Raw genomic sequence first — 104,163 nt, 5'->3', positions numbered from 1 at the left:
AACCCTACATCCTTGCGTGAATTAAATCCTGACGCCAGGAGGGCCATCCAAATTGTAGAAAAGGCAATTTCCCAGCAACAAATGACCTATTGTGACTATTCCAAACCATGGGGAGTTTATATTTTAGCTACTTCTCACTCCCCAACTGCTGTATTGTGGCAGGATGGCCCACTTTTATGGCTTTATCTACCATCAACACCCGGCAAAGTGCTGACCCCCTACTACGAATTGGTAGCTAATCTGATACACATGTGCCGAGTGGATTCCCGTAAATATTTAGGTCAGGAACCTCATTTTATCTGTGTCCCATATAATTTACAACAACAAGATTGGCTATTCGCCCATTGCGATCCTTGGGCCATTGCTTGGGCCAATTATACGGGGAAAATTTTGCATCACTATCCGTCTAACAAACTTCTCCAATTTGCTGCGTGTCATACGTTTCTATTTCCTTCCATAGTACAGGCCTCGCCTTTATCTTCTGCTGCTTTGGTATTTACAGATGGATCCTCTAATGGAAAGGCTGCTTTGACCATTAATGGGAAAACTCAATCTTGGGTTACGGGTTTTTCCTCCGCCCAAGAGGTGGAATTAGAGGCTGTTTTACAAGCACTCGTCCTGTTACAAGACGAGCCCTTTAACTTATACTCAGACAGTCAATATGTAATTCGTGCTCTTCAAGTCATAGAAACTGTTCCCTTTATTGGAACTACTAACTCCAATATTCAGACCCAATTTCGCCAAGTACAAACTTTGCTTTGTTCTCGCAACCACCCCTGTTTTTTTGGCTTTGTTCGAGCTCACACTAATCTTCCTGGCCCTTTAAGTGAGGGCAATGCAGTTACTGACTCAGCCACCAGAGTTTACTTAACTCAGGTTGAACTTGCTAAGCAGTCACATGCCATCCATCATCAAAACAGCCGAGCCTTGCGCCGACAGTTTAAATTATCTAGAGAAGCGGCACGTCAAATAGTCAAGACTTGCTCCAACTGTGTCCCTTTTTCACCAGCCCCTCATTTAGGTATAAATCCACGAGGACTGCTTTCTAATCACATTTGGCAGATGGATGTCACACATGTTCCATCATTTGGCCGATTAAAATATGTCCATGTTACTGTAGATACTTATTCTAATTTTATCTTGGCCACCCCCCTTGCTGGGGAAGCTACTAAACATTGTATTTCTCACTGCATTCGATGTTTTGCTGTGATGGGGATTCCCTCGCAAATAAAAACAGATAATGGCCCTGGCTATGCAGGCCAAGCATTTCAGTCCTTCTGCCATTCTTATAATATCACTCATATTACAGGCATTCCTTACAATCCTCAAGGTCAAGGCATCGTGGAGAGAGCTAATGGATTATTAAAACATCAAATTGCTAAAATACAGAAAGGAGAGTCGTATCCCGCTACCCCTGTGAATATACTTAATCATGCTTTATTTGTTTTAAATTTTTTGAATCTGGATTCAAATAATTTATCTGCTGCTCAGCGATTCTGGGAAAAAAGAGAGCAGCGTGCTTTTGCCTTAGTAAAATGGAAGGATCCCCTAACTGGTGCTTGGCACGGACCAGATCCTGTTCTAACCTGGGGTAGAGGGCATGTATGTGTTTTCTCACAGGAAGAAAATGACGCCCGCTGGCTGCCTGAACGCTGCGTTCGGATCGTGGAGAGTGACAGTGGCCATCCAAGCAGCGACTCACTGGGCCTACACCCCCAACCCTCCAGTGGTGCATCCTGCGACGTGGGAAGGACCTGAGTTATTTGTGCATGTCAATTGGGACTGCTACTGATCCACTTGTTCCACACATTCATATGAGCTGTGTTTCTCCCCCTTTTACTATTATGTAGGGACCTTTTAACATATTCATTGACTCTACACAATTTAATATGTGACATTATTTTGTCTTTACCATCCCTCTTCTTAATAACCTTTTTTGTAAAAGATGCCCAGGTGAAAAGCAAAGGCCTCCAGAGGTAAGTAGAAGTCGGCCGACCCCCCTGTATGTCTGCATTTTATTTTATTTTGTTTTATTTTTTTTTGAAAAGGTGCACTGTGGGCCTAAAACAGAGGGCCGGGTGGTCAAGGGACGCCTTGACCCCCCCTCCCCTTCTGAGTTTCTTGTCGATAACAAGGCATACCTGAGAGTCCCACCAGCAAGACATGTCTAAATCTAAAAATAACTGTTTGGTGAAAACATTCATTTGAGCTCATGTTTTTTGTGTTAAGTGTATCTGATTGAGTCCAATTTTCTTGTTATATGTCAATGTCTGATTATTTAAAAGTCTCTGTTTCTCTGTCTTGTTCGTGTTACATGTTTTTCCTTGTCCAGTTTTGTCTTTAAAATTGGTACCATTTCTAAGTATGGATCCTTATGGTTTTCCTGTGCGTACTCAAGCACACATCCTTGTTATTTTTTTTTTTTGAACATTTCTGGGCCTAGCATGGCCGCTCCCCCATGTCTGCAGTTGTAACAAGCCCTGGAAAAATAAATTCCAGCTAAGTTGCCTTGCAAAAAGTTTTGTTTTGAACCTGGTTCTCATCTGTAAGAGTAAAATTGGCAAAGCTCTCTTGACACAAACTTCCGGAAAATGAATGGCCAATATTAATTTTGTGCACTTTAAAATCTTTGAGTATGAATGTGTGTGAATGAGTGAGTGAACATATTCAAGGTTTAATCAAGAAAATCATTTATGTTTGAATTATTGCATTGTTTTAAAGAGGGGGGAGAATGGAATGTTAGATAAAAAAAAATGTACTTGATGATTGTATGACAGCTCTTAAGTCCCATTAAGAAGGTCGAATCAGTAGATTGGAGAGAGAACTCCGAGATCATAAAGGGAGGCACTTGGAGCAGAGAAAAGAGCCTCAAGAACCTACTAGTAAGGTCCCAGAACAGCAGAGACTGATCACGTTGAAAACGACTGCAGCTTCTGAAGAATGAGGAATTGCGTTGAAAACGACTGCAGCTTCTGAAGAATGAGGAATTGCCAGCACTTCAGATCCACCAACAGCCAATATCAAGCCAACTGCTGTTGTTTCTACTCCAAGTAAAGTGACAACTGAAGCTATGGTTGGGAACAAATCAACACCTATGGCCAGTAGCCGTCCAATGGTCACATCTGCAACAGTCACCAATCGAACAACTCCGCAGATCTAAGCCCCAGATGGATGAATTCCCCCCCGAGAGGAATCGCAGTCAAGGATGGGATAAGAGGGGACGCTCTCTGACCAACCTAAGACAGGGCCTTCAGCTTGATCTGAAGAAGTTCCCCATGACGGGTAAGGCAGAGTCAGCGATCCACCCAACCCAAGACAAGCAAGACCGCATCTTTTAAAAGACAGACGGGGGAGATGTTGGGGACTGACTGTGGGGTCAATGACCTTGGACCTGACCTTGGACCTACACAACTGTATACACAAGGAAGTAACTCTGATCAGGATGACTTTAAGCAAAGTCAATCAGTTCTTATCATGATGACTTTAAGCAATGTCAATCAGTTCTTATCATGATGACTTTAAGCAATGTTAATCCTTTCTCATTTATCCTATATGTGATTTGTTTACTATTTTGTATGAATGTAGCCTCTGGCAACTCCAAGTTTTAAGAAGAGTATTTAAGGTCGGAACTTAAAATAAACGAGAGAGTCTTAGGCGGCAGTCTGGAGCTCACAGTCTTCTTGGACTGCTGACTTGGGCTATAGTCCTCCCGAACTCCATCTGTTTGTCTCTCTTCTATTTTTTCCTAGTCCTTGCCCCTATTTCAGGAATCCCAATCCGCGAACCCTGGTTTGCTGCCGGCTGGCCCCGGCATCACTGGTTTTGTAAAATCCCCCATCCAAGAGTAGGAGGGAGCCAGGTGCTGACTGAGGTTCAAAGTCAGCCTAGGGAGAAACGTCTAAAAGACTTACCTCCTTCTAGCCAGCAGAAAGCTGGAAGTAGAGCTGTGGTTCCAGTGATAGACTTGAGAGAAAAAGCTAAACAGTGCCCAGGCTCTAAGTTCAAGTCCTAGTACTGGCACAAAAGAAAAAAGAAAAGAAGAGAGAGGGGGATGAAGGGAAAGAAAAGGAGAGAGAGAGAGACAGAGCGGGGGAGGGCTAGAAGATATGTTGTTTGGCCAGCTCTTAGCCTAAAAACCCAAATTAGTTCCAGATGTATGAAAATAGCAGCCTGCAGCTTTCTGACTATAGTATTTCCAAGCATAACTCAATTCAAACTCACTACTGGATTATGAGACAGAAGAAAGGAAATTTTTTCTACTGCTGTTTTAACAGGGTGTTCATCAAACAGCAGAGCCCATTTATGATTCCCTGATTTTAAAGTCAATTAGACATACATCAACATGAGATTGCAAGATAGAAATAGTGCTTTCTCAAAAAAATAAATTAAAAAATAAAATAGAAATAGTGCTTTCTCAGCTGTTAAGAGCTCCTCGTTTTGTTGGAGGAAGTAGTGCTGTGGCTCAAGTGGTGGAGTGCTAGCCTTGAGCAAGAAAGCTCAGAGACAATGCCTAGGCCCTCAAATAAGTCCCAGGACCAGCAGCCCACCCTCCAAAAACAACTACTATTGGAAGGCAATTAAATTATATTCTGAGTGCCGAACTTGAGTATCAATTTAGCACTTCTTAAAGCTGAAGAGCCATTTTCATAGCCCCTAAAATGGTGAAAACAAAAGCAAATCCCTGAACTCCATCCATGAGTATCTAATGAGCCTAATATATCAGTACTTTATGTTCAATTAATCATTAGAGCATAAAAACATAAGACAACGCTATGCTGGAAAATTAAAGTTTGATTACCAATGAATCGTTTCTCAAGAATTATGTTACTGAAACAGGTGCTCGTGGCTCACAACTGCAATCATAGCTACTCAGAAGGCTGAGATCTGAGGATCAAGGTTCAAAGCCAGCCTGGGCACCAAAGTCCATGAGACTCTGATCTGCATTTAACCACCAGAAAACGAAGTGGTGCTGTGGCTCAAGTGGTAGAAAGGTAGCCGTGAGCTGAAGAGCTCAGGGACAGTGTCCAGGCCCAAATTCAAGCCCCACAACCGACAGTTTAACAAAAAGAAAAGAAACACCAGTTACCATGATTTTATATGTATATTCTGCTTTATTAAAACCCTGGCACTTAATATAGAAGCTGAAATAGTTACAGTATTTCATATCCAGAAGCAATACAGTTGTAGAGGCTCAAACATTCCTTATTTCCAATGAAAGTAAAAAAAAAAAAGTTTAACATGTTCTGTAAGCCCTTAATTACATAATTATACTTAGCATCATTTACAGCCAGTACATATACCTAAACTAGTTATCATTTCCTTCCTGCAAAAGAAATATGTTAAGTGTGTCCAAACACCTGAGCATGATAAAAACTAAATGTCAGCTCTGAATCTTGAGGGGAAAAATACAACTACCTATTATAAACTAATGGCTATCATCTCAATGACCTTATCAAGTTTTAATTTTTTAAAGGAAAATGAACAAATTCCACTGTAATACTGAAGACAAAAAAATCTTAACAGCAGCACCTTTAAATAAGAAAAGACTGCATCCTGTTCAGCCATACTATAAACCATGACATTTGTGAAAAGTACAAGTAGGTCCACACAAACACAAAAGCAGTATTTTCAGCAGTGATAAATATCTTATGGGTAAGCAGTCTGTAGAAATGGCATAAACATCTGGTAATGACAACCATGTGTTGTCTTTATTAAACAGAAAACCTGTAAACATACATGTAAAAACCATTTAAAATAAAAATGTAGCCAGCTGGTGGCTCATGCCTGTAATCCTAGCTTCTCAGGAGGCTGAGAGCCGAGGATCACAGTTCAAAGCCAGCTTGGGGAAATTAAAGCCCATGAGACTTATTTCTAACCAGCAAAAAGCCAGATATGGAGTCATGGCTCAAGTAGAAGAGCACCAGCTTTGAGCAGAAAAAGCTAAGTGAGAGCTCAAGGCCCGCCCCAGTTCTGGCACACACACAAAAAAGATGTAAAGTGCACTCAGTGCACCCTCAGGACTGTCTTCATACTGTTAATCAAGTAATTGGATTAAAATACTGTACCATTTTTTTAAACACACTAAGTATTCAAGATGAGAAATTACAATAGATTCATCAGGGCCAGCTGATGAGAAAATAATGCATCCAAGAAGATATGATTTAAAACAAAACAAAACAAAAGCTCCAAAGACCTAACTGACTCCCCTGTTCACTCAAACCAATGGCTCATACAGTTTTTGATTTGCTCCTTCAAAAAACACCATGGCTAGACCATAAAATTCACTCCATCTTAAGCAGACATCTAAGCTTTGGTTATGTAAAGTGCAGTTCAGTAATGTGCCCTCTTCATCGTTCAAATATAGCTAGCAATGTTGCAGCTCACCACCATCTTCAAGAGAATTTTCTTTGCGTGTCTATTAAGGTTTCCTGTAGGGACTCCAACTCACACCAACTCCAGAATTCTTTCAGAACATTCTATGATGTGCTTCACAATTCCTAGGTAATGAAGCTGAATGGAGTATAGCAAATTCCTATTTGTGCTACAAGACATTTGAGGTCTGGCTCTGCTATTTTTCCATTTTTCTTTCAGTACTTTCACACTTTTTGTTGTATGAAATTTTCAAGTTTGATTATTATACAAGCAGTGCATTCCATCACCCTCATGGCAACCTCAGAAGTGAACCTGTCATTTGGGATCTGTGGGAAAGGGAGTAAGTCTGGGTATCTGGTTTTTAAACTGTCTACACCATAAGCTTCCAATGTGTGCACATCATTTGTCAAGCCCTCGAGTTGCTGACTATATTCCTCTATTTTCTGTGCAAGCGCAGTCGGCTTTACATCCTTGTCAGACTTGCCTCTCACAGCGTAGTCAGCTGCGATCAAGGCCAACTTGGTAGAAAGATAGCATTTAAAGCACACCCATTCATTGGCGTTCTTGTGAAGGTCATTTCTGGCAGCTGAAAAATTGGCTCTGGCTTGTCTCAACCACCTCCGTGCTTCCACTGGGTTACCAACAGACTTGAAAGTAGGGGGAACAAAGAACCGCTGGGAGTATGTCTGCCCAGAGGACGGAGGGCATTTTTCTTTGTTCTGCTGTTGTCTTTCTGATTTGTGGCTTGTGGCTTCTTGATTCCATGAAGTATAAAACCTCTGAAAGGAGTACTTGTCTGACTGAAATCGAGAGGCTGAGGTTGAAAATGTTCTCCTAGAGGCTCTGTCTGCATTCTGATCTAGAAAGGCTTGTTTTTCTAACCTGTTGATCTCATTCTGCAAATGTTTAAAGACTTCATTAGCAATGTCATGATTGTCTGGATTTTTGTCAGGGTGCCACTTCAAATACAACCGTCTAATAATCTTTTTCCGTTCTGATTCTGGAAGCTTCCAGGCTTGTTCCACCACTGACGTTACTTCTTTTAAGATTTCTGGTAAAGAGTTAACCTTGAGCTTTTTGGGAGAATGATGCTTTGAAGAGGAAGTCTTGTGGCTCTCTCTGCCAGGAAAAAGTGGGGGAATGCTTCTCAGACCAGGGGCAAGGAATTCCGTGGGGCTGGTTGGTGTCGAAGGGGCACTGTCTCTGTTCTGAGAGCTTTCATCAGGCCTCGAGAACTTATACAGATCAAGAGAGCTAACTATTTTATATTCGCTATAACCAATGTCAATCTGATATATTTTCCCTAGAAAACTAGAATTGTCAGAATCTTCTCTTTCAACTTCTTGCACAATAATTGCATAGGTGTACGTTGGCTGGTATGATCCATAGATGTCACCACCTTCAGCATCCACCAGGTACCCGACATACTCTCCTGGATAAAAAACATTCATTGGATCCATAAGCAGAGTATAGTGAATTTCTGCAGGTATTGGTGTGCCGGGCATTGGAAGTTCCAGCTTTGATGGCTCAGATGAGTCATATTTTACCCCTAAACTATCAAGTTTCTCACTGATCCTGTAAATATCATTGCATCCCAGCATAGCAATTAAATAGGAAGTGTCAGAAATCAAGTTGTCAGTGGCTGATTTCAGGGTCATTGCTAAGGCTAAGAGGAAATTAATGTCTTTGCTGTCTGAATGCTGAATGTATAGGAGGATGACAGCATTGCCAAATCTTTTCAGAAAAGCAAAGGTTTCACTTCTGCTATGGGGGATGGGATTAAAACCTTTAACTCTTAAGGTTGTCTGAAGCTTTTCAAAACAGGATACCTTTAATCCTTCTCTAAGGGCTTTGCAAAGTCTTATGGCTTTTTCTTCATTGGCCAGGAAAGCATTATCATTCTCATGCTTCATGATTCTAATCAGTCCAGTGATGAACTGTTCTGAGGAGAGGAGTAGCTGAAGTCTCCCCTGAAGGGAGCACAGTGCCCCAAACTGACAGATTTTGGGAGTCTCTTCATCCAACTGCTCTTCAAGTATACTGCTCAACAGACGAGGCCTGAGCTTTTGAGGAAAGAGCATTATCAGCTTCGTATGAAATCCATGATCTTTCCCTAAGTAGCACTGGCTGAGGTCAACAAGCATTTGCACACCAATATTCCCTTGGATTCTACTTTTATAATGTGGCGCATCATCAAACACTAAGATGCTTGATTTTACCAGCCTACCATCCTGGCTTGGAAGGTAGAGCACAAGGTCTCGGGTGTTCTCCAGATCACCCCTGACCTTGACTGAGTCATTCTGCAGGCTCTTGAACAGACCAGAAACCACCCTCTTGACTGTACGCATTTCATTAGGATCCAACTGTTTTCCATCAGAGTTCTTAAATATGCGGCTCAACACTTCAACATACTGCTTAGTTGAAATAATGTCTTCAGTACCTAATAGTTTGAACAGCTGATGAAATGTACCAAGCTCTAAGGGCAGCTTATACAGATATGGCTTAAAATCTGATTCGTATTCCAGATTTATCACCACCTCCTCAGGCTTCAGAAGTTTCCAACCATCTTCTACCATCACAAAGGCCACACCTCGCAGCTGGAAACGGAACTCCCTTTTTTCTGCACTGAGAAATTCATATATGCTCCGCAGGACTTTTGCTCTTGTTTTTACCATTTCTTCATCCAAGGTGGTTATGTTGCAGATGTTTCTGCAGTTATTAATGACCTTATCCAGAGGGGGATCCAGGTTCACATTAAGCATATTCAAAACCTGTTCAAGCTGTTCCTGTGGACCAAGGTCACTGCCTTCCTGTTCTTTGATACTTAAGGGTGTGGCTTTCTCTGGAAGAATGGGGCAGGATGTCCATAGTAGCTGTAGCACATCACACTGTTTGAATTTTGGATTCACTTGTGCTCCATTGAACTTGATGAGGGGAAGGGTTCCATTTACCTCTTGGTATTGAGGATGAAATCTGATGTATTCAGCAGGGGCCCTCTCAGGACACAAGAATGGTATCAAGGACAGTTCTTTCAGAAAATTCCCAGACAACAGATCCATGCGTTCCTGGAAAATGTGATGGAGAAGGATGTCAACTGTATTTTGCAATGTTTCTTTAGACCAGTTTTCAGTATTAGCTCTTACACTGATTTCCTTAGCAAACTGTAACAACTGTTGCTGAGAAAGGATATATTTTAGTCCAATATTTCTCAAGAATTCTATCCAGGATGTCATAAATGCAGCTTGATTTTTAGGCTTTATAAGTTGTTCCAACTTTTTAAAGAAGTCCTTAGGAATAAACAGTTTTTCAGGAAGCATAACTTCAAACACCCTCACACTTCTGTCATAGAAATGCTTTGCTTGCTTTAGCCGACTATTGGCATCATGGATAATCAGTAAACTTTCCAGTTTTTCAAACAGTTGTTCCTTAATCTCTGACAATTCCTCAATGCTTGATAACCTATTCTTAAGGTAGATCAAGTGCTCCAATTTTGCATCATAAGAGAGATTTTCAATTTTTGGTAAGAGGTGTTTCAAATATACCTCGAGATCATCCACAGGCACACATCCAAGCACCTCATACAGTTCCTTTAAATGTGGTTTTTCTTCAAGAAAGGCAGACGATGAGGACTGTGTCCATTTGTCCACTTCGGTTGAAGGGATACTTTTTGTCAGTACATAGCATGTCCCAAATTTGGCAATGCTCATATAGCGTCCACTGATAGATTTGTAACATGGAAGTGACTTTAGAATTTTTATGTCATCTTGGGACATCAAGTGACTCAAGTTGCAGTTGAAATACATCAGAAGGGCTTCAAAATCATTTTCCACTAACTTTTCAGTTCTAAAGGTTGAAGTCTGTACCATGTAATGTACAGCCTTCAATATGCTGGTGGGGCTCTCTATGTTGGCTGTGTGACATGACAACAGAGGGACAAACGCACTGTCTTTGGAGCAGATTTTGTTCAAAGCAAGCTGAATGCAGCCAGCTTTCATCAGTGCATGAAACACTTTATCACTCTGAGCATTGGGAAAAACTGCAATGTGCAGAAGGCTTAGAGGAAGCAGCACATCCCCTTCTGGAACCACAAGGTGATTGGCTGAAACAGTAAACTTTGTTCCTGGGAGCAGTGCCCAGTCCTTGAGGGTCTCAACCACAATGTCAAATGTTGGCTTTGCATCTTCCTGATCTTCTTTCACACTTACAGACTCACTGATAAAATGCCATGCATTCTTAAGCCAGGATTCGCTTGCAAAATTGTCCTTCCATTTTGTACAATTCTTGGTCTTATATTCACGCGGCAACACAGAAGACAGCAAGTCAGCAAAACTAGAAATGTCAAACACTTTCGCCACTTTACCAGTCAATAAAATAGTACTGTATTTCAAATATAAAGTGTTCATAAACAAGTCTTTGCGAGATGGAATCAATTCGTGGTAGGTTGTTAGAAATTTGGGTCGTTTGGCATCAAAAGTCTGTAAAACACTGTCCAGAGTGATGAGAAGAGGCAGTCCCTCAACTTCAAACTCAGTTTCTTCTGTATCTTTGAAACAATAGTCAACTAGAAGTTTTAAACTATGAAAAAGCTTGAGGTTAGTCTGCTGAAGACGACAAGGAAGTTTCCCAATGTGACAGTTAGTATCAGGAGAGGAGAATGTCATTAAAAAGGACCTAACATCGGCAGGAGTTACATAACTGACAGGAATGTCTGCGTCTATAAGGCAGTGGTAAAGATTAGCAGTTTCATCACAGTTATAAACTAAGTTAAAACCAATCTCTAAAAGCAGGTGTTTCAATCTGTAGACATTCTCTGCTACTGTTTTGCGAGTTGTGATGTTATAGTCGGCATTTTTAAGGTGCTGCAATTCGTCCTGTAGCAAATTGTCAAAAAACGGTCTGGTTTTATTTACAGTTGACATATTGATCCAAGTAATTATGACTGCAGAGTGTAAATCAGAACCATCAATATTTGGAGCCCGAACAACAGGCAGAAGGCGTTTCATGTCTTCATGAATGCAACTATACAGCGCTTTCACTAAGCAATATAAATCTGGCTGCAGATCAAGCCTGTTAACTGGGAAAAAGGACAGAAACTTCTTTAACGTGTCCTTTACAACATGAATAGGTGTGTTCTGTAAAACTGACAGTGTTGGATCAGAACCAGGGAAGTACCGCTTTTTTAACTGGATTAGTAGTTCAACGTACGCTGGTGCTATTAATGCTGTCATCAAGCTGTTGTTCCAGTCACTTCGAACTCCAACTCCATTATCATCACGCCAGAGGTTTCTTCTGGCCGAATCAAGGGCAAAGTGGCCATTTACATGAAATGGCAACCCTGTCTCCAAAGAGAGGGGCAAAAAGCAGAAGGCTCGGTGGGGCTTCTTATAGTTGTGAGTAATGCAGGCAGCAACTCCACCACGTGGGAAAAGAGTGATATCTTGGTTCTTGTGAGCTGATATGACACTCTTAGAAACTTTGTCCATGCTTGAAAATCCCGATCTATTGCAAATTAGCCATGTGGTCAGATTTCCTTCCGAGTCCTCAGTGTCCATAGTGTAGGTAATCTGTTGAACTGGTATGTCTTTGAGTTGCCTTTTTTTAGAAACACTGTCAATTACAGATGCATGAAATTGTTTCCTTTTCAATCTGTCTCCATCTGTGATCTTGCCCTTTACTGAATAAAGCACATTTAGACCACCTGTAGTCTTATCTATTTCACAAATGGAAATTTTCTCCATGTGATTGAGAAACATTAGAAGTTCTGCCCCATCTGAGCGCAGCTTGTCCAAAAGATTCTGGACCATTCTGTCTGATGATGGAACAGAGGAAATTTCTGACACTTTTGCCATTTCTGCATTGCGAAGAGGAAATCTAAACATCGTACAATTATCCAGTTTAAAGTGGTTGCCCAAGTAAAGGTCAAGAACATCTGAGAACTGGGTCCTAAAATCGGCATCCAAATCTCTAAACATGCGACCAGGGCTCACAGATGTCGCTCCTGGTGCATATCTGGCATGCGGATCAAAAATACAAAGGATGTCGTTGCCAGAAATGAATGAAGGACAGTCTGTAATATGATATACAGAGTTGAATCCTATTCCGTACTGGCCAGTTTTGCAAGGGTTTCCTTCTTTGGTGCCTTTTCCAAGATTCTGAATTCCTCTCACATCATCTTCTGTAAAAGGCTGGTTGTTGTACACGCAAAGGGCTGGCCCTTGCAGTGGGGCCCACTTATCATCGAAGATTCTATCAATTGGATGCTGTCGAGGATCAAATACAAAGCAGATTTCTGTGGCCTTTGCATCATCTGCATTTTGCAGAAGCTCTTTCAGCATTTCCTTTTCCGAAGGATAGGCATTAAGGATGCTCTTGATTCTGCTGGTTAGTTTCTCTTTCTGTCCAAATTCTGTGCCAAGTGTTGTAAAACAGATGTTGGATGCATACCTTTCTAATGCTTTATGCCTCTTCGGTACTGCTCCTAGTTTTACAGCTACTTCTCTGGGTATATCAGCATGACAATATTTCACAGTGCTATCTTTCACTTTTATCCAGGGACAATCATTGTAACATAGTGATTTGGCAGGGAGAAGCATAAGATTAGTATCTGGCAATAATATTTTACCATAATTTTTTTCACAAAACTCTTGTTTCTTTTCTCTAATGAGACTCCATATTCCTTCACTGATTATCCGTCGGCAGAGCTGAAAATTCTCTTCTGTTATTTGTTTTTTTCCTCTTTCTTCATCAATTGATTCTAAAACAAAGGCAAAGTCCTCAACCATAAATGACTGCCTCACACCCACACTTTCAAACAGTTCACGGAAATTGTTTTTATACTTGTTAGGTAATTGGTACAGGTATGGTGCTGCATCAAAATTCAAATGAAAAGAAACTTTTCCTGAGTCAACGTAGGCATTCTCAACCAGGATGAAACTAAATGGCTTTAACTTCTCAACAATTACTATCTTCATTACTTCATTTTGTGTCATTGCTTCATGAAGATATTTATAGCAAGCATTGGTGATATTCTCCTGGTACAATGTAATTCCATCATCCACAGACTTTGCAACTTGTCTCAACTGGTTTATAACCAGATCAACTGTTGGCTTCTTTAGCAATCCCAAAAACTCCTTAACAGCTAATGACACTGAACCACACCCTCTGAAGGAATGCGAGTTTTCATTGAGAATTGGTTGCAAAAGACAAACTATATCTTGATGTTCAGCCGTATAAAGGTCGGTTGCTGCAAACATGGTTTCCGGTTCAAAACTGTTACCTTTCCATTCCAGAGAGAACCCTGCTGGCTTCGTCAGAAATGGGAGAAAGGGGATTGTTTGGTATCTTGAAGCAAAATCCTTTGCTCTAGGATCCCTTATTTTTAGTTTCTCATCAATAAGACTTAATAGGATGCTACTTCTGAGACAAGCAGCAACATGGTCACTTTTATTAATTTCAGCAACTGACTCCGCACGCTCTAGCATGTCATCCCATAAAATGTCATCTTTTGCCATGCCCAACTGAACGAGTTTAATTAAAATAATAGGATTCAGGTAGTCCTGAGCAGAGCCATAAGGAAACCGTCCATCTTTAGTGTCAAATAACTTTGCCACACGTCCCTCAGGGTGGATCAATCTTGATGGTAAAACCAAAGGATGCCCCTCCAAGGAGCAAGGAATACATGGAGTAACTCGAAGAATTCCAGAGAATTCATCAAGTTTTTCATTTAGAACATAGTTCATTAAAGGATCTCTAAGTTCCGCTTCAATTTCTTGAATATTTGGAAAAAACACTTCTGAAAAGAACTGTTTCTCTGAAAAAGTATTTTCCAGTAGTATCTGTTTGCAACCAGCCTCTTCAAATCCTAGTTTCACTGAAGAAGGAAGTTCAACAGCACAAAGGTTTTTAGAGCCAGTCTTCTTAAGATATTTCAGAAATATCTTGAAGGCTGCTGGGCCAACATCTTTCCTTTTAAGTATAGAATCATCTAGAAATCTCACATTTTTCATGGAAACCCAAGTGGACCCATCAGAGAAGACTCTGGACAAATCCTTCCCTTTTCCATGGGCTATATCTTCATAAAATCCTTGACAAATCACAGAGAAGTCATCGTGAACTAAATCAGGATCAGGCCAGGCTGTATAGTAAGTATAATCAGTTAACTCTCCGGCAGTGGCCAGGTCCCTCAAGACGCTGAGTGCCTGCAGGTAGGCTTTCACAATAACGTGTCTCATGAACGTGGTATTCCATCGTCCTTTTGTATCTGTCTTCCAGATTTCTTTTCTGTTGGAAGTCACAGCAAAGCATCCGTTGATGTGAACTGGCAATCCTGTTTTTATTCGTAATGGTAAGTAGCAGAACACCTCTCCAATGTGTGGTTTCACAGTCCACTTCTGGTCCTGTATTTCAGAGAGCAGAACTCCTATGGCCCCACAAGGAACCAGCCCCAGTCTTCTTCCACTTTCATTCAGGGAAAACTTAAGTGCCTCTCCTGTATCCATGCAGGTGCAAATAAGCCATGTGGTAGAATCTACTGTTTTCTGAGGCAACTCATCCAATGGCTTTTTTGATTGGCCAGACTTAGCCATTTCAAAGAGAGTAGCTGGGTCATCATCTGGACCTCTGAACAGTGGTGACTGTAAATCAGCAATCCTCCTGAACACATGGTGAAATTCCTCCACGGTGATCTGAAGGATGCAAGATGACTTGGGTGCATCAGCAGGAAGCTTTTTATTACTGTTGCTACAAGTCTTCATGAGCTTAGCAGCTTCCTTTAATACACTCAAGGAAGGGACACTCAAAGCTTTGGAGGAGCAGGACTTTTTCTTAATTATTACTGTATCTTGTGCTAAGCTGGGATTGGTTTCCTCAATCTTCAAGTACTTCAAATACATTGCATTTACACTCTGAGTGAAAATGATAAGCCTGTGTCCACAGAGACTAAATTCATCCACAAGGGAGTAAATATCTGCTGTATTGTAGCAGGTGCTGCTAACCTCACTCACTTTTGCTTCCTGTTGGGTTCTAAATGACAGTCGGAAAAGAGTTCCATTGTAGCTGTAAGGTGTTTCTACAGTCAAAGGTAATTGACAGCCAAAGACATCGATAAATGGCTTGAACTGATTAGGAAATTTCCTAAGCCTTTTCTGTTGTTTACTCCAGTTAATCTTGATCCCAGGATTAGATTTATCTTTAATGTGCTTACTGATGTGGTTTATGTTTGGGTCAAACATTATCATGAATTCTCGGCTCATGATGATGGGAATGTCAGTGATGTGGTACACAGAATTAAACCCAAGACCAAACTTCCCGACTTTATCCACTTCACTTCTTTTTAAAGATTCTCCTAACCTGGTTATATTCACAAAATCTGAATCTGAGAACTCGGAATTATTGAATGACCACAAAGCAGGTCCATGGCAAGCTGCCATCCCTGGGTCTAGAAGATTCTCTCTGATGTCCATATTTCTTCTCATATCAATCAGAAAACTGCATTCTGTAGCATTTGCATCATCAGCATTTTGAAGGAGCTCTTTAAAAATATCAGACACAGATGGATATTCTTCCAGAATGTTCTTAATTCTTACAGTAAGTGGTTCTCTTTGTCCGGACTGCTCAAATCCCATGTTTTCAGGGTTGATCAATCTTGTGCTGAGGCAGGGCACTTTCAGCCATTCTGCAGTTTTCATAGGTATGTCCTCATGCACCAGAATGATAGGTTCCACAGAATCCTCAAGCAAGTCATTGAGGTCATCAACTTTGATATCACAATAACAGCATTCATGAATTGGCTTCATGATAAGTTTAGAAGGATTTTTGCTGTGATGTATAGGAACTGGTGTATTGGGGCTTGCTGGGATTTGATTGCTATACAGCCATCTGATAATATTCAACATGAGATGAAGATTTTGTTTGCTTTCTTGCTCACTGAGATCTTGATCACTTTTGAGATATACTTTCTGAATGACCATGGAAATATGATCTGATGTCAACTCTTCTATGGAACCACATACCTTAAACAGCTGATGAAATTTTGCCATGGTTTTAGGCACATTATGTAAATAAGGCTGAAGGTCCAGATCATGGATTGGTTTTATCACAGCTTGGGCAAGAGGACAAAATTTTTTGCCAGTCCAAACCCATGGAAATTTTAAGGCCTCAAAAGAATCTTTCCCTTCATTCAAGTGATCATGCATGAATCCATAAATTTCAAGCAAAATATGTTGGAATTGGTAATAGTCTTCATCACTAAAGGTTTTTGAAGTGTACCAGTCAACAACAGTCTTAAAGTGTATTAAGACAGCACCAATGCTAGGCTTGGTGAAGATCCCTAATGTTCTTTCCAAGGTTACACTGATACTCTCAACAAGAGGAAGTGATGAGCCCACGAGGATCGCATGGGCCACATCACACATATCTGGAGGTGCACAAAGATCACAGAGATCTCCTTTCCAGACTAAAGATCCTGGATAATTTGGAGGCCGATCCTTGCAAGCTGGGACCCATTTTATTTTCTTCAATGTCACTTTTCCTTCAGAAGACTGCAAGAGTGAATGATTCTTATTTAATACTAGTAAGAGTGTTTTAGCTTTCTTCAACACATCTTGATTTGAACAAGAACTAGCCTGTAAAGCTTCAATTTTTTTTGCCACTTGCATGATATCTTTCTCTTTGAGATTAGCTTCATTTTTTAAACCAATCTGTCTCAAAGAGTGTAAGATATCTGGTGAGGTAAAATCTGCAGGTGGAAAGCAGGTTTCTTCTTCTTTGTAAAAGAGATCCTTTAGAACTTCTACATCAGGATCAAAGAGTTCATTAGCTGATACCATCCGTTCCTGTGAAGTTGGAATGAATTTTAATGGCATTAACCAATCAAGTACATTTGGGTTCTCATTTTTAAGAGAGGTCAGGTTCTCAAGGATCCATAAAATGAGGTGGGTTACTTCTTCATGTGAATAAAATGCACTCTCAATATCTTTTAGAGCAAATTTTAAACAGCTAGTCGTCTTTAGTTTCTCAATTTTCAACATGTTTGCCAAGCGAAAGGTAGCTTCATCACTACTGTCTATTACTGAAATTGAAAGCCGCAGCTCCGGTGGAAGTTTGGCAGTATGGTGTAAGACCTTGCAACCTTTTAGTTTGGTGTAGGAAGAAATTCCCTGATCAGATGAGTGATTAATTCGTCTGAATATGGTCAACTCTTGAATTATTCTTTTCTCCTTTTCACTGCTATCAGTTAAGCTGGCCAAAAACTTCCTCAAAGCATCTTTGTGTGTTGGAAGTAGTGAAGAGATTTGATTACACAATTTCTGCAATGGTATCTTTTCCATTATCTGTAAAATAGCACTAGGTAACGGTGGATGGATATACTTTTTAATGAGTGGATGCTGTATAGAGGAATCTATTTTTTTCAAGACAATCCCTCCGAGTTTTTGTACAATGTCTGCTAAAAATTCTGGAAGCTGTGCTTCAGTTTCGTCATCTAAAATGACTACTGAGGGGATCCGGAGTCTAAGGAGTTCCATACATGTCTGACCTTCTTCAAGTGTAACTCTGGGGATTAGAGGCATCTCATCAAATAGGGACAAATCCTCTGAAAAATGTATATAGAGATTCTTCCAAACCATTTTAAGCCATGAAACAGGTGGGTGATGCCTCTCTTCATTGGATGGATACCACTGCACAATCAAGTCTCTGCCAGGCCAAAATGTGTTCATTACTTCTTTAATAAGACGTGCAAATCGTTCAGGATTGAGAAGCTGCAGCTGAGTACATGGTCTTCCTGCAAACAGTACACAAAAATGTGATAAATACATAATTTCACTGGAATGACCCTTTATTCTCAGATATCACACTACTACAAAGCTATCTTAAACATTTTACTTTAATAAAGTCAATATAACTTGCCTACAGCAATTTTTTTTTGCCAGTCCTGGGCCTTGAACTCAGGGCCTAAGCACTGTCCTTGGGCTTTCTCAAGGGTAGAGCCCTACCACTTGAGCCATAGCACCATTTCTGGCTTTTTCTATGTATATGTGGTGCCAAGGAATCAAACCTAGGTCTTCATGCATGCTAGGCAAGCACTCTACCACTAGACCAAACCCCCGGCCCACAAGCCTAAAGTAATTTTTAAATAATTTTCTAATCCATATTTGTAATAACCTATGGGACAAATTCTCTGTAAAAAGTGCTAAACCCACAGCCTCAATGCCTGCTTGGATAGTATTTTACACTTGAGCTATACCTCCAGCCCTGCTTTTTGCAGGGAGTGCACCAGACTTTTCTACCCTGGCTGGCCTTGTATCACCATTCTCTAGATCTTAGCCTCTTAAGAAGCAAGGACTAATGCCTTGAGCCAGCAGGGCCAAGCAAACCCAGTAAGAATGTGCTTTGTGTTAATTCATGTACCTAGGATGGAGTAGCTCTGTGGACTGGAGAGAAGAGAGAAAAGTCAAACCACAGAGACTGGACTTTCCACCTCAGTGATTAATTCTTCCCGAAGCTAGAACAAGGAATCTTAGTTTCCCTTCAAACACTAACCAAGTGTAAACTCACATCTAAACAGTGAGGACGAACTATTCTAAGTATAATATACAAGCCAAATATGGAATCATTATTACCACTTTTCTAATGCGGCTTGTGCCCAGCAATTTACTACTACTGCAGTATGTTAAGCACAGCTCTAGAGTTTTGGAAATGCTTTTGGCAAGTCAAGAGAAAAAATAGACCACTGCCATAAGCCATGGCTCTATTCTACTTATGGATATTTGTAAACTAAAAATTTTCATCTAGTTGTTGATAGGGGAGGGTTATGTATTAACATAACCCTAGAAATTAACATTTCCTTTCAAATCAAACTATTAAAACTTTATAACGTCAACAGGAACAAGATAAAACATAACATACACTTATAGAAATGTATTTCCCTAGACAGGGAAATGATAACATCTTAAAATCAACTCTGTGGAAACTAATACATTTTTTCCCTATGTACAATTATTTCTAGACCCTTGAAAGAGCCAACTTTGGTAAACATTGAACCACAGGGCAAACCTCAGGCTCTTGGAACTTTTGCTTATCATTATTTTTCAGTTAAGGGAGGACTACTTACTTCAAAGGCCTACACATCAGGAAGGTAACTTACCTTGTAACAAGCAATTATGTGTTACATTTCAACAAGACATTTCAAAATTACTGTTAAAGAAATTAAAGCAAAGGTAAACTTCCACAACTTTAGGAAGGTGATAATAACTAAATTCACAATATTAGCACTTTTCTACTTTGTGTGATTTGAGTGAATTCAGGCAGTAATATCTTAAAAAATGATGTCTTAATAGTATAATCGGTGTTCTAAAAATCCTATTAAAATACAATTTTATAGTAATATTCTTAAAAATAAAAACTAAAACAAAAGAGCCAAATCATGAGTAAAGTAAGTTAGAAATTAAGTCACAACATCCAGAAAACAAAAAGTTAATGTGCATCATTTTATGTTCTGTGTTAAATTACCACAAGACATGCTTTCTGTAAATAATCCTGCCTGACACCCTTGCATGAAATTTGGAATCTGCAAAACATATTTGCATTAAAAAATTGACATATTAATAAGCAAATAAAGTGCAAAATCTCTCACACACATAGATACACAAACATACCACATAGAACATGCAACTAGCCCACCAGTCATAGTTAACTGAGAGCATATGACAAAAAATAAAGGAAAAAGAAAATGTAATAAGACACAATTCTAACTGTAGTAAACTATCTCAATCTGAACTTTTGTGTTATATCTACTTTGTGTTAAAGGTGCTTAGCTTTTAACTGGAGTATAAATGTTAACACAGAACAAAGTGTCCATGTTCTGGGTTAGAAAGCCATGGAGCACCTCGATTAGGATCAGCAAAAATAATTTCAGACATTTTAATAAATGATTTGTAGGGCTGTGACCTTAAAAATTAAGCAATGTCAGAAAAGGTTAACTATACTAATAAAATTGTTTCTGGAACAGAAAGGCTCTATCTAAAGGTCGTTTAACTTGAAAGGGACCCTTCTCGTGAGCAGTTTTGCTTTATTATAGATGAGTCAGTACCCTGAATGTTGAAAACAGTCTTATAATAATGAATCTGTCCAGAGACCACAGTTTTTAATTGTTTCTATTTATTTATATGATTATGTTTGGTAAAATCTTTAAGGACAAGGTCAATATGGTTGAAAATTTTTAGTTGACTTAAAAGTTTGCATAAATCAAGAAAAGCCAGTACTGAATCTTTTAACTAGGAGTTACTTTTTTTTTCACCAGATTCCTTTAGATTCCAAAATACCTACTGCTGATCCAAGTCTCCAAATACAGCAATGGTTCATTATTTACTTTTTTTTTTTTTGCCAGTTCTGGGCATTGAGCTCAGGGCCTGAGCACTGTCCTTGGGCTTTCTCAAGGCTAGAACTCTACTATTTGAGCCACAGCACCTCTTATGGCTTTTTTCTATGTATGTGATATCAAGGAATCAAACCCAGGTCTTCGTGCATGCTAGGCAAGCACTCTACCACTAGGCCAAACTCCCGGCTCGAATTATTTATTTTTTTGAGTATACAAAGTAGCCATGGCAGTTTTGATAGCTGGTGAGTTCTAATAATGTCTCACTGTAAGGAAGATTCAAATCTTTGTAAATACCTATAGAATACAGTGAAGATCCTATAATTGATGGACTATCAGTCCATCTAATCTTCAAAGAAATAAAAAAGAAAAAAGTTAGGGCAAAAGGAAAGATCATACAGGAAAAGGAAGAAAGGTAGCCTGAGTGCCAGTTAAAACAGCTGCCATACCAAAAATTCAGTGGTGGTACTGCAGATACATGGATGGTGTAGCAGGAACACCCTGCTCTCATCTGGAGCAAGCCAAGGTGACTCAAAAACAAACCCAGGGGCCAAACTGCTTCCCCAAAGGTCAGCAGCAGCATTCTGCCCTTGATTTGGGAGATGTAACAACAGGGAATCACGAACCTTAAGGCCACTGGCCAGATTTTGCTTTACCCTGATTTGACTATACTTTCTAAAACATAAGAACTACTGATAACATGCTGGGAGAAAAACTGTCATGAGTTGTGTAGTAAATACTTTTAATAAAAACTAGAAACCAAATTTTATATTTGTACAAATATAAAACACCGCAATAACGATAAATGCCATAATGGCTTGGTTTCTAAACTAATTTTAGATATGTAGAATATCCTTTAGACAATAACAATTGCTATAAGGCAAATTTTGCATCCTGTAAATTTCTAAGTGCAACATGAATGGGGGAAAATAAAACTAAAAATTGACCTTTTATAAAAGTGTTTTTATAGAGGTTAAAAAAAAAAAAAGAAGAAGAAAATGGGGCCAGGAGTTTGGCCTAGTGGTAGAGTGCTTGCCTAGTTTGCATGAAGATCCGGGCTCAATTCTTCAGTACCGTATACATAGAAAAAAGATGGAAATGTTGCTGAGGCTCAAGTGGTAGAGCTCTAGCCTTGAGAAAAGCCCAAGGACAGTGCTCAGACCCCTGAGCTCAAGCCCAGGACTGGCAAAAAAAAAAAAATGTAACTAGTAAAATATAAGAACAATCAGCAGACAATGGACTTTTCATAAAAAGCTAACTGGCCATTTCACTTTCCTCCTCAACAGGGTCTCCCTGTGGTTACCAGCCTCAGCACTAAGCCACACTTCCAACAGTTCACCATGAGGCCTCTCACCTAGGTCCCCATAGCCACTGTCCCTTTTTCATTTGAATATTTAGGTATCATTTACCAGAGGTGAATTTACAGTCACACTTCCTTATATACCTAACTTAAAATACAAATGTTGCATGCTTTTTTCATTGGAGATTAAATTTCTATTAGGTGACTATAGTTGGTTATAGTAATTGTAACAACCAATACCTATATTCATAGTTTCCACTCTCCTTTAATAGCTATTACTACCAGACCCTCCAAAAAGTTGTTATATGTGTATGACTTCTAGTTACTTAGGTAAATGATAAACAACAGTTAGAAACAGGATTGAACAAACCAAATGAACAAAATCATCAGGCTTCAAATGAACACAACAGTGAGTTAATCATCCTACCTGAATATCCCCAGAGAAGTTGCTGTGCTAGAATATAATTAAATCCATTCTTAGAAAGGCAGAATTGTCACAATTTTCATACAATCGCTACAAAAATTAGTCTACTTCTTAAAAACATCATTCTATAGACAGTGCTGTTGGCAGACTCTTTATACATCATTATATAAAAGAAAAGCCACAAACCAAAGCAAGCACAACAGAAGATACATTTAAATTTTCAAGACATTTCAATGCAAACTAAATCCACTATAAGGATAGAGCTTTCACTGGAAAAGAAAGCTTATGTTTACAGGCATCAACTATATTCCATCCATGAAGTCATGGGATGAGCTACCAATGGAGTTTGTACAAGCTGTCATGTAGTATTTCTACTCTAGATAAAAACAGTAAAAAAAAAAATCTTTATAAAGAAGTTTTGACTATTTCTTTAAAGAATGACATTGGGTTATTGATGGGTATTGCATTGAATTTGTAGATAGCCCTTGGCAAGACTGTCATTTTCACGATATTGATTCTTCCAATCCAGGAGCATGGGAGGTTTTTCCATTTCCTCAGTTCTGCTTTAATTTCCTTTTTCAAGGTTTTAAAGTTTTCATCAAAAAGGTCCTTTACATACTTAATTAAGAATTCCTAGGTACTTTATTTTCTTTGAGGCTATTGCGAAAGGAGTTGCTTTCCTGATTGTTGCCTCGTTCCTCTCACTGTTGGCGTAGAGGAAGGCAGTTGATTTTTGAGGGTTAATTTTATAGCCTGCTACCCTTCCAAAGTTTTGAATCAGCTCAAGGTGCTTGGGAGTAGAGTCTATAGGATTCTTTAAATACAGGATCATGTGATCTGCAAAGAGGGAAAGTTTTACTTCCTCTTTCCCTACTTGGATCCCCTTTATGCTTGCTTCTTGCCTTATTGCACTGGCTGGAAATTCTAATACTATGTTAAAGAGGAGTGGAGAGAGTGGGCATCCTTGTCTCGTTCCTGATTTTAGAGGGAATGGCTTTAGATTTTCACCATTAAGTGTAATACTAGCAGTGGGTTTGTCATACACAGCCTTTATTATATTGAGGAATGTTCCATGGATTCCTAGTTTCTCCAGAGCTTTTAACATAAAGGGGTGTTGGATCTTGTCAAATGCCTTTTCTGCATCTATTGAGACAATCATGTGATTTTTGTCCTTGCTCCTGTTGATGTGTTGAATTATATTGATTTGCATATGTTGAACCAGCTTTGCCTCCCTGTGATGAATCCTGTTTGATCATAGTGTATAATTTTTTTTTTTTTTTGCCAGTCCTGGGCTTGAGCTCATGGCCTGAGCACTGTCCTTGGACTTTCTCAAGGCTAGAGCTCTACCACTTGAGCCTCAGCACCACTTCCGGCTTTTTTCTATATATGTGGTACCGAGGAATCGAACCCGGGTCTTCATGCATGCTAGGCAAGCACTTTAACCACTAGGCCAAACTCCCGGCCCCATAGTGTATAATTTTTTTTGATGAGTTGTTGTATTTTGTTGAGAAGTTTTGCATCGATGTTCATCAAAGAAATAGGTCTATAGTTCTCTTTCTTTGATGAATCTCTGTCTGGTTTGGGGATGAGGGTTATATTGGCTTCATAGAATGAGTTTGGTAAAGAACCTTCATTTTCAATTTCGTTGAAGAGCTTGAGGAATATTGGTGTGAGCTCTGCTTTGAAGACCTTATAGAATTCAGCTGTGAATCCATCTGGCCCTGGGCTTTTCTTAGGTGGAAGGTCTCTTTATTGCCATTTCTATTTCAGTGCTTGAAATAGGCCTGTTTAGTTGGGTTAGTTCTTTTTGGTTCAGTGTGGGTATGTTAATATTGGCTAGGAATTCGTCCATTTCTTCTAGATTCTCAAATTTGTTGGTGTAAAGGTTTGAGAAGTATTCCCTCATGACACTCTGGATCTTGGATCTTGGTAATTTCTGTCGTGATATTACCATTTTCGTCTGTGATTTTGTTTATTTCGGTATGCTCCCTTCTTTTTTTGGTAAGATTTGCTAAGGGTTTGTCAATTTTGTTAATTCTTTCAAAGAACCAACTCCTTGTTTTGTTGATTCTTTCCATAGTTTTTTGGATTCCAATTCATTTAATTCTGCTTTGATTTTAATAATTTGCTTTCTTCTACTGGGATTAGGGTTGGTTTGTTGCTCTTTTAATTATCAAAACAGCTTGGTATTGGCACAAGAACAGGCCTGAAGACCAATGGAATAGAACTGAAGACCCAGATATTAAACCACAGACATATGGCCACCTAATCTTTGACAAGGGAGCCAAAAAAATAGAATGGAAGAAAGCCTCTTCAACAAGTGGTGCTGGCAGAACTGGTTAGGCACCTGCAGAAAACTAAAGTTGGATCCTTCTTTGTCACCCTGTACTAGAATTAACTCCAAATGGATCAAAGACCTGGAGGTAAAAGCCGACACTCTGAAAACTTTACAAGAAGGAATAGGAGATACACTAGACCTCCTTGGCACAGGTCGAAACTTTCTTAATAAGGACCAAGAATCACAACAAATCAGAGAAAGGCTGGATAAGTGGGACTGCATTAAACTGCAGAGCTTTTGTATGGCAAAGGACATAGCTAGTAAACTAATTAGGAAGCCTACAGAGTAGGAGAAGATCTTCACCAACCATACAACAGACAAAGGCCTCATATCTAAAATATATCAACACCTCAAAAAATTGAATCAATCCAAAACTAATCTCCAAAGTAACAACCATCCCATTAAAAGATGGGCCAAAGACTTAAAGAGAGTCTTCTCTAAAGAAGAAACAAAAATGGCCTATAGACACATGAAGAAATGCTCAACATCTCTGGTCATAAAAGAAATGCAAATCAAAACAACTCTAAGATTCCACCTCACTCCAGTTAGAATGGCCAGGATCAAGAAAACTAATAACAACAGATGCTGGAGGGGATGTGGCCAGGAGGGATCACTACTACACTGTTGGTGGGAGTGCAAACTCGTTCAACCACTATGGAAAGCAGTATGGCAGTTCCTCAAAAGACTAAACATAGAGCTCCCCTATGACCCAGCAATTCCACTACTTGGCATATACCCAATCATCCAGAAACAAAGACATACTAAATCCACCAGCACAACAATGTTCATTGCAGCACTATTTACCATAGCAAAGATATGGAACCAACCTAGATGTCCCTCAGTTGATGAGTGGATCAACAAGATGTGGTATTTGTACACAATGGAATTCTATGCTGCTGTCAGAAAGAATGACATTGCGCCATTTGTTAGGAAATGGAAAGACTTAGAAAAGATCATATTAAGTGAAGTAAGCCAGACTCAAAGGAACTTAGGCTCAATGGTTTCCCTCATTTGTCATAATCAGTAGGAACCTTGGGCTCTCCTAGCAGAGATTTGCAATAGAGAAAAACCTTGATACAAGGCCATATAGTAGGACACTAAATGAAAGGATCTCTAGGATATAGAAACATAAGCCATATAATGAATGATTGTTGTTCTTAAGGTACTATGCTATCTCTCATCTCTTTAGCTGTCCCTTGGTTATCTCATATTGTTACAGTATCTCACTTTGTTACCTGATATATCAGATATATTTGTATTTGGTTATCTGAAATTGGATAGGGAACAGGGGAAAACAAGATGAGGTGTGGGGGTAGGGGGAGGGAAATGGGGACCAAGACATGTGAAAGGTATCAATGTATGGGAATTAATGCACCATCTATCTGGCAAATATCATGTAACCCTTCTATTAATTACAATAAAAATATATGAAAAAAAGAAATTTTGACTATATAGAGTAAACAAATCATTAATTCTGAGCTTATGATAAAGGGAGACATTATCAAATGTTTCCACTGGTTGTGTGGGTAGCCACCAACCATTACACACTTCTAAGAACTACTCCACTACCAGCCAGCCCTCCTCTGCTTGAGCCAAATCAAATGGTACTGTGGTAAATCAGTGAGGTATATGCATATGGTTCCCTTAGTTGGCAGGCAATATACGGACTACAGGTATTCTGACAGAAACATCCTTTGAACACTTTACAGCAGGCTTTTGTCTGTCATGCAGTGCTAAAGATCAAGAAATAAACAACTATAATCATCACTAATGGGTAAGGTGGGGATTCTCCACATCATAACAAAAGCCTAAACAAGGCAGGGTGTGTGAGTACCTCGGGAGCATGGGTTACATGAAAGGAAAATAGCAGATGACCACAGAAAAGGGATGGCACCAGAAAGACAAAGGAAGAGAACGGGCTATCTTCAAAGTAGGAGTGATCAGCAAGGCAACAAAACCAAGAAAGGAAACGTGTAACCACAAATGTTCATATTGTGTTTCCACATGCAGCACCCGGAAAGAGCCAGGTAACAAAGAGCCTGAGATTCTACCCTATGTGTAAGGAAAAGGAGGAATTCTTTAAAGGACCTGATAAAAGGTAGGAATTTAATGAAAAGATGGCCCCTTACAGTACTGCGTTAACTGGTTGCCAGGGCAAATGTGGGGAATTCTTTAAAAGACTTGACAAAAGGTAGGAATTTAATGGAAAGATGGCCCCTTACTATGTGGGGAGATACTCGAGATTATTCCTGGATGTCAGGGGCAGTTGACTGTAGCCTAAATAAGAGTGAGAATGGAATTGGGAGGAAAGAAGGGATGAGTCTTTCCATGGGCAAATTCCCAACAAGAATGCAGGGGACTGGGAGCCCCAAACATCTTCACATATAAGTCTCATGTCAAAACATGTGGAATGAATGGAATTCTACATAGCCAACAGACAAGATAAAATAATGGCATTCGCAGGGAAGAGGATGAATCTAGAGTGAATCATGTTGAATGAGACAAGTCAAGACCAAAGGAACAAAAGGCACATGGTATCCTTAATATGTGGCTATTAGATCCAAACAGTACAAGAGCAAGGACTCAATATTTGCATACCCAATGCTATGGACATGGTACTGGAAATATAAACGTAACTTCATAGACATAAAAACCTATGACTCTATAAACATAATGTTTATTTCATAAATTAATATGTATCTATGATATACAAACCCTTAGCCTAATTTTGATTATGTTCTAAAAACTAAGTGCCAGTGATTATATATAGATACCCTTCTTGAATATTCATTTGTTAATCATGTCATTTGAAATATGATGTAAAAATCAATGTTAATAAATTCTTTAATAAAAAAAAACATGTGAAATGCTGCTGTCTAAGCACCTGAGGCTGACACACAAACACGACATTTTCCAAAGCTTTCTAAACATTTATATGCTATATCATTGTCTCTGCCAGCGTGTACAGTATGTCAGAGTAATGTTGAAGTGGACAGATAGCCTTCCTCTAACACAAAGGTTGGCACTGCCCTCGACATATGCAGGAGGGAACACATACCACTGTCCCTGACATGCCACTCACCGCATGGCCCACACTACTCTGTGTATTTGACAAAACTGCCCATTGCACTAAATGATAATACTGACTTACATTGGTATCACAGTGTTTATATTAATTTAATTTGGCACAATGCTTGATACACATGGAAATTGAAACACTTTTATGGAAGGTGATTTGGCTGTTAAACTGAACAAGGTCCATGACCAAATCGAACAAGTAAGTATGAAAATTAACATATCTGTGTATATATATATTCATATATATACACACATATATATGTGTATATATTCATATATATACACACACAAATAGGATCCTTATGGCAATATATTAGGAATTTGTCTCACTTAGCTGTTTTTTTCTATTGATCTCCTATATCTATTTACTTGCTATTCTAATTAGTTCCCTACTCCCCAAATTGTTTGTGTTACTCAATTTATTCATATAATGTCAAATGAAAATAACAGACCTTCAAGGAAAAAAAAGAAAAGAAAAAAGAAAAATAGTATTTTAGTTCCAGTGTTTCAACCCAAGTCATTTAACCCTACTATTTCTTTGAACTTCTTATACAAAGATACAATACAGGTACTGTTATCTCAGTTGTGGAAAACAAATATCGTAACACAAGATACTCCTTTGAGAAAGAAATCCTAAATCACAAGCACAAATGAGAAAATTTACCTGTTGCCCTGTTCCCGCCAACTGGCCCAGCCTAGCAGATGGAAACATCAACATACCCAGCTAAACTTACCAGCCAGGGCCTTGGCCAGATTATACAATACAAGAGTAAAAACAATGATCACTCCTGCTCTTAGGACTTCGTCATGTAGCAGAAAAAGGGCATGGCTGCAAGAAAGCAGGCTGAATCATATAGACTAGTACTCAGTGCCATGCATGCATGTAGGAAGTAAGTTTCTTGGAGGTGACTCACGAAACCAATATGGAAAAATGAACATCAATGAGCTGAGAGGAAGCAGGAAAATACAGTTGGGTAGGACCCTTTAGTGATCATCCCCACAGGCACACCAGTTAGAACAGCTTCATTGATCAAATGACCTTCACAAGGGGTAGGACCAACATGAGACCATAGTGCAAGGATCAGTACAAGAAGAACACAAGAACAAAGACTCATCCGCATGGCCCTTCCTGAACTGCAAGCCACACAATGTGGAGGAACGGGGAAGGAGAAGAAATTAAGTCAAGGCCTTAGACTCAAAACCCATTTCCAAGCCTGCCATAATAAAACCACTGCAGGACAGAATCTAGAAACGCCTGCACCGAAACTAGTATCTGCATACGCAGCCTGTGGAATCATGTTTGCCAGGTAGCCAAGGTATTGCCTAGAGGCAATCCCCCACTTACAGGAGGAAGAATAATGATCCTAGACTCCCTCAACTGGGAGCAAGGTAGGAAAGCAGAACTGTGTCTAAGCTCAGTGCTGGACCTACCTCAGTAAGACCAGCGCAGGGAGAAAACAAAAGCCTCTACTCACAGACCAGACCTTACAGACCAAAGCTCTATATCTGCCCCAACATCAGGCAAATTGCTACACACTAGTGGATAGATTCCTGTTTCAGCCTGCATCATCAGTCTTCCAGTACTGAACACAGGTGAGTGATTGTAGACAACACATCAGGCCTACCCTGATTCCAGAAGAGGCTTACAGGAATGGACTACCCTATTTTGGTACTTCTCCAGTTCATAATAAACAACTTACCAACTATGAATCTAGGATAAATTTGGCTCCAATTACCCTCTACTATTGAAATAGCAACAGCATACCACCAGCCAACTCACAACCTGGACTCTGGGAGACATCCATCTACTGCTGCAATAGCAAAAATTACTACAGGCTCAGAAAATAAGGAGCTTGCTTAGAATTTCTGGAAAGATAAGTAAAATTACAAGTAGTTTACAAAGACTAGGATGCTTAATCCTCCGAAGTACAGATGATACCACAGACTAATAAACATCAGGAAATTTCAGAATACCGTAACTTCAGCTGTCAAATTAAGACACCAGAAACTATCTTGGGCAAATTCTACAATGGAGAATTTAAAACAGCTGTCTTAAGGATATTCAGTAAATGCTCTGTTTTCTCAAAACAGAGAAACAAATCAATACTTGAATTGAAAAACTTTACAGAAAGAGAAAAACAATTTTTTAAAATACCTTTTGAGCTGAAAAATATATTAAGCAAAATTAAAACATGACTGAAGGAATTAATAGCAGAATTGAACAAACAGAAAAAAGTAAACACCAAGAAAAGAGTAACACAAAGAATATACAGAGCTGGAGAAGAAAAACATTTTTAAATAATAAGGAAGAATGAATAAAACCTATGATAACTTTGGGCATACATTTAAAGCAGATGTCCAAGTTATGGGAGTTCAAAATGGTCTGGAGATAAGGCCAGCCCTGGGAAAAACCTGGAGATCCTATCTGAAAAGTAACCAGCACAAAGGGCTGGGGTATGACTGAAGTAGATACTAATGGCTGGTTTTCCTATTCAGTACTGTGAAAACTCCACTACTACTAAAGATATACATATATATGTGTGTGTGTGTGTGTGTGTGTGTGTATATGTACTTATGATTGAAACATATGTCACAGATACAACTATATATGATCTTATAGAGAGAGATAGATACATACATGAACTATACAGAAGCCCTCAAATAAATGAAGCAAATATTAAGAGACCTCAAGGGATATGTAGACCACAGCACAATAATAATAGGGAACATCAGAGGACAGATCTTGCAAAAAGAAAATCAACAAAAAACATTAAATTGTACCCTAGACCAAATGGATTTAATAAGTATGTACTAGACATTCATCCAATTATTTGTGTACATTTTTCTCAAAATTAATAACCTGAGGGGCTGGGAGTGCGGCCTAGCAGTGGAGTACTTACCTGGCATGCACAAAACCCTGGGTTTGATTCCTCAGTAATACATACAGAGAAAAAGCTGGAAGTACTGTGGCTCAAGTGGTAGAGCACTGGCCTTGAGAAAACTCAAGGACAGTGCCCAGGCCTTAAGTTCAAACCCCAGGACTGGCAATAATAAAATAATAATAATAAATAACCTGATTTAAAATGGGCAAAAGGTACAAAATACATACTTCTTGAAAGACATACAAATTGCTCTGGCACATGAAAAAATATTTAACACCAGTAATCATCAGGAAAATGCAAGTCAAATCTACAGGAAGAGTTCATCTCATCCCAGTAAGAATGAAACACAGAAGAACTAGTAAGAATGTGTAAAAAGGAGAACTTGCCAGATGCCAGTGACTCACACCTGTAGTCCTAGCTACTCAGAAGGCTAACATCTGAGGATCAAAGCTCAAAGCTAGCCCAAGCAGGAAAGTCCATGAGACTTTCTTTTCCAATTAACCTCCAAAATGCTAAAAGAGGACCTGTGGGAGCAAGTGGTAGAGCACTGTCCTTAAGCAAAAATGTTCAGGGATAGTATCTAGGCTCTAAGTTCAAGCTCAGGACAGGCACACAAAAAAAAGGAAGAGAAAAGAGAAGAGAAGAGAATTTTAACAGGAATACAAACTGGAAACTAGAAGCCAGTATGGAAACCGGTAAGGAAATTTCTAAAAAACTGAAAGTAGAACTGACAGAGAATCCTACTCCTGGGTAAATGATCCAAAAAATATGAAATTGGTATGTCAGAGACCACTGCAGCACTAATAATAGTAGCCAAGAAACTGAAACAATTAAAGTGTCCACCAACTGAATGGATAAAAATTATGGTATATACAAGTATACATTCATGTATGCACACTCATACACACATGAATACACTCTCACATGTACACACACATTAGCTGTGCAAAGTAGAGGATAAAATGAATGCTCTATACAGAAACATTACGCACAAATGTACAGACAAGAAAAATGAAACATTCCTTCAGGTAGAAAGGTACTGAGTAGTTCTGGTGAAGAAGCAGACATTGTGTACAGGGTCAGACCAGTGTGACAGACTGAATCACTCTCACAAAACCAAGAGAGCATCACAGTCAAAAGCAGTGTATGCCTGCCTGCCTATCACCAAAGCAAGGCCACCAAGACAGTACTTCACAATCAGAGAAGTTGTTAGGGGAGAACAGTTACTCTCCTGGAATATTCACAACCCCTGAACGCCAACAAGTCTAAACGAGCCAGCTGACATACCAGCCAACCCATGTCCACCTGAAAAGTTATTTGCCATGAACGAAAATACTCCTGCCAGGTGCCGGTGGCTCAAACCTGTTCCTAGCTACTCAGGAGGCTGAGATCTGAGGATCAAGGTTCAAAGCTGGCCCTGGCATTAAAGTCCATGAGACATTTATCTCCAAGCACTAGTTTTGAGTTGAAGAGCTCAGGGACAGCACCCAAGCCCACAGTTCAAGCCCCAACAAAATAATAATAATAATAATAAGAAGAAGAAGAAGAAGAAGAAGAAGAAGAAGAAGAAGAAGAAGAAGAAAAGAGTGCTTGCTGAAGGTGTAAGGTAGTTTATTAAAGTAGCCCTGCAGAAATTTCCCCTCAAGTTACTCTTGTCCTAACAATAACTCATTATTAGAAATCCAGGGCACCCTATTCGCAGACAATATGATCCTCTACCAGTAAGCTCCACTCCCAAACTCCTAGAATTAATAAACCACTTTAATAAAGTGGCAGGATACAAAATTAACCTGCAAAAGTCAGTAGCCTTCTTGCAAACAGAAGGCCAAATCAAGAAAATAATCCCATTTGCAACAGCCCCCAAAAGAATAAAATACTTAGGAATTAACTTAACCAAAGATGTAAAGGAATTGTTTAATGAAAACTATAAGTCTAATGAAAGAAATCAAAGAGGGCACCAGGATATGGAAAGACACCCCATGCTCATGGGTAGGGAGAACCAATATAGTGAAAATGGCCATACTGCCAAAATTGATATACAAATTCAATGCAATCCCCATCAAAACCCAAAAACATTCTTTACTGAAATAGAAGATATAATCCAAAGGTTCATATGGAACAAGAAAAGACCTAGAATAGCCAAAACAATTCTAGGCAAAAATAGCAATGCAGGTGGTATTACAATACCAGACTTCAAACTCTACTATAGAGCCATAGTAACAAAAACTGCTTGGTACTGGCACAAAAACAGACCAAAAGATCAATGGAACAGAATAGAAGATCCAGAAATAAAACCACATACCTATAGGCAACTTGTATTCGACAAAGGAGCCAAAGATATACAGAGGAACAAACACAGCCTATTCAATTATTGGTGCTGGCAAAACTGGGTAGCCACATGCAGAAAACTAAACATTGACCCTAACCTTTTGCCATGCACAAGCATTAATTCAAAATGGATCAAAGACCTCAATATCAGACCTAAAACCTTGAAAGTGCTACATGATAGAGTTGGAGAAACACTGGAACTCACAGGCACAGCCAAGAACTTCCTGAACAAAGTCCCAGGGTCACAACAGATTGGAGAGAGACTTGATAAATGGGACTACCTAAAAATAAAAAGTTTCTGCACAGATAGAAGCATAGCTACTAACGTAGAAAGACAACCAACTGGGAAAAGATATTTACCAATAATACATCAGACAAATGCTTAATATCCACTACCTACAGGGAACTCAAGAAACCAATCTCCCCCTGCCCAAGCCCAACAAACCAATCACTAAATGGCCAAGGGAACTAAAGAGAGACTTATCAAAAGAAGAGGCTAAAATGGCAAAGTAACAAATGAGAAAATGCTCATCATCCATGCTCATAAGGGAATGCAAATAAAAACAACCCTAAGATACCACCTTACCCCAACAAAAATGGCCAAGATTTTGAACTCAGACAATGACAGATGCTGGCGGGGTTGTGGAGAAAAAGGAACTCTGCTGCACTGCTGGTAGGATTGTAAGCAAGTTCAGCCACTCCAGAAAGCATTGTGGAGGTTTCTTAAAAAAATTGAAAAATTAGACCTTCCTTCCCTACTATCCTGCCATACCACTCCTGGACATCTATCCTGAACATCATAACCCAGGATATGATAAGGACACGTGCTCAGCTATGTTCATCTCTTCACTATTCACAACAGCCAGGTAATGGAAACAATCCAGATGCCCTAATGCAGATTTATGAATACAAAAAAATGTGGTATATATATACACACACACAATGGAATTCTATATAGCCAACAGACCAGATAAAATAATGGCATTCGCAGGGAAGTGGATGAATCTAGAGCGAATCATGTTGAGTGAGACAAAGCAAGGCCAAAGGACCAAAGGCACATGGTATCTTTAATATGTGGCTATTAGATCCAAACAGTACAAGAGTGAGGACTCATTATTCACATACCCAATGCTATGGACATGGTATTGGAAATATAAACACAACTACATGGACATAAAAATTTGTGACTCTATAGACATAATGTTTTAATACATAGATTAACGTGTATCTATGACATACAAACCCTCAGCCTAATTTTAATTATGTTCTATAACTGCCAGTGATTGTATATAGAGATTCCCTTCTTGAATACTTGTTAAATATGTCATTTGAAATATGATATAAAAATCAATGTTAATAAATTCTTTAATAAAAAAAAATGTTGAGGGCTGGGAGTTTGACCTAGTGGTAGAGTGCTTGCCTAGCATGCACGAAGACCCGGGTTTGATTCCCTGGTACCACATACATAGAAAAAGCCGGAAGTGGTGCTGAGGCTGAAATGGTAGGGATCTAGCTTTGAGAAAGTCCAAGGACAGTGCTCAGGCCCTGAGCTCAAGCCCAGGACTGGCAAAAAAAAAAAAAAACAGGGAAGCACTAGAAACAATGCAAGGCAGGTACATACAACAACGAGCACTCTGTAAGTATCTCACTAGACGTCTTTAAGTACATTACCTTCAGGACTTTTTCGATGCAAGAAAGGCTTCGAAACATTTTAAAATTATTGCAATTCCAGAGATTCAATAATATGAAAGTAATGATGCATAACTATAAAATGAATTCTCAAAACCATACATACTTGTAAAGACATCACCTTAAAAAAATACTAAAAGACTATCTAATACCTCGGGTTTGGGCAGCTTCCTTTAAAGCAGCTAGGAGGTGAGACTTCAAGTTATCCAAAAGAAGTTTTCCTTCAAGACCTGGAAAAAGGGACCTAGAAAGTGAGAAAAAGTTCACTATGTAATTTCAAACCAGCTAAATCTACCACTTTATTTTATATAAATTTAGGGTAGACATCAAAGCAAACTACAATACTTTTTCATCAAGTATTCTCTAGCCTTTGCTTTAAAATGAGGGCAACCTGTTCCATATAAATTCAGAAATATTCTAAACAGGTTAGAATATCACTAATTTCATTTCCTGAGATGTCAGTGCACACCCTTTGCTATAAAGGATTACTTAATTCAGGCATGGTGGTATCACCTGCAATTCTGGCACTTGGGAGGTTATGGCAAAAGGACTGAAAGCTCAGTCAGCATGGGTTTCATAGGGAACCTAAGAGACTCCATCTTAAAAAGCCATTAATGCACAATTTGCATTTCTATCTCATCAAAACAATTCAATACTAAGTAATCTTAGGTAACTATTAGCATTCTGTAATCATGATTTCAGTGTTGATACTGAAATTTCCAAGAAAGATAACTACCTGGATAATTTTCTTACGTTATTTCCCAGAGTGACCAGGGCCTCCCAGGCTCAAATGATCCTCCTGCCTCAGTCCCCTGAGTCTCTTAAGACCACAAACACACACCACCATGCTCTTAGAAAATGTGACCTGACAAACACTGGAATGCTTTTGTCTTTAAATATATAAAATGTATCTACTAATATGCTAATAAAGTATTTCATCAAAGTCTTCTAAGCATCAAACTAAGATGGACAAGTGATGAATTGTGCAGGAAAGTAGCAGCTGTGGGCAGGTAAGGGGGGCCCTACTAGCAAACATTTTAGAAATGTGATCTCTACCTTGGAAATTCTTCTGAGGTAATGTAGACAACATCTTGATCTGATACAGACGAGGAGAAGGGGACAAAATTTCCATTTTGTAAAGGGAGCAGCTCCAGCCCCAGCAGCTCACTGTAGGCCTGGTCAGAAAGCACAAATTCTAGGAGGTGGAGCTTGTCTTCAGCACTGCCCAGGTGTGGACACTTCCGAAGCACCTGCCGCACCCACACGGGCGTCACCTTCCTCACAGGAGCCCCACTGGAGGAGGCAGCAGCACTGAGCTCCACAGCAGCAGCCAGGTTCACTGGGACCTTGGCAACCTGCTCCCCTGAACTCTGGAGGTAGCTGAGTACAGATTTCGTATAGGCCACGCTTTCATCAAGTTCTGAGAAGCACGCCTGCTCCAACTTGACCCAATCATTGCTAACTGAGTAAATCACAGCATTCTGGAATAGCTCACTGAACAGGGGCCCCAACATCGGCTGCCAGTGCACCTTGACTTTGCTGGCCTCAGGCCACAGTTTGTAGATGACGTCAACAGACAAAGGGAAGTCAGTACTTTTTTCTGCCTGCAGGCGTTTTATGGAATCTAAGATCAGGGTGGCATAAGCTTTGGGGACAACGTTCATGACAAGAAGTTCATTCCAGAAAGCAGCAGGATCTCTCCACTGGTCCAGCTCTCTCCACTTGATGCTCCTGCGGTTGTCAGTCAAGCCAAAGAAGCCACTGATGTGAACTGGGAGACCCGTTCTGCTCTCCTCGCCAGGAGGTAAAGGAAGAAAACAAAATGCCTTTCCTGAGAAATCAGCTACTGCTCCTCTTTCTTCTTCTTGGCCTGATAAACACATGGCTATTCCTATGATGGGGACAAACTTGAGTTCATCAGCTAGAGTGTCCAGCTGACTGCTCATCCCCCGCCCACCCACACTGTTACATACCAACCAAGATGTCTTCTGAGCATCCTTTGTACTCTCATCCTCTACAGCTATGTTTATATGATATGTCACACACGTGATGCTATTGCTTGGGATCTTTTTACAGTAATTACTTATTGCGGTTCCCAGAATCTTGATGGAATTGGGCCGTTCGTGTTTGAGGCCCTTATTCTCACTTGCAGTCACTCTAAATACCAGTTTCTCTGTTCCATCTGCCTCTCGGACATGTAAAGAGACTTCCTGTACACTCTTCAAGAAGAGCAGCACAGTGTCTGCATCTGCCCTGAAAGATTCAAAAAGCTCGAGAACCTTCTGTTTATTGTAAAGGTTGTTACTCAGTTGTGAAGGTTCCAAGCGAAGAGGGAAACGGAAAAATGTTCCTGGAAAAGTGCCATTTATAAACGTTTCCTTGGTGCTTCCAAAAATACCTATGAAGGGGGCAAACTGGTCTGAAAGTTCACTGATTTCTTTGCTGTCATCTTTCAGATTCCAACACTGGCCAGATTCATGTGGGCCAAAAAGTGTTTGATGAGGGTCTAACATCCCAATCTGGTCACCACTGAAGATGCAGGGGACGTCTGCAAAGAGAAAGTCACTATCAACTCGGAAACGGAGCATACACTGGGATCACATTTCCATGACATCATACCCACCATCAAAAGATCACCTACGAAACAAGTATGAGTCATAAAACAACTCAGAAACAAACTTCATTTAAGCTCTGGACATGAGGGATAAGGACTTTTGTTTTTATTCTATTTTGTAGTAAATGCCAAGCACAGAAACTTGCATGACTACTGTGAAAACCCAGGATGTATCCTCAAATACCCATGAAGCCGAAGATAGAAGGAGAGTTCGGATATGTATACTTGGCCCCTACAACCCTATGAACCCAATGAAATGGAAGAAAGTTGCACCTTAGGCTCAAAATTAAAAATTCAACTGCACACCATGAAAAGACAATGAAGGCAGGCTGTCTTTTGTACACTTCACTCCAAGTGCATGGGATACCTGTGAGAAGACTTCCTTGGGGTAATGCTAACATGTGTTACTCAAATACCCATTTTTACCCCAAATCTTCATATGAGATGTAACCCCGGTAAAAATCAACACTTCTTACTAGTGGTAGTCAATGGAAGACTCCACTGTCACCAGCAAGAATGCCTGAGCAATCTTTTTTCCCCTAGCCCCCTGGCCAAAGCCATCAAGAGTACAATCTAGGGTATTCTTCTGCCTACTCCTATTATACAACACCACACCTCCATGACTAAAAGCAAGGCAGGGAGAGTCCTGAACTATAAAAGCATGGACCCAGGGCCAGGAGTTTAGCCTAGTGGTAGAGTGCTTGCCTAGCATGCACGAAGACCTGGGTTCAATTCCTCAGTACCACATTCATAGCAAAAAGCCAGAAATGGTGCTGAGGCTCAAGTGGTAGAGCTCTAGCCTTGAGAAAGTCCAAGGACAGTGCTCAGGCCCTGAGCTCAAGCCCAGGACTGGCAACAAAAAAAAAAAAAGAAAACTAATTTCAAAAAGACTTTCTATGGTTCACATATAGTAAGTGCTGAGTTGTGTGCTAAGTAAGAATAGCCATCTACTCTTAGAGATCTCTATAGCAGAAGCTTCCCTTGTTTCCTACTGTATCTATAAACTAGAATTCTGGTTTTCTTTTTAGATTCAAATCATTATTTCAATGCAATCTGTAAAACACATGTCTAACAAAAGTAGAACGTTTCTTTTTTTCTTTTCCTTTTTTGCCAGTCGTGGGGCTTGAACTTAGGACCTGGGCTTTCTCAAGGTTAGCACTGTACCACTTGAGCCATAGAACCACCTCCGGCCTTTTCTGGATATGTGGTACCAAGGAATTGAGTGCTAGGCAAGCACTCTACCACCAGGCAACATAGCCAGCCCTAGAATGTTTCTATTTAAAGAAAGTGTAGATCCCAAAAGCATTTCAAAGCAATACTCACACTTTTCTCCTTAACTTTCTGATATTTACGAGTATGTCCAAGAAAATATGCAAAATGCAGTTGACTCATGAAGATTTGCAGGGTTACAGTTTTTCATATTAACAATTTTGTATGCTTCAAAAGCTACATTTGAAACCATATAAAACAAAAAGATCTTACACTGATTACATTGGTTCATAGTAACTGTAACTTTTAGTTCCACATAATAAAATACAACTCTAGTAATTTTAGAGAATTCAAAACACTGGTATTTCATTGAGCAACTTAGTGCCACTTCCAGAAAAATATGGGAAAGATTCCTTTAAAACAATCCAATCTATGAAGTTAGTCAAACCAATGACAGAATATATAGGCACGGTGGCTCACGCCTATAATCCTAGCTACTCAAGTGTCTGAGATCTGAAGATCAAGGTTCAAAGCCAGCCTGCCAAGGCTCTTATCACCAATTAATTACTAGAAAACGGAAAATGGGCCTGTAAGTCAAGGGTAGGGTAGTAGTCCTTGAGCTGAAGAGCTCAGGGACAGCACCCAGGCCCAGGGGTAGGGTGGTAGCCTTGAGCTGAACAGCTCAGGGGCAGTGCCTAGACCAGAGTTCAAGCCCCATGACCAAAAAAAAAAAAAAAAAATTCTATTATCAAGCATTGAAAAGGCAAATACTCTACCTGTTATGTGGTAGACAGAATTAAACCCAATTCCAAATCTTCCAACCTTCAAGGGATCGTCCTTTTTCCTGCTTCTTGCTATTTCTTGGATGCCATGCCAGTCCTCTGGAGTGAAAACCGCATTGTTGTACACGTACAGTGCTGCCCCTAGATATTACAATGTACAAGATCAGCATTTTAGCAAGAAGCACTCCATCCAGGCACAAGAGCTTTCCTGCACCAACTCACTTATTTGATGGGAAAAGGAAAGAAGGGTATATAGTGACTACACTGAGCCTTACAACTCCAGTTGTTTCCAAAATAAACATAAACCACATTAATGGTAAAATTTAACAGCCAAAGAAACACATTATTGATGACCAAAAATCCAGCATGAAGAAGTAAAGGGCACTATAAAACTTAAGATACCAGAAATATGGGAAAACAAAGCTATTATCACACAGCATCATATTAAGTAAAAATTACATCAAGTATTTTGAGGAAATGGCAGTCTATCTTAAGTGGTAGAGCACCAGCCTAGCAAGATATATAGAGGCCCTGATTTTAAGCTTTAGTACTAGCACAATAATAATAATTAAAAATAAGTTTTTGTAAACAAAGTTAACTGAAAGCATAGTAAGGAGATTTGCTATGTAAAGAAACCTTGCTGATTTTTCATAAAGTGAAAATAATCCTGTAGTGATGTTGGTAAATGTTAATTTGTGCTTTTATTGTTTTTCTTTTCTATACAAGGCACAACTTGTTTAAGGTCATTAATATGACAAATAAATTTAAATACTCCAGAATTATACCACTCAGTCTCCAAAATAGTTGTATTTAAAATTCTTCACAAGTAATTTTGGAAATCTATTTTGAGCCCTATCTTTCAGAAGCTTCAGACATTCTTTGACATATTTAACCCTATTTTTCATCATTCTTTAAGGAGGAACAATGTTTTCCTTTAGAAAGCTATGTAAGCATAACACATAGCCAGCAAAGCACAAAGATTTTCATACACACCTAAATGGATTCCTACAATGCAAGCAAACCTTGTAAGACAGACCTTGTAAGCACCTTGCAAATGGACTATGCAGAACTTCCACACACCCCAGAAGCTTGTCCTTAAACTCCTTTAAGGCCACACCCATATGTGGGGCTGGGTCCAGGTCTGTTTTACACACATGCTGTGACCATATCTCAATGGTCTATGCTGGGATATGACACTGGACACGTTGCAAAGGCTGTTGTGGAAGAGACAAGCACATAGCAGACACAGGTAAGACTAGATGCCTATAGGTGATGCTGAGGATCCAAGAGAACAGTGCAAGCCAAGAGGCTCATCCCAGCACACAGCAGATACCTAGAAGTGTCAGATGCTTTTTAACCTGTATTCATGTAAGATACCACAAGAAATACCTAAGATACAGAAAGAAGGACCACAAGACCCACAGCACCCAACACCAGGCCTAAGAGAGAACATTTGCCAGACTCTCCAAAGAGTTAATCTACCACTAAGACATGTGGAAAGGAATAAGGAATACAGCAGGGGACAAACCATAAAACAAGGGTAGAAGGAACATCTGCCTTACTTCCCTCTCTACAGGAAAGCTGGCAGGCAACCCTCACTGCTGGACTGCTAACTCTCAATATCCATTAAATTATAAAATAGCAGAATTCTTTTCTGACAAATTCATATAAGGAAGTGTTTCTCATAGACCAGCCCCATTTCAAATAAAGAAGTATTTCAAAACCCCACTCTCTGAGGGTTTCTGAACATGTTAAAATTGATGGTTCATGCCAGGAGCCAATGTCTCATGACTGTAATCCTAGGTACTCAGAAGACTGAGATCTAAGGATCACTGTGCAAAGCCAGTCAGAGCAGGAAAGTCTATGAGATACTTATCCCCAGTTAACCTCTAAAAAATGAGAAGTGTGGGGCCAGGAATTTGGCCTGGTGGTAAAGTGCTTTGCCTAGCATGCACAAAGACCCGGGTTCAGTTCCTCAGCACCACATATATAGGAAAAAAAAAAGCCAGAAGTGGTTCTGAGACTCAAGTGGTAGAGCTCTAACCTTGAGAAAACCCAAGGACAGTGCTCAGGCACTAAGCTCAAGCCCAGGACTGGCAAAAAAAAAAAAAAAAAAAAAAAAAAAAAAAAAAAAAAGAGAGAAGTGGAGCTGTAGCTCAAGTGAGATAGAGCACTAACTTTGAGCACAAAAGCTCAGGGACAGTACCCGTAGGTCCAAGCCCCAATGATGACACACACACACAAAAATAATAATAAATAAAACCCTTCTTGTTCATATCCTACCCCATCAGTGCATAGATTCTAAAAGGAAGAATGATAAGAAAAGCATTCCTGCCAGTAGCCTGCCTAAGCCACCCTGTCTAGGGTCACAATGATACACAAAGATGCACAAGGACCAGCCCACATAAACACAGCTGAGTAGGTCCAATCTCTGCACGTAGCTGAGAAAAGCTGGTCATCACTGACTAGCTTTAATCTAGGTACAATGATTAATCTAGGTACAATTCTAGTCATATTCACCCTGGAATTCTGTGAGAAGCCAAGTAGTTTGCCTCTGTTCCAAGGTCTGGCTGGATCCCTCTCTCCCTGAACTCTCACTGAGATTAAAATACTCCACTATCTAACCTGATCCATAGGGGCACTCTTGGTTCTGAGATAGAGACAGGAAAGAAGAAACAAAAGGTCTGTCTGGAAATAAAAAAGATAGCAGACATGTGATCTATTTCCTCCCTTTACCTAAGTAATACACAACAAAGAGATGGCCCAGCTCAGTGTCAAAACACCAGTAGTGATTACTAGGAAGAGAAGTCTTAACCACAGAATACTTTCAGAAGGCTGTTTACTATAAACAAGTCTGGAATCTGTATACTAGGAGGCATAATCCCTTGAGAATGTCACAGCTATGTGATTATCAGAGAGAAATTGACATGGTTTATGACTAAATATCTTCCTGTGTGTACACAATGGTCTGCATGTATCAGAGACCATTCCTGCTAAACCCAGGCAAGTGTGTATACTGATTCACAGCAGTGCAGGACCTCTCCATGATCCCTTCACCTGTGTCTAAACTATGTTCCTGAAATCCTCAGTGAACTGTGGCACTGGGTAAGATAGCCAATTCCTGTGTAACTCATGTAACCATCTGAGCCTTCCATTTCCCCAGAGCGGAGGGGGGGAAAAAACATATTGGACACAGAATTCTCATAGGGAACATTAAGTATCTTACAAATGATCCAAGGAGAACACTGCTCACATCTGAATGCAAGGGATAAACATTTTCAAACATTCAAAAATTCAGGGAGCCCTGAATACAAAGATCATTGCTAACTCTTTTTATTTACATGTTTCCTTTCATCTTGAACTGGCTAATTTGTTATCGCTTCTGAAAAGTCTATCTCTCTATATACATAAACTTAGAATGCCACCTGTCATAAACATCACATCTACCAGCTCATCATCCTCAAATAATTTGGGGAGGGCAGAGTTTTCCCTTATTCCTATTTGGAGGGGAACAGGAGGAATATAAGGACCAGAGATTCCACAGGTGAAATCTCTGTGTGGAACTCAGTTTGAAGTCCCTGATCTAAACTAATCTCTTTACACAATGATTACATTAAATAAAGACTTAGAGCCTATCCCCTTGTAAGCTAATCCTCTCATTATAAAATGATGCAATCTCTAAGATGACTGGTCAGGAATCAGCAAGTTGATCAGAGTCAGAACAGAATGTTTCCACATCCTACACATCTCTCTTCATAGAAAGAGAAGTGCAACTTTCAAATAACAAACTGGATCAGCTGAAATAAATGTTATTTAATTCACAATAATGATTACTCTTCTAAATCGCACAACCTCCCTTTAAAACTATGTGACTTACCTCTCTAAGAAAATAAGTCTGAATAAATGCACTGACCCTTCATCTCCCAGTAAATGTCTATCCTATAATCATTGATAATCATCCTGTACTCTGGAGCTGTACTAACAAGTTAAGAAGATTCTATTCAACTCCCCTGCACAGAGTATATAAGTCAGCTATCCAGAGTTTGTTGGCTCTCTTCTCATTTTCTTTTCCCCCTCCTACTCTTTAAGTCTGTCTTTGTGAAGTCCAAAGCAGAAACACATATCCTGCAACCCCTTCCAAGCCAACAGTATTAGTCACACAAAGATGTCCATTTCTCTTAGTGATAATATCAAATGCACATTAAATGAGTGGAGTAAAAGGCTTGCTATTTTGTTCAGAGATTTTTTCTTCATTCTCTAAAAATACCCACCTTTACACCAAAAGCAGCAAAACATCTACATTAAGCATACCAAAATGACAATTAGACTGATGAATTAGCAACAATTAGTAACTCATTAAACATCACCCACTAATCCAAAAAATAAGTTGCTTCTAGTGATTAGCTCTTACCCTGATATTGCGCCATATCTTTTGACCACAGAGTCTCCGTTCCATAGTGAGTTTCATCATATAAAAACTTAACTTCTGTGGCCCCAGCATCTTCAGCATTCTGAATCAATTCCTAACCATGAAATGTACCAAAAAAGAATTACATTTAATAATAAAGTAATCTACTTTGTGTCACTGTGTCACCTACAATACTAAAGAGTAAATATACTAAAGTCTCAGAAACCCACTGCTGGCATGGTCGCTTGCAGCCCTGGTGAGGTCTGTGCAGAGTCACTCTTGCATACAAACAAGAGTTATGTTGACAGGCCTTCTCCAATTAATACACTTGAAACTCACCTGTAAGTCACTATCCCTTAGGTTCTAAATACAAATTCCAGGACTACTTGCAACTCTTTCTCTCATTTACAATCTTTCCTTTGTTTTAAAGAAACTGCCATTTCCAAAATCTGCACATACACTCTGCATGAGATACCTTCAAGCTGCAGCAGAAAAAATAGACATCAGTGCTCATTTGCTTATCACACTTACCTGCTTTAAAAAAGAGAAAAAAGAAACCATGTAGTACCATTTGTATGTACTCTTAATAAGCTATATTCTTGAAAGCTAAACATGCAAATATCATTCTTTTTCAATAAACAGAAAGCCACATAATTGACTTAGTCTCTTCAAGATTGACTTAGTTCAAGATTGACATAGTCTTTTCATTTTTGGTACCCATCCTGGGACTTGAACTCAGGCCCAAGGTGCTGTCCTGAACTCTTCTGCTCAAAGTAAATGCTCAACCACTTGAGCCACAGCTCTATTTTCAGTTTTTTGCTGACTCATTGGAGATAAGAATCTCCAATCTGGCTTTGAACAGGGATCCTGAGATCTCAACCTCCTAAGTAGCTAGGCTTACAGGTAGTCTAAGTAGCTAGGAGTGAGCCACCAATGCCTGGCTGACTTGTCCTTTCTTAAAAGAAGGAGAGAGCCGGGCACTAGTGGCTCATGCCTGTAATCCTAATTACTCAAGAAGCTGAGATCTGAGTATCTCAGTTCAAAGCCAGACAGGGCAGACAAATCTGAGAGACTCATCTCCAATTAACCAACAAAAAGCAGGAAGTGGAGCTGTGACTCAAGTGGTAAAGAGCTAGGTGTGAGCCCAAAAGCCAAGGAATAGTGTGAGGCCCTCAGATGAAGTCCTTGTATTCACACAAAAAGACAATGACAGGGTTTATGTGATGGATGGTGGGTGAGTGAATGGATGACGAAACACCTGTCATGTAGAAATAAAAAAATAAAGCTTAACATTTATATCCAGCAGTTATCACTCAGTATAAATCTCAGTACAAGCCCTGATCACCAATAATAATAATAATAATAATAATGTCCACTGGTCCACTGAAAGGGAGCTTCAGGGACCAATAAGGTTCAATCCTCCAAGCCAAACCTATCATTGCCAGAACTTGAAGTCCACATGTTACAAGCTTATTCTCCAGAATTTTTTTCTTAAAGAAAAATCAATAGTCATTTTGGAAATGGGCTCCGATTCAAATAAAACCAAACGGGGGGCTAATGTTTTAAACTATTGTGTGGTTGGAGACAAAACAAATTACCCTGTATAAGAAAACTCATGAACCTTCAACTTGGGAGCAAGTAAACTTTTATCTCTTCAGAACCTGAGGATCACTATTCTGCAAGTAAGAATGGCTAGGGGCTGAAGACAGCTTATACTGCATCTTCATCAGAGCACAATTTAAGGTCCATTTGAAGTGAAACCACTAAAAGGAAATTTTGGGAATGGCCCAGAATTGAAAAGCTAAGTCTGAGATCAGGATTCAGTTCAGAAAGGACACCCAAAAGCTGGTATCTAAGCCTAACAGCTATTGAACCTAAATATAAACATTTAAATCAATCACACAACCTTTCTACTGTTTCCTTATCATGTACTGCCTCTCATTTACACCCTATTTCTTTAATTTTATTTGGGGCAATGAACTCAGGGCTTTCTGTTTATAAGGAAGCTAGCTCCCACTTGAGCCACATTTCCAGACCTTTTTCTCTGGTTACTTTTGACATAGGGTTCTGTTTTTTGCACAAGTCAGTTTAGACCACAATTAACTTATTTACTGTAACTGGAGTGTCAGGTACCAACAACCATATGGAAGTTTTTTATTTACCTGATAGAGTCTTGAAAAGGTTTTTTGCCCAGGCTAGCTTGGACCCACAACCCTCCTGATCTCAGTCTCTCATAGTTGAGATAATGGGCTTATAACTTCACACCCAGCTATTGGTGGAAATTGGGTCTCAAGAACTTTGCCCCGGGGCTGGCCTTGATCTTTCCGACCTCTGCTTCCTGGATACATAAAATTATAGATTTGAGCACCAGCAACTGGCTGAGATTTTAGTTTGTTAAATAAACGTGTTAATTTGTATAATAAGCCTATTTACACTAGAATGTTAGGGAATAACACTAAACACTAGTTTTCATTCAGATTTACGTATATTTTAAGAGCAGAGATGGTAGAAAACGAGGATGCCATATCTTCAGTTTAAGTTCTGGGATCAAACTGTCAATCACGGTTGTATGAAAAGCAGGATGGGAAGCTTTCCCTAGCTGTAAACCACATGGGATTGCTTTTAAATCGATCTGGGAAGCAGCAGCATGTATTTCCCAATTACTCCTGGACAAGTCCCTGAAATACCTGGATGAGTTCCAGTTAGTTAGTTAGCTAGTGCCATTAGCCTCACAAAAGGTAGTGAGTGGCAGTACAGGGGATTCCTAACATCCTTATTGAATGTATCACTGAGTGTCAGGGAACAAAGACTCTTCAGAGCTGGCTACCATACACATACACACATAACAAGTAAAGTGGAGTAACGACCAGCTGCCTCCCTAACTTTGCTGAAACTTCTCCTTGTTCCCCAGGGAGGGTCCTTCGCACTCATTTCTTTTTTATCTTTATTTTTTGTTGTTATTATAAAGGTGATGTACACAGGAGTTACAGTTACGTAAGTCAGGTAATCTTTGGGAACAATATCATCCCTTCCTTCCCTCTCACCCACCTGTTCCCACCCACAAGCTGTTCATTTTCAAAAGTGTCTAGTGAGTACTATCACTGCATGTGTTCACACTCTGTCCCTCCTTTTCTGTCCCACCCCCACATTCCCAAAGACAGACAGAGGAACAGAGAAGATAGAAACAACAAAGCCTATGTCCACTGCTCTATCAACAAGACCTAGTTCCTGTAACCAACAACTGAACCTTCATTCTGAATTTCTCCACCCCATGACAACCCCCAAAGCATCCTCATCTCATAATAACAGATCAATACAAAACAGAAGAAGCAACACCATTCAAAAAGAAATATGCACATTACCTGACTCATGTAACTGTAACCACTCTGTATATCACCTTTAAATACAAATAAATAATTCTTTAAACAAATTAACCTTCAGGTGCCCATACTAAAATGTCCTAATATCTCATCTCAGGATAATCACTAGATTAACACAAGCTTCACAGAGGCTATCCATGCATCACCACATGTGTCAAACACCCAGTCCTCATTCTCTAAAAATTCATCACTAGACAATGAAAAGATAACAAACATTAAACAAGTGACCAGGAAGACAAATGTGTGTTACTGACCTACTTTTATAATTCCTTAAGGAAGTACCTTATTGTACATAATCTAACTGTTGCCATATCTTCCTTTGCTGCTTTCTGATTGCTCAAGTATCAGTTTTTTGTTTATAATAAGTATACTCAAATGAAGTGAATATATCTATGTGTATAACAAGGTGACAATGAAACACCTTGTAACAACTAATCATGCTAATAAAAAAAAAACCTTTGTTAAATAATTTATTTTTTTTTTTAACGACAGTCCTGAAGCTTCAACTCAGTACTGTTCCTAAGCTTCTGCGTTCAGGGCGCCGACTCTACCACATGAGCCACAAGCTCCACTTCCAGCTTTTTGGTGGATAACTGGAGATAAGAATCTCACAGACTTTCCTGCCCAGGCTGGCTTGAATTGTACTTAGATCTTAGGCTCCTGAGAAGCTAAGATTGCAGGCATCAGCCACTGGCCCCTAGCGAATTTAAACAGTTGTACAAAGGAGTTTCAATTCAATATGTCAGTTTATGTGTACAATGCGTCTTGATCAGTGTCATTCTTTCCCTCATTCTCTGCCAACAACTATCCCAATGGCATCTATCCTCTCAAGTTTCCTAGTTCCATTTTACAAGCCAAAAGTCAAGAAGTCAAATGGACTCTGGGTCCTGGCCTCTGACACAGCCTTACTACTGGTTTAATTGGCTGAATTTCTACTGGTCAGTTGATGGGTAAGAACCACAGTGCTCTATTATATAACTAGTCCTGGAGCAACAAGCTAGATGACAGCTTGTGTATTCCTGGATTCACGCTGACCGCAATTTTACGCCCGCCCCATCCCGCCAATCAATGCAGCTGTGGAAGAACACAAATACATTCAAATCAAGACAGAGCTTCACAATATAATCACTAACAAGATTCCCATGTAAATTTACTTCTCATTTTTATTAACTGCAGTCACATATGAATACAGAACATACTTACCTTAAGGATCTGCCCTCCTTCAGGGTATCTTCTCAAGATGTCCTTGAGAAAGTCAACCAGAGGGGGAGTTGTCTGACCAAACCGACCTAAAACAAAACATCTTTCAAATTATTTAGGTGAAAACCCAATGATTTACCATCTGTATGATTTCTTCTATCTCTCAGTATAACTGTACAAGTCAAGGTTTCATGCACTTCACTATAAGGCCTGGTACAAAACAATATTACCTAGCCAGGTGCCAGTGGCTCACACCTATAATTCTAGCTACTCAGAAGGCTGAGATTTGAGGATTACTGTTCAAAGCCAGCCTAAGCAGAAAAGTCTGTGAAGCTCTTATCTCAAAAAAAAGCTAGAAATGGAGCTGTGGCTCCATGGAGCTGTGGTAGAGTGCAAAAAAAACCTCAGGGTTAGTGCCCAGGCCTTGAGTTCAAGCCCTAGGACCTCCCCTCCCCCAACACACACACATACACATACACACACTTCTCCTGATTATGTAATTTTATCAAATTTCAAGGTTTTTAAATGGATTACAAATTAAGTGTCAAAAAATTCAAAACTATACTACTATAAAGGTCATTGAAAAACAAATAGCATGGAAGTATTGCTATTTTCTAAAACAAATAAATAGTGCTTATTGTAGGTGCTGTGCTAGCTAATAATAATCCAAAAATGTGGATGCTGCTATACTCTCAACACAACCAGAATTCTGCTGGCTCTAAACGTCAATGGTCCCATCTCATTGACTCCCTAGTTTATAAGCCTTGCCTATACTAGGAAATTCTTAAACTGGCCAGGTCACAACAGGAGTGATAGGAGAGGGACCATTTTCAAAGCAATCTGTGATTAAAATCAAAATCATCTCCATCTTTCACTAGTTAGTGAACCAGAAGTGCTTTGGAGTCAAAAGTGTTTCAGATCTCAGATCTGGAATATTTGCATGTGGTCCTTGAACTGTCTTAGAGATGAGGCTCAGATTAACACGGCCTTCGTGTGTGCATTATTTTCACTTTCTTAAATACATGGTCTGATAGTAATGTGATGTATTTAGTATACTTAGGTTCTGACTGTGAACTGGAACACAAAGTCAAATGATTTGCACCATCAAGCCAGCACTCAACAAATTCTGGATTTGGGAGCAATTTGAATTGAGGATGCTCAATGTGGATAAATTCATTTACATAACTTTAGTACAACTATGTAGGAACAAGACTACTTCCAGACTTCACCTCTCCTCCCCTAACTAGTGCATCAACTCATATTTCCTCTGACGTGAAAACCCCATCAAATTCCACATCTGCTTCCATTTATTTCACTCTGAAAACATGATCTTTGTGAAAACTGTATTAATGATATATGACTGCCATACAAGAAGGTAATGAATATACTCAGAATAGATTTGAAAATAAGCACACACTAAAGAAACTATCAAGCCATCTTACTGCTACCATCACCCCCCTTTATGTTAGAAGTTCTGAGAACCTTGTAAAATGTTAAGCATACAATACAATACTGCTAAGCATAACCAGGTCCAGTAGTGGCATGAGATCTCATTTATTTTGTATACTGAAGCTCTGTGTTTTAACCAACACATCTTCATTTCCTCCTTGCCCTTAACGATCATGCTCTTCTCCTGGGCCATATTAAAACACATTCATCATGCAACTAAATATGCATGTACTCCTGGAAAAGTCAACATTATACCTCCTCCTTTTAAGCCTTTTGATTGAAGGCTGACAAAAAGATGACAATTTCTAGAAGTCAGATCTCCAATCCTGATCCAGTCAGACAACTGAAAAAAAGGACATAAAGCATAAGAAAGGCAACATCATCTCTAGAACTACGAACATCAAAATTGTCCTTAAAATATGCCTACTTAAGAAATGCTTGTCAATCACTCATACCAGGAAATAAATTGTTCTGAAAACGTAACTATTCCAGAAGACAGACATCCAATCAACATCTTTATTTAAACATTTAAAGGATTTAAAAGGTTTCAACTTTAAAGATGAAAAAAAATTTTATAAATAAAGAATACTGAATTTATAATGTAATTCTCTTCTGCGTATTGTGTGTGGTTCTGGGGCTGAAACCCACAGAATTAAATTCTCAACCCAAATTCACATTTGAATGTAAGCCTGGATCATTAATATAAGAAAAGGCATTCATGCTTGCCCAGTACCAGCCCAGTATTAGCATCCAAAAAAACAAAAAAATACTGAACACCAGTGTCTCAGCCTGTAATCCTGGCTACTCAGAAAGCTGAGATCTGAAAATCACAAAACTAATTCAGGCAGAAAAGACCATGAGACTTATCTCCCAATTAACTACCAAAACAAAAACAAAACAAAAGTAGAGATGTAGTTCAAGTGGTAGAACACTAGACTTGAATAATTCCCGGGGTACAAGTCCCAGTACTGGCACAAAAAAAGAAAAGCCATTCTTTTATTTTATTTTATTTTTTTATTTTTTATTTTTTGCCAGTCCTGGGGCTTGAACTCAAGGGCTGAGCACTGTCCTTGGGCTTTTTTCCTCAAGGCTAGCCCTCTGCCTCTTGAGCTATAACACCAATTCTGGTGTGTGTGTGTGTGTGTGTGTGTGTTACCAAGGAATCGAACCCCAGTCTTCATGCATGCTAGGCAAGTACTCTACCACTAGGCCAAACTCATGACCCGAAAAGCCATTCTTTTTATCATTGCTTTTTCCATGGGACCTCAGCACATATTAGAGAAAAAATTTTTGAAATTAATTACAGCAATTCAGTTTTTAGGACATACAACATATTAACTTCCTCATACTAACTAGATTTATACTACATAGTATTACCTAAATTTTAGCAATGTATAGCTATATAGCTTATAATAATCTATAATCCTTATAGGCTATTGCTTTATAGATATACACTTAACCCTGTCAAGAATGCTAGCATTAAAAAGAAAAAAAAGGATGGATGGATGGATGGATGGATGGAAGGAAAGGATGGATAAGCCTTCTGACCCTTTGATGCAGCTTTGGTCCATAACTTCCCAAAATTTCCTATCCTAAAAATGCCTTGAGGTTTGTTTTGGTGTTGTTTCTGCTCCTCACAAAAATGGGATATTTTCATGGTTGACAGGGATGTTTTGAAACATTAAATAATCCAAAGAAAGTCAGGCTAACTCCCTCCCCAACTAGGTCTACTAGAATCTTGCCTTATAGAACATTTCTCCCACGTTCACCAGAAGGACTACTTTGTAACTTGTTCATAATTAACTTGCACCATTCACCTTTTCTGTTGTTGTTGTTGTTGGTCATGAACTCATGGCCTGGGCACTGTTCCTGAGCTATACCACTTTGAACTACACTGCCACTTTCATTACTCACCACTTTTAACACATGACTTTCCCAATTATTCTCCAGAAACCTCAGGCACTAGCTTTTGTCCCAATACTGTCTCTCATCTTTATCTCACTTTCCACAAGGTCCCCACAGGTGGGGGAAGAGATCTCACTCAAACTGCAATCCCATCTGCAACTACCTTCTAGATCTAAACAGGGCCTTCCTCCAGACTCTCCAATGTAGCTTGCTCTTTTCCATTCCCAACCCCACAGACTGCACAGCTTGTGGACTTTATACCATCTTCCATGTGGTCTGCACATCACCCTCTCTAAGCAAACTGATACTTCCCTCAGTTATACAACATCTTTATGTCATGTCCCCCAGTGAGTCATATGGCCAGCCCATGAAAACCAGCCCAGGTCTTCCATTGGTAATTCAACCCACATGAGAAAGAATATCTATAACATAATTGTCATAGACAAGAAAAACTGAAAAGCATCCTAAATACCATGACTTTTCTATGCAAAATATTATACATACAGTGATGAAAAATCAATTAAGCTGCACACAGTTTGGATGAGTAATTCATACAGAGTGAAAAGGCTAATTCTAAGCTATAATATACAGAATGGTATGCTACTTTAAAAGTCCACAAGCAATTAAAAGCTAACATCATATTGGTTATTCACATTACACACATACACATAGATATATATGCAATTCAAACACCTACATCAATAAACACACACACTACAAAGATAAAAGAATTAACAGATGTAGAAAGATAAAGGAAAGCAACAGACAGACTGGGAAGATACACCAAAACAAGCAGGATCTCTGATGCCATTATAGGTTCTTATTTTTATTGCTAATCAATTAACTATTAAAAAGAGAGCCTGCATAAATGAATGATTATTAGCATTTGACATAGCTAGAGTGCACTAAAAGAAAGCCTGCCAGAAGCTGGGAACTCAAGCCTGTAATCCTAACTACTTTGGAGGCTGAGATCTGAAGATCACGATTCAAAGTCAGACAAGAAAAAAAGTCTGTGAGTCTCTTGTCTCCAAACAACAAACTGGAAGTGGAGCTCTATCTAGCTCAAGTGATACAGCTGGTCCCTATCTATCCCCAGCACGGATATCTCTTCCTCTTTTCTGCAGAAATAAAGCCTATGATCTGTAACTGCCTACTGAAATTCCCTATTAAGTAGATACCTTAGAATTGGTTAGAGGTCATTTTTTTTTTACACTCCCATTACAAGCAGAGTGGCAGAACCTGTTATGTATCCCCAAGCAGTACCGCAACAGGATCTAGGTCACCTACTTCTGTTTTGCGCATTTTCCTAGATGCTGCTTCTATGTTTTCACATGTACTGAACCACCTACAAAACCCAAACTGATTAACACACACCTCCTGGGCTTAGCTGTCCCCAGACTCATCTCTACTTAGAATCATTCTCTTTTAGTCTGACTCCAAGCTCTTGAGTGTCTTCCTCAAGACTACACTCACCTCCAGATCTCAGACCCAGCTGGTGCCAGACTGCCAGAATTCATCTTTTTCTCTAGTGTGTGTGCGTGTGTGCCTGCGTGCGTGCGTGCATGTGTGTGCGCGCGCACGCATGCACGCGCCTGCAGTACTGGTGGGCCTAGGATCTGTCCCTTGGACTTTTCCCTCAAGGTTACCACTTTTATCCCAGTTCCATTTCTAGCTTTTTGGTTGTTAATTGGACTACAAGCCCTAGTATTAACCAATGAAAGGGGAGAGAGAGGAAAGGAAGGGAGTGGGGAGGAGCAAGGGGAGAGGGAAGGAAGGAAGGAAGGAAAGGAAGAGGGAAAAGGAGAGAGGTGTGCACAGAAGGTGATAACATTGGGTTTGGTCCTTTTCAATTTTGACTCAATCCTGTCAAGTCAATGTCTGATTTCTGGATGCACACCCACAAACTCAATGGGAGGACTGATGGAGGAGCATGAGAACAGATTAATTCAAACTCTGTTAGTGAGGAAAAACCAAAGAAATGACTGAGGTACAGTACATGCAAAGTCCAGACTACACTAAGAGCTTCTGGATTGAGCAAGATGTCCAATACAAAGCCGACCACAGTGGCTCACACCTGTAATCCTAACTACTCAACGAGGCTGAGATCTGAGGATCACAGTTGAAAGCCAGCCTGGGCACTAAAGTCTGTGAGACTCTTATCTCCAACTAACCACCAGAAAACTGAAATGGACAAAGCCTAGGCCCAGAGTTCAAGTCCCACACTGATTTAAAAAAAAAAAAAGATATCCAATACAAGAAAAGCTATTGTGTATTGCTCATGTACTTCTGTGTACCTGTCAACTCCTTGCACCTTTTTAAATCCTAGAAATTATGTTCTTTATGATAATACAAGTATTATCATACTTATTTATATATCATACAATATTATATGATATTATCATACAATATTTATATATATTTATTATTAAAAGATAAGATTGATATTTCTAAATGTACTGGCACTGGGACTTAACTTGTGGCCTTGAACTCTTACCTGGCTTTTCAACTCACAGCCAGCAGCATCATACCATTTGAGCCTCACCTCCACTTCCAGCTTCTTTGCTGGATATTTGAGGTAAAAGTCACAAGGACTTTTTCCTGCCAAGCCTAGCTTCGAACCATGATCCTCAGATATCAACCCCCTGAATAGCTAGGATTATAGGCATGAGCCACAGACTAAGTTAATCAAACCTCCATTTACAAGTAACATTTGATCAAGATGCATTGTACTCATAATCTGACTTGTTCAACCAAAACCCCTTTGCACAATAACTTAAAATAATTTAAAAAAAATGGGGGCTGGGAGTGTGCCCTAGTGATAGTTCTTGCCTAGCATGCATAGAGCCCTGGGTTCGATTCCTCAGTACTGCATACACAGAAAAAGCTGGAAGTGATGCTATGGCTCAAGTGGTAGAACTCTAGCCTTGAGAAAGCCCAAGGAAAGTACCCAGGCCCTGAGTTCAAGCCCAAGACCGACAAAAATAATAATAGTAATTTAAACCTTCCCTCTCAGAAAACTGTACAATTTGTACAAATCTTAAGATACAAAATATTCATATTTTTCCAAAGCTCTAGTCTACCAAGTCATTAGTACTTTAGAAGTTTTAAATTTCCTCCTCAAAATAATAGATTATCTAGTAGATTATGTCTGAAGGTCCTTGGGAGCGCTGAATTTCTTTTTTTTTTTTAATTGTTGGGATAATGTATAGAGGGGTTACAGTTACATTTGTCAGGTAGTAGGTGAATTACTTCTCACACATTGATAACCCTTTTCATGATTTTGTCCCCATTTCCCTCCCTATCATCTTGTTTGCCTCCCTTCCCTCCCCTCCCCTATTTCAAATAAATAAATAAATGTACATACAAGGTAACAAAGTCAGATACAGTAACAATAGGAGATTAACCAAAGGGCAATGAAGGAGAAGAGAAATAACATAGTACATTAAGAACAATCACACAAGATAAAGCTCCTGCTTCTATATCCTACAGTTCCTTTCTTTTAGTCTCATCCTATATGATCTTATGTACCTAGGTTTTCAACTATTGTAATCCTCTGCTAGGAGAGTCCTAGATGTGTATTAATTATTACAAATGAGGGAAACCACTGAGTCTATGTTCCTTTGAGTCCGGCTTACTTCACTTAATATGATGTTTTCCAAGTCTTTCCATTTCCTTACAAGTGGGGCGATGTCATTCTTCCTGATGGCAGCATAGAATTTCACTGTGTATAAATACCACATCTTGTTGATCCACTCATCTACTGAAGGGCATCTGTGTTGGTTCCATGTCTTTGTTATGGTAAATAATGTTGCAGTGAACATCGTTGTGCTAGTGAGCCCTGAATTTCTTTGCTTTAAAACAAGGCAAAGGCTGATGGAACTCAAAGGTAGAGCAACTGACTGGCAAGGGCAAGGCAATGGGTTCCATCCCCAGCACTGCCAGGAAAACCAGGGACAATGCAGGAGCTTGCCTAGCTAGCATGGTCAAAGCCTTAGGCTCCCTCCCCCAGATATGGGGGGGAAAAAAAAAAAAGGAATGAGAACAAACAATGAGAGTGCTAAGAAAAGGAACGTCCAAGAAGGTATGTAAATGGTGAATAACACAAATAGAAAAAGAGAATATGAGTAATGATTAAGTCATTTCTACAATGATGCCTCCAAATCTTTAAATAAAAAGAATTTTTTTTAAAAAAAGCCTATAATCCTAGCTACTCAAGAGGCTGAGTTGTGAGGATATTCAAATGCAGTCCTGGCAGAAAAGTCCAAGAGATCCTTATCTCCGATTCACCAGCAAAAAGTCAGAAGTGAAGCTGTGGCTCAAGTGGTAGAGTGCTACCCTTGGCAAAAGGATAGGGCCCAAACCCTGAAGATGGATGGACGGATGGATGGATGGATGGATGGATGGATGGATGGATGGATGGATGGACGGGTGGGTGGGTGGGTGGGTGGGTGGATGGATGGATGGGTGGGTGGGTGGGTGGATGGATGAATGGATGGGTGGATGGGTGGGTGGGTGGCTGGGTGGCTGGCTGGATGGATGGGTGGATGGGTGGATGGACGGATGGATGGATGGATGGATGGATGGATGGATGGATGGATGGATGGATGGATGGGTGGGTGGGTGGCTGGGTGGCTGGGTGGGTGGCTGGATGGATGGGTGGGTGAGTGGATGGTGGATGGGTGGATGGATGGATGGATGGATGGTTCAATAAAGATCGACAGACAGACAGACAGACAGACAGGCAGACTTCTTTTTAAAAATTCGGGTTCTCGGGCCGGGGATGTGTCTCAAATGGTAGCGCAACCTGCCAGGCAAGCACAAGGCCCAGGGTTCAAATCCCAGGGCCGCAAAAGTAAGTAACAAGGACGACACCGGGTGACAGGGGAGACGTGCGGAGGCCGAGTGCGGGGGGGGGGGGGGGGGGGGGGGAACCGCGGCTCAGGAGAGGCGCCGTGCTCGGGCTGCGGACCTCACCGCGGGGGACGCCCAGTCCCGGCCACCTACCTCCCTGTCGCCGCGCCACAGCCGCTGCTCGGCCACCGGGAAGCCGGTCTGGGCGAAGATGCGCTCCTTGAGGTCGCGCGCGGTGGCGGTCGCCGGCACCGCCACGGTCCTGCAGCCCACGCAGCCCGGGAGCACGGTCACGCGGACCCACCTGCGCAAGGGAGAGCGAGGCTGAGTGACCACGCGCGGGACCCGGATGTGGGCGAGGGGTGGGGTGGGGAAGAGCGACCCACGCGGCCCACGCCCGGCCCACGCCCCGCCCGGCCCCGCCCGGGTTACCTGTCCCCCATGGCGGGCGTCCTCGGCCGCGACCTCACGCCTGTTCACGGCCGGACCCGACGAACCCAGAGGTCCGGAGCGGGCGCTGAGGGGAGAATCTTCATGGCGCAGGCCGACGTCTCGGCCGCGGCCTGAGCTGAGGTGGAAATGCCAGAGGAAGCGGCCGCCGTGGGGGAGGCGGAGCGACAGCGCGGGAGGAGGCCGTGCAGGCGGCCGCACCGCACTCCGGCGGGACCCGGCCCTGCAGGCCACGCCCACAGGCGCGCAGCCGCCCGCCCGGACCGTTAGGCAGAGAGAGCCGCTACGCCGCCGGCGCCAGGCCACGCCCCCACAGTGAGTCTTCCCTGAGGCGCCTCCACTTGACTCGCCCAGGCCCCGCCTCTCACTCCCCAACGGGCCACGCCCCTCGCAGCCTACACCGTGCCAAAGCTTTTGGACCCGCCCCTGCACGGTAGGCCACGCCCCCAAACCCTCCCCACCCCCTGCATACTAATACTTCCCAGTGTCTGGTCTAGCTCGGGACACGCCCACCTCTTAGGCCACGCCCCCTCAGCCACAGTGGGAGCTTACACCCAAAGACAGCTACCGTCCTGGCCCCACCTATGCCCCGCCCCTTGCCAGTAGGTCCTGCCCACTCCGATCCAAATCACTAGCTGAACAGCCTTCCCCCCCACCCCCACACACACACCCTTCTCCCCTGTACTTTCCCCTTTGCTAAAGTTGAGACCTCAAACTTGTGGCAGAGGTATTTGCAGAATGCATGTCTGCAAAAGAAATGCATTTCCTCTGGTAGAGTTGAACAGTGCCTAGAAAATGGAGACCCAAACATTTCTAAGGGGGAGTCTAAGTTCTCATCTGTAATGCATCCACGGAAAGTCCTGCAAATAAGATTGATCATCGTGACCTCTGGCAGGAGGAGAGGGAAACTTCGTGGCCTGCTGAACACGAATGTCTTCTGTGGTTATGGTTCATTTTTGTTTTTAAGTCAGACGAACATGTGTGATTCACTTTGCTGGGGAAAGAGCCTGGGGGGAAGTAAATGCAGAAGGATAGTTGTCACAGTCTATCAGTATCTGTCACTTATTTGGGCCAATTTATCTTCCACTGTGGGTAGCCTGAGTCTCTCTCCGTCTTTACTGGAAACAGAATGAGTAATGAAGACACTCAACCGTTTTGTGTTTTCGTTTTTGTGCTGATACTGGGGTTTGAACTTAAGCCCTAAGCATTGTCCCTTAGCTTTTTTGACTCAAGGCTCTAGTACTTGAGCCACACCTCCACTTCTGGCTTTTTGGTGTTTAATCACAGATCAGCACAGACTTTCCTGCCCAGGCTGGCTTTGAAAGGTAATCCTCAGATCTCAGCCTCCTAAGTAAGATTTTAAGCACCTTCCTTTGGCTTCTCACAGACACATACAAAACACACATGGCATAAAACGCAAAAAAAAAAAAAGCACATGTATTAAGGACTTTCAAGGAATTGGAGGTGCAGCTCAGTTGGTAGAGCTCCAGCCAATGATTGAGAGCATCAGGTAGCGAGTTCAAGTCCTGCTCTCACCCCCAAAAAAGTAAAGAAATTCAAAACTGACCAATAAAGTTATATGCATCATGTTTTAAATATTTTGAAGAGAATTTGAGAATTAACCCTAACAACGTTCATTAAATGAACTCTCCTCCCTCCTCTCCTCCACCAAAGTGGTATTACTCAGAACTTAGCAGAGTAACCAATAAACAGGATGCTCAAGCTCTTTTCTCTGCCCTTATTGTAGTTTAAAAGGAAAGAGATGTAAGTGTCATGCTTGTCTTTTCCTACTTGGAGGTGAGCTTCTTCAAATACAGAAGAGTATGGGAATTAGAAATGTGGTGCAAGTGGTAGAATGCCAGCCTGGATCAAAAAAGCCAAGCAAAAATACAAGGCTCTAAATGCAAATGGCACTACCAGCAAAAGAATAATAACTATTATTAATACTATTGATATTATAGAATTATAGTAATTATTATTACTATCATTGTAAAGGAGAGTAGGATCATTCTGCATAAAGATCAGGCCAGAGATTTTGTCTATTATGACAAATGCTTCTGTAATTAGAGAAGTCTATACAAGCAAATACATTTGAATATGAACAAACAGAAAACAATGAGCTATTGTCTGACAAGTGACTTTTCTGTCTAGGCCAAGTACCCTGCTCAGTTACAAAGGTCTGGAAAGCCAACTCCAGCAACAAAATCTGGGCACACAGATTCCAAGACAAATCTTTGATTAAAAATATTCAGGGAAACAGATGTGGTAGGGATTGTGTATAATTGCAGCTCTAGGAGGTTGAGGCTGGAGGATCTCAAGTAAAAAAGCTAAATTGGGTTACACTGGAAGACCTGTCCAAAAAAAAAAAAGCAACAACAGTGAAAGTGAGGCAGGCAACTGTGGGTCATGCCTTAAATCCTAGCTACCCAATAGGCTAAGATCTGAGGATCATAATTCTAGGTCAGCCTGAGCAGACAAGTCCATGAGACTCTTGTCTCCAATTAATCCCCCCCAAAGCCAGAAGTAGAGATGTGGCTTAAGTGGTAGAGTGCTAGCCTTGTGCAAGAAAGCTCAAGGAGAACACCTAGGACTTGAGTTCAAGACTCAGGACCAGCACATAAAAACAGAAAAAGAAAGGAAAGGAAAAGAGACTTCACAGTAAGTCCTTAACTCTGTCCTCCCTTGAGCTCTTTCCAAGGAAGCCAAACAGGATGTAATGACAATGGATCCCAGGGAGGGGCTGAGGACTTAGGTCACAAAGGAATGAGCCCAGCCACAAGGACACACAAGGGAAGCAGACTCAGACAGAGGGATCCTAGCCTTTAGGGAAATGAAGTTTTAGGAAACCTGGGGGTAGACGTCATTTATTCAGATAATACTGATGATTTTTGTTTGTTTCTGTGCCAGTCCTAGGGCTTGAACTCCAGGCCTGGGCACTATCCCTGAGCTTTTTTGTTCACTTGAGCCACAGATCTCCTTCTGACTTTAGGAGTACATCAAATTCATGGCCTTTCTCACCTGAGCTGACTTCAAAATGTGATCTTCACATCTCAGTATCCTAAATATCTAGGACTGTAGGCATGCGCCATCAGCGCCTGGCTGCCGTTGGTATTATTTAATATCCCTGATCATCACAGTCAGACCAGGTTCTCAATAACTGGAGTACAATACAGACCTGGAGTACAATACAGACCAAGACAGACTCCCAAAGTAGTTGTTTCATGGGGGACGGTTTCAATTTGACAAGATGAAAAGTTCTGGAGATGGATGCTGGTAATGGCTATACAACATTAGGGAGGTATTTCATATCATGGAAGTACACATTTGAAAATGAGTGTAAAACGGGGCCGGGAGTTTGGCCTAGTGGTAGAGTGCTTGCCTAGCATGCATGAAGACCCAGGTTCGATTCCTCGGTACCATATACATAGAAAAAAGCCGGAAATGGTGCTGAGGCTCAAGTGGTAGAGCTCTAGCCTTGAGAAAGTCCAGGGACAGTGCTCAGGCCCTGAGCTCAAGCCCAGGACTGGCAAAAAAAAAAAAAAGAAAATGAGTGTAATGATAACTCATGGGTTCAGTATACCTTACTATGATTTAAAAAATTATTCTTTCTTTTGGATAGCCCAAATGCCACTATGATCTTTGCCTCCACAACCTGAGTACTGAGATTACAAGTATGTGCTACCACACCTAGCTCAAACTTTTTCCTCTTAATTTTTAAAATTTTTATCTTTTATCTTTGCTTTCAACTCAGAGCCTCCCTTTTGCCAGGCAGGCATTCTACCCCTTAAGCTATAGCTCTAGTCCTTTTTGCTTTGCTTTGTTGTTGTTTTTTGTTATTGAGATAAGAGTCTCAATTTTTGCACAAGTTGGCCTGAACCGTGATCCTCTTACTTATGCATCCCTCATGGCCAGAATGACAGGTATGTGCCACCCTGCCCAGCTCTTTCTGTTGAGATGGGGGAACGGAGTCTCATGAAATTTTTGCCTAAGATAACCTAGAAACATGATCCTCCCCATTCATCTCAGTTTCCAGAATAGCTAGGCTTAAAGGCATGAGCCATTATGCCAGCTTTTTAAAATATGTCCTTTAAAGTAGCCCAGAAACATGGTAAGACAAATGGTGAAAGTGTGGGGAGAATAGAGAGCCAATAATAGAGGGTAAATTGGTGCCGGGAGTTTGGCCTAGTGGTAGAGTGCTTGCCTAGCATGCACGAAGACCCGGGTTCGATTCCTCGGTACCACATACATAGGAAAAAGCCTAAAGTGGTGCTGAGGCTCAAGTGGTAGAGCTCTAGCCTTGAGAAAGTCCAAGGACAGTGCTCAAGCCCTGAGCGCAAGCCCAGGACTGGCAAAAAAAAAAAATAGAGGGTAAATTGTGAGACATTTAAGACACAGGTCATGTTGCCAGTCTGCTATTTAACATGACACCCTGACTGGCAGGTGTCAACAAGGTGGAAAAGATTGTCAATCAAGAAGAGTCAAGATGAAAAGTGGTAAGGCACCAAGAATGCATTCATCACTGACATTAGTGTTCTCATTTCCAACTATACAAGAATAGTTTCTAGTGCATGCTACCCAAATAAATGAATAGAATGGATTCTTTTCACAAAGCCATCAATAACTATATGAACTTAAAGAAAACAGAAATCCAACTTTAATGAGGATCTTGAGGAATCTGAAGGATAAAGTGACTTACCAAAAAAAATTTTAAAAACTCAGCCATCTGGGAAATGGCAGGAGTAAGACAAGAAGCAAGAAACGACTCCAATCTGTAGGCTTTTTTCATTCTGGAAAGGACTGGCCTGCTGATAGGTCTTAAAATTGATGAATGTCTTTAATAAAAGACGGGTGTTGATGATTCTTAGCTACTCAGGAAGCTGAGATCTGAGGGGTTCGGGTTCAAAGCCAGTCCAAGTGGGAGACTTATCCCCAATTGACCACAAAAAAGTCAGAAGTGGGGGTGTGACTCAAGTGGTAGAACTCCAGCCTTGAAAGAAAAAAGTTCAGAGACAGAGCCCAGGCCCTGAGTTCAACCCTCAGTATCTGCACCAAAAATAATAAATTTGGAAAACTAGTTCTAATTCATTCTCTCCGTGGCTAAGCCTCACCTCATCATCACAACTGTACTTGCTCAAATTAAGATGACACTCAAGTCAGAATCCTGCCCAGCATAAATCTGTACATGGAATATCGAATTATCCACCCACTATACATCCCTACACAGAATGCTCTCTGTGTCAAACAAGCTAATTAATCAAGCTATTCCTCAAACAGATGGATATTTTTATATGTATAGCAATCGGTTTTCATTTTGTTCTATTTTTGTTTTATCTGGTACCAAGGTTGGAACTCAGGGCCTAACACTTGCTCAGCTTGGTTGGTCCCAACTGGCACTCTATCACTTGAACCATGTCTCCACTTTGGCTTTTTTACTGGTTAAGTGGAGATGGAATCTTGAGGAGTTTTCTACCTAGGCTGGCTTCAAACTTCAATTCTCCAGATTTCAGCATCCCAAATAGCTGGACCAACACTGGGCTTGCTTTTCTGGTTTCTTTTCTTCTTCTTCTTCCTCCTCCTCCTCCTCCTCCTCCTCCTCCTCTTCTTCTTTTGGGTTTTAGTGTAGGGTTTTGTTTCCTTTCTTTCTTTCTTTCTTTCTTTCTTTCTTTCTTTCTTTCTTTCTTTTGGCAGTACTGGTTGAACTCAGCGCTTCCCATTTAATAAGAAAGCTCCATTGAAGATAATAAAAATATTCAAAACAAATTTTTAAAGCTCTCTGCTGCTTAAGCCACATTCCGAAGCCTCCCTTTTTTGCTTTATGTTTCATATTTTCGGAACCAGTCTAGACTGTGATTCTCCCAACAACTACTTCTCACTTCCAGAGTAGCTGGGATTACAGGCATGTGTTTGTTTTTAAATATGACTTGTGCAAATTATTAAAAGAAAAGCACTTCATTTGCACTGACATTCCTTCAAGACAGCTGGTGTGGGCACAATCACATGTGTGCCCTGGCCTAGGCAGAAGGCAATCATCATTCTTTGTAAGTCTTTAAGCTTGAGCCATAATCAACCACAGTCATTGTTAGAAGCCGACCATAGGATTGCTCAGAAACCAGGATCCAGTAGAACAGAGAGAAATCCCCACAATTCCACAAGTCCCTGCCCTGACAGCAGCTAGGATTCCAGACCCAGGACAGCTGAGCACACTTGAACAATCAGCACACATGTGCACACACACACGCACACACACACACACCAGTACATCTCTGTGCTTTGCTCTTCTCTCTTTCTCTAAGCTCAGGGTCTCAGACCCCTCTACAGAAGAGAGAAGGTTGGAGACTCCCCTAGAAATGTTCACATTTCTCCAACAGCCACGTTCTGTCTGCCAAAAGTCATCTGAGGGGCCTAACCTCTCTTCTCTTTGTGCTCAGGCGCATGCAAGCTGTGAACATTTATTTTTAGTCTCCTTTATCATGCCTGGGAAGTGATGTCATGTTTCTGAGTTAGCTTCTCTGCCTTTTCTCTACATCCCAAGAGAGCACTTGGAATTCCCTAGAGACCCTGGGTGGGGATCATCAGAAAAATTGGATGTCCAGGAAGGAGAAGAGACATTGTACAAAGAGAAATGTACTCATTTCTTTCTTGAGTTATATAACCGCAACTTCTCATATATATATATATATATATATAAAACAATATTAAAAAAAATAAAGAAAGATGATGTGGGCAAAAATAGGATGTACAGATTTGATGCCAGGCTCTTTATACTATTATTCATTTTCAGTGAAAGCTAGTTACTTGAGGCCATAGTGCCTTTGTTAGTCCAAGATGGTTTTGCCAAAAACAAAATTACCCAATGAGGTCCTTACAGGTTGTCAATTGAGCGATAGAGGGGAGACTTTGTTTCAGAAAGGAAAATGGTGGGTTCGTGCCTGTAATTTTAGCCACTCAGGAGACTGAGATCCGTAGATTTGGGGTTGAAGCCAGCTGGGACAGTGCCCAGGCCAGCATGAGAGAGGGGGAAGGGGAGCAGAAGAGGGGAGGGGAAGAGGAGGGTGAAGGGAGACGGGGAGAGGGAGAGGAAAGAGAAATGGTGACTCAGGCCTAGTACAGAAGGTGACACATTCTGAGCTGTCATAGACACAACAGGCAGTATTGACTCCACGTGGGGATTTCTGAATTCCTCTTCCATGTATGATGTTCTTTAATAAAAATATCCTCTCTTTGTCTCTTTTGCTAAATTTTTATAGGAGATAGCTGGCTACAGCAATGGTATGCTAAAAATCAGCTTGCTGAATGCTAACAATTATGGATTATAACATAATAATGGAACGCTAAGTGGACCATAATAGAATCCCAGCTCTAAGTGCAAGATAGGAAACTTGTGAGAAGTTCAAAAACAGTCTATCAAAAAAAAAAAATGATGCATTTAGCTGAGTGCTAGTGGCTTATACCTGTAATCCTAGCTACTCGGGAGGTTGGGATCTGAAGACAGAGGTTCAAAGCCAACTCAAATGGGAAAGTTTGTGATCCTTGTATCTCCAATTATCCAGCAAAAATCTGAAAGTGGAACTGTGGCTCAAGTGGTAGGGTGTCAACTTTGAGCAAAACAGCTAATGTACAGCACTCAGACCCTGAGTTCAAGCCTCAGTGCCAGCACAAAAAAAATGAAATCAATCTGTTTGAAATTTAATCTTGATAATGATACCAATTCTGAAAAGGCAACTTCTGGCTAATGGCAAAAATTCTTTAAAATGATGAAAAAAAAGACTTTTGTTTTTTAATTTAATGTTTCAAATTTGGAAAGCCAACTTAGGAAAGACTTTGTATTTGTTGATACTGTTAAGTTGTAAGTTATGAAGCCTTCCCTTGGACTCTGTGGCAGTAAAATTTCTAGTTTTTGAACACACTGTTGGAATATATCAAGTCAAATCTAATGAATATTGCTACATATTTCAGAAAAAATGCATAAAAATGTAAATGGTAGTAATACATTCATTGCATTAATCATCAAGCTTATCAAATAAGCAGATGTTTTAATAAAATAATAACTATATTTAAGAAAAGGAACAAAGATTATATTTCATCATTGCAATTTGTGAAGAAAACGTAGATTTTTCTCTCTTCTCCCTCTCCCTCTCTTCCTTTCTCACACTTCTCACCTCTCTTCCCCTTATTTCATCTCTTTTTCTCTTTCTCACTCCTCCCTGTCTCTTTCCCCCTCTCAATATCCCTTCCTCTCTCCCTCTTTTCTCCCTCCCACTCTTCTTTTCCCCTCTCTCTCCTCTTCTCCCAAGAATTTCTCAATAATTCCAAGCACTTCCTAACACTATACTTGAATCTATACATCTGCCTGTATCATATGGCCAGTGAGAGGTACTAATGTATGCATTTTACAAAAGAGAAAACAAAATGTTGTTAGAGAGTTCAATCTGCTCCGTATCCTAATAGCACAGCAGAATGAGAAAACCCAGATGAGCTGGACAACTATGAAAGAATAACTTCCAAGCCTCGCCGTGAATTATTACATACACAATTTCATTTCAAACAGAAGTGTCTCTCGGTGGAGTTCATTCATTTGTACCTGTAGAGAGCTTCCTTTTGTTTTAATCTATGTCTATTTTAACTGGGGGAATAAAACCCTAACCTTAATACCTCACTATCAATAATCATTTAAAACATTCACTCACTCACCTGCTTCCCTCGGAATCCATTCTCACTTCAGGCATAGTTGTCCTTAAAAACCATGAAAGGATGTTTCTTCTTTCTGGTATTATCTTTAAGTGTGTACTCCAAGTTCACTCTTTCTGGCTGGCAAAAGCCTTTGTTTCTCTTCCCAGCATCCATTCCTCATCTGAGATGAGTACACATCTTCGGGGTTTGTGTTGGTGTGACACTCTGATCCAATGATGAGCCCAGCACCTACAAATGTCCTTAAGGTAAAACAGTACTGGCTGGCAAAGAGCTGGTCTCTATAGCAAAATAACTCAGTTCTATATGGAGATCTGCTTCTTGGTTTTGGTGTCAAGAAAGATGGTGAAAGCGTCTGTGGATCTCACGCACACAGGTGTAAAACTCTCAGAGCCCTTTTCCTTGTTCAGCAGACCTGGGTTTCTTGTCCTCACTTCAGGGATCCTGAAAGAAAAACCAAGCAAGGGAAAAGAAAGGAATAAAGCAAGTACTCAAAGCCATTGCACTGGAGATGCGTCCTCATGGAAGACAGCCACGGTCGTGGGCTCCAGAGACCTTCTAATTATAAATGACACGATTCATGGCAGCTGTAACAACTGGCGTTGACTTCTCTCCCTCTCCTCCCAATGAGATACCAAACAGCAAACACACAGGCAGTCTCTCGAAATAAGATCATATTTGCTTATCAGCTAAGCTCCTGTTCTGTTTCCTGGCTTCCTCCAAGTGGAAATACACGCTTCCCCTCACATACAATACACCATTCTTCAGGAATAGCGGTCTTAAAATCCAAACATATGGACTTGAGACATGCTGTTTGAAAGAGAAATAATTCCCTTCGAAGGTAATTAAATGTGCCATTATTTAATCATTGATATCCCCAAACAGCCTGGAGATTTAAGAAATGAAGAGGGCCAGGAGTTTGGCCTAGTGGTAGAGTGCTTGCATAGCATGCACAAAGACCAGGGTTCGATTCCTAGCTGGAAGTGGTGCTGAGGCTCAAGTGGTAGAGCTCTAGCCTCGAGAAAGTCCAAGGACAGTGCTCGGGCCCTAAAGTCAAGCCCATGCCTGGCAAAAAAAAAATTAATGTAAAAAAAAATGAAGAGAGCAAAGGTAACTGGTTTTTGTAATATAGATAACCCAGAAAGATACACGAGACAATTTGCTGTCCCTTCATTCAAAATGTCATAGCTCCAAAACACTGAAAATGGTTCAAGTGTCCTCTTACACATGGCCATATTTAATGGTTATTTGAAGTAGAATGACAGAAATAATGATGTTTTAAATTCAATCATAAAATGTAAATGGATGGTAAAATGGAGACAGGTTCTGTGGGGGGGGGGTGTGTATGTGTGTCTGTGTGTGTGTCTGTGTGTGCGCGCATGTGCGTGCGCATGCTAGTACTTGGGCTTGAACTCAGCCCGGGCACTGTCACTGTCCCTTAGCTCAAGGTTGGTGCTCTAATAGTTGAGCCACAACACCACTGCTTTTGACTTTTGGGTGGATAATTGGAATAAAAATCACATAGAATTTTTCTTTAGTCTGGTTCGAACTGCAGTCCTCAAATTGCAGCCTTCTAAGTAGATAGCTAAGTAGATAGCTGGATTACTTCATACTTTTCTTTAAAATGACTCTGCCATGCAGTTTCCTCTAATACTTAAGATAGAGTTTAATCCTCACAGGGACGTATCAAGAGGATGGAGCTAAGAGGCAGGGTCCATAGGAAGTGATTAGGGTTAAGAAAAGTCACCAGGGTAGGCCCTATGCTTTGCTACTGGTGGTTTATAGAACGAGAGATAGCAGAGATCTGCTCCCCTCCTTGTTTCTTGTCACCAGAGGCCCAGTGCCACCTCCAGACTGCCAGAAAGAAGAGCCATCATCAGATGTGACCCATCAACTTGGGATCAGAAATGTGAGCCAAAAGAAAATTCTGTTTGAGGGGGGGAGGGAAACGGGTACCAAGACATGTGAAAGGGTATCAATGTATGTGAATTAATGCACCTTCTATCTGACAAATATCATGTAACCCTTTTACTAATTACAATAAATAAATAAATAAATAAATAAAAAAGAAAATTCTGTTTGAAATAAATGATCTGGTCTGTGGTATGATTTTATTTGTGACAGAAAAATGGACTAAGAGGCTCTCTGCTACAAGTGTAATATGAAAGGAAATTTTCCATCACTACCACAAATAGAAACCCAGTACCTTGTGCTACAAATAGAAGATATTGCTAAAGATAACTAAAATGCACGCAAAAGGAATTTGAGTTCTCATTGGGTTCAAGTGTCCACTGAAAACAGACTTTGGTCTGCCATTTCTTTCTTCAAAATGGGGATCAGTAAACTTATGGGGAAATTTAGAAGCTTTGTTTTATTTTTTGTTTTGTTTTATTTTGCCAGTCCTGGGCTTGAGCTCAGAGCCTGAGCACTGTCCTTGGACTTTTTTCAAGGTTAGAGCTCTACCACTTGAGCCTCAGCACCACTTCTGGCTTTTTTCTATGTATATGATACCCAGGAATCGAACCCCAGTCTTCGTGCATGCTAGGCAAGTACTCTACCACTAGGCCAACTCCTGGGCGAAATTTAGAGTTTTAAATGATTTCATTCAGAAATAAAAATGTTCAAAGATTGAGTTAAGAAACTTAGAGAAAAATTCACTGGATAAATACAAAGAAAATAAAGACAACAGAACAATGAATGAAACGAAGAGCAAAGATACAATAGAAAAAGTAACAAATCCTGCTTATGTTTTTGAAAAGACTACTGAAATCACCAAACTTGAGGAACATCAACCATGATAAAGCAAATATGGAAAATAAATCTTGGAAATGAAATATGAGATATATTAGAAAATGAAAACAGTTTTAAAAAGATTTTTTAAAAGAATGTAGAGGAAATGAATGTGAACATTTTGAAAATAAAAAGAAATCATATTAAATGCAAAGGTCAGGGCCAGGAGTTTAGCCTAGTCTGCTTATTTAGCATGCATGAAGACCTGGGTTTGATTTCTCAAAGCTCATGGCTGGAGCCAATAGCTGGCTCACATCTGTAATCCTAGCTACTCCAGAGGCTGAGATCTGAGGAACTCAATTCAAAGCCAGCCTACAAAGAAAAGTCCATGATACTCCAGTTCCAAATAGCTATCAAAAGCAGACTAGAGGTGTGACTCAAGTGGATAAAGTATCAGTTGGGAATAAAAAAGCAACTAAACAAGAGCAAGAGGCCCTGCATTCAAACCCCAGGAGTGCAGAGAGAGACAGAGACAGAGACAGACAGAGACAGACACAGAGACACAGAGAGACAGAGAAGAAAAGAGGGGTGTCACTTGATGATAAATTGCTTCCAGCTTCAATTGCAAGAATAAAGCATCAATAGCTAAATAAGAAAAAAGGCCAAAAATTAGAACTAGAATAATTTCAGTCATTTATATGTAAATTTCTCCTCCACAGAACAAACATACTTATGAGTTGTACAAAAAAAAAATTAAAAACAGCTCTAGACAGAGCTGGGAGTTTAGCCAAGTAATAGAGATCTTGCCTAGCATGCACGAAGACCTGGGTTTGATTCTTCAGTACCACATCCATAGAAAAAGTCAGAAGTGGTGCTGTGGCTCAAGTTGTAGAGCATTAGTCTTGAGAAAGTCCAAGGACAGTGCTCAGGCCCTGAACTCAAGCCCAGGATGGGCAAAAAAAAAAAAAAAAAAAAAGAGTGGGATTTTCCTTCAAAGCTCAAATAGTACATGTAATCTTAGCTACTCAAAAGGTGTATATAAGAGATTTGGGAACAAGTAGAACCCCAGGGGATAAAACTGAGGGCTTGGGCACTGTTTCTGAGTGGTTTTTGTTTGTTTTGCTTAAGTCTAGCACTTTACCATGTGAACCACAGCTCCATTCCCCACATCCTGCTTTTTGTTTTGTTTTTGCTTAGTTGGAGAGAAGAGTCTCCTGAAGTTTCCTGTCTGGGCTGGCTTCGGACTGTGATCCTTAGATCAGCCTCCTGAGTGGGTTGGATTATAGGCCAGGGCCCCCCACACCTTGTAAGAGTAGGGTTGTTTTGGTTTTGTTTGTTGTTTTTTGGGGGGGTTTTGTGGGTCATAGGGCTTGAACTAGGCCTGGGCATTGTCCCTGAGCTCTTCAGCCCAAGGTTACCACCCTACCCTTGAGCCAAGCCCCATTTCCCATTTTCTAGAGGTTAGAGATAAGAGTCTCAGTCTCAGTCTCAGGTTCTTTTGTGCCTGGGATGGCTTTGAACCTTGATTCCTCAGATCTCAGCCTCCTGAGTAGCTAGGATTACAGGCATGAGCCACTGCACCTGGCTCCTGTAAGAGTAGTTTTAAAGGAATTTGTATCATGGTAAAAACTTTAAGAAGAAGGTTCTATTGGAATAACTGTCAAAAATGAATTTATATGAAAATTAGCAAAAGAAATGTATAAACTTTAACCAAAGGCATTTTTAAAAATGCTTTTAAAAGTAGAGCTATGTCAATTGTGGAGAGGAAGATTCAAAATCCTGGAAATGTCAGCTTTCTTCCATCTAAGACATTACAAACAAAATGCCAACACTCTTTCAAATAAAACCTGAGAGGCTAACTCTAAAGTTTTCTTCATGACACATTTTTAAAAGAAACTCTAAAGTTTTATGCAAGACAAACAGGGATGAGAGCTCAGGGACAGGGCCCAGGCCCAGAGTTCAAGCCCACAACCAACCAGAAAAAAATAAATAAATAAAGAAGAAAGAGGAAAAGAAAGAAAGAAAGATTAACCAAGGTGATTTGTATCCAAACTATAGAAAGAATTCTTAAAAATTGACATTGAGCTGTAATATATATTCATTTGTGTGTTTTCTATTCATAGTCTTTTCATTTTAATAGGAATTAAAGTTTTATAATAAATTATGTCAGGAGATAATATTGAAAATAGATGTATGAGAGTAGAAAATATATAGTGACATCTTAGAAATAGGGTCAACTATGACAACCACTCCCCTAATCTTATCTCTTTTCTTTCTTTTCTTTTCTTTCTCTTTTTTTCTCTCTTTCTTTTGTCAGTTGTGGGGCTTGAACTCTGGGTCCGGGCATTGTCCTTGAGCTCTTTATCTCAAGGCTAGTACTCTACCACTTGAGCCCTAGCACCATTTCTGGTTTTCTGGCAGTTAATTGGAGATAAGAGTCTCACAGACATTTGTGCCCCAGTTGGCTTTGAACCTCAATCCTCAGATCTGAACCTCCCAAGTAGCTAGAAACAGGCACAGGCACCTGGCTCCCCCAGTCTTTTCAAATTATGTCCTTCTCTTTCAAAGACTATTGGACGGGGCTGGGAGTTTGTCCTAGTGGTTAAAGTGCTTGCCTAGCATGCATGAAGACCCGGGATCGATTCCTTGGTACCACATACATAGAAAAAAGCCGGAAGTGGTGCTGAGGCTGAAGTGGTAGAGCTCTAGCCTTGAGAAAGTCCAAGGACAGTGTTCAGACCCTGAGCTCAAACCCAGGACTGGCAAAAAAAAAAAAAAAAGACTATTTGACAGGGGTGAGTGGGGCCATGACTCATGTAATAGGAGCTCCTGCCTAGCAAACATGAAGCCCTAGGTTCGATCCCCAGTTCTTACAAACATCCACAGGATATACTCACAAATTAATGTGAAATTCTGCATATGGCAGTTAAACAGAATCACATTTTGTAAAGTCTGATACTATGAATGTTATCACTTGAATCTCAATAAGCTTGTTTCTTCATGCTAAGAGATTAAATTTGTCATTTTTTTTGTTTTTGTGTCAATACTGAGACTTGAACTCAGGGCCTTACATTCTCACTTGGCTGTTTCTGCTCAGGGCTGGTACGCTACTATTCGAGCCATACCTCCACTTCTGGCTTTTAGCTTTACTTAGACTAGCTTCGAACCTGGATTCTCAGATCTCAGGCTCCTAAGGAGATAGAATTACAGGTGGCCCTCTTGAGACTGAAGTTTAAAGAGGATAAAGGACATCGTTTGGCCATAGGACACAGAGAAGAGGGCACAAAAGGCTCCAGGTACCATCTGCAGGGGTGCCACACAGGAGCTGTTCTTTATAAAAATCTGATTTTGTAGGCTCAGTGTAGAATGAGAGAGAAGGTACACACACACACACACACACACACACACACACACACACACACAATCTCAGTGACTCTTGATACATCAACCCGGACAAGGTCAAGTGAGGACAAGAAAATTCTACCACCTGCCACAAGTCAAAAGTCCCAGTAAACCAGACACTGTTCTGATGAGGGAAGGAAAGTTCAGAGCACACCAGCCCAAGTATGTGTGTATGTGGTCCTGCATCACCGTGCTGTACAAATCCAAGATGAAAAGTACAATTAAAAAAAAAAATGGGAGGAAGCCAGACACTGAGGGCTCACACATGGATCCTTAGTTACTCAGGGGGCTGAGATCTGAGGATGGTAGTTCAGAGCTAGCCCTGGTAGAAATGTCCACCAAACTCAATTCCAATTGATCAGAAAAAAAAAAAGCCAAAAATGGAGCTGTGACTCAAGTGATAGAGTGCTAGCCTGAACACGAAAAGCTCAGGGACAGTGCTGGGGCCCTGAATTCAAGTCCCAGAATTGGTACAAAAGAAAGAGAAAGGGAGGGGGGGCGGGAGTCTGGCCTAGTGGTAGAGGGCTTGCCTAGCATGCACGAAAACCCAGGTTCGATTCCTCGGTACCCCACATACATAGCAAAAAGCAGGAAGTGGTGCTGAGGCTCAAGTGGTAGAGCTCTAGCCTTGAGAAAGTCCAAGGACACTGCTCAAGCCCTGAGCTCAAGCCCAGGACTGGCCAAAAAAAAAGGGAAAGGGAGAAAGGAACAAAGAGAGGGAGGAAGGGAGAGAGGCAAAGAGAGGGAGGAAGGGAGAGAGGGAAAGTGGCAGGGAGGGAGGGAGGGCGGGAGGGGGAAGGAAAGAAGGAAGGAAGGAAGGAAGGAAGGAAGGAAGGAAGGAAGGAAGGAAGGAAGGAAGGAAGGAAGGAAGGAGGGGAGGAAGGAAGGAAAGAAGGGTAGGACATCTTCTTTTGAATTTCCAGTTCTTGATTTTACACACACACACACACACACACACACCACACAAATAGAAATTGAATTCCACAAATAATCATTTCCTATGTTACTACAATTAAGCTTTCTAAATATGCAGCTATATTGGCATAGATGCAAAAATCACTGCTTATAATAGACTAACTAGTTCTACTTTATCTTATTATTTTTATACTTTTTAGTTTATACTTATTATTTTATGTTTTCTCAGTGCGTATGCCAATCCTGGGGCTTGAACTTAGGGCCTGGGCACTGTCCTTGAAACTCCTTAGGGCCTGAGTAGTTAGCAAATTACAGGCATAAGCAACCAGCACCTGACATGTGATTTTCCAAATACTTTTTTTTGCTAGGCAATGTGCTTGCCACTTTTCAGGATTTTAATACTTATATATTTATTGTTTGTTTGGTACCAAAATCCTAATTTGATAAGATATCAAATGTGGGTGCTTTCATATTTCATAATATTTTATAAATATATCAAATATTTTATAAAGCTTTAATCATACTACATCATATATATTTATATCATAAAATATTATGTTATGTATATTTATAATCATCTGTTACAAATATATGATATATCATAATCATAATATATATCATATATTATAACATTTTATAAATATATTTTCTAAATCTTTAACACTAACATTTCTTGGAAGATAAAACTGGGAACCTGCAGTTCCCCTGTAATTCTAGCTACTCAAGAAGTTGAGACCCGGAAAATTATGGTTCAAAGCCAGCCCAGGCAGAAAAAGTCTGTGAAACCCCCATCTCCAATTAATCAGCAAAATGCTGGGCTGGAGGCATGGCTAAATTGGAAGAGTGCCAGCTGAACAAGAGGCCTCAGGTTCAAATATCTATATCAACACATACACTCCAAGAAAAGCTGGTACCCTTTGTATGGCATCTAATATGCACTTAGTCTAATACAAGTTACAGAAGTAAGAAATGTGAGGCAGGCACTATTGGCTCACACCTACAATCCTAGCTACTCAGAGGCTCAACTCTGAGGACCATTATTCAAAGCTATCCTGGGCAGAAAAGTCTGTGAAATTCCATTGCAAATTAATCAACCCAAAGCTGGAATAGAAGGTATGATTCAAGTGGTAGAGTACCTGTCATGAGCAAAAAAAGTTGAGAGTAAGAAGGCTCTGTATGGCACACACACACACACACACACACACACACGAAATGTGAAAACTCAAACACTCCATGTCATTACATTTAAGACAGTTTCTTAACTAGGTGATCAAACTAGCCGTGTTGCAATATATTTGGTGGTATTACTCCCTTCATAATTTCATGTCTATGTATTTCATTACCATGACCTAAATTTTGTATGCAGTTGAAGCATTACTGATATCTAAAATCAGAATGCAGTGTAACAAGATTACTTCATGCAAACATGGCATTTTTAATTCATTAAAAACTATGCCAGGTGCTGAGTGCCAGTCGCTTAGTACCAGCCAGTAGCTGGTACTCAGAAGAGGCAGTTAACAGCATGTGTTTAAGCCCTGACACAGGCCTCTGCGCACCTAGAGTACCCAAGAAAGTTTCCACAGGCCATACAAATACTATATCCTTTTTCATAAAGGAAGTGAGTATCTCATACTTAGTGTATACAGGATTCCTGCAAGCACTCCTGTGTGGATACTAAGGGACAATTGGACTGAGTCCCAAGTACTACTTCTTGGTCCTCCTTCACCTTTCCCAAGCCAATCCTCTATTGTGGCTCTGTACTCATTAGAGAAGCCTCTCTTGCCCAACTTTCCACATCTGTAAAACAAAACTATACCATATCCAGTCATCAAAATTATCACACATTCTCATTATTAGGGAATGGGGTGAGAACTCCCATCCTCATCCATAGTAGAATCATTCATTTGGCTCTGAAACCAGGAGTCAGTATCCCTGGCTGACATAAGTCTGCACATCCACTCAGGGAACTTTGCCTTCCTAGAAAAAGGAACCTATTTTGGCAACCCTGGCTTCACCCATAGTTGGAGTTGGCACCACACACAATCTCATTTAAGGAACAGGAAGAGGAACACTTTACTCTGTAACATGAAATTTTTGAGTTATAGAAGCAGGAGATTCCAGACTGCAGTCATAACCTTGTTGAAAAAATGAACAAAGAGCCGGGAGTTTGGCCTAGTGGTTAAAGTGCTTGCCTAGCATGCACGAAGACCCGGGTTCAATTCCTCAGTACCACATACATAGAAAGAAACCGGAAGTGGGGTTGAGGTTCCGGTGGTAGAGCTCTAGCCTTGAGAAAGTCCAAGGACAGTGCTCAGGCCCTGAGCTCAAGCCCAGGACTGGCCAAAAAAAAAAAAAAGAACAAACCAGGCTCCAATGGGAAGGGAAGGGAGGGGAAGGGAAGGGATGGGAGGGAAGGAGAGGAGAGGGGAGGGGAGGGGAGGGGAAGGGAAGGCTCCTCTCTCTCTCCATCCTCAGTGCTGCAGTACTCTCAGAATAGCTCCATGCCGCAGCTTCACTGTGGGAATAGCCCAGCCTCCTCAGGAAGTCCTTGAGAGCAGCCTTGCCTGGGGCTGGCTCCCGTGAGCAGAGTGCAAATTCATCTGAGCATGGCAAATAAACCTCCACATGCACACACATTCACACACAATTCAACCCTGTGGGTAGAGTAAAAATGTCTTCTTGAATAGCTATGTTAGCATAGAAAGAAGGAGCTAGATGCCAACAGACTGCCTCTCATGTCATGTCAGAGCAAACCATGAGTCAGCGAAGGCTCAGGTGCCTTAAAATGGCATCTTTGCAAATAAAAAGAAAAATCCTATCAATCCATCCTCCAGATCAATAGACTAGAATCTATGGCACAGCAAGCACCGGTGAAGCAATTGTGTCTGCAGTGTGCTGTAGAGGTGTAGATGGATAGCAGCGCAGGCATTATTCGAATGTATACATTTTTTTTTTTGCCAGTCCTGGGCTATTAAGACAACTTTCACTTATTTTAAAAAGCCTTCATTTTGAAACATATGAAGAGGCGGTATGGGCTTCAAAACCCTCATTTTCTGGCATCTAGCGCAGACCAATGGTCCAATCCAGGGCACAACATTTAAAACGAGAGTCTGATGCAACCTTTCTCTCAATAGATTGAAGATGGCTCCTTACAAAACTGAGACCCACTATGGCATTTTGTTTTCAATCATCCTAAATTCTACGTGCCTTTGGAAGAATGTTACGACAGGAACCAGAGCTCAGAGCCTGCACACTGAAAACTTACTGAGCCTCAGTAAGACAAGTAAATCTCAACCTGTGGCTATCAACCTGTCCACATGCAAATAAAAGCAGTTGGGTTTCTTTTACTCTCTCAGTGTTACATTTAATAATCTGAAAAATGGGCTTCCCATTTCATAAAGCTGGTGTGAGAATCTGAAAAGAAACTATAGATGAAAGTATTTAATCTTTAGGCATTGAGGAGAGCTCAAAGAGAGCTCTGAAATCACATACACAGGGAAGTTTAAAGATTCTCTACTCTACACCTCTTATCTTATGGATGAGACCGACCATCTTCTAAATGAAATAAATAACTTCTCTTGACACAAAGAGGAAACAAAGTAGAGGTAGAGAGCCATTTTGCTTGGTCCCAGTCACCAAAAAAAAAAGCCAAAGTGGAGCTATAACTCAAGTAGTAGAGTGCTAGCCTTGGACTAAAATGCAAACAATTTAAAACAAATTCAAGTTCAGGGGCAGCACCCAGGCCTTGAGCTGAAGCCATAGGAGGTCTAGCACACACACACACACACACAGAGTTTATTTTGTTTTCTTTTTTTTGCAGAGGTAGGTATCAAACCCATGGCCTCACACTTGCATCACTGAGTTACATGCTCAATCCTAGACATTGAAACGTTACATGATGTACAAAGTATAGAATGAGAAGAAAGAAAAGACGGCAACAAGAAAGAAAAAAACATAAATAGAAATCGAAAAACAGTAGCAAGACTTACAATGTAAAAGGCACCTTGCCACCTCCGCTATTCAAGATCAAAAGAGCAATGGGAGTTGTTCTGATTTCTAATTTGCTATCTTTTGCATCAATCAGTTAGCTATATTTTTACCTGGACTCCGGTCAGATAGTCATTATTATGCTACTGGAGAGAAGGAAGGGGTTAGGATGGGGGTGGGTACAAAATGTATTGTCTTCTGTACTCTGATAGATGTGGCAATGTCAAAACTACAGCATTGCTTTTTGTTTTTAATATTTATGTATTCAGTTATTTATTTGTTTGTTTGTTTGTTTGTTTATTGTGTCTGTCCTGATGCTCGGGGCTAGAGCTCTACGACTTGATCCTCAACTCACTTCCAGGAGGTTAATTGGAGATCAGAGTCTCACAGACTTTCCGGCCCAAGCTGGCTTCTAAATGCAATCCTCAGATCTCAGCCTCCCGAGTAGCTAGGATTATAGCTATCACCTGGCCTAGTATCACTTTTATTGGTTAAAAAAATAAAAAGTGCCCCTGCAGCCACAGCTCATGCACTCAGTCAAAAGTTCATTCTGAAATTTGTGTTTTGGAGCAACTAATATGTAAAGCTACATGAGCCAAGTCCATGTGAGGTGTTTTCAGCCACCTTTCCTGTTCTAACCCCAGGGCTTCATGTGAGCATTAAGGTCACAGAAGGTCAGAAACCTCTCTTGGCTGTAGAAGGATCCCCCAGAGCTGAAATTTGAACCTCCAACTACAGAGGGCCAATCCAACCCAAAGCAAAAGTGCTTCCTGGTGTCAGATGATCATGGTCTTTAATCATGGAAACATGTTTACAGTTTAAGAAAGACAAAGAGAATATAGAAAGATGGGCTTTAAAAAAAACCAAAATCTGGCTCAATTTGTTTGTGAAGAAGAGTTGAAGATCCCAGGGAGAAAGGGGAGAAAACTCACCAAAAGACCATACAAGATGAGAAAAGGAGGATGGAGATAACCAGGGAAGAAAAAGAAAAAAGAAACTGAGCATTCTGGGTTTTTGTTGGTGTTGTTTGTTTAGTTTCATTTTGTATCAGTCCTGGAGCTTGAACTCAGGGCCTGGGCAATGTCTCTGAGCCTGAGCTATGTTATTCAAGGCTAGCACTCCACCACTTGAGTCACAGTTCGACTTCTGGCCTTTTTCCCCCCCTCTTTTTAATTAGAGATGAGAACTTCATGAACTTTTCCGCCTGGGCTGGCTTTTGAACCTCAGTTCTCACATCTCAGCCTCCTGAGTAGCTAGGATTACAGATAATACCCACCAGCACTCACCAGAACTGAGCATTCTTAAAGGGTAACAGGAAACTACCTGGATAGGATGGAGGAAGAAAATGAATTCATCATCAGTAAAAGCCAAACAACGTTAGCCATGCAATACCTAGCATGGATCTAGTTACCAATTCATAGTTTAAACAAGGGAATTACTAGTCCTGTGACAAAGTGGGGTTAAGGGAGAATTATTTTTATTAGTGTCAGTACAGAAGTAGAGCATCTCTTCAATATGACTGCAGGAAAGCCCATGGAGCCAGCCTTCATTCTGCCTATGGCTTCCCTTGACCCCAGTTTTATGCATCTTCAGATACAGGATCAAATGAAAGTCCAACTCACAAAATAATGGCTGTGTTAGAGGCAAATGTAACACTCTTGCCTGAGCTATTAACCTATCTTAAAGCAAAAAGAAAAACAAAAAGAAGCCCAAATCACAAAATAATTTGATGTGTAAGGAAGAAAACCCAACATTTTTCTTTGAGATGTTAACCTTGTCTTAAGACAAAAAGGAAGGGAAAGAGAGGGGAGAGAGGATAGGGGAATGGGTGAGAAGGAAAGAATTAGAGCAAGAAGGGGGAGGGAACAAGAAAAAAAGAAAGTGGAGAGGAGGGGGCAGTAAGGAAAGGAGAAATCTTTCTTGCACAAATTGGAATACTTTCTAAGAATTGAATCACCACTTATTAGAATGAAATGAGAGAGTTTTCAATGAGGAGAGTTTTCAAACAGTATTATTTAAGAGAAGCTGCCATTTGAAAACACGCTAATAACGAGGCCAAATCTTATAAGAAAACAATAAGCTACTTTTTGAGAATTGTACTCGATCATCCCAGAAGACACTGAGCCTCAGGCTCTGGGAAACAGCAATAGAACAATTGAGACCCTGAGTAAATCCTCCCCACTGGAAATTAAAATAACAAAGGCCTCCAATCTAACCAGCCCGAATCTCGTTAGCAACAGGGGCAGCCTGGTGGCCTCTCTCAACCACGAACCTGCCAGGCGGCCTGCCCAAATGGAGCATTTTATTTAAAAGCTCTCACTACTCACAGCTGCACAGCTTGAGATGATACCCTGAAAGATGAAGATATTTCAGGAAAGTGGTCAAACCACTGCACAAAGGGACAGACCCGATTCCTCACCAGCAAGCAGAGGATCCAATGACCAATCAAACTTCACAGCCTGCTCGCTTCTGCACGCTTCTTCCTCTCTACCCCCTTCTCCAGCATAACCTAGTGGGACCTTCAGATACTTACTGGTCGCTGTCATCTGGATGCCTTTGTTTGTCTTTTGTGCCATCAGCCGCTTCTAACATGACAGTCACCGCAGCCAGCCAGCCGAGCTGGGGCCCGGCCTAGGACTGCCGCAGTCAGGAGCTCCCCCTACCCAGCCACCTTTTTTCTTTTTCTTTTTTTTTCTTTTTAAAGAGATAGTACAACCATAAACCCTAGCAGTCAGTAAAGCTGCAGAGGCACTTTAAAAAAAAAAAAAAAAAAAAAAAAAGCATGATCAAAGCATTTATTAGCTTCTTCATTTTACAAAGATAAGTTTTAGAATGACACACTGTTTAAGGTGAGTGCAACCACAACAGGAGAGGTGTTCTAAGACATTACTTCTTATTCTTCCCATGCAGATCTTGTTGAAGAGAAGGGTTGTGACCAAACCCAAGAAATATCCCGTTTAGAAATTATGTGACTTACTAAAAACTTTAAATTCCAACACCACATTTTCAGACAAAACACAGCACAGGCAGTCCTATTGTATGTTACAGCTTACAACAGGCTTTCCTGAATGCTGTTTGGAGCATGCTGTGAGATTTTGAAGGGGTTTTTGTGTCAGTACTAGGGCTTGAATTCAGATGTTATCCTGTAGTGTCTTCACTCAAAACTAGCACTCGACCACTTGAGCCACAGTTCCACTTTCCATTTTTCTCTAGTTAATTAATAAGAGTCTCTTCTGAATAGCTAGGATTATAGCCATGAGCCACTAGTCCTTGGCAGAGTTTCTTATTGTTGTTGTTTTTTTAAAAAAAAAAAAATTACTGAAAATGTTTTGTAAATGGGGAAATGTTACACAGTTGTAAAATGCCCTGATAATTTGTTGATGTCAATTGAATAATGAAGACACTATAAGAATAAATCAAACGAATGGTATTTTCTTGATTCCTATAAATTAAGGGTAGAAAATCCCAATAGTATGTTTATTTGATGCTAGCACTGGGGCTTGAACTCAAGGCTCTGTGTTCTCATTTGCCTTTTCCACTCAAGCTCCAGACTTGAGCTAGAGCTCGATTTCCAGCTTTTTCCTGGTTCATTGGGTTTCAAGGACTTTCCTATCTTGGCTGGCTTCCAACTGGGATCCTCAGATCTCTTCTTTCTGAGTAGCTAGGGTGATAGGTAAGAGCCATCAACACCCGGCATTGTTTTTATTTTATTTTATTTTATTTTATTTTGGGGTGACATACAGAGGGGTTACAATTATATTCATCAGGTAGTGGGTGCATTACTTCTTGAACATTGTTGCCTCTTCCCATGTTTTTCTCCCACTTTCCCTCCCCCCACTTCCGCTCCCCCGACTTCCTACCACTCATCTTGTTTTTCCCTTCCCTTCTCTTTTTCAAATAAACATATACGCAATATACCAGGTATCAAAGTCAGGTACAGTAACAACATGAGATAAACCATAAGGGCCCTCTCCTTTCTTGGCTCATCCTGATTGGGGTGTGTTCTCTCTATCCCTCCTGCAGGTGGGGAGGGACCCAGGACTAAAAACCCTGACAGTGGAATAATGACAAGAGAAAAAAAAAGCAGCCCATTTAGTATAAGTGCAATTATTGTTCATGCTTTCAATCTGTGGTTAGTTGAAACATGGATACAGAACCTATGGTTGTGAAGAGCTAAGCATATATAATGTCTTGAGAAACTGTAGGGAATATTTTATTCTGACCAATCATTGTGCAAGAATAAGGGCCACTGTGTGTGTGTGTGTGTGTGTGTGTGTGTGTGTGTGTGTGTGTGTGTGTGTTTGGGGGGGGGAAGAAGGAAGGAAGGAGGGATGGATGGAAGGAAGGGAAAAAATTACTTAAGTAGAGCAAGTATGGAGATAGAAGCCCAGCCAGAATCACTTCAGTGCAAAGTGGTGGTAGTTTAAAGTATTATTTGTAGACTGAATTTGATTAGAATAGAATAGAAAGACCAATTTATTTTCCTGAAGAATGAAGAGACACACAGACAAAGCAAGAGTGACACAATCCCTGAGGCCTACTGGCTTTCTACCATGTGAGCCATACCTTCAGCCAAGCTTTTTGCTGGTTGTTTTGGAAACGGAGTCCAGCAAACTTATTCTGTTGACCTTAAACCTTTTAATTCTTTAATGGGTAAAGAAAACTAGATGACATCATTTTTTTACCTAATGTTCATTTGGGCGACACCAAAGTTTTATTTTTCAATATTGGGGCTTGATTTTTCCTAAGAGTTAACACTCTACTTACTTGAGCCTCATCTTCACTTCTGGCTTTTTTGGTGGTTTGTTGGAGGTAAGAGTCTCACATGGACTTTCTTGGCCCTGGGTTGCCTTTGCAAACTGGATCCCTCAGATCTCAACCTCCTGAGTAGCTAGGATTACAGGCTGGTGCCACCACACTCAGCCTGGCACCAGGTTTGAAGGCCAACAACAAAAACAACAATGAAGAATGATGTCCTACTGTATTCAGAGAATTATTATTTTTAAAAAAGAATTATTATCTACATATTAGTTACAGTCTAAGGTGGCATTAAGGTGATAAAGAGGCCCTTAGGATAGTCCAGAAATACAGGCAAGCTTCTACTTCCGGTGAGTGGGTGAGACACTTCCCCAGGAAACCCAGTGCTTGCAAATAGAGCTGCAGAGCCTTCAGTGTGCATTACACATTGGCCCTGCACCCAGTCCAACCTGCCCTAACCCCATGAGCTTCTCACTGCTCCTCTCAGCACACTGTACTCTGGGCTGCTCACGTTCTGTGACGCTGAACTCCTCTCCTGCCTGAAATGACCCTTCTCTCACTCATAATGCCCTCTTCATTTCTTCCCCCTTCCTCTCCTTTTCTTCTCCTGGCCATTGGCCTCTGGAGTTTCCTCATCTCTATTTACACCAAGATCTGCCTCTCTCTCTCTCTCTCTCCCCCTCCCCATCCCCTTTCTTTCTCTCTCCCTCAGTGATGGACAGGAATCAGAGACCTTGACAATACCCAGGACTTTGTAACCAAGTGTAAATGAGGGCTGGCAGTGGCAGTGACTCAGGAGACAGAGTGATGAGTGACAGTGACAGGAACTTTTTATTCAGTGGCAAAAAGAAAGGAGAAGTAGGAGTATTGTTTGCAAACCATCTTCTCAGCTCCAGAGAAGCACTCGGGAAGAAAGCAAAAACAGTCACAAAGAGGGGGAAAAGTCTTGTTTGCATTTCTTGGAGTTCATTTTGATAAACATCATTTTATATGCTCATAAGCACGTAACCCCTGAGCCTTTGTGATCCCCGCCTAAGAAATCCTCCTTTGACCAAGACATGTGAAAGGGTATCAATGTATGGGAATTAATGCACCATCTATCTGGCAAATATCATGTAACCCTTCTATTAATTACAATAAAAAATATATGAAAAAAAAAGAAATCCTCCTTTGGCCTCATTGTGTGAACACCTAGAGTCCTGTGTAATTTACCATGTCCAGGGGTATTTTTTGTTTTTTACTTGTAGATTTATAGGCACATTCTAGTTACAATGAATATCTTGTTTGTAAATTGATCTCGTTTGGCAAGAGTAAGGGGGGGACACAGAAATGGAGGGACAAAAAGTGAACAAATACTATACACTGTGTGGAAAATGAACCATACAACTTGGGGTGGGGGAGGGGAGCAGTGCTAAAACTGGGAGAGAACGAGGGAAGAGTGACATTGTCCAAATAGAAATGTACCCACTACCTGAATCATATAATGGCAACCTCTCTGTACATCCCCTTTCTAATAACAATTTTTAAAAAAGAAGTACTCAGGGAGGATGGAGTCATGAGAGAGAGAGAGAGAAAGAGAGAGGCTCATATATGAAGAGAATGCTCACAGCTTTGTAGAAGTAAGTAAAGATTTTCCAAGAGCTCGGGTTCCACCTCGTTTTGCCCCTTCATGCTCTAGCTTTCCTGGTAGTTGCTGGTATCTTTAGCTCAAAGATGAAAGCCACAGAGAAGACAAACACGATGTGAAAACAGAACTGTCCACCTTCTCACCTTGTTCTAGTCACACTACCGGACTAGCTGCAGGTCTAGGTAAGGAGCCAGTGTCCACAGCCTTCTAGTCTCTGAAAAGTATCTTAGGCTGTTATAGCGACCCACAAAGCGCAGGGGTTACCTGTAGCAAAGCCCTTGGGAGACTCTAATGTCGTGCCCTGTGGTGACCTTCAAAGTATGACTTTTGTATCAGCTAAGAATAAGTGAAGCTAGCAGACCAGCTCAGAGCAAGGGGTTAACATGGAGCCTAAGTAACTTTTTTTATTATATTAACCATACTTACATTAATTTATTAAAATTATTTTTTCTATTATATAGCTATTGCCTGTATTGTTATTTATATTAATATCAAAATTAAGAGTTTTTCACTTAAGTAATTTTGCAGATAGAATGGCATATCCTTTTACATATGCTTCATAACTCACATTGTCATAAGTTTGGGTAGAAAAGTATAAAATAGAAAGCGATTATATCCCCAATCCATCAGGATCTCCAAAAGCTACTTTGGTGTTTTCAAGGAGATATCAGGGGTTTTTTTTGTTTGTTGGTTGGTTGTAGGACTTGAACTCTGGGCGTGGGCACTGTCCCTGAACTCCTCAGCTCAAAGCTACTGCCCTACTCCTTGAGCCACAGTGCTACTTCTGGTTTTCTGGTGATTAATTGGAGATAAGAGTCTCATGGTCTTTAGTGCTCAGGCTGACTTTGAACCTCGATCCTCAGATTTCAACCTCCTGAGTAGCTAGGACTACAGGCCTGAGCCACCTCACCCAGCTATCCGGGATTTTTGATGAGACTAAAAAGCTATGTGTCCTACCGTGATATTTCATTATAAGCTGATTTTTTTCTTCCATACTTCTATTAAAGTGTTCCAAAGAAACAGAACTAAAGGAATGTGATAGATCAATAGACAGACAGACAGACAGACAGACAGACAAGACAGATATGATAGAAGATAAATAGATCGAATAGATCGTAGATAGGCTTATTAAATCCTACCATTTCCTTTTTAGAACCTGAAGAATCGGGAAAGCGTGTGATGCCATTTTGTGCATGTCCAATGGCTTGGGAACCAAAATAGTCAATAATACAATTTCTAGTCTAATGCTGAAGCCCTGAGAACCACAGGGATGGAAATGTAGGTAAATTAATGTTGATAGCAGAGTCCAAAGGCCTATGCCTCAGAAGTTCTGGTATCTAAGAGCAGAGGATGGTGACTCCCTCAGCTCCAACAGAGAGAAAGAGAATTCATCCTTCCTCCATCTTTCTAATCTAGCGGGATCTTCAATGGGTTGGACGATAGCCATCCACATTGGTGAGACCCGTCTACCAACTGAAATGCTCATCTCTTCTGGAGACAGTCACAGATACCCCTGGAAATAATGCTTTCTGGGCATACCTCAGTGCAGTCAAATTGACCCATTCAAATTAATTGTGATAATAGCATGATAACGGCAATGTGTCAAGGAAGAATGTAATTATCCATTGGTAATATGAGGGAACAAGGAGGGAATGGTTCTGGCCACGCCTAGAACCATTCAGTTGTCCCTTCTGTCTTATTGCAGGTAAATTTCCTTCTTCTTCCGAGGCCTACTAGAGTTCAATACTCTGTGATAATAATTATTTAAAACACACACACAAATAAGTAAACAAACAAACAAACAAATAACATTTCCCAACACAGTAAATCCAATTCCAAGGCTGCTGTAGGTGTCTCTTCTAGTGTAGTGACAGACTGTATTGGCCACTCCTCAGAACCATTTGCTGGTGGTTGGCACCTGTTCCTGATGTGGTTGTGGCAGTGAATAAATAATTTAATGGGAGGCTACCAAAAAAATTGAAGACAATCAAACTTCTTGCAAACAAATTTTGTAAGCCTTAAGTGTGCTAATGACAATACAACATCAAAATATCTGGTACATGGAAAGTACTCAGTACCTGAACTATTATTCACATAATCATTGCCCATTCGTAAGGACTCTTTCTTTTCAAGGAGACTGCCTCAAATTGGGTTAGGCAAATCACATGACCTTGGGAATTACCAAAACAAGAGTTTAAAATGCCACTGGGTAGAGATTCCCTTCTTGAATACTTGTTTGTTAAACACGTCATTTGAAATATGATGTAAAAATCAATGTTAATACATTCTTTACATTTTAAAAAATGCCACTGGGATTTGTCGTGTGTGTGTGTGTGTGTGTGTGTGTGTGTGTGTGTGTGTGTTGTGTGTCTTTGGCCAGCTCAGTTCTTGTCTCTGGAAACACTGAATGACAGATGTCTCTGGCTAAGAAGGTCATCCAAAAACTTCTTGGATTAACTCATGATAACTCATGTTACCCAATTCTGTCCAAGCTCCCTGCACAAGACTTGAGGAAAGAAACAGCTCCCAATCAGATTTAATAAAAGAACTCCTGAAAAAGGAGGAAATGAAAAAACAGAGATGGCAGCTACCATCTTCACCACCATCTTACAATATGTTTAGTACATGCAATTCTTTACCTGAAGACAGACTGTCCTTATTCATCTGTCTTTATTCCTCCACGAAACAAGTGCTTAATTTCTCATCTACTATGTGCCAGTCTTCTCCACAATGCCATTCAAGGTAGAAGCTCCACATTATACATTTTCTTTTATTCATCTGTGTGTGTGTGTGTGTGTGTGTGTGTGTGTGTGTGTGTGTGCGCGCACTTGTGCGCATGCTGGTACTGGAGCTTGAACTCGGGGCCCAGGAACTGTCCCTTATATTTTTGATGAAGGCTTGTACTCTAGTTACACACTCTACTTTGGGATTTTTGTTGATTAACTGGAAATAAGTCTTATGAACTTTCCTGCCAGGACTGGCTTTCAACTTAGATCCTCAGATCTGAGCCTCCTGAGTAGCTAGGATTACACATACAAGCCACCAGCATCTGACACAATTTTCTTTTATTCTTAAGTCAGCTACATTACCAAACATACACTTAATTTAAAAAAAAAATCATTGCCTTTAAATATTGACCTGACTTTATTTCCTGCTATGGTCTGAAGGGCTTTACCAAAATTCTACTTAAAATTTAATCTCCATTGTGAGTAGTAAGAAGGTATAAACTTAGCCTAATTACAATATTGGAAGGTGGGAGGATACTAAAGTCAATGGAACTGTGGCGTGTGCGTGTGTGCGTGCGTGCGTGCGTGCGTGCGTGTGTGTGTGTGCGTGCGTGCGTGTGTGTGTGTGTGTGTGTGTGTGTGTGTGTGTTGTTGGTCCTGGAGCTTGAACTCAGCGCCAGGCCTGGACACTGTCCCTTAGCTTTCTTTCCCTCAAAGCAGGCGTTCTACTACTTAAGCCACAGCTCCACTTCTGGCTTTTTTGGTGGTTAGTTGGGAATAAATCTCAGACTTTCCAGCCTGGGCTAGCTTTGAACCATGATCTTCAGAGCTCAGGTTCCTCAGTGGCTGAGATTGCAGGTATATGCTACTGGTATCCCATAGGACAGTAGCTTTTAGTGAGAGGAACAAAGACCAGAGCTGGCAGATTTTGTCTTTCTCTTACTCAGTGATGACTGGCACTGCTTTAGGACCTAACAAGAGTCCCCACAAACAACAAACACCCCACCTACATGACTGGCCCATCTCGAATTCCTCAGCTTTCAGATCCATAAACAAGTAAGTCCTTATCCTTTCAATTACTCAGTTTATGACACACAATTGTAACAATGGAAAATGGACCACCACTCCCTCTGAAGTGCTCAAACAAGTAGGTATTGCTTTGTGAAAGCCACTGTGTCAGACAGTGTATGTGCCAGTCCTGGGACTTGAACTCATAGTCTAGGTACTGTCTCTGAGATTTTTTTTTTCCCTCCAAGTCTAGCACTGTACTACTGGGTCAACTTCTCCACTTCTAGCTTTTCAGTGGTTAATTGGAGATAAGAATCTTATCTTTCCTGCCTGGGCTGGCTTTGAATTGCCGTCCTCAGACTCCTGAATAGCTAAGATTACAGGCTTGAGCCACCAGCTAGAAACAGTGACTTCTAATGACCCAGGAACAGCTGCATCAGGTCAGGGGGTAACATAACTCAGTAAATCTTCAACAAAGGACAGCCAGGCAAGTGCTGGCATAGCCTTATGCCAACATCATCAAAACAGGGAGCCAACTTGAGGACAGGTGAACAGCTGCAGAATCACATGGAGTCTGAAGGAGAAGCAAGACGTATGAGAGGCCAGATCAGCAGAGCCTTCTTCCTCACATCTGTTCCTGGAGTCTCCCGGGGGCTACTTCTTCCTCTCCTGTACTTACTCCTTTAGCAAACCATTCCCACTTTGTCCTAGCCTTGCACTGGTTCTGGCACTAGACAGCAGGGTAAGAATTGTCTCTCTAGCTAAGATGGCCACTGTGGCCTGAATGAACTAGATACACTGGCCAATTGTTAGGGGCCAGAGACACAGAAACTAACTCTGCCTGTGGGAGGCAAGTGACAATGAGAGACTGTAGAATATACTCTCTCCCCTGCCCTGAGTAGTCTAGTACACCAAGAAAATACTCAGAGGTGATCTTTGTCTTCAAAACGAATATTCATTTTATTGAAGTTACAAATGCTAACATCGAATTCCTTCTTTTTTCAGCACTGTTTAATGCAATTGACAAATATTATTTTATAGAATGAATAGTAAGAATGAATATTGGAACTTTAGCAGTCTCTCCAAAAGAAACATTTACAACCTAAGGAGATGGTCATTAATAGTTCATACTTAGAAATGGAAAAAACTCAATTTGCCTTGTAAGTGTGAAATAATACAATAAGTTAATCAACCAAGTTTTTCTAAGAACTGAAAAAAAAAAAAACAGTACTCCTCCTTCTGGGAGATAGTAGCTCATGCCTATAATCATAGTTAATCAGGAGAGGGAGATCTGAGGTTTCAGGTTTGAAGCCAGCCTGGGCAGACAAATCTGAGAGACTCCTATCCCCAGTTAACCAGCAAAAAGCCAAAAGTAGAGCTGTGGCTTCAATGAAAAACCCAAGCAAGAGTTCAAGCACCAGTACTCACACACACACACTCACACACTCACACACACACACACACACACACACACACACAATTGGTACAAATCTATCTAATGAACTACGTCATCACTGCATACATAAGTTCATTGGATTTAGTAGGAGTTTTTAGTAACATTTCAATACATAATTTTAGTAAGAATCCAATAGAAATCAATAGAAATCCAATAGAAAACAAGCGAATATGAGTTATTAGATAACATGCTTTAATTGGAGACCATGTTTTTAAATGAGGCTGTTCTCTCCAATGTGACCATTTTTCTTTTTCGGGTGTCTGTGTAGTTAGTACTGGGGCTGGAATTCTGGCCTTTCTCACTTTTTGCTCAAGGCTAATGCATTACTGCTCGAGCTATGCTTCTACTTCTGGTTTTTTGGTGATTAATTAGAGATAAATGTCCCCAGGCTGGCTTTGAACCTCTATTCTCAGATCTCAGCCTTTTGAGTAGTTAGAAAAATTACAGGGTGAGCTACTGGTGCCCCTTTTAGTTCCTTTAAACTGTATAAACACAATTAGTCCTTTGGTTTTGTGAATTCGACATGTATGGATTCAAACAAGTGTGAATCAAAAGCACACAAGAAAAAAATTCAATCTGTACTGAACTTGTACAGATTTTTTTTTCTTATCCTTATCCTGTAAATAATACAACAAACTTACATTTACTTGCGCTAGGGATTCTAAATCAGCTAGCATTTAAGGTAGGCAAGGAGATGTGTCCTACACAAATGCCAGAGAAGTTTCTATGGGAGATTTGAACATTGGCAGATATTAGTATTCACAGGAAGTCAAGTTTTCTTAGAAACTAGGAAATGACTCTATTTAGCACACCAAATATGCACTCAGCACTGAAACGATACCTGCCAGAACAATGGTGGTTTTGATCTTCTTAATTTTTATGCAAAGTTCATACTTTCTCAGAAGCAAAAGCTAGTTAGTTACCCAATGAATGAGACAAGTCTGGAACTCCAAGAGTCAAATAAGTAACTAAGAATTTTAGAGTCACTTTTCAGCTTGGGAAGATAGCTAAGAAGCAGAGACACAGAATAAGACCTGAATTCTGGGGCCCTGCATAGCCAGGTCCATTGTCCTATGACCCCAGTCCCCATTCTGAGCCTCTTGAAGACCCTATCTCCCACAGAAAAAGCTAGCTGACCATGGAACCCACCTTTCTGAGCCTTGTTTGACTCATCACTCAACTAATACTTTTTTTCCCTATTTTTAATTATCAGTCAAAAAGGTTTTAATTCCCTAAGTCAGGTTACAAGTATAATGCTCCTTGAGGAATATCCCTCCTTTCTTTCTTCTTACTTTCTTCTCCCCTATTTTCCTCACTCCATCCCTATTCTCAAGTTATGCAGTTTGTATTTTATATAGCATACATTCAGTACAATGGCTATATCTGCTTAGCCTTCCTCCCTCCATTCCTGTACCCCATCCATTTGCCCACCTCTTGTAACCTGTTTCTACTCTCTGGTATTCATTTTGATAAACAGTATATTAATTGTCCAGAGGAGTTATACCTTTGGATGTCTCCCTTGAGAATTCTCTCTTTTAGTCACTTAACTAATTCTTTTTTTTTGGGGGGGGGCACTTCCCCCTGGAAGCAGTCCTCTTGCTTGAAGCTTGAACTCTGGTCTGGGTCCTGTCTCTGAGCTTTTGTGCTCAAGACTAGAGCTCTACCACTTGAGCCACAGGTCCACTTCCAGCTCTTTTTGTGGTTTACTGGATATGAGTATCATGGAGACCAGGGAGTGTGGCCTAGTGGTAGAGTGCTTACCTAGCATGCACTAAGACCCGGGTTTGATTCCTTGGCATCACATACACAGAAAAGGCTGGAAATAGTGCTGTGGCTCAAGTGGTGGAGTTCTAGCCTTGAGAAAGCTCAAAGACAGTGCTCAGGCTCTGAGTTCAAATCCCAGGACAGGCAAAAAAAAAAAAAAAGAATGTCACGGACTTTGCTGCCTATGCTGGCTTTGAAGAGTGATCCTCAGATCTCAACTTCTTGAGTAGCTAGAATTACAGGGATATTTGACCAGCACAGCTCATTTAACTAATTCTTTTACTTGCTTGTGGATGTCTAAGACTATCAAGATGGTACAAGATGTGATTGTATTTTCTGCATTGAAGAACACAATAAAGGACACACTTTCTATAGTATGAGAAGGTCTTATGGGAAGGGTAGAAGCCCTTACATTGGGGACACTGTGCCTGCATTTTTGCCTCTTGCTGGCTTTCCAGGTTTCACCATGGTGAGTTTCATGGAATGCTAGAGCCAACTGTATATATTTCTTTCCAATCCTGCTTCCAGTGATGTTGCAATGGGCAGACTAGAATCAGCTGTGGTCAGGAAGACTTTACACCAAGAAAATGGGAGATGGCATGAACAAGAAAGTTTAAGGAAGTTAATTGTCAAACACATACAGGATGGCACTTCAGTGAGGCGGATGAGGTCGCCGATCCAACTCTGAATGTCAGCAAGTCAGTTGGTTATTCTTCACTTCCCAAAACATTTAGTCTAGGTTAAGATAGGGTGTTGAGGAGCTGTACTCTTTCTCTGGTAGAAGCTTCTAGGCTAATAGGACATATGCTGAGTCACAGGATGATATTACTGGCAAGTGTACATGGGCAAGCTAAGCAAGGACGTGTCTTCCATGGAAAAGTGGGGAAATCAAGATGACTTACCTTTCTGTTTTTTTAAATAGAATTCTATTTTTATTGCTTCCTTCTCCATAAGACCTTCTCAGCACCTGTTCCATCAAACTATAGAAAGTGTATTATTATTTTATCCTACCCACCATTATGAGGTTATACAGAGAGATTATCATCTCAGAAGTCAGGTAATGAATATAATTTCTTTGGACAATGTCGCCCCTTCATAATGACCTTTAATGTCTCTTGTAGTTTTGATATCTAGGGTTCATGTGCTTTCTCTAATATCTTTTATATTGTTACTATTGCCCCTAATCTTTTTTTTTTTTTTTTTTGCCAATCCTGAGGCTTGAATGCAGGGCCCGGGCAGTATCCTTGGGCTTTCTCAAGGCTAGCACTCTACCACTTGAGCCACGGCACTATTTCTGGATTTTTCTGTGTATGTGATACCAAGGAATAGAACCAGGGCTTTGTGCAATCCAGGCAAGCACTCTACCACTAGGCCACACTCCTGGCTCTCCCAATCTTTTCCTTTGTTTATCTGTACTGGTAGTAGGGCTTGAACTCAGAGCTTGGGTTTTTATGATCAAGTCTTTGCTTTTTTTTTTTTTTTTGATCAGGTCTGGTGCTCTACCACTTCAGGTACAGCTCACTTCTAACAGTTTGCTGGTTAATTGGAGATAAGAGCCTCACAGACTTTCTTGCCTAAGTTGATTTTGAACCATATTCTTTGATCTCAGCCTCCTGAGTAACTAAGATTACAGGTGTGAGCCATTGGCACCAGCTTTGCTGATTTTAGTTTTAAAAACAAATGTAACTAGACAATAGGTATGGAATGGGGAAAAAAGGGAGGGGGGATAAGGAGTGACATTGATGAAGATACATTGTATTCATAGTCTAACTTGTTGAATTGAAACATATTAAAATAAAATAAAATAGCTGAGTGCCAGTTGGCCCTGTAATAATCCTAGCTACTCTGGAGGCTGAGATCTGAGAATTATAATTCAAAGCCAGCCAGCAGGAAAGTCCATGAGACTCTTATCTTCCATTAACACCAAAAGGCTACAATTGGAGTTGTGGTTCAAGTGGTAGAATGCCAGCTTTGAGCCAAAAATCTCAGGGATAGTATTCAAGCCTTGAGCTCAAGCTCCATGAATGGCACAAAAGTACATGCATACATGCATACATGCATACATACAATAAACCAGTGTATAAACATATTGCCTTTGTTCCAAGAACATCCTGAACGGCTCTTGACCTCCTCTCAGCTCCTTCTGCGGTGGAATTACTAAATCAGACATGTATCATTTGAACTTTTCCTTTGACCAGTCTAGTATCTAATAAATAACTTTAACCCTTAAAAATGTGCTCAGTACTTTCAAGATGAAAAATTTTGACATCGAATACAGATTCCTGGCATCCTTCAGCAGCTGGAAGACCGCAAACACAAGACCCTCATTCTTAAGTGATCAGAGCTAAAGCAAGGAAGCAGTTGCTTCTCTTTATATGGACTGCGCTGGCTTCCATGCACACAGAATCCACTCAGCCTACCTCTCTCCCTTTACTGTTTTCTCCCTGGAATAGATCTGGAAACCACCCATGGCGTTTCAGCTAGAATACAGGCCAGTGGACATGAATCTGGCCTCAGGGACTGCACTTAACCACCGCAGTTGCCAGGATGGCAGGCATTGCTCTTTCCAAAGCATTCTATGCTGAATGACCTGAGGCCTCATCAATACCCACTGGATATGATGTTTACTCACAGGATTTCCTCTTTCCTCTAGAATAGGGTGGCAGATGTCTGGTGGCAGATGTCCAGAGTGGAGGTACCTCGTATGGATCTGATGGGAGGGTGGGCATCTTCTGTGTGTGTGTCGGTCCTGAGGCTTGAACTCAGGGCCTAGGCACTGTCCCTGAGCTTTTCTGCTCAAGGTTAGTTCTCTACCATTTGCTCCACAGCTTCACTTTCTGATTATTTCTTTATTTATTGGAGCTTATTGAGAAGAGTCTCATGGACTTTCCTGCCTAAGCTGACTTCAAACCTCAATCCTTCAATCTCAGCCTCCTGAATAGCTAGGATTACTGGTGTGAGCCACCAGTGCCCTGCCTGTAATGGCCAATTTTTTGGTGACAATTTATCTGGAGGTTTTGAGATGTGTGGATAACTTGGAAAAACAGTATTTCTCAGCATGTCTGTGAGAGTATCTAAGAATGACTTCCCTCTTGCTTTCCTTCCCTCTGTCCCAGCTTCCCTCTCCTCCCCCTCCCCCTCCTCCTCCTCCTCCTTCTCCTCTTCCTCCTCCTCCTCCTCTCTCCTCCTTCTTCTCCTCCTCCTCTCGCCTTCCCTCTCCTCCTCCTCCTCCTCCCCATCCTTCTCTCTCTCTCTCTCTCTCTCTCTCTCTCTCTCTCTCTCTCTCTCTCTCTCTCTCTCTCTCTCTCTCTCTCTCTCTCTTTCTCTCGGCCTCTCCACCCCTCTCTCATCCTCTCCCCTTGAGGTAGGTATTCCATCTTCCCCAGTCCTGACATCTGATCTGTTTCTTGTACCTTTGATCTCTGAGGCTTCAGCCATAGACTACCAAGTCCCCTCCCCCCCCCCCCCCCCCCGCCCCCTGTTCTCAGGCCTTCAGCTTCTGGCAAGGAACTGTACCACCGGCTCCTCTGATTCTCAAACCCTCAGACATAATCTTAACTACACTCTTGCTTTCCTGGTTGTATGACTGGCAGCTGGTGGGTAGATGGTGCAGCTCCTTGGCCCTCCATAATTGCACAAGCAATTATGTAGTTCTGTAGATATATATAATCTATGGATTCTGCTTCTCTGGATAACCCTATTATGCGCACAGCTTTCTTTTAATCTATACATTTACATTGCTGTTCCTAATTTTTTTCCTTTTATTATTATTTTTTTGTGCCAGTACTGGGGCTTAAACTCAAGAGCTTTGTGCTCTTGCTTGGCTTTTCTGCTCAAGGTTAGGACTCTAGCACTGGAGCCTCAGCTCCACTTATAACTTTATGAGGGTTAGTTGGAGATAAAAGTCTCATGGCCTTTCCTGCCTGGGCTGGCTTTGAACTGTGATCCTCAGATCTCAGCCTCTTGAGTAGCTAGGATTACGAGTGTGAGCCACTAGCCCCCAGCCTTATATTATTGTTTATTTACAAATGCAGAAACAGATTCAGAGAAGTTGTAGGAGGTAGTTAAGGTCACCACTGATAAGTACTTTTAGGACATGACTTTTCTGATAAAATTTCAATATGCTTTCTTTTTCTAGAAGCAGTGGACTAAGGTCACTGGCCATAAAATAATTCTAAATATAACTCATTTCTTTCTTTTTTACCATTCCTGGGAGTTGAACTCAGTACCTGAGCACTGTCTCTGAGCTTTCTCAAGGCTTGTGCTCTACCACTTAAGCCTCAGTACCACTTCTGGCTTTTTCTGAATATGTGGTATCAAGGAATCGAACCCAGGGCTTTGTGTATGCTAGGCAGGCATTCTACCACTAGGCCACTCATTTCTCTTTTATACAATAGATTTTAGTGTAGTTGCACACAGATGTCAAATCTTCTGTGAGGATTTTCTACTTCTAGACAAATAGTCCTTATTTCTTCAATCAAGTTTTATGGATGGATTGGACACTGATGTGGTTGCTCACATGTATGATCCTCGTCACTCAGAAGGCTGAGGATTGTGGTTCAAAGCCAGCCTAGACAGCAAAGTCAGTGAGATTCTTATCTCCAATTAACCACCAGAAACCACAAGTGGAAGTATGGCTCAAATGATTCAAGTGTTAGCCTTGAGCAAAACAGCTCAGAGACAATGCCCAGGCCCTAAGTTCAAGCCCTAGGACTGGCACTGAGGTGGGGGGGGGAGGGTGGATATGTAACCAGATGGTAAATTTGAACCATGCGCCATTTCTTACTCCATAAATGAGAAGAATCCAATGATACAGAAGAGACTAGATTCTGAACAGAAAGAGGAAGAGAAGTAGGAACCATGAGAGAGGTGGCAGAGAGGTAGAAATCCACAGTGGAAACCCAGCAGAAGAAAAGCAACAAGGAGATGAGGCTTTTCCCTTGCTCCCTAGAAGAGGAAAGGGGAGTTGAACACTTTCTTACAATGAAAAGAAAGTGGTCTATTGTAAGATGGCTGGGCTGTAGCTCAGTGGCAAGGCACTTGCCTCGTGAGTTTGATGTTCTGGGCTAGATCCCCAGTACCCAAAATAAAAAGACAAAATAGATGGTCCAACTCACAAGGCTTAAGCCAGTTTAGGGTTCACACAGCACAGATGACTCCAGTCTCAGAGGGTTACCTGGTGGATTCTGGAGACCCCCAGCATAACTCAGACTCCAGAAATAGGTCCTTTTCCAAGATGGTGGCTCTCCTCATCTCAGAAAGTGACAGTCAGGCCCCATGGAAATCACAATCCTCCTGCCTCTGATTTTCATGCCTTGGCCTTATAATTATATTTACTGTAACAAAATGCAAAATGGTCGGCTCAAAGAATGTGAACTAATAATGACTCTCAACCTATAATGTTGTTTCTAGAAAGTTCTAGAATTGCTCCCTAAGCCCTGGTCTATTCAAGAACATAAAAAAGACAGGGCTGGGAGTTTGGCTTAATAGTAGAGTGCTTGTCCTAGCGTACATGAAGACCCAGGTTCAATTCCCCAATAACCACATACATAGAAAAAAACTGGAAGTGTTGCTGTGGCTCAAGTGGTAGAGTTCTAGCCTTGAGAAAGACCAAGGACAGTGCTCAGGTCCTGAGTTCAGTCCCCACAACTGGCAAAATAAGTCATGTGTGGTGGGGGTACTGGAGCTTGAACTCAGAGTCTGGATGCTGTCTCTAAGCTTCTTTTGCTCCTCCACTTGAGCCACAGCTCCACTTCCTGTGTTGTGCTGGTATTTTTTTTGGCCAATCCTGGGACTTGAACTCTGAGCCTGGGCACTGTCCCTGAGCTCTTTTTGCTCAAGGCTAGTATTCTACCAATTGAACCACAGCTCCATTTCTAGCTTTTCTGTGACTAATTGGAGATAAGAATCTCATGGACTTAGCTGCCCAGGTTGGCTTTGAACCAAGAACCTGAGATCTTAGCCTCCTGAGTACCTAGAATTCCAGGCATGAGCCACCAGCACGGAGCTTTGCTGGTAATTTGAAGAGTTTCATAGACTTTCCTGCCTGGTTGGTTTTTGCCGGGGCGAACCGGCAGCAAACCAGGGTTCGCAGATTGGGGTTCCTGAAATAGGGGACAAGGACTAGGAAGAAAAAGAAGAGAGACAGACACACAGGGTCCGGGATGTCCGCAGTCCAGTCCGCAGTCCAGCCAAAGACTCCCGAGACTGCCGCGTTTATTTTCCACTCCCCCTTCTTCCCTCCTCCTCTCCCAGGGAACCTCTGTTAGACTCCCGATTCAGCGGGATGTCTTCCAGACGGAGCCCCCTTCCCAAGGAACAGCGAGACCACTCAGTCGGATGCAATCAGCAAGAGGTTTATTCAGGAACACGAGTACTCGGGGCAACAAGGTCTCCTAGGAGACTTGCGCACCTAGGCTGGGGAGAGGGGGATATTTATGGGTGGCTGAAGCAGGTTACAGAAGCAGAAGCATAGTTACAGGGTAATGATTGATTAATGATTGATTATAATCACATTAGGTAAGTCTCAGCTAGGGGCTCAGCTAGGGGTTTATTGAATTTCCACTTGGTTAAACAGGCAGTTGACTGCATGTCTTGTTTCTGGCCATATTTTATTGTTTTATCCCTGGAATTTCCTCCTCTTATTCAGGTTCATAAGGTATACAGTTTCACTGACTCGAACCAACTCAAACTGCACATCCTGTTGGTTGTTCTTCAGCCCATTGTATAAACTGCAGCTACTTGCACTATTCTAAAGGCCATTCTTTTAAGACTTTGGATTATGTTTGTGTTGTGAAAGTACTATTACATTGTGGGGAGATATTAGATTTTATATTTCTCACATCCCCCATTTTCTTATGGGTCGAATGAAATCCTTCATTCAATGAGTGTGGTCTCTCTTTCCTTAAGTTGTTGATACTGTTGAGTGAGCACTAAGGCTTGTACTACAGTTACAGGGACCCAAGGTGAGAATTAGAATGAGTATAATGAGTGGTCCTGCTATAGTGGATAACAGAGTTGCAAACCAGGGGGATTGATTAAACCAGTTTTAGTCTGTCCTGCATTTACTCTAGCACACGCTGGGCACTGGGCAGTCACTTGTTGCAAAGCCTCCTCCTTTCCTAAGAAGTGGCCGAGGTTTTCCTGCCGCTCTATAAGAGTCTTCATTTTATTTTTACTTAAGTGAGTTAGAGTGTGGAGATCCAGAATGAATTTAAAAGTCCACTTTTTGGGCCAAACTGTTTTTCCATCAAAAGTCCATCGTCCTTGTTTGGAGTCATAGGCCGCCCCCATTTTCTTAAGACACTCAATATCCTCTGGAGTGTATGGGAGTGGGGGAAGACTACGGTGAGGCTTCTCTATTATTGAGAGAGCTTGCACTTGTGGAGTTCTCTTGCCCTGGAGTGCAGCTTCCCGGGCCGCTTTGTCTGCTAGGCGGTTGCCTCTGGCTTCCATGGATTCCCCCTTTTGGTGTCCCGGACAATGCATGATGCTCAGTCTTTTGGGTAAGAATAATGCAGTCAATAGGGCTATAATTTCGGCTTTGTTCTTAATGTCCTTTCCCTCTGAAGTCAGTAAGCCCCTTCTTCTATAAATTTCTCCATGTATGTGAGCTGTAGCAAATGCATATCGGCTATCCGTGTAAATGTTGAGTCTCTTACCTTCAGCCATCTCTAGGGCCTTTGTCAGGGCAATAAGTTCTGCTTTCTGAGCCGATGTTCCAGGGGGTAGTCCTTCAGCCCAAATTACCTCATTCTCAGTGGTAACAGCTGCCCCTGCCTTCCGCTCTCCATTTTCCAGAAGGCTACTGCCATCCGTGAACCAGGTGAGCTCAGCATCCTGAAGGGGGTGGTCTGTCAAATCAGGTCGGGTCCCATCACCAAGAGTTTAGTTCCAGTCCTCTCAGTAAACAATTGTAAGGTGGTGGTTGAATCCGGCAGCACAGCAGCTCCAATAGAATGTCACACCTCCTGCTGGGTCACCTGCAAAATTTCTAAAGAAACTTAACCTAAGGCCTGACTCTGGTGAATTCTCCCAATGCTTTTCTAGTTGCTTTACCCGAGCACACTCATTTTTGCAGGCTGGCACCCGTTGGTTTTTAAGACAGTATAGGATTGAGAATCCAAAGTAATACCAGGGTGGCAACTTTTAGTAACCAGATTGAACAAGGCTTAGCACTCTCTAGACAGGCACAGAAGACTGAAACTGTAGCCGTTCCCCACAAGTGCAGTCTCCACTCTTGCACATTTGTTACTACTATTTTTTTTTTATGCCTCTAACTTATGCTGTCTTAATTTTTAAGAAACAACTTTTTGGTCCCTTTATTTAAAGAGGACTGATGGGCGACGATCCATCTTCTATAACTTCTTCAGGCTGACTCAGGGGCGTTGTCTCTATACCTAGCCAGGGACCCTAAAAACTTAGCCTATTTTACCAAGAGGTTGCCAAGATTACATATCAGGAGTGATATTCTACTCCAAATTGGAGGTCATGTAAAGCATTTAACAACTGCACAAACTTTTTCTTTGGCTACAACAGTGTAGCTTACTTAGCACCCATTTGCAAAGGCATTTTCCTGATTTTCTGGGGAACTTAATCCCTGCACTCTATGCTTCAGTTGCCAGATCTAAACAGATAATAGGGACGCAAGCGTCACATCCACCCTGAATTTGTGGCTGGTGTCAAATCAAACTTCACTCAGTTAGGATTTTAAACCATCCTCTATTACAGATGATTGACAAGTTCCTGCCCAGGTATGAAAGGCATGGGCATTAGTAAGGCATGCTTACAAACTATTCTATGACCTCCCGGCTCTGATTAATTTTGAATGGCCAAGCACAAATGACTCTAGGATCTGACACCACCTCTGCCATCCAAGCTGTGGCTTACTGCATTTGGATGCTTCATTGTCCCAGTAGTGTCTCTTCACACAGGGATAAATGTCCCATTGGCATTTCACTTTGTTGGTTGCTAGACTTGAACTCAGGGTCTGGGTGCTGTCTCTCAGCTCTCCAGCTCAAGGCTAACACCCTGCCACTTCGAGCTCCAAAGTAACTCTCAATAGCACTCTGACAGATTAGACACCACAGTCTCACAGGGACTTTGCCTTGCCCGGGCTGGCTCAAAACTGCGGCTTTCAGATCAGTGAGTCCTACAAAGGCCACTTTACTCCAATTAGAAGCAACAAGGTGGTCAACTCAGAAATAGTCTCTAAGCATGAGCTTACCTGGAACTTGGTGAGGGCCAAATTTACATCTGAATGAGGATCTGCTGTCCTTCTCCATGGGCCTGCTGCAGATTGCTATAGAGTAACTTGCAAGAATAAGCTGAAATAGCAATTAAGCAACCATTTTGGTAGTCCTAATTTTTCTTGTTTAAACAAACATTTAGGATAATTTCAATTTCAAACTTTGTTCAGATCCAATGTTCTTTAAAAATTTTACTGATATTTGCTTAAACAATTAACACTTTAGCCTTTATGTGCATTTGAAAAATCTTTAAGGGCCCAGGAACTCCCTTTGTTTCCAGGTTTCAACACTCCAGCAACAGTTTCCTCAATGCAAGAACTGTAAACATCATCAGTGCACCAAAAGTCTAAATCTGGACTTAGTTTCTTTCTTTTTCTCGAATGCATTCAATTGCAATGCAGTAGCATGAACCCAAATTATACAGAGATAAACTTTTAAATATTTATTCCTTTTAAAATACTAATTATATTACCCAGATTTTACCATCAGATTTTCAATGTCAGTCTGCAAAGAAAAAGAGCGAAGATGTGGATCTCAGTTCACCTGACCAGGTTAAGTGAACAGCCTTCATTCCAGCTTATTTACCCAGAGCTGCACCTTTGCCAGTCCACCTCTCACCCCCAAAGATGGTCACACAGGACTATCCCAAGTTTTCCCATCCTTTCTCTTAGCATTTGATTGCTTAGACAGTTTTGAAAAATAGGTAAGGTTTCTGAAATAAATAAATTTACATTTTAATTCCTAATATTTATCTCCAAATTTTAACTTAAGGGAATAGATTCCAAATTCCCTAATACCTCTGGGTTAAACAGGATACAATGTTCACAATGTAAACAGCTCTGTGCATTTCAATATCAAATTATTAATGCAAATTTCATTTAGAAAATACTTTTTCTACTTTAGAAAAATACTTTTTACCAGTTTCTCTTTAAAGCAATGCAATAACCCTTTGAGACATTGTAAAACATTTTAACCTAATAATTTTCTTAAAGTTTAGACTTAGATTTACCCAATTGCCTTTTTTTATTTCAAGTATAAATTTATCCATTGTTTTATACAGCATGCTGATAATTTAACCTTGAACATGTTCACTCACTCATTCACACACACTCATACTCAAAGATCTTAAAGCGCGCAAAATTAATATCGGCCGTTCATTTTCCGGAAGTTTGTGTCAAGAGAGCTTTGCCAATTTTACTCTTGCAGGTGAGAACCAGGTTCAGAACAAAACTTTTTACAAGGCAACTTAGCAGTGATTTATTTTTTTAGGGCTTGTTACAACTGCTCAGAATACACACAAAAATTGCAAGGATCCATAAAACTGGTACCAATTTTGAAAACAAAACCAGACAACAAAAAAAAACATCTCACAAAACAAGACAGAAGCAGAGACCTTTAAATACCCCAAATTTTGATGACATGCATGGTAGCAGTCACAGACTGTCCCATATTAATAATCAGTCCCACTTCTGATACCATAAACACAACAATTAAACAGACACAAAGGACAACACACTTCGCAGCGCGGCTTCGGTGCAAAACCGAAAGGGGAAGGGCGTTCGAGGGGGAGCTCGGAGTCTCCCCTACCAGACGGACTAGAGAGTCCTCAGACCGAGGCGAAGCCTCGAAAACAGACCGGGGCGAAGCCCCGAAACCAGACGGACTAGAGAGTCCACAGACCGGGGCTAAGCCCCGAAACCAGATGGGTCAGAAATCTGACCCCAGACACCTTCCGGGACGTCTCCCGGAGGCTGCGGTCGGGAGTACGAGCTCGTCAGCTCCTCCACGGGTCCGCCAGATACAGATTGACACGGCCGAGTCACAGATTCCAGAAATACTCTTAACATAAGACAAGACACACAAAAGACAACAGAAATTTGCTGGCCAGCTTACCTCCCGGAGGTGGGTCGGTGGTCCCTGGGTGGGGGTCTCTATCTCGGTGGGACCTCCAAATGTTAGACTCCCGATTCAGCGGGATGTCTTCCAGACGGAGCCCCCTTCCCAAGGAACAGCGAGACCACTCAGTCGGATGCAATCAGCAAGAGGTTTATTCAGGAACACGAGTACTCGGGGCAACAAGGTCTCCTAGGAGACTTGCGCACCTAGGCTGGGGAGAGGGGGATATTTATGGGTGGCTGAAGCAGGTTACAGAAGCAGAAGCATAGTTACAGGGTAATGATTGATTAATGATTGATTATAATCACATTAGGTAAGTCTCAGCTAGGGGCTCAGCTAGGGGTTTATTGAATTTCCACTTGGTTAAACAGGCAGTTGACTGCATGTCTTGTTTCTGGCCATATTTTATTGTTTTATCCCTGGAATTTCCTCCTCTTATTCAGGTTCATAAGGTATACAGTTTCACTGACTCGAACCAACTCAAACTGCACATCCTGTTGGTTGTTCTTCAGCCCATTGTATAAACTGCAGCTACTTGCACTATTCTAAAGGCCATTCTTTTAAGACTTTGGATTATGTTTGTGTTGTGAAAGTACTATTACATTGTGGGGAGATATTAGATTTTATATTTCTCACACCTCCAGGTGTTACATTCATATGGTAATTCTCAGGTCATTTACATAGAATAGGGCCAGAAAGCAATAAGACAATATAGCCATCGTCTGATGCAAGTCAAGGTACAGTTTGATTCCACTCTGGCTCCCAACAGGTTTTGAGTCAGGATCCTCAGATCTCAGCCTCTTGAGAAGCTTGGATTACAACCATGAGCCATCGGTACTGGGCTCATTCAAATTCTTTCTGATGGAGTTGTTGGCTTTTAAGAGAGACACGTTGCCTCATTTGTTCATTAATTTAGTGATACCACACACACACTCCACATACTGTGACGTATGCATCTGGATTCAAGTTTTTGGTAAAAAGTTCCATTTCCTGTGTCCTCAGACAAGTGCATACCCAAACTTTTATTATGCTCAGTGCATATGTTGGAAACTGGACTAGGTTGAAAGTTCAAGACCAGTGGGGGTAGGAGAGGTGGAGAGGGGGAGCGCCTTTAAAAAAGTGTGTGTGTGTCTTTTATTGAATGCTATTTACAAAGCTGTGTGTGTGTGTGTGTGTGTGTGTGGTGTTGGGTTCAAGACTCTGTGCTTGCTAGGCAAGCACCTCACTACCTGACGTAGGCTTTGTTTATCAAATGCGCTCCCGTGCTAATGTCTCAGACCTTGATCCTCCACCCCTGCCTCTCAGCAGAGAGCACAGGACTTGCACCACCACACCTGGCTGCAGGATGTGACACTACTTGTTGTTATCTCATTAGATCCTCCTAACTCTGAGACACTTTATAATGAGGATTCAGAAGAACACGCAGGTCCCAGAAGGGAGCCCAGCTCACACAGTCAGCAAAGAGCCTGGCCTCGCCCTCCCTCCCTCTGTCCTCTCTTTCTACAGCCTCTCTCTTACTAACCCACCACACTGTGGGCAGATCTTAGAAGGTCTTGGCAAATGGTCTATGGCAATATCACTACCCAAAAGGATCAGAATGATATAAATAAAAGGAGCCCAAGATGTGAAGGTGGGAGCAAACGGAGCCTCGTCTGAGCTCCAGCACTGAACCGTGTAGCTGGGGGGCCTCACAGCTCTGAGCTGCTCTTTGCAGGGAGGAGGTCAAAGGAGGACAGAGGCTGGGAAGGTAGCTCAGCGACAGCGCATTTCCATAGCAGAGAGAGACACATAGACACAAAGATACATAGACGCATTTACATAGCTAGAGACGATAGACGAGTGCATGATAGAGTGATATGATTAGACACATATGTAGATAGATACGTAGATACCTAGGACAGACACATACACAGATACATACATAGATACATATAGAGATTGATACATATAGAAAATGGTAGATAATGATAGATAGGATAATTAGACATAGATATATAAGTAGATACATAGATGATACATAGATAGGTCATAGACACATACAAAGAAGCATAGATACATAAACACATAGATGATGGATGATGGATAAATAATAGATACACAGATACGAAGGTACGCAGATGATCAATGGATATTAGATAGACGATAGACAGTCAGATAATCAGAGACAGATGGCCTCATGAAATCCATGCTGTCTTCCTCTCTTAGAGACAGATTGGCCTGGACCCCACGCTGGGCTGTGGGAACACACAGAAGCCTGCGCTCCGGTCCTTCCTCCATCATTCTCCTGATGATGTTTTGTGCCTTTGGGAAATTAGTCTCCAACTTGTCACTGATTAGAATAAATTTGATTGTCCATATCATTACTTATTCCATAAAAGAGAATCTAATCCTCTCCTCGAGCAAAACATTCCCAGAACTTTAAAGTAGGAGGAATGGAAAAGTTATTTTCTAATTTAGGAAAGCAGTCTTGTCACTTTGACTCTAAATTTAGAAGCGGTCTCAACAATGGAGTGGTAGGTTTATGGACAGTCTGATTGCCTGGGACCATAACAATGTAAAGAAGGGTGACAAGCATAAAGGATAGTCCTGGAAATTGCAGGCAAGCTCATTCACTGGGATACCTGAAGTAATTGATTGATAGATTGATAGTGTCTATGTGTGTGAGAGAAGAGGAAGAAGAAGGAGGAGGAGGAGGAGAGGGGGAGGAGAGGAGAGATGAAGATCAAGTCTAGGGACTCACACATGGCAGTCAAATGCTCTGCCCCAAAGCATATCCTGTCTTCTGACCTCTGGACAGATGATTTCTTTTTTTTTTTTTTTTCTCCTTTCTTTCTGTGCCAGTACTGCGGCTTGAACTCAGGACCTAAGCACTGTTCCTGGTTTTTGTGGTGGTTGTTGTTGTTATTCAAGGCCAGTGTTCTAGCACAG

The 104,163-nt window shown here is 41.0% G+C and overlaps 1 protein-coding gene across 1 annotated transcript; it reads right to left on the bottom strand.

Moving 5' to 3' along the window:
• Window positions 1–5,091: 5,091 nt before the first annotated feature.
• On the bottom strand, window positions 5,092–56,881 carry Sacs (sacsin molecular chaperone). Its single transcript, XM_090342398.1, has 8 exons — window positions 56,734–56,881; window positions 50,080–50,167; window positions 48,379–48,464; window positions 43,799–43,910; window positions 39,382–39,528; window positions 35,839–37,330; window positions 34,935–35,026; window positions 5,092–18,151 (listed from the first exon to the last, which is right to left on the bottom strand). The coding sequence occupies exons 4-8, from the start codon at window positions 43,812–43,814 to the stop codon at window positions 6,597–6,599; spliced, it is 13,302 nt and encodes a 4,433-aa protein (XP_090198524.1). The 5' UTR covers window positions 43,815–43,910; window positions 48,379–48,464; window positions 50,080–50,167; window positions 56,734–56,881; the 3' UTR covers window positions 5,092–6,596.
• Window positions 56,882–104,163: the final 47,282 nt, after the last annotated feature.

The sequence above is a fragment of the Megascapheus bottae genome, chromosome 11 (assembly GCF_031878675.1).
Source record: "Megascapheus bottae isolate mThoBot1 chromosome 11, mThoBot2.hap1, whole genome shotgun sequence".
Taxonomy (NCBI): Eukaryota; Metazoa; Chordata; class Mammalia; order Rodentia; family Geomyidae; genus Megascapheus; species Megascapheus bottae.
This window is presented reverse-complemented; position numbering and strand designations above follow the sequence as displayed.

Coding starts and splice junctions, on each gene's coding strand:
- Sacs (XM_090342398.1), bottom strand. Junction 35,027..35,838: donor ACCTCAGAAGAATTTCCAAG/GTAGAGATCACA, acceptor CTCACTTTCTAG/GTCCCTTTTTCCAGGTCTTG. Junction 18,152..34,934: donor GGAAGCTGCCCAAACCCGAG/GTATTAGATAGT, acceptor TACTGTTTGCAG/GAAGACCATGTACTCAGCTG.